Source organism: Carettochelys insculpta, chromosome 6 (assembly GCF_033958435.1).
Source record: "Carettochelys insculpta isolate YL-2023 chromosome 6, ASM3395843v1, whole genome shotgun sequence".
Lineage (NCBI taxonomy): Eukaryota > Metazoa > Chordata > Testudines > Carettochelyidae > Carettochelys > Carettochelys insculpta.
The window spans coordinates 86,917,397-87,061,575 of NC_134142.1; positions in this window are offsets into that span (position 1 = coordinate 86,917,397).

Below are 144,179 nucleotides of genomic sequence, written 5' to 3' on the forward strand. Positions count from 1 at the left end.
TATACTTATCCTGTCACTACAAGAGGGAGGCCTTAGAATGTAATGAAGTGATCAGAGACCCTATGTGTAAGCCAAACTGAAATTTATGCCTTCAAAATCAGCACTCAGCTACATCATTTAATAGATCTTTATAAAACTTTAGCTTAAAAGACATTTAATAATAAGCTCTTAATCGATGATGATAGAACAAGCTGTTCCAAAATCTTTCATTAGATGTGCATATTAAATTTAGGCACTCATTCAAAAGATAATTTTTCAGTTGATATGAAGTGTGCTGCAAAAGGGCCATGTAATAAATATTCAATCTGGAGATTGTTCTGTCAGTGAGGCCAATAAAGCTCTGGCACAGTCATAAAACAGAGCAAAGCTACAGTAAAATGTTTGGTCCCAATCCTATATGACATCCACAGCTCTTCCAGATGACAAGTGCATTGGGAGTATAGTTCACATTCCAGAAGGCAACTCGAAAGGAAGACCATACTGAATAACCTGACAGCCACAGCAGAGCACTTTCAGAGATGCTTGTGCATCTAAGCTATGTTATGGATTTCCACCAAAAGTTTTAACCTCAAGCCCCCATGACATAAGCAACTAAGGAAAATCTGGCACCTTCTTAGGCAAAATAATGTTTCCCAGCCTGACTCATCAGCATTTGAACCCAGGATTCTCAGCTGTGCAGCTCAAACCACTAGAGCTAAAGAAAGTGCTTCATTAGCTTTTAGTATCTATCCAGCTAAGATAAATATGTGGCCTTTATTTGTAGTGCCACACAATCATGCATACATGTATGAATCCTCACACTACCAAAGATAAGGAAGTGCTATTACCCCCATTGTACACGTGGAAACAGACACAGAATATGTCTACATTGTAATAAAATGCCTATAGCTGGCCAAGAGCAGCTGACTCAAGTTTCTGGAGCTCAGGCTATGGGGCTATAAAACTGCAGCAAAGACCTGAATTGGAAAAATCACAGGTGTTTTGTCGTCATGTCAAGGTTCCCTTGATCATTTGATCCTCTGTGCAATGAAATCTATGGATGCACCTAGCTGCATTGGCTTGAGGCACTAAGTGACAAAGTCTGTAGCAGAATGGAAAATTCAGCACAGGTATCTTCAGTCCCTAGGTCAGCACCCATAGCACCAGTCCAGCCTTCCCTTCCACAGAATACAGAGGTAGCATCCACTAGGGAATGAGAGCCTAAAGGATGACAGGGCTTACACTCTGCCAATATAGCAACATGTTCCCGCTCCACTGTGCATCATTGGATGTATCTACACTACAACTAACAGGTTTGATTCCCAAGGTGAGTAGGCAAACTTGCACAGTCTCAGCTTGTGCAACCAAGTCAAAAATAGTACTGTGGGTGCTATGTTGCTGGCTTGCCACCCATGCTTAGACACTGGGGATCAGTCAGGCTGGGATTAGGGCAGAGCTACAACATCCACCACACTTTATTTGGCATGTTAGCTCACGTTGAGCTAGACAAATGTGACCATTTGCACTAGGAACCATACTCCCAGCTGCTAGGTAGACATAGCCATTAAAGCCTGACCTGCCTATTCACTATGTGCAGAAACGCTATTGACCTCTGGGAAAGCCTCACAAAAGTGTGCTTAAGTCACTTTTGATCACACTACTGGTCATATGAAGTGTTTCTTGGCATGAATCACGTAGAACCAATGACACTGCTCTGCTTTAAAAAGAAAATATGACCAAAGCTGTGGCTGCAGAAACTTTATTAATGACAACAGTTTAAAATAATTGTGTAGCAGATTCAACCTTGAGACCTCAGGCAGTGTTAGAAAAAAGGGAAAGGAGCAATATTAATATCTTCATTTAATAAAATAAAAAAACCCACAACTTAACAGTTTAGAAGCCACAAATAAGTCAATGATCCTTTAATTCTCCTGGTAACAATCATCACTATCCTGATTCAGGGTCCCCTTCTCTAAGCACTAGACAATGCTGTCTCATCTTTCCACATAGTGACTCCATTTCATTACATTTAATATCTGTACACACAATGGAAATATAAAAAAAGTAAACAATGCTGAAAGCAGTCTGTAGTGCTGATCATTAAAATGAACATGCTGTTCTTTCAAAAATTAATACAGGTCATTTTCTAAGAGGCAGGGAATTTAGCCCATAAAGACAGAAATATAGGGTATGTTACTCTGTAAGAGGTAGAAAGAAATAGCTTGAGATTACTGATGGAATTTGAAGTCCTGGGCAGCTAGAAAGTTTCTATTGCCTTGTATAGAGTCATAGGGGTCACAAACAGCAAATAATTTTTAGGCGGCTACTTAGATTATAATTAAGGCTGTGACTTTTCATGGAGGTTTTGTAATTCAAAAAGATTCTGTAACTTTTTCTTACCTCCATGACTTCCACAGTGGCTGTGGCGGGGCTGCCCAAGCAGTGCTATCTGCACTGGCTACAACTGGAGAACCCAGGACCAGTAGCTGCTGCTCGGGCGACCCCAGGCACCTGACTCTGGGGACAGATGGAAGAGTGGCTGATGTGACAGGCTCTGGGAAGCTTTTGAACAGCTAACCTAAGGACCAGCCCCAGGGGTACTCAGAGGCCATCCATAGAGTTCTCCCTGGGAGGCTTAGTTAAGGGGCAGTCAACACCCAGCACTGGAGCATCGACCCCCTCCCCAGAGTACCAGGGACCCCAAAACAGAGATTCAGACAGGATATTTTTGGTAAAAGTTATTGAGAGTTCATAAGCTATGAATTTTCATTTATTGCCCATGACCTCTCCATGACTTCTACCAAAAATATCCATAACTAAATCTTAGCCTTAGGGTATAATTGCACATTAATATACAATGTTCTCACTAACTGAAATTAATTAATCTTCTGACTGGCTTTTCCTAGGCACGAAGTGTATTAAGGCACTATTAAGTAAGAAATGCCTGTTTGATATTTTTCCATTTGTCTCTACCCTAGGCTGCTTATTTGCCTTATACATATTTTAAATGACATAACAGAGCTCTCATACTAATGTTAATTATTTAAGAAGTTAATCAACTTTACTAACGCCCTCCCCCTGACATTTGTCATAGACTGAAAGAAACTGCATCAGATTTAACACCTGTATAGAGGACATTTGAATACAAGCAAAACTGATAACCTAGAATGCCATCAAATAAACCTAAACATGGAACATACTTTATCCTTAGCATAGCAACTTTCCAGTGAAGGGGACCACTCTTGCATAGACCCCATAAAAACAAAAATATGTCATATGTGCTGTACATACAGATTACACAACTGACTAAAACTTAGTGAAGCTAAGTGAAATCTGCATCATAATTACAGCTGTGCATGGGGGAGATGCATCCTTCAAAGGTTTAGAATTATGCAGTGACAACATATGCTCTCTTGATTGAATTCTTTTTCAAATCATGGTTGAGATGCACTAAAGTGGATCTGTATGGGGGACACGAACTGCTTATGCTCGTACAATGCCTGTTATATGGATAAAAGACAAATTTCTACATCTACACTAACGGTTTTGTTGACAAAACCCACAGGGAGTCCACACTAAAAATGTGTTCTGTCAATATAGTGTTAGGCTGACAGAACTCAGCACTTTTGTCAACAGCCTTCTGCCTCTCCCCCATGAGGCAGAATGCCTTTCTTGACAGAATCTGTTGACAAAGACATGTGGACTTTATGGGGGGGCCCACTGTCAGCAGACAGGGCTTCCAGGGCACTGGGCAGCCCTGTCTGCTGTGATTCTGATTGGCTCTTCTGTTGAAAATTGGCCAGGCAGTGTGACCACTCTCTCGACAGAGCAACCTGCTTGTGTGTGTAACCGCTATCTTTTGACAGAAGTTGTGTTGGAAGATATCTAGTTAAACATACTCCAGGGCTGTCAATCTGTTATCTTTCATAATGACCAAAGCCCATTAAAGTCAACAGGAGTCTTTCCTATGACTTCAGTGTACAAAAGAATTTTTTATTGAGTTACTCTCCTTTTGTAAGTGATTAATAAAGCCATTACAGAATAATCTCCTACCACGGCACATATATGAATTAAGTAGGTCACATTCCTTTTAAACTACTCTATCTTTCTCTTTTTGAAAAGGGGAGGAGGCAAGGGAGCATTCAATTATTGTTATTAAATTTAATTAGTGCTATTTTAAAATGCACTTCTAGGAGAACTAGTCCATTACCAATAGTTCCTCCAGTAACTGTGTACATAGTGTGGTTGTTTACTGGTAAAGCACTTAATGCAGTTATCTGTTGCTATAGGCAACGGGACTCATCTCTCAGGGAGTCTGCTTCATTGCTATCACTGATCCTAAGTTGTGTTTCACTTTCCTGCACTTGACATTAAGCTCCTTTCTACCTAAAGAATTTGTCACATGTTTCCCACAACGGGATCGTTATTCCACAAAACTGCATGGCAGTTCTGAGAAGCAGAGCAAAAAGTGCAGCCCAGGAAGAAAGTGAGAGTGAGACTTTCTACCATTCAAACCATGGATGCTGGAAAAAGTTGCATGGTGGAGTTCTGAGAGCCACTGAACAAAACTAAACCCTGCAAATGATGGAAAGCACTCCAGCTCAATGGGGTGGCAGCATCTTCTTCAGCCACAATTTCAGCGCCTACACTCCAAACGCGGGGTTGCTGAAGGTCCCAAACTGATGAAGCTCAGAGAAGCTTCTCCATAACTGTTCTTCTTGAGACTCTTTTGGCTAATGTCTGACCTCTTCCCCCAAACTGAGAACATTTGACTGCAGAAGAGTCTCAGATATGGGATGCTTATAGGGATATTTGTGCCCCAGACACAATTCTAAAGACTTAACTTCACATACACCTGCCAAAAGAGAGTTTTAAACTGACTTATTAAGAGGTTTGCTGAAAGCAGCCTATTGACTATTTATCCAGGGTGTAACTGACCTGGAGTGCTTATAACAGCTACTTGTTTTATTTCTCTCTCGTGACTCATCATGTAGAATTCAATGAAAAATGATATAATTTATAGGATTTATGAAACATTTAATAGAACTGAATAAAGAAATGGTGGTCATTCAATGTTGAATTGTTCATGAAACCCATAGAAAGGAGTAAATTCTATGTATTTCTTAAAAACCTCAAAATCATCATATTGGCTTTGTCTCTGTTAAATTATAAGTGGAGAGCTAATAACCACATTAATCCTGTAGACTAAATTCAGCCTCCAGTGTACATGTATGGAAATACTCCGAAGTAAGAGGATGCTACTCCATTGACAACAGCTCTGTGTTTATTCCCCCACAAAGCTGTTAAAATGTTTTGTTCTGTTTTTGTACAGTGCCTGCCACCAGCGCTGTCCTAACATACACACAACATATGCATAGGGCACCGCTACATTTAGGGCATCCCATCCACCACAGCCAACTCCACCTCCTGTCCCCCCCCCGATCCTGGTTCCCCACCCCCACCCCCTCCTCTGGTCCTGTTAGCTCCAATCCCCCAGTCTCCCCACCCCAATCCTTTGCAACCCTCAACTCCATCTGAAAGCGCATTGCTCCACCCAGCTATGCCGCTCCTCCTTCTGGCTACTCCAACTCCCAGTCTCAAGTTTCAGCCTCCCTGCTCTCCTCCCTCCCACTCCTGCACAGCTCATGCCCTACAGCCCAGAGCACAGAGCCACCCCATGGAGTGGCTGCTCCTCCCTCCACCGGGGATAGAAGTTGCGGGAGCTCAGGCTGTGTAGGGCACCAAAAATCTTAAGGATAGCCCTACCTACCACATTGGGATTCTAGCTAGGCTTCCTAGGATCAACAGCTATACGAAACATAAAAACCAAAGTAACAAAAACACTCAAAACTAAAAAAAGGTAAGGGAGAGGGTGTGAATATGTGCATGTGCAGACAAGCCAGTTCAACTCCCCACTGCCCAACTATTAAAAAAAAACAAGTAGGAAGATAGTCTTTATAAAACATTTTGCTATGCTGTTAGGAAAAAACGCTTATTTGAAAAGTGATGTTTTGTTTACTTGCTTGTTTTATTTGTGGATTACTGAGAATTCATACTTCAATTAAAACAATGAATTATTTGTAAATTATTCTGCCCTTAGCAAAACACAGTATGCAAATATTTGCATTTGATCTTTGAGTGTTTAAAGATTTTCAGGAAGAAATTTGTTCCTAAGTAACTAGAATCTTGGAGCTAAATTGACAAGATACAATTGACAAAGGGTTAGAGAAAGAAAAATAAGTCCTGGGCTGCATTTACACCACACGCTTACTTTGAAGTAAGGGGCTACTTCCAAGTTGTCTGCAGAGTGTCTACACGCACTTTTCCTCACTTGAAAGTTAACTTCAAATGGACTAGTGCCTTACTTCCAAGTTTAAATTCAAAGTAGAGTGCGTATAGATATTCTGCACTCACTACTTTGAAGTAAGGCATCTGCCAAGGAGGCAGCTCTCCTTAGGGCAGGGAGACAGTCTGGCCAGGCCAGGCAGGACTCCATGGTCCCTGCTGGCCACCTTAAGGATGAAGCTCCCCAGCAACCCTGGGCAGGAAGCTGACATTGTGCCACAAGTAGGGGCAGCATGAGCTGTCCTTCAGACTGCCCGTGCTTCAAGCACCAGCCAGCTTCCACACCCCCGGCCACCATGGCGGCATGCTAGGATCTCCCCCCCACCCCACCCCCAAGAGTCCGAGGGCTCACAGCACCCAGGCATGGGCCATACCCAGAGGGGAACCTCCTGGTTTGAGGAGAACCTGAAGGACCTCCTCACTCTATGGAGGTAGGAGGAGATCCTTTGCCAAACCAGCGCCTGCCAGTGCAACACCGAGGCCTTTGACCAGCTGGCCAGCAGCCTCGCTGCCTGAGACCACTGCTGAAGTGTCTGCTGGCCGAGGCAGCCATACCTGGACCAGCCACAATGGGTCCCCCTGCACACCCTGCAGAAGCCAAGCCCATGGCACCCATATGCCAGCCCTACTTCCCGATGGTCCTGGCTCCTTCGCAACCCCACAGGGGCCCCAGAACTGGGCTGGTAGGGGGAGCTGTAGACAACATGGCTCCCAGCCTCCCATGGTACTGGGCAACTGACTTCTCTGATCCCAGCCCCTTCCCAGTTCCGTCCAACCACCTACCCTCCCCGGAGAGCTCAGTCTTGCCACATAAACCCCGCACGTCCCCCCATTGTCTCTTCCCCCTGTGCACTGTAAATAGTTTCACACATTGCTCTGTTCTGATGCCCAATTACATTTATTGCCTGGAGGTAGTTTATTGTTCCCACCCTAAGCCAATGTCCCTAGTGTGTGGTGGAAGAGTGGTGGTGGGGAGGGGGAGCAGGAGAGGTGTATTTGGTGGGGGAGCATGAGGGGTGGGAGAGTGGGGGACCTGCGATGTGGAGTATGGCTGGGAGGGCCAGGGCACTCCCTGTGTGAACGCCTGGCACAAGGCCTCCTGGACCCTGAGCCCATCCCTCTGGGCCTCACAGCACGGGGCAGCATGTGGCTGTTCATTGCCAGAATCCAGGTCTGCAACCCAGCCCTGGATAAAGGGCTCCCACCAGTCCTCCAAGGTTGTGGTGGGCACAGCAAGCAGAGATGACCGACGACATGTTTGGAAGGCTGACATCCAGCCTGATGAGGCGGCTGCAAAACCTCCCCTTCAGTCTCCCAAACGCTCACTCTACTGTTCCCCTGGAGTGGTTGAGATGACTATTAAAGATGTCCTGGGCCAGCACGGTCATCTAGTATAGGGCTGCATGAGCCACAGGTGCAGCGGATATGCTGTGTGTTGGCCACGATGCAGGGGGGTACCATGATTCCCCTGATGGGGAGCTCACACAGGGGGACATACTCCTCCTGCATCTGGCACCCCGGCCACAAATTCTGGAACACATGGGCATCATGGGCCCTGCCTGGCCACCCCATGCACATGTCCAGGAAACAGCCCCTCACATCCACCATGGCCTGGACCACCACTAAATCATACCCCTTTCTGTTAATTTAGGCATTGCTGCTGTGGTCCAGAGCCTGGATCACCATGTGCACGCTGTCCAGGGCTCCAAAACAATTGCGGAAGTCCACATCCATGAACCTGATGAGGGTGGGATCCAGGTCCCCCCAGCTCATGACACATGGCAGGAGCACCATGTTGATTGCTCAGATGACCTGCTGGGGGTGGGCAAGGAAGACATGCGCATGAAATGCTGATTGGGGAGGGCTGCATGAATGCCAGGGGCCCCATTCCCTGTGCCAAGTAGCCCCCTCTCCAGGTGCCAGACTTACCTTTATCAGCACTACTCCAACAATGGCCTTGCCAACTCCAAATTGGTAGCTGATGGCAGATGTCCTCCAATGTCTGCCGCATCAGCCTGAAATTCCTAAGCCACCGCTTGTTGTCCCAGTCCTCCAGCACCAGCCGGTCCCACCACTCAGCGCTGGTGGTGGAAGCCCACTAGCGCCAGACTGGGGGAGTCAAGGGGAGGGCCAGTAGGGCTGTAGCCAGAGCCTGGAGGTTGGGTCCTGTGTGGGCAACCCAGCCACACCACTGAAAGAGCAGGGTGACCAACATGGCCAGCTGGCTTGCCAGGATGGACACAGCAGCCTTGAGGAGGGTGTGAGCAGGCTTGGTCTCCGGCTGTTCTCCCCAACACGTGCTCTGCTGCTCTCCACAGCCTGGCAGCCTTGAACACGTGCAGGGTGAGGTTGTTGGGAGGGGGTCTCTAAGGGGTCAGCTAGCTGTGAGCCCGGAAGGGCTTGTCAACCATGCAAGCTGCTCCCTGCATCATTTCCTGGCCCCATTTTTTTTGAAATAGGGGCTAATTTTCTGTAGCCATTTTACTTCAGAATAGGGGGGAACCTACTTTGAAGTAAGGGGAGGTGCTTTTTGTATGTAGCCGCTCTACTTTGAAGATGCTTACATGTAGTTGTGGTCCTGGTGCTTGAGATTCAGCCTGTTTGGCATTTAAAAACAGTATCAGCTAATACTGTAACACATACTACAGACATACAGCTTTGGGTTTCCTGCAGTCTTTCCCTAGCTGAAGTGTGCAAGCAGTGGTGAGAGACAGTAAGAAGGTGCAACTCTTAATATGTATACCCGATAACTGAGTACCAGTTAACCGGACATACCCCCAAATTCCCATTGCTTCAAACTGATCTCCAGGACCTGCATTACCATTTAAAAATAAATTTCACTGCTAAAATGCTCAGCAGCAAAATATTTAACAATATTGGAATTTAAGTGATCGTGTTTTCAAAGCAGTGAAGAACCCATTTAGGGCCCCCAGTGTGGGGGCAGATTTTCAGAAAAGTATCAGTAGCTCTGAGTAACTCCCATTCTTCTTAACTATTGCTGATTGCTAAGTGCTTCTGAAAATCCAAATACTTTATCTATGCCATCTTAAATGAGAGCTAAGGACCTTTGAAACTTTGGTCCCAAATATGGGTGCTGAGTACCTTTTAGCCTCTAGCCTTATGGCGCAGAAATTTAAACAAAATGAAAAAGACTCAGGTATAACCCAATATATACTCTTGACTTTGAGTCTCCCAAGAGCTTGGAACATTAATTCTGGAAAGTGTGAATAGCCCCATCCATCCCAATGGCATGTCAACTTTGAGATCTACAGATGTTGTCTAAAATGTCAGTATTATTTCACCACTGGTCATTTTAACAGCAGCATTCAACTAATATGCTCATACAACAATTACAAACAGCATCCAATACCACTCTGGCACTCACTGCCCTGCCTCACTGCCAAAGCCTCCAGTTTCCCCTGACAATTTCCATGATGCAGTCTGGTGGGGCCATACACTAATTCACATCACCCTGACAGCAGAAAATGTGGGAATGATGTACAACAGCTGAGATTCATCTAAAAAACCATGACACAAAAGATAGCATGATGATTGTGTTTGTAACATCAAGTGCACCCCTACTCCCAAGTAAAGAGAGAGAGTCCAGGGCTCACGCGATGGAAGCATGAATCTCAGACCCTGTCCTGCTGGAAGATATGAAGTGCAGACTGCTTTCAGTGGGGGAGGCTCTAGGCACAGCACCTCTGGGAATGATTGCTTTTTTAAAGAAACCTGGGGCGGGGGGAATGGCTAGTGAAGAGGCCTAAGCTGAGTAGATCTCCTTTGAAGGTGGCCTGGCAGACAGAGATCTGCAGAGAAGGAGATCTTTTTCAAGGAAAGTTTGAGTAGGGACATGACTTTAGAACCCTGGAGTAAGAGAGAAGTCAGGGTTGCTGATGGGGCAGTAGGAGACAACTGCCCTGGAGCTAGGCAATTTAGAAGGGTCAGTGGAAGGGTCTCAGACATGGCTGCAGTTACCTCCATTGTGGCAGAAAAACTCTGGGCGGCATGTACCTGGTGATGCGAAAGGACTGTCTGTGGAAGGCTATCCCTCAGCCTTGCCCCTTCTACCTTTGGTGATTTCTCTTCTGAAAAGCCAGAGCTGTCCCCAGCTCTGCACCCTAAGACCTGGTGCAATCTGTCCTGAGCTCTACTAAAGAACCAGCTAAGGATGAAAATGTGTTGGTCTGAGCTTTTACGTTAATAAAGTAGACTCCCAAAAAAGTGAAAAAACATTGTGATTATGCCCACCGGGATTATCTGGAGAAGAAAAAAAAAAAAAAAAAAGGCAGCAGACCAGCCCAAAGCCAGAGTGGAAAAATCTCTACCACCATGCTGCTCGATAAAAGTCACAGTCGACTTAATGCATCTGACTCTGCCTCAGAATTTCCACTCAAGTATCAGAAGCCAAGGTCCTTGGGCAAAAAACAAGAGAGAGAAAGAAAGAAAGAAACACACACACACACACACCCCTCATTGCTTTAGACAACAGACAGAGAACCTTTGGCGGGTCATCATACACTGTGGCTACGTCTACACTTAGGAAAAACTTCGAAATGGCCATACTAATGGCCAAATCAGAGAATACTAATGAGGCACTGAGATGAATGTTCAGCACCTCATTAGCATGCTGCCAGCTGAGGCACTTCCAAAGTGCCGTGTTTCACTTGATCGCTGCTCGTCTACATGGGGGTCCTTCCCAAAAAGACCCTGCAAATATCAAAATCCCCTTATTCCTATCAGCTGAGGCACTTTTCAAGTGCTGCAGCTGGCAGCATGCTAATGAGGCACTGAATATTCACTTCAGTGCCTCATTAGTATTCTCCAATTTGGCCATTTGCATGGCCACTTTGAATTTTTTCTTAAGTGTAGCCATGGCCTGTGTGTCAAATATTCATTGCATGCTTAAATACACATGGATGTTTTCTTATTCTTTGTATGGGCAGGAGAATGTTTGGGAAAACAAGCTCTGGGGGGAAAAAAAACAAAAAAAACAACAGTTGGTAATGTCTCTGTCAAGTGTAGCCTTCATTTTCCCTGTTCTTGCCTTTATGTGAGCGGGTAAATGCCTCTAGCTACAAATAATAATCAATTGTTCCTTTCTATTCAGGTCAAATCCTTGTGCAAATAGTGGTTGTTGACTTCCATCCATTTTTAACATTGGAAATAGAATTCTCTTTTTTTACTTTCCAATCAGCCACTCAGGCACAGGCAAATCTGTTGAACAGAGATGGAAGAGTAGAAATCAAGGCTCCTTTGAAATTTGTTTGGGGAAAAAAGTGTCAAAGGGAAAAATAACAGTGGTTAATCATATGAAATTGAGGCTGGATGACCCCTTTTCTGTAACATTAATAAACTGTATTTGCTTATTGTTGGTGCTTCTGAACTCTCTCCTCCTCTCACCTGTCTGTAACTAAATATTCCTCCTTTGCTGTTACACCTCTGTTACAACAAAAAACAAGATGGATCCCTTCAGTGGCACCCTATTATTCCTTTTGAAGAACGTGAAGCTCCTGTTTTGCATCACGAACACTGCAAGAACTCTTAGCAGGCTATGATAATGATGAAGAGGATGACTCAGTCTGGGGGTAGCATAAACTCCAAGATGACCTGGATCATGTTTTCATCCTGCTGACTGACCCTGATTGGGTGTGGAGGGTGTGTTTGTTTCCTTTGACATATCTGAGATTTAGAGCAGACGATTGAGTCCTCACATGAAAGTGCCTTGTGTGGAGGAGGAAAAGGTATTGAATTATTGTCAACCATATATCTAAAAGTCATGAGTCAGGCTCCAAAATACCATGATATTGGATTTAAATTAGGGGTTTTTTTTTAATAAAAATAACCTTTGATGTTTTTGTGTTAGTTCCTTTTGGTGTGATTCATATTTCCTAGCTTTTCTCTACAGCCATGATGACAAGAAACATTTTTCTTTTAAAATGTACAGGGAATTCTCACATCATAAACTGTTTCTTTCAGATTACATTTCACGTTATCTGAATTAAGTCTAAAATCTGTTCAGACACCAACCTATAGGCAACACCCACAAACATACAGCTAGCATGATCTCTACTATTTCAGTCATGCATAAAGATAGAATAGAATTCAGAACTAATTGGTATAACATAAGCATCTACTTCCTCACACAAAACTGTCATTATTTGGTAGTGGTATAGTGGAGGTATATAACCTCTTAGCCTGCCTCCCACAACTAAAGGGTGTTTAATGAACACCCAAGAGTGCCAGATGCCATTCAACAAACAGCAATGTTAACCAGACACAATTTTTGTAGGGACTCAAGCCAATGAGCTTTTTGAGGGGCACAGGAAGAGTTCACTCTAGGGCCACAGAAATTTGTACATGGCACAATGCTCTATCACCTCTAATTTAAGGATGATTATGTTTGAAAGCAGGTATCAGATCACTGAAATGCCAAAAATCCCATCTGTAGGGCAGTGAGGAGAAGGAAGCCAAGAGGAACTAGGAGGTTCTGATTACCCCAGGAGGGGCGGGGGGAAGCAGGCTAATTACAAAAGGTTCTTGTTTGACAAGATTGGCCTACCTCAAGTTCGTGTATATTCCATGACAACATTTCATTTAAAAAGAAAAAATAAATGAGTACCAGGTAAATTCTGAGCCAGGTTCTACCACTGCTAACCTTAGCAATACTTGCACTTCCTGTCAATATTGACTGATGGGCAACAAGCCTAGGAGCTTAAACCAGCTTCCAGGAATTGGAATAATGGGTTGATCAGGGATCAAGAACCTAGGGCCATAGTTAAGCATCAAGGTAAAGTCAAGAAAGTTATTGGTAGGTGGTAAGTCCAAGACTAGGACAAGTCAGAAATGGGGCAGTGGAACCACCAGGCAAAGCAAAGCCAAGAACCAGAGATCAGAAGCAGCATGAGAAGAAAGAACTGGAGCAGCAGCAGCTAATGGGATAAGCCTAGTTACACAAATAAGTGTCTCTCCTCTCCTCCCCCTGCCAACAAAAATATATCCTCAGTCAAATCACAAATACCCTACCAGTTGGGCCCTCTGTCTGGCACTACCTGCGATGGTTGGGTCCCCAAGGCTCATGGTTTGCGAAGCATCTTTAATGCCACAGATGGCAGGTGATGGCACAAGGTGGTTGCCTCCAGAGGAATCCACAGACTCAGGTCCTAAACCTGCTTCTTCTTACACTTATCTAGCATTTTACCAGTATTATGTAGTGAAGCCTCAGGAAGTCCTTTCTGATCTAGGTGGATAGCACTCCCATTTTACTAACAGGAAATCTAAGGTACAAGAGGTTTAGAGGCGTCCCTAAAGTACGGTAAAAATAAAAACCATAGAGTTCCCAGATTAGAGCACTGTGCTTAATCCACCAAGTCATTATGTTTCTATTACTTAATATTCTTTAAGGTGTCCTTGAGCACCCAGCAGCTCAGAAAAAAAGGTCCAGAGACAAGGAGCAACAAATCATTATTAGAACGCTCATAATGAGAAGAGGTGACAAAGTAATGTCATTAGGAAAACCTGGTTACTCAGAAAGGAGTTGGTTGTGAAAAAAGGACAAGTAAGGCATCGTGACTGACCTAATTGGTGAAGCAGAGGGTAAAGGGAGGAGAAGAACGTGCTAAACAACAGGGCAGTAAGTAGGGAGGGTACTTATATGAGGCCCTAATGTTGGAGAAATTCAAGGAAATGGCGGGGGGCTGAGAAGTCAAAATGTTTGCGGCTACATCTACACGATGAGAAATTTGAATTTATTAATATTGATTTTGTAAACAGTGGATTTTATAAATCTGAATTTGACTATCCTCACCTACCCATGTGCTCCTCACAAAAAAAGTTGACTTCTTACTGCCACACTCAATCGGCAAACCAATTGTCACAGCAGTGAATTGTGGGAACCTATTCTACAGCTCCCTCATCACCATAGCATTCTGGGTATTTTCACTGGTATTTGATATCTTCCCACTTTGCATTGCCCTCATTCCCCTCCTGTAGTAAGCAAACATCCATTTTTCCAGGTGGAAGGAAAGCAAAATAGTGCATCAACAAAAAAGATGGCCAAATTAACAGAAATCTTTCTTCCACAACTGAATTATCAAGGAGTTTGTAAAAATCAGCAGGTGACCTTCAACAGGCCATCCATGACTGTCTACCCTCCCTTGATTGCATCTGATCCCTGAAAATAACACAGGAACAATGAAAAGCATCAACAAGGTAAATAGCAAAGATTTGGAAAAAAAAAGTTGCTGAGGGGAGGGTTGGTGGCTTCCCAGTTCGTTATACAGCTTCTGTGTAGTTTGTATTCTCCACTGACCTCCACCCACTCTTCCCTGCCTGAGGGGGTCCAAAGTTAGAAGAAAGAACAGAAAAGGCTAGGAACCAAGATTTGTGTCTTTCCTCTTCATTACACAGAATTTGCCAAACACGGGGGATGTGGCTCACCAAATTTCATCTCCATTGTTGGGTGGTTTGGTATTTGGGAGGTTGAACAGCCCATAGACACTATCCCTGAAAAATCATTTTTGGCATTGGGAATTGGGGTCCATGGCTTGACGGCCACTTGAGTTGTGCCCCCGGGCAGCTGCAAGCCCATGAAAAGCTTAGCCACTGGGGAGACTTCCCTTCAGTGACCACTAGCACTCTGGGGTCCTTGTTGGGGCAGGGGGCTTGGTGGGGCTTCAGTGTAAGAGATGCAGACATTTCTTAGTCTCTCATTCAAACATGACCTCACAGCCACATGCTTCCTTGCCCTGATTTAAAATTCAGTCTTCCTGTTACCTAATTCCTGGGCACCTGGAGAGCAGCAGCCAGAGTAGAACACTGTGGGGCATTGTGGGTTACACACGGGAGACCTCTGGAGGCTAATACATTCGATTTTTAAGATGCAACACTTCCACACTGGCCTTTATTCCAGCTTTTAAATTCACATGACGCTACACCCAGCAGGTTCAGACAACATTATGATATTGATAGTAGGACTCCCTAAACTGAGGTACTGGTATTTACGATGAGGTCACTTAAATTCCAATCTCTTTCATAGGGTAGCTGTAGCCTATGAAAGCTTATGAGTTTGAACTAATGTACCTCGATGAAAATAAAATGTTTGCTGGAAAATTCCCAATCAGGTGCACCTTTAACAGAAAAGTCATTGATTCTAGAGTCTGTACGGATGTTTATGAGTCACCAGCAGTCACACCAACACAGCCAGGACAATTCCCTTGCCCCCACCGTGAACACCCATGCCATTCAAAGCTTGGACTCCTCAGCCACATAAGTCCACAACCGATGAGCCTGTGTAAGCTTAAGACGTCATTGTTGGACATGGACTACCTACTAGCTCTGAAAATAACTGACCTGGTCCTTCAGCTTAAGTCACTCATTCTTTTGAAGAGATTCTGGATTCATTCTTTGCACACAGTATGATCAGGGAATCCTTACACAAAAAACATGGATAGGGAAAGAAATAAGGTTTTAAATTAATTCCTTTACTCTCCCCTCCCTCTCATGTTAACTTATTTAAAAGTTATTAGGCTCTAACATAATTGTCAAGAGGATGGGGAGAAAAAAATATCAATCATTTCCTTAGGGTTAAAAACTGTGCACTTCAGATAACAAGATGTTGCTTGTGAAAAAAAGTATTTGATTTTTAAAGTAATTGTTTCAACGTTTATCTTAAAACTATACTTGATCTTAGGCACAAGGCTGAGCACTGAGCAAGTGAGGTGTCAGTCTCTTCAGAAAGAAAAACAAAGCCAGAAAAAAAATGAATAAAAAGAATTAAACATTTTGGGTTCAGGGTAGGGTGACCATACATCCATGTCCCAAATACGCAACAGGGAAATATGGGGGGAAGCCACAGTCACTGGTACTCTTCTGGAGTCCCGGGAAAGCTGAAGCTGCCAGCCTCCCTGGAAGCTGCAAGGAAGCCACAGCTGTCCACACTCCCCCCCACTTCTCTGAGGCTATAAGAGGGGAGGCAAATAGAGGACAATGAGTCCCTTTAAAAAAAAGCTGGCATCTCAAACATGGGATGGATAGTCACCCTAGCTCAGGGGAGGGCAGAAGAGAATGAGTTTAAGTACTAATTTTACAAGACTTATGTCACCCATGTGATGAGCAGGTATAGCACATGCATAAACAACTAACTGGGCACCCGGTATTGTTCCTCCTAACAAGATATACACGTGGCATGGAGGGACTAACTCTGAAAGTATGTCTGCACTTAAGAGATTGACCCATTCGGAATCAATCTCCCAGGCTGTGGCCACACTTGGCCAAAACTTTGAAATGGCCATGCTAATGGTGAAATCGGAGGATACTAATGAGGCGCTGAAATGAATATTCAGTGCCTCATCAGCACATTGCTGGCCACGGCACTTCAGAAGTGCCATGTTTTGCTTGCAAGTGGCTCCGCTACATGGGGGTTCTTTTGGAAAGGACCCCACAGACTTTGAAATCCCCTTACTCCTATCACCTGAAATTATATTTTTATATATATCTTTTTTTATAAGATTAGAGATTTGCAGGTGAGTTTGCAATGGTGTGACCAATGCTTACTGCTCCAAATCCAGACATAGTTGTAGTAAGACTCAAAACTCAACATTTTGTTTAACTAAATCGTACGTAAGCAAGGAGAATGAATTTTTGAATGGATTTTAAATACTTTCAAATGTAATTTAACAAGTGAGATCCTAATAACCACACACATTACTTACAAGCACATAAAAGGTCACTATATTTTTTATTCTCTTTCCTTCTTTTAAGAGTCTAACCTAGCATCAGAACACATCCCCCTCTCTTGGTTCAGGCTTCTGAAGAATAGAAGAGTTTTAAGTGTTCTCTTTACTTAAGATTACTGTATTTGTATTTTGCACATGCACAATCTAAAACTGACAAATATACAAGTCTTGTTTTCCTTTATTATTCCAAGTGAATACAACCAAAGACTCAAAGCCAGAGTTCTTTGTGCATAAACTAGTATCAGCTTAATTGAAAGGAGAGAGAGTGCATAGGTATTGAGAGGACCACCACTTGCGAGGCTGCATTTGTCAGGAATGCTAGGTACTAGAGAGGAAGGATGATCCAGTGGTTAGGGGAATTATACGAAACCCCAAAGAGGGCCAGGTTTTATTGCCTCCTGTGCATCACATTCTCCATATGACAATGTTAAAATAATAAAGACGGGTCATCCCTGCAAAGATAACTTACATTGTGACACAAATGTTGCCCTATTCCCAAAGGCTCACTAAAGTGTGATTGTGCTTTAAACTGAAGCTGCCCTGTCAGGGAGTAGAAACTGTTTAATGGGTGTAAAGTGCTCTGAAAATATAAAGTGCTAGTTAAATATTCTAGTTTCTGAACTTTTCAAAAAATCTGATGTTAACATAAGTAAAAATAACCCTGTATAATTAAATGGTTCTGACCCCCCGCTAACCATAGCACATCAGCTTGCATTTCACTCAGGATGTAGCACACTCAGGTCCAAGCCTGCTGAGCTGTCCCCATTACAACAGGGCAAACAAACATGTTTTCTTTGTGCTCTGTCAATAATTAAATTTCCTCTGCCTTGCTGAGGATCCCCATTGGCAATGAAAAGTGAGGTATTTTAGTGGGTCATACGCTGGCTGTTACTACTTCAAAACGTGGCAGACTGCATTTGTAGCTTTCAAAGCATTTAGAAAGTCATCTTTGTCTCTCAACCCTGTTCAGGGATGGCTGGCAAAATTTCATTTCATGGGAATAAAAAGTTCGGTGAGATATTAACCTCCCCCCTCCTTTAACAATAAGGGATCAGAAAAAAAAATCTAAGCAGTGTGCTTATCCTTAACCCTCTGATTCTGGAACATTATTACAGCAGATATGGCTGTTCAAGGTTCACCAGAGCTAGTGCAAAGAATTACCTTGCATTGATCAATTGCCCTGCTAGGAAATAGGTAACTAAAAAGACACCGTGGTCAACAATTTCAAATACCTTCACTGCTCTATGGAGTACATAACATGAAATACCTTGAACTCCATTTTTCTCACTAACTTCAACAGCAGCTCTTGGAGGTACAGTGTCTAAGAACTAGGTCCAAGACAGCTAAAAAAAAAAGTATTCAAAATATCCCCAATCCAGGGCCAGTTTTGGAAACATTTGGCCTAAAAAAGGTACACAGGTACAGGCTAACCCTCTCATTGGCACACTCGGGACCTGGCTGGTCCCGAACAAGAGAATTTGCAGGACAACAGGATGCCAATAGCATTTAGCACATTACCAACACTTCCACTGCTTAGTGGGCTCTTAGAGGACATTTAGGAGTAAATTAGAGCTCAAGAGCAGCACAGAACACAGAGCCAGGACTGGTAACTGTGGAACTTGGCCACACCATTAAGTGGTCATCTGACTAACTAAAATCAGATTATGGACGTTACTGGACAACAGTGTTCTGGATTAGAGAGGTTCAACCTCTAGTAAAAGCTCATAGAGCCTTCTTAGGTCAAATAATTAGTGGCCAGCATTTTTTTTTTTTTGGAGTACAAAGTTGTGACTTCACGCCGTAATGCTGCGTGAATGTCATTAGTATTATCTAACTTCTTATTTAGTGGTCATTTCCCCTGGGTGTTAATTAGAACAAGAATAAATATCTCCCTCCTTTCACATGTTGATTTCAGCTCACATTTGTGTGAGTATAAGTTACTCCCACTTCAATGGGAAAAAGAAATCCAGTTTCAGCATGAATTCCATAGGATTGTATACTTACTGGTAAGGTAGAAAGTAACATTCAGTTCTCTCGAGAGGCTGCTTAACCTCTCCCAAAGTGAATCGTTTTGCACATGAGGAGTTAATCACAAGATGAATTATTAAAAATTAGAGATGGAGAAGAACTATTAATACAAATTTAAAGGAGATTGAAATATTTCACTATTTAGGGATGGAATTTCACAAGAAACAGAGGGCACTGGAGACTTAGCATCGTTATAGTGCCCCAACCACTAGCCTATAAGGCTAGTGGTTGGGGCATTATAATGATGCTAAGTCTCCAGTGCCCTCTGTTTCTTTTATGAAATTTCCGCTTGAAGTCAAACTTTATGTGACCCAGACTACCTAGATATTTCCTATTTGGTGCCCTCTAGCCATTCCTCCTACACAGAACAGGATTGAACTGTAGTTTAATTTCTACCAATATACAACAACATTAAATGATAGCCCAGGAATTGACTCCCTTGGAGCTCATTCACTGGCCAAGAGCAGCCCACAAATTAAAGCAACTTTATCTCCCACATTTTCTATAAGTGAGCTTTGGCTATGACAGACATTGAGCTTTTCGATCAGGGTCATCTAGTTTATGTAAGTGGACTTGAAAGTTCAGAAAGCCTTTGACAAGGATCCTCAAAGCCTCCAAAGCAAATCAAGCAATTAGGGATATGACAAAAGGTACTCTCATGCATCAGTAGTTTAAAGGACAGAAAAACACAAAAATAGTTTTCATGGTGGAAAGAGATAAATACTATGTACTGGACCTGTGCTAGGAAATATATTCATAAGTTATCTAGAAAAAGGTGTCAACAGCAAGGTTGCAAAATCTCCAGGTGGTGCAATACTGCTGAAAACAGTTAAGTCCGAAGCCAATTGAAGACTTCCAAAGGGATCTCATACAACTGGATGATTAGACAACAAAATAGATGAAATTAATTGTTGATAAGTATAAAGTAATGCATACTGGAAAACAATCCCAACTATACAGAGAAATTGATGGGATTTAAATTAGCTGTTACCACTTCAAGAGACATCTTGGAGTCACTGTGGATAGTTCTCTGAAAACATCTGGGCAGTGTGCAGTGGTTGTTAAAAAAGCCAACAATATAAGGAACGATGATGAACATGATAAATAAAACTGAAAATATCTTGGTAATACTAAATAAATTCATAGTCCGCCTTAAGTACTATGTGCTGTCCTGGTCACCCCAAGAAGATGAATTACCATTGGGGAAAAAAAACCGTGAGATAGTGAAAATATTAAGGGTGTAAAACAGCTTTCTTATGAGAATTAAAAAAAAATGGGGACAGTCATCTTATAAAAAGACAACTAAGGTGGGAAATATGGTAGAGGTCTATAAATTCATGAATGGTCAGGGAAGTGTTATATAAATTTTCTTATAATACAAAAACTATTGGTCACCATATTACGTTAATAAGCACGAGGTTCAAACCCAACTATTTTATTTTTAGTTCTTCAGGTAAGGCACTGTCAACCTGCAGACCTCATTGCTCAAGGATGTTCCAAAGGTCAATGTTATAATGGGGCCAAAAATCAATTAGCTAAATTCAAGGAGGACACGTCCATCAATGGCTATCAGCCATGTTGGTCAGAGACACAATCCTGTATTCTGGGGGTCTCCACCTCTGATTGCCAGGGACTGTGACTGGACGATAGAGAATGGATCGCTTGAAAAACTTCCCTTTCTGTTCACTCCCTCTGAAGTTAACTCCCTGTATAACTGGCCTCTATGAGAAGACAAGACATAGGGTGACATGGACCACAGTACAAACAAATCCGGCCATTCTTATGTTCTTTATAGTCTTAAAACAAATCTTACCTAAGTGCCTTTTTTATCGTATGGAGTGCTTCCTCCTCTTTTATCCCAGCACAAGCAAAGACAGTATGCAGGACACAAAGTTAGTCATCAGGTTGGGCTGCTGTGAGCTAGTAAGCAAGCAGCAAAAATGCTCCCTCTGTTACAACTGCACAATGCTTGACCTTGGGAAAAGCTTAGTGTTGACTGCTACCAAAGGGATTAGCAAATGCTCCATTTTTTCAACACTGTCTTCAATTACTTTGATGAGCAATTAAAATGCTAATTAAAAACAATCCAAATTTCTGTACTCTGAAGGTTATGAAATAATAAGCTCTTGTACACTCACTGCAATTGGAAACTATAAGAAGGTCATAATACAGATGGAGCAGAAAGGTGTTAAGGAGAGCAGCTGTTCCTCCATAAATATTATAATGATAACTTCTTGAGTTTGTTGTGTTTGTTTGTATTTTTTTTAAGGAACACATCTGGCAGGATGTGTCTGGTACTGTCACCACCACCACCTTGTGGCTAGAACCAACCTCTTTGCTTGTATTTGCACAAGAACCCAAAGTACATGAGGGTTTCTCTTAAAGTTCTCCAATGTTTCAACTGAAAGGCTGCCAAAATGATGCTCTTTCATGAGGTAAAATTCAGCCCTGTGCAGCAAGATTGCACAAGCCAGAAAATAAAATGCCTCGCACAGGATTACAAATTCCAAGGATACAAAATGTGAATCAGGTTCCCAAAAGTTATGAGGTTTGAAAAAAAATGATGAGTTTTACACCATAGCAAATATTGGGTTCTTTTTATGTACTGGAATTTTTGTTTTCTAAACACTATCATACAGTATGTGCTCACTTCAGTCACATCTATGTGGGAAGCCACTGTTCACAGATGGTCACCGTGGAAAGAGATTTCCGAGCAGGACCTCTGTCGACAGATCACATCTACACACAAAAACAGATCAAAAGAGCAATCTGCTCTGTCTGAGAGCAGCCAGAGTGGCAGTCCCTCTCTCCATTAGCACCTGACCAGAAGCTCTGCAAACAGAGCTGCTTGGCCAACCGAAAGCCCTGTCTGTCAACAAAAGGGCCCTGGAACATCTACAGGGCTGTTCTGTGGACTGAACAGTGTCGACAAAGGCATTATACCTAAACAGGGAGAGGTATCATGCTACAAGTGGAGGTGCTTAGTTTTGTTGACAAAGAACATTTTGCATGTAGATGCTCCGTGAGTTTTTCCAGAAAAGTTGCTTGTGTAAATGTGTCTTTCATGTTTTCAAGCCAAATCTCTGCAGCCATCATAGCTACAGACTTACTTTTTCATATTTAAATGTAAGAGTGAGATACTCATGGGATGACAGAAATCCAAAAGCCGGGTTTTAAGAAAAACAAATATCATGAACCCTTAAGTCACCAGGGATAGGAACAAACACTGAAGTCCTATTTTGCTGAACTATGTGATTCATTGTTGCTAGTCATGTACACAGGTGAATTTAAGCTTAAAAGAACTGAACTGACTTCAGCTGAGTCGTGTAAACAACCAGTACTTTTTTATCACTCTTTCCTGTGATTATGCATGCTCCAGGGAATGCTAGCCATTGTTTTGGATTAAATTCTCTATAGCCCATTTTACAGCATGTTGTCAAAATTCAAAAAGCCACAAACCCATTTTGTTGCAGTTCCTGTGTGAAAACCCATAGGCAACTCTGAAATCCCCTTATGTTATTTCTTAAATAATGAATCAGGAGTGAATTGATGTTTATATGAATGTGATTCCCTCCCTCAGCACTGTTTTATCAAAATCTTGTTAGCTTAAGTTATCCACTTGCCTTCCCTCTCCCACACCAGTACTTAGGTCTAAGGCTGATAAAACAGCTGTCATGCTGCAGTTAATACAACACAGGAGACTGAAAGCTCCATCACAATTCAATGACTTTAAATGTACTGCAGATTTTGTTTAAGCAACCTGGATTATTCCCCACTCTGCAAAATGTTTAGGTACTAAAGAGAAACATACCCCGCAGTAAACTTATTAGAAGACTAGCTGTGTAAATCTCCCCTCCCGACACCCACTTGCACCCCCAAAAGGGCTGTGCTTCACTAATAAAATGTATTTGTTTTTAAATTCTCATTGCAGTTGTTGAACGTAGGAAATGAAATAATTACTTGACTAAAATGAGATAGTTTCTTCCTTATGCAGTCAGAGAAAAGATGAACACCACTAGGTCATTTGCAAATTTAAAGGGGCAACCACTTAGAAAGCCAGAAGATAAAAGGATTTCATAAAAGAGCAACCCAAAATTAGGACATCAAAAGAAAAGGAGGTGGGAGCAGAATTTCTGTCTTATGAAGGACCAGACAAATATTGGACTTTTGAAAGACTTTGTGGCATACATACACTGGATAAGGAAAACCCTTTCAGAAGACTTGAATTTTAATTTAGGAAAAGAATTCCACAAATGTCAACCTTTAGTTTGTTTGGCCTGTCGCACTGCATAAATGTGTTTAAAAAATTAAAAACAGACTCCCGCCTGCCCTACATGCACACACATACACAATATGCTTTAAAGTTCATTTCAGGCTTAAAGATCTTTAGTAGCTGGATGATAAACAAGTAATCTGCAGTTTCTATACTACAGGACAACATTTTCTAATTTTAAAATCTTAGAGATTTCTTCTCACTAAAGCATTAACCCAGAGGTCAGCATACCCCACGTGCCAAGAATGTCATATGAGCCAATTTTCCTCAGGACATGAGATGGGAGCTCAGCCATGCCCCTCCTCCCCCAGCACAGATGGGTGCTTGCTCAAAGTCCTGTGGATTAACAAAACCAGTAATGCTACCAACCACCACCTAAACAGTAAAACTCTGCATCTTAGTTTATTAACGAACCTATGGTAAGTAGGACTATTAGTGACTTTAAAAATTATCACTGGCATTTGCACAAGACAGAGGGCAAAAGGACAAATTTTGGCACTCCATCTCTGAAAGGTTGCTGACCCCTGTCTAATCCTGCAAAATATGTTTGCATGTGCTTAACTTTACTGCTGCAAGTAGCCCCATTGAAAATTAAAGGGGAATACTGATGGTGGTTAACTTACTACAACTGTACATATTTGAAGGCTCAATGCCCAACTGACTAATTATAGGCTTGAATGGCTTGTCAAATATGCATCAGGAATTCCCAGTCTCAGCAAGTGAAACTTAGGCCAGGTCTACACCACATCTTAAAGGTGATCATAAATATGCAGTTCTAGCTATGGCAATTGTGTAACAGGAATTGACATATCTACAATCTACTTATCTGGCCCATTTTCACTGAGGGAGGTCAACATTAGAAACTCCTGTCAACCTCCCTTACTCCCTGCGATGAGGAATACAGGGGTTTAGTATCGACCCTTGATAGTTCAATTTGTATGTCCACCCTAGGTGGGTGAAATCAAACCCCAGAAGATTGACCGTTATGGGATCGACCTCCCAGGTAGTGTAGATGTACCCTTAGTGCAAGTTTCCATGACTAATCTTTTCCTGTCAATTAGATTTCAGAACCTGAATCTGAAAGAGATGCCCAATCCCCTTAACCATTATGTTATACACTTGAGCCATGTGATTCAACACCATTACAATGCAGCCACTTGTGGGATATCACAGCATTAACAGTGGTCAGTCATGCTGCACAGCAGAAAGGGAAGAATACTCTGCATGAAACTGCCAGAAGAGTTTAGAGCACCAGAATGTAATTACTGGGACTAGAGTTTAGCCAGGATGTTATGAACATTAACACTGAATGACATAATAAAGATCAAATTAACACTTCATATAAAATTTGGTATAACAACTCTATTTAATTTATTTTGATACTACTTAGGACAAAAGGGGACTGAGTCATATTATATATAAATAAAATGTGCGTGAGCACTGAGATGTTTGAGTGGTGTCACCAAAATTACTGCCAATGTCTTAAAAAAAAAAAAAAAGATCTCTGAAGTGTCAGCTACCTTTCCGCTTTTTTCCTGAACTTAAACTGTTAGTCTTGTTTCACACTCCCAGATTGATTTAAATTCTGTACGTTAATTTCCCTGCAGAGTTTGGCTGTTTAGGTAAGGCATTTCTCTTAGAATTTCAGTTTATTGCCACTTCATTTTGCCTCCCTGAGTCCCTGTAATCCTAGCTAGACAATACTGTGGTGTCAGCTAGTGAGTTAGATTGCATTGTCTAGTTGACAAGGTGAAAGTGGTTTTGTCTTAATGCAACAGAATCAAGGAGAACTGATTATACTATTAAAGTATTTAAGGAAATGAATGGGGACATTGACTTTGATGAAGCATCTCTCATTGCTACTGCTGCCCTTATGCAATAAAAAACAAGAAAGGAAGCCTTTGAAGGAACTGACAGACATTTATAGTAAGAGTTTATATAACAAAAACAAAAGAGTTGTATGGTACTTATTGCTATATTGAAAGCAAATCTGATGATCACAGTTGGAACAGAACTTAGATCCTGCTGCTTCAAAAATCACAGCTCCTTTCATCTTAAATTAAAGAAGATATTAAGCTATGCATCAACAATGAGCAAAATTTTTTATGTTAGGTCCCGCTTTTCATTCCTGCAATTAGCATGGCCCCTTCCTAACTATCTAATGTAATCCAAACTGAAAGGAATGTCAGTTATGTTGGGGCCAAACCCAGCTCCCTGACTTCCAAGTTACTGAATTGTGAAAGGTCAGGAATATTAGCAGCTACCGGCTAATTAAGCTAGTGGCTATGTCTACACTAGGCCCAGAACTTTGAAAGGAGCATGATAATGAACCTAATAGAAAGACGCTAATGAGACACTAGCATGAATATGAAGTGTCTCATTAGCATAATGGCTGCCATGGAACTTTGAAAATGCCGCTTTCAATCACTCATGGCTCACCTACACTGGGTGCTTTCGAAAGGTCCCGGACACTTCAAAATCCCATAATTCCCATAACCAAATAGGAATAAGGGGATATCAAGGTGTGCAGGATCCTTTTGAAAAGAACCCCATGTCAACGATCCACATGCAATCAAAAGCAGCACTTTCAAAGTGCTGTGGCCACCATTATGCTGTGCCATATTCATGGCAGTGCCTCATTAGCATCTTTTCAATTAGGTTCATTATCATGCCCCTTCCAAAGTTCTCAGGCTAGTGTAGCGCTATATAGCACCATAAGTGCTTCAGGCTCCATTCTGCAGTGTTGAGTACAATGCCCCTGCTTCCAGTGGCACTTAATACTAACCATGTACTTAAGTGATGCGTTGTATTAGGGAGCACTCACCACATTGCTTTCCCCTGACCGTGGGGGAGGCTGTTGGGGCTGGAGGGGAGGCAGCAGAGGACAGCTGAGTAGTTCCCCCTTTTGACATTTCACACATACACCCCCACCCCCAGTGAAGCGCATCCCACACTTTGCACACCCCTGCTATATTGTATTATGCAGAGCAATTTACACCTTCATCCTATACACACAATTAATTACAACTTACTTGTATTTAAAAAAATCAATATGAAAACTTTGCATTACTTTTTCTAAAAAATCTGCTGCTGGGAATATTGTAATTTAATGAATTTAATTGATTCTGGCAATATTTTAAATTAAATTGCTTTTCTTCTCTAATTATCTGATTTTGTTTGAACTACTGCATGTCAGGAATTAGCTGTCAAAATACGAAGAATTCATAAATGTTAACATATAGGATCTAGAATGAGCAATCCCTTCAGGGCACATTACATAAAAGAGATTAGTATTCTAAGAAATAGGAAAAGTATGCCTTAAAAATACCACTTGATTGTGTATTTTGAGCTCATTGCTGCAAGTTGCTGAATGCTTTTAACTCTCCCAAAGCCCATTTGAAAGTACAGGAAGGGTCGCGAGTGAGTTAAGGCAGGATGATGAGAAGTGGTCAACTTTTCCTGCCACTGTCAAATATTCATCTGCCTTTCATTTCTAGTAAAGATGGTCTCAAAACAAGAGTCCTGATCTCTGAATATGGGGATGATTAAGCATTGACACACAAATCCAGATCTAGAATTCATGACTGACTTTTCCCTCAGCCTCTGTAATGGCCAAACAAAAATCCACATGTGAATAGTAACAAAGAGGAAGTCGTGCTAGTCTATACACTATCAAAACAAAAAGCAGTCAAGTAGCACGTTAAAGACTAGCAAAAAATTAGGTTTATTAGGTGAATAGGTCTGATTGTTAGGGTATGAAACCCAGATTGAGTTCTGCAGGTGCAAAATCACCACTTTTAAATCAGTATCCCAAAAGTTTCACCACAAAATAAAGTCATGTGATTTATTATGGCACAGAGCTGGGCAAAAAACACAGTGGGTGCTGCCTGGGCCAGCTGACTTGGGTCTAGGTGCTCAGGCTGTAGAGATTAAAACTGTGTGTAGAGTCAGACATTTGGGTTTGGGCTGAAACCCAAGTTCTCTGGCATTCACCCCACTGCCTCGGGATCCTACAGCTTGGGCTTAAACCCCATCTTGAATATCTACACAGCCATTTTACATTCCTACATCCCAACCTCTACAAGCATGTCAGCAGTTTCTGGCCAAATGTTTTGAATTGCTGTGGTGATGTACCCTCAAAAGTCAAGCCCATTCACCTCTGAAGAAAGAAAGATGCAGAGACAGGAAAAAGGCAGCTCACGATTACAAAGAGAAAAGAGGCATACCACAACAGCCTCACTAAATCATACCTCCCCGTTAGTTCGAGAAAAATAAGTCTAGAAAATAAAAACCTAGCAATCTATTTCACCAGGATCTAGTCAGCCCAATGTATTGTTTTCTGTAAGTATCATCTGTCCCATTCCTGTGACTTCTTTCTATCTCAAGTCTCCTTTCCTTCCTTCACTCCTGCTCTCAGTTTTCCCTTGGCTTCTTTCCTGTCTATGGTTACCATTTTTCCCCCCCATCTGCCTTTCACCCGCTCCACTCCTATGTGCTTGCACTAAGCACAGCTGTCCAGACTGTGGTGCCGGATGCATACTGCTGCACTGTAAGCACCAGGTTTCTGTCCAACCCCTGCACAAGGATGTGGTGAAGGGACACCTGCTTGTGCAGTCATACAAGTAAAGTACAGGGTGACACCCTGATAACAGCAAAAATCAATACCAAAACTGCCATTGACTTGAGAGAACAAACAGTTCACTCAGACTCTTTATCCCAGGGAGATGGCTGGTAAAAATGATTTTCCTCCTTTTCTTACTCTTAATTCCTTTGTGTGCATGCATGCGCTTGCTCCCATGCTGCAGTTTGTGTACACCTGGGAAGGTGCCAAAGCGGCAAGCCTACTTGTACTCCACATAGGTCTTTAAAATTCACGTGGCAAAGGTTGCAAGGTAGAAACAACAACTGGAAATTATCCTTATGTCCTCTGTATTTGCCAGAACCACAAATGCAGCTCAGTGGGCTGAGCCTGACAAGTTGTTTTTCCTTCAGATATTTATACCCCCCAGTTAGAGCCTTTCAAAAGTTTGAAGCTGTTCAACTGCAAAGACAGACAAGCAATAATCATAAAAAGAACCACATGTCAGGGCCATAAGGAGTGTAGGTGGAAAGATTAAAATGGAGACATGCATTAGACAATAAATGATATTTTTTCCCTGCAGCTCTGCCCAGACATACCCTTCCGTCACTTCACTCTGGTGCAATTTATCCAGACCATTTGTCTTTGGGCTTTTCTGTGTGTAAATGAAGCCTGCCGTTTTTTTAATGGATAATAGGACACCGATATCAGAAGGGTAGCCAAATTAGTCTATCTTCAAAAACAAGAAGTCCTGGGGCACCTTATAGACTAACAGATATTTTGGAACAAAAGCTTTCGTGGGCAAAGATCCACTTCATCAGATGCATGAGTGGGGGCATTCCAAAGGCAGGTTTAAAGAGGGAGTCTCAGTCAAGGGAAGGGCCAGAGTTGACAAGGTCTGTTCAGTCACAGAGGATGTGGCACAGTAATTGCACAGTGACCCATAATTCATATTTTAAAATGTGTGTTGCTCTGCACCTACATTATTTCTCTGTGTGTGTTTATTGTGGAAAATAGACAGAGGCATGGGAAAATGTGGCATACAATGGTCTTTGCACACACAAAACACCAGTACTAAACTTCTGTCTTTTAGATGTTATGAATCTTAAAAAAAAAAAATGTTACTTTGTCTCATGCCTCTCAGAGAAAAGAATGTCATTAATTTATTAAAATTACAAAAACATCAAGCAAAGTATGCATCTTTGCATTCCGATAATCTCTTGCCACTGGTTTCTGAATTCTGGCTGAACAACGGATGAGGTGGCATCGCACAAAGGCTGAGAAGAGAAAAGCACAGCAGGGGAATTCTTCTTTTTAACCTTCAATCTTCCATTTCATTCACTGTTTTTTCCTTTTCCCTTTTCATTTTCTGATGGTGGATAGTATGAAACATCCGGCTAAAGAAGTGATCAAAGTCTCCAGCTACTATCATGAGCTAATACCTGCCCTTAGATCTACCAGGAGGAGAAGGAACTCAGGGTCTTCTCTTAGTGTGAAAATGAACTATGGACTAGTCTTGGGCCCATGGTTTCTACAGAGAATGGTTTAATAATGTAATAAATCTCTTCTAAAGCCAAAGATCTGAGTCTGCCCCCACACAACCTCCAAAAACAAATTCAAACTCTAATTCCAGTTTCTCTTGCTGGGAGGAAGTTCGGTATTACATATTCTTATTTTGACGATGCATGTTTCTTAGGGCTTGCCTAATCTGCCACATAGTTAACCACCTCTGCAGTGTAGTGCAGTGCATGGCCCCTATTGCTGCCCATTAAAAGTTCGGTAATATGCTTTGATCTACTTCTGTTTGACCGGCAAATTATTGTGTTTCTCTGTGCCTGAATTCCCCATATGTAAAAATGGAGCTTGTCATTCTTTTCTCCCTCACTAGGATGTTGAGAGAATAAACAAAGATTGTGAAACACTCAAGATACTGTAGTAAAGAGCCGTATAAGTACCTCAGAGAGAAAGATTCAAATCAGCAGTTACAGATTAGTGTGTCCTCATAAGACTATGTACTTGTTCTGAGCTGATGAACTTGTGACTACAAGGCAGCTCCTGGGATTGAGTGCTGAAAGAGACTGTCATTACCCATGTGAGAGCTGGGATGAACTCTGGTAAACTTATTAGCCTGACAGGTCTTTCAGTGTTTTTAATGTGTTCTCTCCAGAGACTTTTACCATAAGAATAAAGTGGATTTACTTAGGATGGAAACGTATGTGGCAATGTACATCTGAAGCAATTACACTGTTATCAGTCTCTGAAGAGAACACAAGCACACCTCCTTCGGCAGACTTTCACTGCTGGGAATTACACAGTGAAGGAAGGGAAGTGTTCAGCCTAGAAATACCTGAGCCAAAAGGAAGAGAGATGCATGCCTCCACCCAAGAGTCCACAGCTGGGACACAGAAGCTTGAGAGTGGATGCCTGTGCTGGTCCACTGAGTGGAAATATAGGTGCAGTTGCCCTGCACTGGGACAATAGGTCACACACACATGCACAACGGTGAGAGTAAGCCGCTGAGTCCCAGGGCGGGGCTCTGGCAAGAAGCAGCCAGCTGACTGGAGCACTCACCTGCAGCTGCTCCCAGCCTAGCACCTTGGGGCTCAGCTGAAGGCTGCTTTGATAAGCAGCAAGCAGCCAGGCAGGTGAAAGGGACAAGATGGGAACACACACCTGCCCCACATCTGAAGCTGTCCCAGCCCCTAGCCCTCCACCCTGCCTCCTTTAGGGAGTGCAGGGGGAGAGAGGGGCTGCAGCATGTACCTGGAACTCTGTTGCTCTTCCCCTTCCCCTGATGGTCAGGGAATGAGGGGAAGTGGCATAGCTTGTGTGTCTTCCTTTCACTCCTGCTGCCAAGGGGAGGGGCAGAGGAGTAATGCAGGCATACTCCCCTCACTCCCTGATCATCAGGAGAAGGGAAGAGCAGCAGCATCCCGGTATATGCGACTGCCGCCCTGCCCTCCTTAAAAAGGTACCCTCCCCATGCACACACACCCCTATGCTCACCCCAACCTCCTGCCCTAACTTCTGAACCCCGCCACAACCCTTTGCCCTGAGCCTGCCATCCCCTCAGCCCCCAACCCTCCACACCCCCTTTTTCTGAGTCCCCTCACAGCCCTGCCCTGAGCTCCTCCTCACCCCTAACCAATTCCTCACCTCCTTCACTCAGCCCTTGTCCAGAGCCTCTTCCCACTGCAAGCTCCTGCCCTAACTCCTGTACCCCCACAAACTCTGACCCTGTCCTGAGGCCCCTCATTCCACCCCAAACCTCTGCTCTGAATCCCCCACCCCTCACACTTAATTTCTTACATGTACCATTGTATTGCAACTCCCATCCCCCTACCCTAACCCCCTTCACCTACCAGGGCATGGGTAGGACAGTACCTGTATGAAACTTCATTACTTTAATGCCTGCACACACAGAATGAGCCACAAAGAACAGATGTTTAAACTAAGAGATGGGGGAAAGCTGATTGGTGAGGAGAAGCCCGTGGATCGGATGGAGACTTCTCTTAGGTGAGACTTCATTGAGAGATTCTCCAGAATTCAGTCGCAAATAGAAGATGGGAGATGATAAAGTATGGGCCAGATCAGATGAGAAACAGTCACATATAAAAGATTCCATTACGTAAGGGAAGGGCAGGCATATGAATAGTGGTAGTTTTTTAAAGTGCTTTTACACAAATGCTAGAAGTCTGTCTAATAAGATGAGTGAATTGTAATTGTACCTCATATCAAAGGAGGAGATTGACATAATAGGCATCACAGAAACCTGGTGGAATAAGGACAATCAGTGGGACACGATCATACTGGGATATAAAATACAATCGGAAAGACAGAATGGGTCGAGTGGGTGGCGGAGTGGTACTGTATGTGAAAGATAATATAGAATCAAATGAAATAAAAATCCTAAATGAATCAAAATGTTCCATAGAATCACTATGGATAGCAATTCCTTCCTCTGATGGGAATATAGCACTAGGGATATATTATCGACCACCTGACCAGGACAGTGATAGTGATGCTGAAATCCTAAGGGAGATTAGAGAGGCTATCAAAATAAAAAACTCACTAATAATGGGGGATTTCAATTATCCCCATATTGATTGGGTACATGTCACCTCAGGACGGGATTCAGAGAGAAAATTTCTTGATGCCTTAAATGACTGCTTCTTGGAGCAGCTGGTACAGGAACCCACAAAGGGGAGAGGCAATTCTTGGTTTGGTACTGAGTGGAACACAGGACCTGGTCCAAGAGGTAACTATTGCAGGACCGCTTGGAAATAGGGACCATAACATAACAACATTTAATATTCCTGTGTTGGGAAGACCACCACAACAGTCCAACACTCTGATATTTAATTTCAAAAAGGGGAATTACACAAAAATGAGGAGGTTAGTTAAGCAGAAATTAAAAGGTAGAGTAACTAGAGTAAAATCCCTGCAAGCTGCATGGAAACTTTTCAAAGATAGCATATTAGAGGCCCAACTTAAATGTATACCCCAAATTAAAAAACACAGTAAGAGACCTAAAAAAGAGCCACCATGGCTTAACAACCATGTAAAAGAGGCAGTGAGAGATAAAAAGGAATCTTTTAAAAAGTGGAAGTCAAATCCTAGTGACGAAAATAGAAATGAACATAAACACTGCCAAATTAAATGTAAAAATGTAATAAGAAAAGCCAAAAAAGATTTTGAGGAACAGTTAACCCTAAATTCAAAAAACAACAGTAAAATGTTGAAGTACATTAGAAGCAGGAAGCCTGCTAAAAAAGCAGTGGGCGCCCTGGACGATAGAGACATAAGAGGAGCAATCAAGGAAGACAATGCCATTGCGGAGAAACTAAATGATTTCTTTGCCTCAGTCTTCACGTCGGAGGATGTTAAAGATTCCCAAATCTGAGCTGTCCTTTATAGGTGACAAATCTGAAGAACTGTCCCAGATTGAAGTGTCATTAGGAGGAGGTTTTGGAACTAATTCATAAGCTTAACAATCACAAGTCTCCGGGACCAGATGGTATTCACCCAAGGGTTCTGAAAGAACTCAAATGTGACATTGAGGAACTATTAATGGTGGTTTGTAACCTATCCTTTACATCAGCTTTGGTACTGAATGATTGGAAGACAGCTAATATAACACCAATATTTAAAAAGGGCTCTAAAGGAGACCCCAGCATTTAAAGACCGGTAAGGCTAATGTCAGTACCGAGCAAATTAATACAAACAATAGTAAAGAATAAAATTGTCAGACCTGCAGAACACCATGATTTGTTGAGCAAAAGTCAACATGGTTTCTGTAAAGGGAAGTCGTGTCTTACTAATCTATTAGAGTTCTTTGAAGGGGTTAATAAGCATGCGGACATGGGGGATCCAGTATACATAGTATACTTAGATTTCCAGAAAGCCTTTGACATGGTCCCTCACCAAAGGCTCTTATGTAAATTAGGTGGTCATGGGATAGGAAGAAAGCTCCTTTCATGGATTGGGAACTGGTTAAAAGACAGGAAACAAAGGGTAGGAATAAATGGCAAATTTTCACAGTGGAGCGGGGTAACTAGTGGCTTTCCCCAAGGGTCAGTCCTGGGACCAATCTTGTTCAACTTATTCGTCAGTGATCTAGAGAAAGGGGTAAGCAGTGAGGTGGCAAAGTTTGCAGATGACACCAGACTGTTCAGGATAGTCAAAACCAAAGTAGACTGTGAAGAACTTCAAAAAAGATCTCAGCAAACTGAGTGATTGGGCAGCAATATGGCAAATGAAATTTAATGTGGGTAAGTGTAAAGTAATGCACATCAGGAAAAATAACCCCAACTATACATACAATATGATGGGGGCAAATTTAGTTACAACAGATCAGGAAAAGGATCTTGGAATTATAGTGGATAGTTCTCTGAAAACATCCACACAGTATGCAGCAGCAGTCAGTAAAACAAATAGGATGTTAGGAATAATTAAAAAAGGGATAGAAAATAAGATGAAGAATATATTACTTCCCCTATATAAAACTATGGTGTGCCCACATCTTGAGTGCTGCATGCAGATGTGGTCTCCTCACCTCAAAAAAGACATATTGGCATTAGAAAAGGTTCAGAAAAGGGAAACTAAAATGATTGAGGGTTTGGAACGGGTCCCATATGAGGAGAGGCTAGAGAGACTGGGGGGTGATATGACAGAGGTATATAAAATCATGAATGGTGTGCAGAAAGTGAATGCAGAAAAATTATTTACTTGTTACCATAATATAAGAACTAGAGGACACCAATTGAGATTAATGGGTAGCAGGTTCAAAACTAATAAAAGAAAGTTTTTCTTCACACAGCGCACAGTCAACCCGTGGAACTCCTTGCCAGAGGATACTGTGAAGGACAGGACTCTAACAGAGTTTAAAAAAGAGCTCGATAAATGTTTGGAGGTTAGGTCCATAGATGGCTACTAGCAAAGGGTAAGGTATGGTGCCTAGCCTTTTGTCGAAGGTGGGAGATGGATGGCAGGAGACAAATCCCTTGATCATTGTCTTCAGTTCACCTCCTCTTGGGCACCTGGCATTGGCTACTGTCAGCAGACAGTATACTGGGCTAGATGGACCTTTGGTCTGATCCAGTATGGCCATTCTTATGTTTTGAGTAAATCTAATGTTTTGCCTCTTGGTGGGTATCTGCTATAAAAGGATCTGGGGAGGTAGGGGGAGCAGAAAGGGGAAAAAAAAAGGGAAATGGGAAAGTAAAGAGAAAATATGAAAGATGCACTCTGATGTAGCAGATAAAGACTTTTACTATTTTTGGATTATAAATCCATTTATCCATAATGTAAAACAGGCCATGACACAATGTCCCATTGACATACAAATAATGCATCTCAGATCTACATCACATATGCCACCTTCGTGGGATTTATCCATAAATGGTAACATATGACATCTCTACCCAAAGCTTGTTAGTTATCAATTTTTATAATAAATTATGGAGTGTACACATGGGTTCTCTAAGAAATAGTTTACCAATACCAAACTTATGCCCTGATTGTTCTGGAGTGAAAGCAAGCCACCGGGACATCATATTTCTTGGTGATGGCCCATTTGAGCAAGAGGGCCTTGTCACCCCTACCTACCTGATTTCGTAAAGGTATCAATTGTCCATTATTAGAACACAAAGGTCAATGGAAAACCATCAAAGAATCTAGAGTCAAACACTTTTCATGGTCAAAAGGATCATAACAGGCAGGGGGAAACTGTGTGCGAGTAAAAATAAATTGTTTCAGTATAACACGGGTGGAAGTGGTCCTTTGAATCTTAACACTGAGGAAATCCCTTGTGGAACAAACATTTTCATCCTGGTTTATATGAAGTCAGTCACCTCTGCAACAGACTGAAATTGGGAGGATGGGGGACATTAATTTGATAGATACAAAAGATAAGTACTCCTAAGCATTGGCCCTCATTTGTCTTAACTATTTTGTTTTGTATGGTAATTAGTTAATTCCATCACCCTCTCTAATTCCTAGCTGAACTGTTATTCTTTCTTAAATAAACCTACTTTTATCAGTACTCAAGTAGTATGTATCAAGATAGCAGCTGTGATTTAAGAGAAAACTGAGCTGCAGTGTTCCCATGAGAGCAGATGATCCGGGATTTGTGTATGCAACCAGTGCCACGGGCTAGATTTCAAGGGGACTCAAGGACAGGCATGCACCTGTAATTAGCCTGAAAGGCTAAGAAAGGCCTGGCATAACTTGGAGGAGAAAACCCAAGCGGCTGAAAGACTGGTGGTGATAGGGAGATGACATGGCAAGCCTCACTCTCACAAGAATTGGGAGGGGCGGGAGGACAACTAAGCAATTCCTAGTCCTATGCACTCAAAGACATCAGTCTATTTTTCACATCTTTTGGAGGATTTACTTTATATCTCAATAGTAAGATTCTCTCATATACACACTCTCTCAGGCCCTATCCTTTGCACTGCTCCATCATCTCTTGGTGACGACACAGATCACTTCCTGTCTCAACATTCCCAGCCTAACTATATAAATTCATTTTCAATCTCCATATAAGCGAAGTATAAAATGGCAGGTAGCGGTTAGAGAGAATTCTGATGCTTAGAAGTCTGCCATTTTGTCAGGGAGCATAAACAATACCACAAGCAAATTAATGGAGAGAAACTGAAACAAAACAGCTCGGTCACATTCAACACAGTTGTTTCAAGTCCACAGGGTGGGAATTATTTGTTAAATTACAAATGAGAGATTCACAGGAATTGGGATCTGTTAGCAAAAAAGATTTACATACAGGAAAAGGTGGGATATTTACAAAATAATTTATTTACAATGAATGATTTGACCCCAAGGGATGTGTAATAAACTTTATTTCAAGCCCGTGGACTCCCTGGGCCTGAAAACAACTGGATGAAAGCAATAAAATAATTATTAATGCAGTGCTTACCTTCCAATTTGGGGTGGAAAGGGTGAGGAAGCAAGAACAGTGGTTTGCCTAGGGTTTAGGAACATCTCAGAATCAGTGTGTTTTAGGGAGGAAAGGGGGCAGATACGATTAAAGAAGTGGGGATTCTGTCAATATAGGGGGATTGACAGAAAATAGACAGGCTCTGTTAAAACACAAATTGTTTTATTCAGATTGATTCATCTATTCTCGAGCTCAGCACATGCTTTAGCAATCAGAGAGCCCACTCTCCCCCCACTCCCACCCCGGTTTTTCTTCAGCACAGCAGGTCTTTGACTGCTCAATTTGATTTTTTACTTAGAGTTCAACACCCTCCCATTCCCTGCCCCCAGTGGGAAAAGCTCAACTGTTTTGTCATTGTTCCTGCTTCCTAGACAGGCAGACCTCAGTGGCTGGCTGCTAAAAATGGCATCCTGTTTAACCCTTACCCCTCTTCCCAAGGTTCTGAGCATGTCAAAGGAAGTTGTCCCACAGCATGATGGGAAGACCTTGGGGGTGACTTCTAGCACAAAGAAAAAAAAAGCATATAAGAGCTGCCTATCACATACAAATGGCACACTGGGTTGAAATATTATAATTGCTGGGAATCATAGAACAATAGAGCTATAAGAGACCCAAGAAGCCATCAAGTCCAGCCCCTGCCTGAGGAAGGACCAAACCCATCGGCTCAGGCCAGCATGGGCTGTGTCGAGTCAAGACAAAGTCCTGGAGACCCCACTACTTCCCTGGGTAGACCATCCCAATGCTTCACCACCCTCCTAGTGAAAAAGTTTTTACTAATGTCCAACCTGGACCTTCCCAACCACAACTTGAGACCATTGTTCTGTGTTCTGCCATCCGTGACCACTGTGAACAGCCTCTCTCCAGCCTCTTTGCAACTTCCCTTCAGTAAGTTGAAGGCTGTTATCAAGTCCCCCCTCAGTCTTCTCTTCGGCAGACTAAACAGACCCAATTCCCTCAACCTTTCTTCATAGGTCAGATGCTCCAGCCCCCTAATTATTTTAGTTACCCTCCACTGGACCCTCTCCAGTGTGTCCACATCCTTCCTATAATTGGGGGCCCAGAACTGGACACAAAACACTAGGTGCGGCCTCACAAAAGCCGAATAAAGAAGAATAATCACTTATCTGGATCTACTGTCAACACTCCTCTTGATGTAACTTAATATGCCATTAGCCCTCTTGGCTACAATGGCACACTGTTGACTCATGTCCAGCTTCTTGTCCACTCCAACTTTCAGGTCCTTTTCTGCAGAACTACTACTGAGCCAGTCGGACCCCAGACTGTAACAATGCTTGGGATTCTTCTGGCCCAAGTGCACTTGTCCTTATCGAACCTCATCAGATTTCTTGCAGCCCAGTTTTCCAATTTGTCTAAGTCACTTTGGACCCTATCCCTACCCTGCAGCATATCTACCTCTCCCCCTAGCTTAGTGTCATCCACAAACTTGCTGAGGGTGCAATCCAACCCCTCATCCAGGTCATTGATAAATATGTTGAACAGAACAGGACCCAGAACTGAACCTTGGGGCACTCCACTAGAAACCGACTGCCACCCTGACATTGAGCTGTTGATCACTACCCTCTGGGCCCAACCTTCTAGTCAGCTTTCTATCCATCTAACCGTGCATTTATCCAATCCACATTCCTTTAACTTGATGACAAGAATATTGTGGGAGACCGTATCAAAAGCTTTGCTGAAGTCAAGATAAATCACATCCATTGATTTTCCTCTATCCACAAAGCCAGTTATCACATCGTAGAAACTAATCAGATTGGTCAGGCATGACTTGCCCTTCATGAATCCATGCTGACTGTTCCTCATCACCTTCCCCTCCTCCAGGTGCCTCAAAATGACTTCCTTGAGGAGCCCTTCCATGATTTTTCCAGGGACTAATGTAAGACTGACCGGCCTATAGTTCCCTGGATCATCCTTCTTCCCTTTTTTTAAAAAGATGGGCACCACATTTACCCTTTTCCAGTCATCTGGGATCTCTCCCGATCTCCACGACTTTTCAAAGATAATGGCCAAGGGCTCATCAACGACATGTGCCAACTCCCTCAGAACCCTTGGATGAATTAGGTCTGGGCCCATGGATTTATGTATATTTAGCTTTTTTAGATAGCTCCTTACCTGTTCTTTCCCTACCAAAGGCTGTCCACCCTCATCCCACAGTGCATCACTTATCGCATTAGTCTGGGAGCTGTCCTTGTCTGTGAAGACAGAGGCAAAGAAAGCACTAAGTACTTCAGCTTTCCCTACATCATCTGTCACTGGGTTACCTCCCTCATCCAGAAGGGGCCCCATGCCCTCTCTGATCACCTTCTTCTTGCTAACATGCCTGTAGAAATTTTTCTTATTCTTCACATTCCTCGTGAGTTGCAATTCCCGTTGTGCTTTCACCTTCCTGATAGCTGCCCTGCATTCTCAAGCTATACATTTATATCCCTCCCTAGACATCTGTCCAAGTTTCAACTTTTTTGTAAGCTCCCTTTTTGTGCCTAAGTTTTCCAAGGATTTCCCCAGTAAGCCAGTCTGGTCTCCTACCATATTTACTTCTCTTGCTGTGCATCAGGAAGGTGCAGAAAGAACCATCAATAGGGCTTCCTTAAAATACTGCCAGTTTTTGTGGACTCCTTTTCGTGTCATGGTAGCATCCCAGGGGATTCTGCCCATCTGGTTCCTGAAGGAGTTAAAGTCTCCTTTTCTGAAGTCCAAGGTGTGTAATTTACTGCACTCTTCCCTTCCTTTGGTCAGGATCCTGACGTCTACAATCTCATGATCACTGCTTCCCAGGTTGTCACCCAACTCTTCCTTCCCTATTACTTCCTCCCTGTTTGTAAGCAGCAGGTCAAGCTGTGCATGACCTCTGGTCAGGTCCTTCAGCACTTGTACCAAGAAATGATCCCCAACATTCTCCAAGGCGGCTTTGTGAAGTCTGGTTAATGTAGAACAACTTATCGTGTGTCCAGCCTCATTAGCACAGAGACTGTCAAAGGTGAGAAAGGGCTCTGCATACTTGTTCATACTGAGTAGAATTTTACTCTAAACATCCTCATTAGTTTTAATTGTGTCACATGACAAGTACAGCATTACTCAACAAGAACAAGCTGAGCAGAAACTGGCCCAAACAAAGGCTGCATGTGCCTGAAAGAGGCAGAGACTTCAACTGAACAAGTTTAAGACAGGAAGACAGGTGCTTCTCAGGTTTAATATCAACTATGGAGTGACTTTGGGTGCTTTACTCTGATTCAGTTTCTCTTTCTGTGAAACAGGACATACAGCAATACAAAGTAAGTGCTGCATCCTGTGCATTGCAGCTTGCATGTACACAAAATCCTCTATCAGACTAGCACTTTTACAGGTAAAGAAATAAGCCTTCCAATACCACCATGAAGCATTAGAGTAGAGTAGAAGGTAGAAGTCAAGAGCCTATGGTCACACTTCATAACTAACATAATAAGGAAAAGAAGCTAATTCAAATTCTAATACTGTGCTGCAGAAGCAACTCCTGCCCCTGCCCCCAAGAAATCTTAAAATCCAGCATTCCCAAAGCTTCAGGAAAGTTTGGAGCTGAATTCAGATTCTAGTTCATCCCTTATATGTGAATGTGTAAGGGCAGAGCTCTTATCTAGATCTATAGCTTCATTTTATTCCCTCCATATATATAATTTCTTCCTGAACCCTTCAGCTCTCCATACATCTTGAAGCCGCCTACCACAACAGCTAGCTTTTAGCCAATACAAAAAAGAAATTTCTTCAGTGTGTATTGGAACAATAAAGTCAGCAATGGCGGTCATCTGAATGTCACACACTGTGGCTACATCTACACGAGAACCATCTGTCAACAGTAATTTCTGTCAGAGTTTTATTGACAGAGTGAATCTACAAAAAAAAGAGCAGATTGACAGAGAGCAGCCAGACTCCCCTGCCCCTTTGTCACCAGAATGGCTGACCAGAAGCTCTGCAAACAGGACTGCCCAGTGAACCAGAAGCCCTCTGTCGACACTGCACTTCAGATGACAGAAGTGTCTACAGAATGTTATTCCTCAAATTTTCAAGGGATAACACTGGGAAGACAAATGCACAGTTCTGTCGAGACTCTGTTGATAGAATGCTTTGTATGTGTAAATGTTCCCTGAGTTTTTGGTCGACAGAAGTCCCCTTTTGTCAACAAAACTCTTTAGTGTAGACACAGCCTTTGTCTCCAACAAGCCAAATCAACTCTCTCCAGCATATGCTTAGCCTTTCAGCCTCTAAGTTATGCTGAGCCTGTCCTTGATCCCCTCTTGATGCATTACCCTATGATATCCAGCCCTTAGTTCTGGTTAGTAACAGAAATCCCAGCGACTCTGCTCCCAAGGAAATAGTGCATCCTTAAATCACATCTTCTATACAAATAATGACCATGCCCTTGTTGGCTTAGATGCCCTTGTTGGCTCTCAGGATCTGTTTCACTCACAAGGTCAAAAGATCAAGCTGGACGGACAAAACTGGATTAAGGGAACCAGCCTTTTCCTCCACCTCTTCTACCTGAGTCTTTCCCTTCAGCAACTGTACAAAAGCTTTGATTTACTCTGCAGGCAGATCTTGTGTCCAGCCCCTTCCATGAAGTAGCAGATGAACTCACAACCTCAATACATATTTTTAAAGCAGTTCATCCTATCACTAACTGCAGTTTATCCCCAAATTGGAAACAATTCTTTGCACCCATCACTTTAAAATTAAAATGGTGATCTAAGGCAGTGCTTCAGTATTTCTTACTGTGTGGAAATCAGAAAAAAACAAAGGAACAGGAAAGAACTTTATTTAAAGATTAAATTAACTCCACTGCGGACAAAAGTGATTTGCATGAGGGATATGTTCAGGACAGAAATCTTCATTATTGGACTGTATCAGCAAACACTCTTACCACAAGAAAAATTACCTTGACCATAGCAAGGAATAGAAATTAGGTGGATGCCTTTCAAGGCCACTGCTTTCAGCTCTCTGCAATGAACCATTATGTCTGCAGTGTCCCTGCTGGAGTAACTCCCATCACCTGCCTGAATAAACAAAGGCAAAGAAAGGACAGAGTGTACTATAAAGTGATTAAGAGATGGAATTAAGGGAGAGAGAGTGGGAAAAAAAATCAGCAACTCTCATCAGACAATCCGAAAGCCAGCAGATCAGACAATAATTCAGGCAAAACTTCTCGTCCTTTGCTTTAGCTGTGTTAGCATGCAGTGACAAGCTTACTTGATGGATCAATCAAGAAAAAGGGTAACATTCAGATGCATTTCACATGCTACAAAAAAATAAATAAAAAAGAGAGAGAGGGGTGGCCTAGGAAGGGAAGGGAGAGTAGTTTTAAAAGCAGAGGTGTGAAAACCTGACTGCTCAATTTCTGCCTCAGAAATTACTCTTCTAAAATAAAGGAATATTGAGTTCCACATCTGAGCAGAGGAAAACCCACAGGCATAAGCATCAGCACTGGCAACAAATCAGGCTTACTACATTCAGAATACTTTATGTTGCAAGTTCATTTTCTGAGGAGGGGTTTTGAGAGGTGAGGGACATCACTGAGTATGGAATAAAAGGTCAAAAATCTGTGCTCTGAATTTAAAATGATAGTGATTGCTGTTCCTTGCCTGCCTTCCCCTCCTTGAATCACAAAGCAATAAGGTAGGTTCACTGTATTTCCCTGTATGGGATACAGAATACCTGGTAAAATTACTTGTATTCAAGCGAGTTCATCAGCAATCAATCACACAAGCATTCAAACTAACTTCAAGTTTACTGAGCCCCTGTTAAAAAGGAAGACATACTTCATAACTGGAGTCCTTTTATTTACCTTCTTTGAGGTTTTAGGGTTCACACAGAGGGGGTAACATCCTCAACACCCCCACCACGCCACACACACAAAATACACCTCTATCACACAGAGGGATGATTAACCAGCCTGAACATTAGAATTCTGTGCAAACAGACAGAAGTGGAATCTGCATCTGCAAAAGTGATCCACAGACATCTTGATCTACTCCATGGATGTGGATACCCACACTTTATTTTTATTATATATATAATATATAAATTTTTAATAAAAATTAAAAAATAAAGTATGGGTATCCACATCCATGGAGTAGATCAAGATGTCTGTGGATATATTACACACACACACACACACACACACAAGATATGCACAAATGTGGGTCTAAATACATACTTTTTAATCTGTCTCTGTATTCATATCTGCAAAACTGAGCTGTGGATATTTGTATGAACATCTATGAACATGGATATTCATGTAGATAAAGGCAGCAGCTATCTGTAGATTTGGGGAGCTCTGCAGACCATCCCTGTAACTTGGTGCCACCTGGAACCTGCCCATGCTCCTCAGCTACCACAACTCAGTGTGTGCACCAGCTGGAAACAGGACTATGGGCAAGGCCCTGCTGGCCAGGAGCTAGCACACAGAGGCTCCAATGACAGATGTCATCTTCATCCTGCCACCAGGCTTGCACATCCACCTCAATTGTCAGCCACTGAACCCCTCACTCACCATTAGGTGAGCATGGATCCAACCAGCGTCACCGCCTGAAGGGGAGGGGGAGGAAAAGGACAGAAGATATGGGACAATTTGCCCTTTAAAAAAGAGAAAGTCGGAACACTTGCAGAAGGGCTTAAATGCAAGATTGTCCCTGTGTAAAATGTGATGTCTGCTCACCCTGTATGAAACCCATGGTGCAGAGTAGACAGGATCAGAGGATAGAAGGCACTGTTCCATAAACCAAGATCTGAAGAGCTACATAACTGTGAGATTGTCTAGTCTAGGGGTAAGCCATTGTAATGGTCTGCAAGGTACTGAAAAGTTAATACCAAGAAAGGAGAAGCAGCAGCTGGAAAGGGAATGGATAAAATGCACACATTCTATTTTTTCCCCCTGAGAAAAAATAGTAATTCATTTAATAAGCTGGGCAGTGTCTGTGATTTTAGAGGAAACTAAGTCCCTAGCTCATCTGATGAATGGAGACTAAGTCAGCTTTCTTAATATAAAGAGCTTCCCACCAACTGAAGAAAAGGTAGCTCAGAAGATGAATCTATAAAGGAAAATCACCCCCATTCTCAAACTTTAGATATAGGACAAGAAACACTTAGTTTATGATTATTCATAAATGGACACTATTAATTTAACTGTATATTCATATCAACATAACTCAGGTAACTAGAACGCCAAAATTAGTTTTGTTGCATTTCATTTTTCATTGGAATATAACTATAACAACAAATTTCAGTGAGTTCAGAGGTTTTCTAGACCCTGTTATTTTAGGCCAGGATTCAGTTATCCTCTGATTTTATTCATCAGTTAATAACTCATTGGTAGCCTAAGACTCTGTAAATATGTTTTACCTTTGGATCTTGTGGGGAGATTGAATATAATTTCTGTACTATACAGAAGAAAAAGTCCAAAATTACCACTTTGGAATAACGAAGTATGACAAAGGGAATTAAGGTTTTCCTGCCATCAGGTTAACCTTAGTTATTTTTACTTTACTGAAATGATCCATCAAAATATTGTCACAAACAGCTTATCAGTTAGGAATCAAAAATAATCAGAACTATATAATTTTTATTTGAATCAAGTTATACACCTGAGAATTTCACTCACTCTCTCTCACATGAGAATCTAGTTTCCCTGAACATAGTCACAGGAAAATAGGGTGGGACAAGTTGAAGACCTTCCAATTCTACTTGAGAGTACATCATTTTTTGGTTAGTACTGAAAGCCATTTCTAAACTCAACTTTTTGGCTGTAAAATGAAAAAGCATATGAAATGGCTTCAAGTTTTTAGAATGGTAATAGCACTCATTTGGAGCTCTGTACTGCATTCTGTGGCTAGCCAATTTGCAAGATGAACCTGGAGTAAGCTAATAACAAAAAAGTATTCATAGTATTAACATAAAAACTTGCTACTTCATAATCTACTGGTAAAAATACTAACAAACCAAATTTTAGACATTTTACTGCGCAGCCATGATTATCCAACACATGCAGTACCTTTTTGCTGTCATTTTAATCCAGGCAATACATCATAAAGACAGAAAATGCAGCTTGATAATACTTTGCTTTCTAATTATACATTTCATCTGAATGTATCTATAAACACATTACAAACATTAATCAAGTAACCTCACAACACCATTACAAAGGCAACTCATTTAACAGAAGACGACAAATATCTAGGCACCTTAATAAGCAACCTAGCTCATCTATAGTATTTATTTTCTTTAACGGCTATCGTAAGGGTACCTCTGTGCTGCAAAGGAACATCTACAACCAACCCAGTCAGTTGGCTTAGTCTTCCAGGGCTCAGGTTGCAGGGCTGTAAAATTGTACCATTGTAATTTGGGCTACATTCAGCCAGAGTCAGAACATCTACATGATGAATTTACAGGCCTGTTCCTTGACAGCCTGGGTTACCTAATTAGGTCAGCCAAAGGTGTTTAACTGCAATATAGACTTCCCAAGAATTCAGCATGTTTGGGAAAAAAAAAAATCAGGACACCTTTATGTGCCTAACTTCATATTTGGATCCCTAACTTTAGGCAGGCTAGGTGGAAACTTTAGAGCTCATTGATTCGCCCGGGGATCCACCAAAGATGGAGCCAAAAAAAATTAATTCCAGCTGTCCTTAATGGAATATGAGATGCTTTGGAGGAAAAACGGGCTAATGCTATTCTTTGATTATAAAGAAGGGACAAGTGAGGAGGAGATACTTCTGTGTAGGACATTGTTGAGATCAATATTGGAATATAAAATCTAGTTCTGGTGTCCATGTTATTAGAAATAATTTAAAAAGCCATTAAAAGAAATAAAGGATTAGGTTTCACAATGTAAAGTGTTTTGTAAAGAGTTCAATCTGTTTAGTTTATCAAGAAGAAGACTGGGACTTGACTGCATTGTGTAAGTACCTTAATGGAGGTGAAAATACCAGGTACAAATAGTAGAGAAACAAACATCAATAGAAGTGATTAATCCTCAAAACAAACAACTGAGGAAAGTGATGTATTTTCCATCTCTTGAAATCTTCAAAATCAAGATTAGATGCCATTATGGAAGGTATGCTTTAGTCATACACAAATTATAGGGCTCAGTACAGCCATAACTAGATGACTTGACATGGCCTACATTCCACAGGAGGTCAGATTAAATTACCTATTGGTCTTTTTTTAAGACAGAAAAAAAATCTATTAAACTATTTCAAACCAAAACAGAGCGCTTCCCCTCTGCATTAGTTTCATTTTGGAGCTTCATTTGACAATTAGTCTTTTTTGGTCATCATAACAGCACATTTCTAATTTAGAACTGATGGTCTAACATAAATCAGAAAGCTATAGTTCATATTTGGCAAAGTAATTGACCTTTATATACAGCAAAAGAATCAAATGGAACTCACAATACAGACAAAACATTCAAAGAGAAATATACAAAATATAAATCCTACCGTATGACTTAAATATGAAGAAAATGGATCAAAGACTGAAAATCATCAACTCTAAATATGTAATTAGTGATGAATTTTAAATCCTATTTAAAAGATTGGACAAAACAAAATGTTTCAGTTTGGGTCAACCTGTCCCAAAGTAAAATATTTCCTTTAATTTTTTTCTTGGTGAAAAGTAAAAATCAAAAGCTAACAATTTTGCAGAGACCATACCTTTGTCAAACGTGCATTTTGATGGAAAAATCTGTGACAAGTGCTACTTCTAACCAAAATATTATGCCGTACAGCATAGCATATCCATCAGCCTGAACAGAACTCAGATCCTCTGCTTCCACAGCACAGGCCTCTGCCACTTCCAGAGATAAATGAATATATCAAACTTAAGACACATGAAACACAGTTGAGAATACTTCAGAGTCAGTCTGGTAGAGAGTAGTGCTATGAGCATGCACAATCATCTCCACAACTTTAAATGTGCCCATCTAAATACTGAAGTATAAATCTCAGTATGTTCCTAAGAATCCACAACCACCACTTTAGCCAGTCATGTCAGTTTTGGGAGTTCATGAATGTTCTACATTACTTATACTTCACAGCACACTGTCAGTTTCAGTCTCACCTCTGTGCATGTACTCTACAATGCACACGAGGGAATGGGAGGTGCTTTGTAGTCACTTATGAAAACTATATGTCAGTCTGGTTATTCCATGTTTACTATATGAATATATATCAGTTTAGTTTATAGCAGACTAAGAAAAAGTAAGCAGTGAAAGAAAGCAGACCTCAAGATAAGGCCACATTTCTGCAAAGGTTTGAGGGTTGCTAAGCAACAGTGCTACTACAGGAAAAGCCCTATACACACAGACATGAAAAAGCCAATAGCAGTTTCAAAAGGGGCTTTCCCATGGGAGAGATTTTTTTCAGGGGAACCGTTTGGGGGAACTAGGCTAAGAGAGGCAGTTGGTGGGGAGTAGGAAGAAATTAAGACTGCCTTACATACCATCTGTGTGGGTAAGCCTTTAAATGTGATAGACGTAAGCATCGATTGTTTAAAAATCCTTCTCAAAATACTTTGTTTCTGCTTTTAAAACCAAACAATATTTTGGGTTTAGGAAGGCTATCCAATCACTGTAAATCACTGGTTGCACTACAGAAAGTACGAAAACTGAGTCACGCCTGATAGGTAGGTGCATTTGAGAGTATTGTGGCCCAGGGCCTGATGCAAGTCTGAACGAACTGTGGAATTGCACCCCAGGACTGATGAAGACATAAGGCTGATGTGTCAAAGTGCACTGAGACTAGAAAGAAGAAATAATTGCAACTAGTCCTATTAACCATGACAATTTACTGACTGATGTAGTAAGTAGTTATATAGCACAGGATTAATTAAAGGGGACAGTTAACATCCATTCAGCATTAACTCTACATAACATTATGAAGTTGAACTATCTTAAATTGGTTGATTTTTTTCCCCTGAAGGAAACAAGATATTTCATTTTTTGGTGCTCAACTCCAACCTTTGGCTTCACAGGATAAATATTATACAGGCATATAGAGGCTACATCTACCCAGCTGCCTTATTATGAAATAAGCTATTGCAGAATAATTATTCCAAAATAGCACTGTTATGCAGAAAAAACGTATTTCAAAATAGCACTTAGCTATGTGTAGACACTATTTCAAAATAGCTATTTGAAAATAAACACTATCCCACATCTTAACAGCCCCTATTTCAAAACAGGAGTTATTCCTCCCACAATTAGGTTTACCAATTTCAGAACAAACCACCACTATTTTGAATTTATTTTGAAAAACCGGGAATTGGAGGGCCTTGACTTGCCTACTTTGTGACAGCAGTTTATGATTGACATTGAAGCCCGTCTTTAGTCCCTGAAAATTCTTATTTCACAACAAACCTCAGGCTTGTCTCTAAAACACATCCTTCATTGGACAAGTGCATGAGGCAGGCATCTGTCAAATTGAGTTTGTGTTAGATAAAAGAGAAAGTTTAAGTAAACAGAAAGATGGGACAAATACTTGTTTAAGGAGAATGCAAACAACAAAATCATTCATGGGGAAAAGTAGAAATGGGTTACTGCAAAAAGGAAAAACAAATCCTGGAAACCACCACTGGATTCAATGGTATTTATAGCCCTTTATTCATTGTCCATTACTATAGTGTAGTATTTTTTCCCCAAAAGTTCTTGAGGAAAAAGTCTCACAAAAATTCACATTAATCAATGTCTGTGGGACCAGTTGCATGCCACTGCTTTGTAAGATCTTTGTACGAGTTTTATTATCATAATGAGGAACATACTTAGGAAGCAGAAATATCACCATGGGATTTAGGTGGCTCAAAGTAGCAGCCAGATGATATCTTGAACCTCCCAGAGATTTAAATTAGTCTGTAGGAAGTATTTGTTGAAACATTTTGAAAATAAATGAAGTACAGGTTGAATCTCTAATCCAGAACACTCTGGTCTGGCAAACTCCGTAATCCAGCATGATTTTAGTCAGCCGGACAACCACTTATCATGGGTGCTGTCAAGTTTCCCATTGTCCCATTAGGTTAGTTTACAGCCACCAGCTCTGGCTCTCCATGTTCCGTGCTGTTCTTTAGTTTTAAATTTACCCCTAAATGTCTTTTAAGTGTCTAGTAAGCAGTGGAAGTGTTGGTAATGCTGCTAGAAAATATTGACCTCCCATCTTCTGGCACCAGGCAGATCTTGAGGGTACCAGATCAGAGAGGTTCAACCTGTAGTTAAAATGGTCCGAATATTTTCCCTATAACTGGGAGGGGGTAAAATTCTTGAGCAAAATTAGTTATGAATAGTTTACCCAGTTTCAGGCAAAGCCGGGGACTCTGAATATTTCAAAATCTAAGATCTATTACAATAGAAAGTCCAAAAAATTATATATATTGCTGAGGAAGGGGACAACAAGCATGTCAGGTTTTAACCTACTACAGCTAAAACTGTATTTGCTTCTGACTTTGTTCTGTTCTTTCTCTGAGCTCTTATGCAATCAAAATATAAATATTAAGCAAATAGTGACATCTGCAGGAGATGGTATCAGATATCTTTTCTACCCACAATCCGTCTCCTACATAGAAAAACTGAAAGGATCTTCATTTGCGTATCTTTATGAATTGTATCCCAAACAATAATCCAAGAACCCTTGGTCCACAGGACAATTAAAGTTATAGAAATTATTGTGAGGCCTGCCAGGGCAGACACTAGGTGGCCAAGAAGAGATTTCTCAAAATACTCCGCAAAACAGCAGATACTGAGAAAACTGTAAGATGTGAATATATTTGTACAATGCTGTATACCACCTGTGGTGCCATTTATTATAGTTTCCCAGCTTAAATTTCCCTTTGCCAAGTGTTGGGTGACATCTACCCTATGAGCATGAAGTTGTGTATAGCCCGTGTGTTAGCAGGCATTTTTGAATTCATGACTAATATATTAGGGACTGTTAAAGCCTCTATAAAAAGGAGTAATAACAGGGAATCTCTCCCCAACCCATTAAACACCACACATTCTAACATGTAAAACAGTTTCAACTGATCCAGAGGACTTCAACAATTTCTCTTTGCAGAAAAGATGATCTAAGTGTGAAAGCACAAGGCCGGGAAATGGGGATATAGGTTCTATTGCAGACTTTGGTCAGTCATATCTTGGTTTCTTTTTCTCTGTATTGCAGTGCGTCCTGAGGATTAATTCATTTACATTTATAAAGGACTTTTCAGATCATCAGATAGAATTAATATTTTCCATTTTGGCAACTGGCTGGTTTCCAATTTGAGCCCTTCTTCTGCAGTACAAAGTAATCAAATCCCACTGGAATATCAACATCTCTCTGCCTGAAGGCAACTTTCTATGTTATTTTTTGTAATGTCAAGACCACAATGCTCACAGCTCTACAATAATGGTTACTGATCTACTTACGCATGTATGCCAAATTACACATCTGAAAAGAAAAATGAGTAAGACTCTTGTCTCCCCTACAATGCAGTTGCTAAACATTCTTGTTCCTGGTGTTACAAAAATTATTTCAGTGGCACCAATAATAGTAGCAGCACAAGCAAGGTGTCAGTGGTCCACTAAGGCCATTTTGCACTACAGAAGGACTGTAAAATGGCTGGAGAGATCAGTGGAACATTTCCCCAGAATAACAGCTTTCTATTGACATAAATCTGGAGTGCAGGAGGCAGCTGTGCCTCTTCTTATGTCACCTGTTCTAGGAACCCTAGCAAAAAAGCAAGGAGGGGAACAGTTTAGGCCGTCAGAACAGGGCGGGAATGGGATGAGAAGAGACATGTGGGAATGGAATAGCAATAAAAGTCCTACTGGCAAAAAAGTCCACGAGGGACAACCATATGCTAGGGGTCTAAATTCCAAACATCGTCACAGTAGTTACACAGCCCTGCAACTCAAATCAGTTGACAAAAAACCCACCGTGCAATTGTTTTGTTTTGGTTTTTAATTTCAGCACAGATGTAATTTACACAGCAAATTCTGAAAAGTCCTTCTGTAAAGTTAACTGGAGGTCTAAGCAATTTCTCCTGAAGAGAATGGAGAATATGCCATGTATAATAGTCAGTATGGCCCTATTAAAAAAGTTGTTCAGTGCATGCACTTCATAGTAACTGCCAACTGTTTTCTTTAAAAAGGTGACCGGTGAAGCAATTTTATTGTAACTTAAAGAACTGTAGCTGTACTAACTCCCTAGGTAACCTGAGTAATAGGAAAGCAGCAGAAGTGTAGCACTTTAAAAGACTAACAAAATGATTTATTTGTTGATGTGCTTTCATGGGACAGACCCACTTCATCTGGGCAACAGAAAATTCAGTACATTAAACAGTATAAAATAGCAGTGTAGGCTCGCTCTTTGTTGCTGTCCCAGTATGTTCTCTGCCACTGATGTCATAACCACCTCAGAGTTTGTATGTAAGAATAAGATATGATTCCGTACAGAATGGTAACACAAGTTCCTTGGTTCACATTAGAAACCAGGAAGGACAACTCAATGTTCAGAAACAACAAATCTCGTTGAACTTTTCCTCTTTGTAACATAGGCATCGAGATCTCCCAAGAGAGGGGTTTTGTTGCTGTTTTATAAAGGATCAGATGCCTGACCATGCCATACAACTGTTGGAAATCTGTCATGTACCGCAAATACCTGCCTGATCTACCTGGATGATTGCGCTGAGAGTTCCCAAAGGCAGGTTAAAAAAAATAAACCAACCAAGTATGCATCATTCCACAGGACCACTGAGGAAAACATTTAACTTGCCATTTCTGCCTGCATTAGATAGATGAAACACACCAGAAACCATCATGGGAAAGCTCATCTTCCAGGCCTCGGTTACAGTGGTCTGCCACAAGCTTCACATCATAATTCAAGACCTCATCAGTTTCTGAGCAGGACTGAGCTTGGTAGCTGCAAAAGAGGACATCAGCATAGATAAACTTCTGCAAAAGCACAGCTCTCAGGCTGTCGATGTACACATTGAACAGGATCAGTGAAGGATATTGATGAAAGAAACAAGCTTTGAGGAAAGTTATTGATATGACAACACCAAGAGCTACAGCAGTTGCCCATGTATACTCTGAATTGCCTTTTTTGGGTAGTGGGGAAAAAAGAGATAGTTCCACTATTTAGGCTACCCAATGTGGTGACTGATTTTCAGGGGGAGGCTAGGAGTGAGTGCTGCTTTGATGTACACAATGAGATGATAGGTATCTAGGATTCATCTCTATGGATGTGTCTACACTTACATTCCTCTTTAGAAAGAGGTACGGAAATGAGATAATTAAAAAATGCAAATGAGGCATAAAATTGAACATTCAGTACCTCATTTGCATATTCTAATTTCAAAAAAGCTTCTTTTGAAAGAAGAAAGTCAGTGTAGATGCTGCTCTTTTGAACGTAAATGCATCTTGGGAAGAAAGAATCTTTCAAAGATGAGGTTGACTTTGAAAGAGCAACATCTACACTTGCTTTTTCTCCGAAAGAAGCACTTGAAATTAGAATATGCAAATGAGGTGTTGAATATGCAAATTTATGCCTCACTTGCATGCCTCTTTCTAAAGAGGAATGCAAGTGTAGACACATCCTGTTTGATATATGACATTCTCCTAAACTGACAGGAATAAGCACTTCTTTTGTCCTTGCAGAGTATGGTGCCAACAAGCGTGGCTGTTATGAAGCTTTCTGTGGCAGTAATAAGCATGTTGAAGAAAAGAATTATTGACCACCAATTTTTTCCTTGCTTTGTAGGAGTTCATTTCTTGCAAATGGATCACGTTACTAACATTTTTAGCGTTGTTATAGTGGAGAATTATCTGGGGTTCCTTTTTGTACCAATTCATTGTGACATTTCATTGACTGGCAAGTCAGTAATTATACTTTTTTTCAAACAATGGAAACCAGGGTGAGTGACCCAGTAACAAGTGACAACTCACTTTCAGATTTTCAGGACTTTTGTATTGGGTCAGAAGTAAAAAATTGGGCTGGCGAGTTCACCATCTACAATTCCAGAAAATCCCCACAAAAGCCTCCTGAGTTACCAGTGTTTGGAGCATACCACCTACAAAAACATCACCCTCAGAGTCAGGCAGAGAGAGCCAGCATCAGTCTACTCTGTGAGATACCTTAAAAAAAGCACTTGAAGGAACAAGCCTCCCTGGAATACAGTCTCCATTTGGAGAATTGTAGGCAGCAACCACTTTGTCACTGCAATTCATCATCAGTTAGAAGAAAAGACACTCTTAGTAGAAGCCAACCTATATGTAGAACTGTCACAAATACATGACAGAACAGACTTGGGATATATTTGTCCTCCACATGTTTTTTGATAAAGAAAAATGCTGTTTAGCTATTTTTCCCTGGTGAATTATGTACATGTGACTACATAATGTCCTAGAGCAGCATGGTAGGAGGGCCACTGGTTCATGAGCTACTACAGCATATAAGCTCATGAGGTACAACATGATCCCATGAACGAGTATGAGTGGTTAAATAAAGCACTTAGGCAGAAGCCAATGATTGAATCAAAGAGCCGAACAGGAAGTTGCCAGACTCTGTTCTATTACATAAATGCAGTACATGGAAGCCACAGCTGGGATGATTCAGTTGGGTTTGGTCCTCCTTTCAGCAAGGGTTGGACTCTATGACCTCCTGGGGGTTCTTCGAACCCTAATCTTCTATGATTCTATGGAGATTATTTTATAAATTTAGTTTACTTAGGATAATTATATGTGGGCCTATATTTCATGTCTTATGAAATGGAATTACTAAAACAAAGTTAAACATAATACATATGCCTCGATATCATTTAATCAAGAAAACAGAGGGTAATCAGTATGAAACCATTCTCACTGTCCCTAACTGCCTAAAAATCCTAAGCCAAATTCTACCATGCAGCTTTATTATTGGCATTCAGGTCACTTTCATAAGCTCCACTCGAGCTCAGGACGCTATTATGTTGGCCATGATACAAACATAGTAAAAGCCTCAAGAGTTGCCAGAGAGCAGTTCCTTGAATGAAAACACTCCAGCCTGTGTGCACAAACCAGACAAGTGGTGCTGGTGGGAACAGAAATAAAAATGAATGGTAGCAAAAGGGAACTTTGGGTGCATACGTAGCGAAGGGTGCGGTCTGAAATTCCAAGCTACTGAACTATTCAGTCTAGTAGACAAACTGGAGGGATTTAGGGGAGGGACAGAAACAGCAACCACAGTGGTTAAGAGAGGTCGAACAGCTCTCATTTGGCACCTTTAAGACATGACTGGTGCCAAATAAGAGAATGCGCCAGATCAGAGAGATCAGTATTGTCGAGCAGCAGCCCAACACTTCCACTGCTTACTGGGCGCTTAGAAGACATTTAAGGGTAAATTACAGCTAAACAGCAGCTCAAACATTGACAGCCGGGACTGGTGGCTGTAAACAAACTTCATGGGACCACAGGAAACTTAGCCACACCCACGATAAGTGGTCAGCATCTAACTAAAAGCATACTGGGTTACAAATGCCACTCAGTAAAAGTGCTGGACGAGAGAGGTTGAACCTGCATTGTGAATGCATTAAGAAGAGTTTACTTTGCAAGCTTATTTACTGTCTAATACTGCTTATTTACTGTCTAATGCAGAGGAGTAAGCAAACACTACTGGTTGTTACTAATTAGATTTTTAAAGAGCTCACTGGAAATCTGTAACTCAAAATTACTGTGCCAGACTCAGAAGGTTTGGATATATTTTTAGCTTATTGACTGTGTGGTTGAAGTAGGTAAAAATAGCCTTAAAATGGGGCATTATTATTTGACTGTTAGTAGCGACTATTCAGTCTTAATTATGCATTAAAAGCATAGAGTTATTTCTGACTGTTTGGGGCAATCTTTTATTTATACTGTATATTCAGGCTTGACAGGAGGCTGCTTTTGATATGCTCTATAATTCAGAGAAAATAGAGAACAAAATAAAATTATGAAACAAAAAGAAGGAAAACAATACCTAGAGCTCATTTGGGAGCTAACACAAGAAAGTTGCTTCCAGTGTGAAACATAAAAGATCACCTGACTTTAGAAGCCATTTAGGTTAAGGTCTATTATGAATGCAGTTGCTGTTCAGTGCCAAGTTAAAAGATCAATACACGATGTAGAAACAGTGGAAAAGTAGAGTACCCAAGGCTCATCCAGGATACCTCCCAAAAAATAAATCTATGTGAAATGTTTGCACCAAAACCTTCTCACCTGATCACCATATCTTCTAGGCAGTTTCATCTGGTCTGATGTTCCTTCAAGGTTGGAGGATCCTAGAGCCCTGGATCCAGACCAAGCACAAAAGTTTACATGACAGTGAAACAGCCGTGTAGCCTGAGCACAAGTCTGCTGGCACGTGCCAGCCAGGCTCGGCTTTAGCATCTACCATCCACTGGTCAGGCCCCTGCTCTGGTGCCAGTCTTTTCTTTTTTTTTCCCTTTGATGTGCAGACATACCTATAATGTCTCATCAAATAAAAGTTAGGTCTTCCACCATTTAAAGAAAATATGGTGACCAAACGTTTAAAAAAAGTTGTTTTCAAGCGGACACCTTTTATTTTTAAATGGACAGCAAATTAAAATTGAAGAAAACACTTACTGTACTTAGAAGCAATGTTTCCTCCAACCTTTTCCACTCATGCACAGATTTTTCCATTGTGTGGGAAATAATTTTATGTACACTGAGGCAGCTGTGAATGTGCACCACCCGCAGCAACCAAAACCTCAGCATGGGGTGCTCTGCTAATCAGTCGGGCAGCATTTGAATCTCTGACACACAAGTGGACAGCTTATAGGGAATACTGCTTAGGAGTGTACACATACATGCACTATATTTTATCATTTGCCTGTGTGGGCACATCTGTGTGTTTAAAACCTCCTTGGTAAGAGCAAGGACCATAAAATTCGGTATGCAGATTCCTCTTATTAGAGCATAAAGCAAAGTAAGGGTTTGGTTGTGCAAGGACAATGGGAGGTGCCTGGAAAGTGATTTTTTCCTCATAAAATGGAAAGGGAAAGCTCTAACATCTGGGACAGTCATACTCTACAATGACTGCAAGGGGAACCCCCAAGGAGTTTCCACCCATACAGTGCAGATCCTGCAACCCTGGCCAGCTCTAGGGAGCCACAACTCAGATAATGCAGCCACAGCCCTGAGAGCTGCCACCTGGGCAGCACCTGCATGCTGCACTTCCAGACCCCTGCCTAGACACCTGAACCCTCCATCCCTTGTCCTGAACCCCCAGAAGGGCCCAAGCAATGTCTGGTATACCTGCTAGTATTACACACACACCTCAAAATACCACAATCATGGGAACCAAATAACCTGCTGATTAGGATGTTAAAATTGACCACGAGTACAGTAAAATGTATAAATCTTCAAATCCTTAATCCAGGAATTGAAATCTATGGCTCAGCACTACCTACAAGACTACAAGAGGGAGAGGATCAGCAGGACAGTCAAGTTCCTTATCAGCACTCAGGCCCTGTAAGATGCACAGACCACCTCTGGATTGCAAAACAATGGGAAATTTACCCATTTAAAAGGTTCCTTTCAGGAACAGGCTCAAAACAAAACTGGGGAGGGCTGAGCCAACCTACTGCTCTTGGCAATGCTAATGAGAAGTCTATCTAAAAGCTAACAGAGACAGCACTGTGCAAGCACTGTCTGTTTTTTCCTTACAACATCCAGCCAATTTAGCATCAGAGAGCAGCTGCCTAGTTTTCATGCAGTTATCATCCTCTCTTGTCCTGTTTATTTTTTTCCCCCAGATCTGCATCTAAAAAAAAGAGAGAGATAAAGCAGATTGGGGAGGTTGCATATTGGCTATTTGGAAAGTTCTTCCCCTACAATTATTGGAAAGTATGGCTGTTGGGTACTTCTACACTAACATTTATTTGCATTGTAGCTACCAACCATGGTCATGTCTTCCTAGCTCAGTCTGGCTTTCACTGTGAGGCTGGGTTTGGGAACTGCTGAATGGTACATGTTCCATCCTGCTAGTGCTTTTGTCTAGGTGACGGCTGAAGGAGGCGGCAAATGAGGCCGGGGCAGACTTAATCTGTGGTTACTTGAGACATCTTTCAGCAGACTTTTCATTCTCAGCCAATAAAGATGAAGAGGCTGTGATGTGATGTGTATTTTGAAATATTTTCATACCAATAGAAGACAATATTTTAATAAGTTAGGAATCAAGTGACTTGTGGTACTAAGGGGAGAGGCAGGGAGGTGTCCAGCTGGTATAACATTCCAGGGCAAAATAAGCAGCTTTGAAATGTAAGTGGAAGAGGTAGTGTGAAATCCTTGCTGAGGAAGGATCTCATTGTGCCAGTTAACCTACTGTTGCCAAATCTGCAACCACAAAGTACCACACCGACACTCACGTGCTGTTTACTGTTCATGCTGAATGGCAGTCCTCTGGTAACTTCAAACTTTGCTTTGTAATTAGAGTGTGTGTCTTGGTTACACTTACTGCACATATTTCCTCCCTTTTGTTTAACAGGAGAGCTCCTTCCACTTTTCCCTTAACTCTTCATACAAGTACACTCAACTGGAGCCAAATTAGAGTTCATTTACATGGTGTAAAACTAGAGGCATATTGACTACAACTCAGTTATTCTACATTTACATTATTGCGAATGTGTACACAATGTAGAACAAGCGTGAGTGCTTGTGGGAAAAGGCAAAAATGGATGAAGGTTGTCAGGGACAAGAGATGTTTGTCTGTATAGTTACTTGGGGCCTATTTTCAAAAGTCGCTGAGCATCTGCAGTTCTCATTAAATACAAATGCAACAATGGAGTTATTTGAACGAAAAGTGCTACACAAAACTTTGGTCATTAAACTTTTGCTAGCCAGTTAACTAATCCATATATTCACCGGTGTCATATCCGTTTGTATCAAACAGAGCCACACTACACAATGTGTTAATAGAAATGTCAGATTCATGTAACCTCCTAGATTTATTCTTGTGACTTAAAGCCAGATATCAGGTCTTTCTTCTATTGGGGGGAACCTGGCACTTATTTACATTTTAAAATAGCAATGCTTAAATATTTCATGTCTGCACTGATAAAAAGGGAACATATTCTCTTTGCAGATGATAGATGCTTTCAATGGAGAGAGAATGCCAGTAATATACTACTCCTACCAAACTATGCACGAAAAAAAAAGACTGTTCAAACCACCACATTAAAAGGGTAACAGTAAGTTTACAATTCAGTTTTGCAGACCATTCAAATTCTGATTTTACTACCTCCAATTCACAAGAATAGGAAACTGCAGAACTGAAATCCATCTCCATGATCATAATCATAAACACAAGTATCAAATATTATAACACCTAATCTGTACTAATGCCATTTCAAAAATATGAGATTTTATAGTGCAGACCACCTCAGATCTCCTCCTGCATTAGTGAGGCAGTGCAGCAACTCTCTTAGTAATGTGGTCATTAAGTTTAACATGCAGGCCAATAAGCAAACATCTGTAAGGGAAACGCCATCTGTGCATCAATGTATTTAAATAGTATGGATAAAGCAATTGTATCTGAAACAGTGATGAGGGACACATACGTGCTTAGTTATAGGCAGACCAACAGACTCTCACATTGGCTGCAGAGAGCCTAGAATTGGAATAGAACACAGGAGATCGAGTCCAACCCCTGGCTGAGGACCAATCCCAACTAAATCATCCCTGCCAGGGCTTTCTCAAGCCTAGATGTAAAGTCTCTAGGGAAGATGATTCTACGGTGTCCGAGGTAAGCCATTCCAGAGCTTCACTATTACATTGTCACAGTGGTGTTTTATAATATCCAACTTCGACCTCCTCCACCACAACTTGAGACCATTTCTCTTTGTTCTGTCATCTGTCACCACTGAACAACTCTTCTTCATCTTCTTTTGAATTCCTGTTCAGGTACTTGAAGGCTGCTATCAAATCCCGCCCCCCATTCCCCCGCACCCACACTCTGCTGATCTGTAGACTTAAGTCCAAATCAGTAACCTCTCTGAAGCTATATGCTCCAGCCTCTCATTTTTGTTGCCCTTCACTGGACTCTCTCTAGTAGGTTCACATTCTTTCTGTAATTGGGGTATTCCACTCCATATTTGTCACCAGCCAGCCAGAACTGTTGATCACTACCCATTGAATCTGATGATCTAGCCAGCTTTCCATCTGCCTTACCGTCCATTTATCCAATCTCTATTTCTTTGACTTGCTGGCAGAGATACTGTAGGAGACTATCAAAAGTTTTGCTGAAGTCAAGGTATCTACTCTCTTCCCTGTGTCTATGGAGCCAGGTATTCAAGGCAATCAGGCTGATCAGGCATGACTTGCCCTTGGCAAATCCATGTTGTCTATCCCTGAGCATATCACTTTAAAGAAAACTGAATCCCTGACCCATTAACCCTTTCTACTAGTTCTACTTAAACTTAATCCAGTTTTCCCATATCCTCCCGTTTTGTCACGTTTTTGCCCCAGTGGCTGCTTGGAACTCCCTGGAAGGAGAAGGACCTTCAGATTCTCCTGTTCCAAAAGCACATGATTTCACTACTTGAGGGGGAAAATTAGGGGGGAAGACAACTCTTCTTTACTAGTGCAGAACCTGAGACATTTCTGCTGTTCTGACTGCAGCCAGTTCAGCCCAGTGTCAGGAGCACCAAACAACCTGTTCAAGAGCATCAGTGATCTTCATAAAATGTCTCAGCTTCAGAAAGTTGACAGACCAAAGATCAGTCGAGAAGAATATTAGCAAATGGCAGAAGATCACAGAAGAGATAGAAAAGCTAAATGGATAGCCTGGCTAAGCAACAGTTAAGAAATGCGGGGGGAGGTGGGAGAAATACCCACCAAAAATCTAGAAATACATTAGGGATATCACAGAGGAAGTCTGGATGACATAACACCATCTACAAAAGATGTTGGGTCAAAATTCCAAAAGAGAGAAACTGAGCAGAAAGTGGTGGGTATGCTGGAGAGAAGGAGCTTCCTAAGGGTTAATTGCAAGGCATAGAGTTTGTAAGGAACTCCAAAACCTCAGCCACAGTAGTACCTTTCCTTAAAATGTAGATCCTTATATGTGGAAGATGTTCTCCAGAAGAATTTTCAAGGATTCAACGACATCGGCAAAATACTTGGTGCTCACTGACTTGAAATGCACGCCTTCCCCACTGACACTTGTGGTTATTGATTATAGTCCTCTCATGAAGGCAGGCCAGGGAGAAAGATGGCACAGGCAATATCACTGTTTGATAGGCTGCCTTCATAAGACAGGACTTTACATCACAAACATTTACAGGTCTCATCGGTCACTTGTTCTGTATGACTATGTTAAAGCTTTAAAATATTTTGACAGGTAATGGAGGCAGATTATATGATGCTCCATGGAGCAGGTTTGTGTTAGTTTCTCTACTAATATTTCATTTTTAAGTCTGTACTGTGGGTCTGTTACTAAAATTGACTAGGTTTATTTAATAGTAGTAAACATTTCTGTAATGCTTTTCTATTTTTACAAAATGAAAATAAAATTTACAGAATGCATGAAGATGCTAGATAATCTGTCATCATCCTTGTTACCTGAGTTCTGGACTACCCTTAGTATTCCAATCCCAGACTTCTATACACCTTTTCAATGGATCTCAATTCAGACATGTAAGTCTTCTGCTATTCTACTCAAGGACTCTCTAACCCCTTTCTGCCAATGTCGTCGTCGTCGTCATCAGTTCCTTGATTGAGGTCGTTGGGGCGCCTTCATGACAATATTCCTTATAGTGTCTCTCCATCTTTGGCAGTCATGCGACAGTTTTTGAGTTGCGGCAAAGCTCATCCCTGTCATTCTTTAATATTAATCTATCCATTGCTTTTTCTGTCTGCCAATGTACCTCAGTTTAAAACCACAGAACCTTGTATACTCTAACTCTGGACCACTCTAGATCGGAGGCTGTGAATTATGCTGTAATTACATATTCCTAAGAACATATGTACTGAGATACATCCAACAAAAGTCATTTGAAATTAAGTTTCTAGAGGGATGTGGAGGAAGGTATACAAGCCAGAGACAGACAGACCCCATCTCAAAATTCTTCCTCTCAAACTGCAATGTATATCAAGGCAATGGCTGCAAATAATTTGTGCTTTGTGAAACTTTTTCTTTTCCTGAAATTGGAAACTCTTTTGCCAGAAAAGACTAATTTTCCAAAACAGACACACTGGTTAGCAACAGTCCAGAATAACAAACACAAACCAACATAAAGGAGAGTGGATTGCTACTGTGTGATGTTGGCTATCATTTTAACAATAATAATCCTCTCCCAAAAAAGACCATTTCCATGGTTAATGACTAGATAATTAAAACACAAATGACTCTGCTTTGCCCTGGAACATTAAGTTACAATGCAGCCATTAACTGCAGGTAATGCAAAAGCCATATTTTAGAGGCTCACTGCTGTAGCAATCTTCTGTCACAAGAAGAATGTAATGCTGTTAGCTGTACCTGTAATAACAACTTCATTATGTTTGCACTAAGAAAAGATCTTTCTATAGTGCCACCTAATTCACTTCCCTTTTGTCCCATCTTGCACTTGGTGACAATGCTCTTGCTGGAGTCAATTAATTCCCTTTCACATGTGTGTGTCTTGTCATTACTACAACAGCATCTCAGCCAGTTTTAGCAGGGATACTTAAAGAGGTGTGTGGGAGAGACAAAGGAAAATCTCCATGCAATAATTTTTTAAAAGGGAGTCGAGGTGGCAGGGGGAAGAGAGAAGGAGGATCTGCTACTGCAGTCAGGAATGTCCCAGTGCATGACATGTGTCAGACAATAGCCAAAAAGCACTCTCCAAGGACACAGAATATACACACAGGATTGAAATTCACAGCCTGCATTCACTGCAGCTCTCATGTCCTTGAACCTTGCCATTTCATGGTTAAAATGTTAACCATGTACCTCATATCCAGAGAAAAGCACAGAAGGATAGTCAGTTGAACTCTCAGACCTCCATGCCAGGGCAAGGTGCTGATCTGGAGCATTCATCATGCAGTTTGGCTCACAGCTGCTAATAGGTTTACATGGGCAGGAGAGGCAGAGGTGTTCTCTTATATTTCAAGTTCCTCTAATGAATTTTGTTGCCCGTTTAAATGCTTGACAAAAGTAAACAATGAGGAGCCTCATCAGGATTTTGCTGGCTTCAGCCTGCATCAAAGGCCATTTGGCTGACTGGTCAGAATCCCCACATAAACCGCAAGCCTTAGAGGTATCTGCTAGAAAGAGCCTTTCACCAAGCAGTCCTAGCTCAGATGAACAGCATCACATAAGGTACCAAAACTGTTCACCTGACAAGTTACTGTAGCCTAAGGAAAATTAACTAGGTACCTCAGAACACATGGCAGTGAAAGACAATCCTGCTCACAGAAAGTGATGCCACTATAACTGACCAGAACTACTTGTTAAAAATATTCCAATCACAAATGAGAATAAAGTTGAAATATCAAAGTTTCATAAATAAAAATCCCTCTAAAATTATGGACTGGTTAAAAATGGTTTCTTTTATTTTTGGATAGTGTGACAAAGTCCCTTTGGGTCCCTGCACTTCCTGGTTGTGCCTCAGACACTCACAGAGACCCCTTATCTGCCCAGGCCTTTCCAGAGGCAGTAGTCTCCGCTTAGCAAGCCATCCTCATCATAGGCAAGTCCCAAGTGGGGCAGAATAAAGCCAGTCCCCTTGCAGGCCCACACCTGTTCTAGTTGAATAGCCCTCGCAGAAGGGTGGGGGGAGTCCGGACCCGCCCTCTACCCTGGACTCCGGCCCAGGGTCCCTACAAGGTCAGGAGGCTGCTGGCAGGGCCTTCTGCCCTGCCCCAAGGTAGCAACCTACCCCTGGGCCACTTCCCTGTGTTACCTCTTGCTCTTGCGTACGCCTTCCAAAACCCTCTCCCCTGTGCAACCAGCTGGGGGAACCTTTTATAGGGAGTGCAGGGCCTCAGCTAGCCAATGACTGCTGATTAGACTCAGCTGTGGCAAATGGTTAATGAGGCTCCCAGCTGTCTGCCTTAATTGGGAAACAGGAAAGCATTCCCCCACCAGCCAGTATACCTGCCTTCCCACAGGATTCTGTAGCCTCCAGGGAGCAGTCTGTCACAATAGTTGGATGCTTTTCCTAAAAATGATGAAGTGATGTCTGTGCTCACGAAAGCTCATGCTCAAAACTTTTCTGTTAGTCTATAAGGTGCCACAGGACCCTTTGTTGCTGTTTCCTAAAATTGTGTGTTCTAGGGATTGTTAGGGAAAATCCCTTTGGCCAGTGTTATACAGGATGAGGTCAGACTAGAGGATCACAATGTCTCGTTCATGGCATAGAACCAATGAATTTCGACTTAGAAGCTCCCAAACTCTTAAGTTACCTTAAATTTTGAAAAACAAAAAAACATTTTGACCTTCACAAAACAGAATCTTTAGAAGCAAAGTGTAAAATATTTCCATTTCCTCCCCTCCCTCCCCGATGGAAGTTTATGAAAACCAACCATACTTCAGGTGTTGGTTTGACAAAACAGCATTTTCTGATATCACATGTTTCATTAAAAAAAACTTGACCAATTCTAGCCACCACACCTGACTCAAGAGGTACCCTCCCTGTTTGTTTTCAGTTAGGCTAAAGTGGGAATGGATGAACCTAAAAATTTACAACTACACTTTGGCCTACACAGATTCACATTTATCTCATTGTGTACATGTAGCTTAAGTATGACTCCTCCTACCCCATCCTCTAAAATTTGTTTGTCTCAGGCCTGTCTCTTCCTAATCCTTGACTCTTTGTCCCACTCAGGCAGTCCCAGTCTCCAGGTTCTAATTCCACTTGCAGACAGAGGCAGCAAGTTTGTATAATTTTGGTGGTACGTAAGGTGGGTCCAAGTCCTGTCTCCCACACTAGCTTTGTTAGGAGGAATGGGTGGGGGAGTGAAACTCTGGGTCTGGGGATAAAGGTCAGGCATGTGGAAGGTCTCAGGGCTAGGACAAAGAGCTGGCATGTAGGCTCTAAGGTGCAGAATAGGGGGTTAGGGTGTGGGAGAGGCTGGATCTAGGGCCCCTGTCCTCTTTTCCCTCCTCCTGTTCTTCACCGTTCCTCTCCTTCCCAGAATCCCAGCCCCACACACAATCACCCAAGCTCCAGGCAGGAAGGGCTCCACTCGGAATTGGTGGGATAGTGTCATGATTCCAGACTCCTTGTCCAGAAAATTCTAGTCTCAGCCCAGTATCCCCATTCCATGTCAGTCTCCTTTCCCAGACATTTCCAGTTCCCCATAAGCCTACAAGTTTCTCTCCCCCAGTTTCCTTGTCCAGCTAGTACCAGGATGTTCATTCCTGGGTCATCATCTAATCAGTCATTCTGCTGCACCAGGGCCTCCATACTCCTCCTTCCCCTTCTCATTTTCACTATCCAAATACCCTCCCCAGTTACCTCATACAATAGCAGTGCCAGTCCTCCCTCTGCCCCACTCTTCTTGCCCATGTAGTCCCTATCTCCTCACTGGCTCCTCAGCACATCTCAACCTCCACCCTGTCTACTGGCTCCCACTTTCTTCCTCCTCACATCTGTACTCATCTCCCAGCCTTGGTCCCCTTGACTAGTGTCACAACCCTAGCTGAAGTCCTGACTTTTGGAACTCACCCATTGTTTCCTTATGTTCTCGAGCTTTCTTTGATCTGAGCAGACACTGCACCAAGGGAAAGCTCTTACTCCCCTCTGAAATGGAACATCTGCCATTACTTGTTTATTGACTGAAGAAGGATTCATTCATACCACCAAAATTAAATTAGACCAATATACACATTCATGAAAGCAATGTATTTCCCATCCACATCATACAAGTCTTCTCGCTCATTACTGTCAGAGAAGGAGTAAATAGGGGCAGAATTCATGCACCCCACGTATCACGACACCAGTACATGTAACTGTGGTGAGAAGTGGCAGTAAGGTTGGCCCTTTTCAAAATGGATCTTAGCACTAGTCTTGGGCAGCTGAGAGGGTCCCTGACTCTTGGAGAGGTGCAATCTACTCTATCTGCTGAGGAGAGGTGGGCTGTGCCTCTTCCAATCACCCCTCTCAAGTGCAGTTACATCTGTCCTGACTAACCTGAAGCTGTGGACTTCCAGCCCGGTTTCCCCTACATTTTCCCCAAAGCAATTGCAACACTTACCTTGGGTCTCTACCAGGTATAACATTGGCTGTATTTTCACCAACATTAATTTTCTCTTCTCCCAATGAGGCTGGAATCACCTCCTTGTCTACTTTTTTTTTTTTTGGTCCACAGACATAAAGAACTGGCTTAGTGTCCCTAACAATGTTAAACAAGGAGCTCCTGACACATCTGAGTCCTCTGATCTTAACTGAGTTAAATCAGTGGGAATCAATTTATCCAAAAAAAAAAAAAAGTATCCCTACTATAAATATCCTAGAAATTTCTTAAATCCTTAAGTAACTGAAGCTGTTTAAGTTATTTAATATGTCTAATGTAGAATGCTCAATTTCACTTTTCTTTGTTCATTCTAAGAAAAAAGAAAACTTTGTCACGTTCATGAGTATAAATGCCATTGTAAATTTGCTGATACTTTCTATTCACTTCACTAATAAGGTAAAACACACAAATAAACAGACTTTCACAAATAATCATCATTAAACTTCCCTAGGAATAATCCGAAACATAGCAAGCCTCTCCCCCCGCCCAGGTCTTTGTATTTAACTCAGAGGACATTTACACCAGTAAAGCTTCTATAGTTCAAATGCTAATAAAGCTCCACCCTAGCCTGCCCCTTTTGGTTGGAGGAAGTGGAAGGGTGGGTAAGGTGGAGTGTAATAGTTTAGCAGCAAATAAGGCAGCCACTTCAAAGCCACAAATCCTGCCAAAGCAACCCAGAGGATAATCATCAGTCAAGACTTTAATCATCAGCAAAAGCTAGTTCAGAGAGTAAGGAGGGTCCTAAGGGTAATAGCTGTAAAATGAAAGTGTCCACTGAGAGCATTTGTTTCATTACAGACAATTGAGCCATTTCTCAACCTTGTTTATCTTTAGCTTTCCCCATTAGACCAGAGAGAGAGAGAAATTACTATCTGCCTCCAAAGAAAGAAAAACAGAAGTCCCAGAAATTCTAAGACACTATTTCCTAGTGGTTAGTGCCCATATTTTCTTTGAGTTAAACGGGATAAAAATAGCAAACTGACACACAGCAACGTCATGAGTTTCAAAGATTTAACATTTTAAAGCACTTTCGGATCCTCTATGGAATGCCACAAAATTAAGAGACATTTGTTCATTGGTAGCAATGGTATTGAATGAGCTCTCAAATGACTTGGCACTATCTGCTGTGTGTTTTATTTCTCAGTCTTCCACTCTGTGACATTATCTTTATTCTCTTTGTGCAGCAAGTTTGTACCTTTAGACATTCTCCTAACCATGACTGGGATTTCTACTTCACCACCAAATGTAGAAACTTCTACTTTGCCCTAACAGAGTAATACCACTAGAAGGCAACTGAGGAAGCAATTTTCTTATGCAGACTAGCCACAAGAGACATGCATACACTACTTGTTTAGCAGAAAAAAAATTGTCATTTCAGTGGGAGATGTACTATCTTTCATCATGAACACTCAGGTAGGCCTATGCAACATTCCATATCTTAAACAAACATATGGATTCTTGGGAAAATGCTGTAGTTTATTTAAACCTGGAAGTGTGCTTAGCTCAAGACACAAAAAAGAGCTTGCACACACATAGTTTACAAGGTAGAAAAACTGGAAGATCCAGTGGATGGTGATGATGAACTGTGGTGAAGTGTTGGGCTACACTAGATAAGAAATGATAACTGGGATGCCTCACCTTAACCTGCAGAACTACTAATGTTACTGGTCAAAGTCACATTTCAAGCAAGTGAAAGAATAAGAGGACGCCCTTACCCACTGAGTTTCTGTGAAAGTTGGTCAAAACAAAGTAAAATCTACAGGAGACAGCAGACAGCACACAACTATGCAACTGAACTGGACCAAAAGATAGAATGGCTGCCTTTTTTTCCAGGCAGACAGCAGGTAGATGTTCAGGAGTCATGACAGCCATATATTTAATGACGAACAGTTCATCGCTCTGATATGACAATAGAATTATTGTGTTTTAATCATGAAAGCAGAAACAGGTTTCAATTTCCTCCTATTTCTTTTACTGAAAAACCACAATCTGCTTTGGCCAGGGATTGGAGTGGTTGATCAGCTAGGTGTGCTACGATCCTGTGATTCCAAGCAGTGCTTCTGACATACACAAGCAGATCAGAAGTAGCTACTGTGTCACATCACAGGAATACAATATTAAGCGTGTATGTTCACCCAGATTGATTTTTTTTTCCAGATTAGTCTCTCTCTCTCCCTCACTCCCGCCCCCCAAAACAAGCTCTGTGACAGAAAGCTGAGTGTGTCTTCCTCTCAAACACAGTAATCTCAACATGTCTCACAAAACTGCTTCTCTACCAACTGCCCCCTTCCTCACCCCCACACCCCCCAAATGCATAGCAGGTAGTGACTGTACATTTAAAACTGAATCCCAGCTACATACACCACAAAGATGGGGAAAGACGACATTTTGACATACAACAGCTATATTAGCTTTAGAAAAGGATTTGGACTAAAGGTGACAGTTGGATTATGGATCTCATGGCAGGTAACCTCAACACCACCATAGTTTCCATCAGATTGACACATTTTAGGAAAGACGAGCAGAAATTCATGAGGGTGCAGTGAACAGCAACTAAAATGATTAAAGGTCTAGAAAAGATGACCTATGAGAGAAGATTAAAAGAACTGGGTTTGTCTAGGTTGGAAAAGAGAAGACAAAGGGGTCGTAATAGCAACACTTAAGTACCTAAAAAGGTGTTACAAGAAGGAGGGGAAAAAATCTTTGATCTTGGAGGATAGGACAAGAAGCAAAGAGCTTAAATTGCAGCAAGTGACATTTAGGTTGGACAGTAGGAAAAAATTCCTGCCCGTGTGGTTAAGTACTGGAATAAGTTGCCTAGAGTAGTTGTAGAGAGTCCACCATTGGAGATGCTTAAGAACAGTTTGGAAAAATATCTAACAGGGATGATAATAGATGATGCTTGATCCTGCCAGGAAGGCAGGGAACTAGACTTAATGACTTCTTGAGGTCTTTCAGCCCTAGTGCTCAGTGATTCCAAAAGAGTTGTTGTAATTGAAGAGGACCAACCATTCTGAAATAGCAAAAACCTTGTGAGATCTGGCAAAATTTCAGAAGAGCTCTGATTAGAATCATAATGTCAACCATTTTGTCACAAAAATATAAATGATGGCTTCTGATCACACACACACACACACACACACACACACACACCCCAGAATGAAAGCCCTGATTAAAAGTTCTTACCCTGGCCCATTTCTTCTGAATATGTTCAACATCAGACAGTTGGCAGTGAACATTGTATAAGAAAACATTTCCCTTTTCTCCAGCACAATTTCAGGGTAAAATCTTGGATCTTTTTCCTGCCTCTCAGACTGGAGATTTCCTTTCTCCCTTCTACTGGGCAAACTGTTTACGGTTGGAGAGAAATCCTGAATGATACACAATCCTTTCCTGCACTGTTAATTTGTTTCCTCCTGCATCCAATGTGAGTATTTGGAAGACATGATGCATATTATGAGATAACGAAACAAAACCAGCCCATGAGATCACTCAATTGGCAAAGATTATAAACAGCTCTTGCCTCAGAGGAGTGTAACCTCAAACAGTGGAGCAGTTATAATTATAATTTTACCTGTTAGTTGAGGCAGCTTTATTCAATGGGCTGTTCTTCCCTTGTAAGCTGATTCCATTCATAGGTAAGAGAACACTACAGTAAATTAGAGAAAGGTCTGACTTCATTTGAGTTTTGGAGCTAGCTCTTATGCATATGGTGAACCATGTCAGATCAGCCTCACAGACCTACATACTCCCGGAAGAAAGGAAACTTGGATCAGATTTTTAGAATATAATCCTTACTGCACTGGGACAACATCTTCATAAGGCTTTAGGAAGCCACTGGCAATTGACAGGCAGTTTAAAAAAAGAAGCATAATAATTAAAATAAAGGCCAAATAGCATCATGTGAAACAATGATTTTCTTCAGGTTGCCTAAGAAACTTGACCCTACTTGAAGAAGACTACCTTCCTATGACAAATAGCAGTTGTTTTATGAATGGATTTCCAAAGACTAGGGCTGTAGGCTAAAAGTTCCTTAAAAAATTTGGACTTGTACATACCAATGGCTATGTAAGCAACAGTGGGGGACTGTGCACTGAGACCAAGAAGCACCCCCACACTACCCTGTAATAATTTGATTGGGATAACTCCCATGGGCCCTATTCTCCATGTATCTTGGGACTTTAGGCACAAATATTTTATGGATACCATAATCCAGAGCCAGAACTAGATTATTTGTTCACACAGTATCATATGTGGTCCTTTACAGACCTCTAAATAAGACAAGTCCCCATACCCAGGAATTTTCCTATACAGAAATTCCAGGAGAAACATGTGGTAACATAGGGATGAAGAAAAGACTACAGCAGCCAAAAGGAAGGCAGCAGCCCTTGGGACAGCTTTATTTTAACATGCAAATGAGTCATACAGGAGCCTCCGTTTCACATCTTTATTTCTTGTTTACATGATGAAGTCCAAGAGAAATAACAGATTAACCTGAAGTACACATCACTACTAGGAAACCAGGCAAACCAAGGAAGTTTCAAGGAAGGATTTGAAAGAAAAACAAAAATAAAAGTCTCAGCATACAGATTTAGTACTGTACAATTGGAGACATAACTCCCTTCCTTTTGCTTAAAAAGGAGTCTCCCCTCTTGACCTCCCCCACAACCATGTTAAAGTATCATTCAGGGAATGTTTTGTCCTTTTGCCCCTGCCTCCATGAGCAGAGAGCTTCTGTTTACACAGCTGTCCACTTAGATCATACACAAACCCCCAATGAACACAAAAACAGAACAGTATTGGGATTGTATAATTACATTTTCAAGAAAAGGGAATATGAAGCTCTGCAGGAGAATTCACACCAGATCGAAAGACCTGACCATCATTTCAATTTTCAGTACCATAACATGGTCTCCAGGAAATGAATGGAATAGTGAACTTGTAGAATAAGTGTTCAGTTACTATGATAATGAAAAACACGTAAGTACTTAAAATAGATGGCCATCAACCGTATCTGGATTTGAAGCCACATGAAGGGCTTGTGTAGTATTTATGAGCAGACCCAATCTTTAGTGGGGCAAACTTCATTCTGTAAGAAATTCATTTCTCCATGTCCTTCCCCCTGGCCCTGAAAAAGGCTGTTTCAATATCAAAACCCTCTCATGCATACTCAGGAGAAAAAAATTCTGCTGAAGGTCACATTTTCAAGATTGTGTAAATTGGGTTTATCTGAAATCCCAGGAAGTGCGAAAAGAAAAATGAAACCAAACAAAATGTCCATTCAAGCCCTCCATCTTTTCAACGAATGCAAAGTCACCTAGTAAATATGAATAAGGTTTTTTTTTCCTCCACTTATTCACTGCTGCTGCTGGAAAGGATGACAGACTAATCGTGTCTGCCTAGAACTGGGTTGTAAGTTTACATTACACTGCATGTGTTCTGTCATTATTGCACTCCATGATAGGATAATGACTTTGACAACACTGTGCCACAGGCAGAGCTGCTTCTGAGAGTCACTTAGGAATCAACACAACAGAAGATTAATCTGCATTTTTGTATTATTTAGGATGCAAGTAACAACATGATTATTATTCAGTAGAAGAGATTGTAACTTTCATATTTCTCTGCCGTTGCTTGTTAGCACCACTCTGATCCAGGAGCATTTGATAACAGATCAGGGCAGCAAGCTGCTTGCTTCAAGAATATGGCAGACCAGTGCTCCCTGAAGGCATCAGAAGTTAAAGAAAATTCACAAATACAGTTACAGCCTATGCTTCCCAGTAACAGATTCCTCCTCAGGCCTGGTGTGTAATTTCCCAGAGTTCTTACTGGATGGCCCTCCCAAATTACTACATGCTGACTGGATCCATCTGCATATGGTTAGACTCCATTTGGAAGGTAGAGCACCAGTTGTAAGGAGTACAATGTTCACTTGTCTTTAGAAAGCAGAGATGGCCTTTAAGGAGCTAGCATGCTCTCAGGTAAGCAGCACTTCAGAGGAGTAATAGGTTGGGTCACTCTTGTCCTGTAACACAAAACTTCCTGGTGCTGAAGCTTACCATCTAGACACTCCCAGCCAGCATACAAGAGGGTAAGTGGGGCATGATGTGTATGCATAGCAGCCCTGGTTCAGCAACTCTGTCTCAGACAGGCTGCTTGTTTACACCACACAGTCATACTCTGGTCCCCCATCAGTGTTGATTACTGCTATCCAAGTGAACTCAGCATACCCCCAGTCCTGAATTTCTCCAAAACCTTTGGCCGGGAAGTGTCAGCTGTTTCTTGGAACATTCAGGAGGAGTGATAAGGTCTGTTGGTCTCGGAGAGCAAAGATTGATGTGGTTAACTCCAGCTAAAGCAACAAGTCAAACACTGGATTGATTTAGAAAAAAAAGTAAAACAATTTAAATCAAAGAGGTTCAAGTATAGGAATTAAATTCAGAAATGATTACAAGCAAAAAAGAAAAAAAATTCCTAGTGACTAAGGACTTAACACAATTACAATTTTGATTCAAGGTTAGAATTACCATATTTAACATAAAAAGAGGACACCCCTGAAAGGGAGTGTATCTGTATCCATATCTACCAACTCACATTCTCTTACTATACTATGTATAGTCCATTAATACAACGTGAGCTGGTAGATACCAATAGAGATACCCTTGAATAGGGTTACCATATCTGACCTTTCAAAAAAGAACATCCGAGAGAGGGAATGTAAGATTCTTGCCACTTCTCCTTCCAGCAAGATGGCTGACCAATTAAGATCTTCTATGAAGTACTAACTAGAGCAGGGTTTCCCAAACTTTATATAGGTGAGCCCCGGTTATTTTCAGCACCTCTTTTTGTGGCCCAAAAATATAAACTCATATAAAAATGAATAAATTTTCTACTGTTTATTATTTATTCACAATAATAATATTACATAGTGATAATTTGTATACAATAAACCCTTGTTTTGTGTGGCTTCACATTGTGCAAAACTTGCATTAATGTGAGTTTCACATAATGTGAAGCTGCTAGGCTGTTCGCCTGCCTAGCTTTCTGCAGATGCAGGCAGCCAGACAGGCTAAGAGCCCATCCTCTACCTTCCCAGAGCAGCAATAGGCACTGCTCTGGGAAGGTAGGGGAAGGCTTTTAGCATGCTTAGCTGCCTGCTGCGGGCAGCCAGGTAAACTAAAATCCCTTACCCAGGGGGGTGGGGGTAAACGTCCTGCTAGCTCAACTCCCCAACTCCTCCTTCCCCGTGGCCCCAGCTCATCCCACTCCAAGAGCTCCAGCGCACCACCCCCCAGTGGGGAGCTCCAGCTGTACAACTGGGGCTCTCCTCTAGCCCCTATGCCCCAACCCTCCCACCTGGCCCCAGCTCACCCCATCTCCCCACACACCAGTTCTACCCCTCCCCAGCCTGGCTCAACCCTCCATGGCCCCATTTCATGCCCACTCAATACACAGGGCTCTGGCTCCCAGCTGCAGGTGCCTCCCCACAGAGCCCCAGGGAAAAAGTGGCTGCAGGAGCCCCCTGTCCCCCTTCCAGGGCCCCAACCCACCCCCCAAGCCCTCCCTCATTTATGAAAAAATTCAAGGTAAGCAAGAGTATCCACAACCCTTGTGTACCTTGAGGGATTACTGTAATTTTCTAAGGACCGGTATTTGTTTTCCAAGGACAGGTACTGGGCAGCGGACCACACTTGGGGAAATTCTGTCCTAAATGTCTGTCCCATAAAACAGGAGATGACAAAATAGGGCTCACAAGCCAGATCTGGTCCACCCAATGGTGGGATTCTTCCTGCTACTGCCCTGTGGGACAGTCAGGCAAGCTCTCTGCCTGCTCCACCCCTGCAAGCTGCTCAATGGCTGGCTGCACAGCCCATTAGGTCTCAGTATGTACTGCAAGACTGGGAGAAGGCTTTACTTACAGCCCACACTTCTAGCATGATCTCACAGCTCCCACTCACTGGAAGCCAGCCAATATAAACAGCCTGGGTCATGCTTGCAATGGAGGCAGTGTGCAGGGGGTCCCTTGGGGCAAAGCAATGCACATGGCCTGCTCAGCTGGCCACTTATGTGGCATGCAGTGGCATCACAAGAAGGAAGTCTGCCTGCTGGGCTGCTGTTTGGAAGCCCCCTAAGTGGAGAGCCTCCTGGCCAGAGCCTACCCTATCCCAGTGCTCCCCCTCCAACACTCCTGCACCAGGTCACACCCAAAATCCCTACATCCTGGCATCTGCACCGTACCCGGCTCCCAGACTCTGCTCCAGGTCACAACCCCCTACTACATCCAACTTCCTCTCAGACCCCACATCTGCATCCCAGACACCTACCCCAAGCTGCCTTGTGCACTCAGCCTCCTTCCCACACCCCTCCTGTATTAACATGGAAGAGCATGACCCTTGACCACTTCCCAGATTCTTGGAGTTGCCCCAATCAAAAGTTACTGCCTACACCTGCCATAGAATAACACCTGCTTTGCTTATTTGCCTGAGGGGAAAGGAACAATGGCTTCAGTACTTCCAAATTTGGAAATAAAATTAGCACTGGTTAAAGTCAAATGGTCGTGGGATGAAAGTTTCAACTGAACATTGGAGCTACTCTAAACTGTCAGAAGCCCCAAGACCTTTACAAATTGTGAGTGTTAAATGACTATTTATCTCCCACTGTAAAGGCAAATATTTTGAAAAGGGGCAGTAAAACAAAAATCTACAAAATTAGCAAGTGTTTAAATCCTCCTCCTCCTCCTCTTCCTGCACACACTATTAGCTTTTAAGTCAGGCCAAAAGACTCAGATCAAGAGACTGCTTCCATCTTATTACCACTAGGGCATCATGTCCAGAGAAATTCATCACCCAAAGATTCTGAAAAATATAACAGTATTATAAAACAGGCACGCAAGATGCATCTCACACTTATAAAATAAAGACGTCCTTCCATGTTGCTCTCAAATCCTCTTTTCCTGCTCTTTTTCCTTTAACGTGGTCTGAAATCAAAGGTTGTAAGTGAAGGTCACAGGGAGTGGGGACTACAACCTTTTGGATCATGTGGTAGAGCACAGGGTTTTAGGCCCTAAGGTCACAGGTTCATTCCCTCCTGCTGACAACCCAGGTGCATCAGCCTTACATAAGGGAAAAAAACCGAGAAAATGTAGCTTTACTCACTTTTCAATGCAACTTGTCTCACTTCTTTATGCTCTTGAGGTTGTAACCTCCTGAGTAGAGCTATGTGCTGTACAGTATCAAGCACCTGACTACTTTGATGAGGAAAGAACACTTATTCAGCCTTACTCCAGGATACCTGTGGCAAGGTGCCCGCCCCCTTGTCTGGCTCAGGTCCTACACCTCCATTCTTGGCTTTAGGCTGTGCCAACCTCTGTTGCTCTGGCCAGTTGGTAAGTCCCTTCCCCTCCCCTAGATACAGACAGAGCTGTCAGCCTTGCTGCGGGAGGGGAGCCCAGGCACCCTTCTCTTCCCCAGTGTCTTTACAACCACTCCCTTGATTCCTGATTTGTTTTGCCTTCTTATCTCCTTAACTGCTCTCCAACTCCTCTACCTCCTCTCACTCTCCCCTCCCCGCATGCCTGCTTGGATAAGCTGCTTTTAAGCCTCCAACAGTCAGTTCAGCTGGCTCTTGTTACTTTGATTGCAGTTGCACTCACCTCTGTTGCTGCACGAACTATTTCCCTACTTCAGCCTGCTGACCTGAGGTGCCTTCTCTCCCATCCTAGCAAGAGCTGCTGACCTCCCTGTTACATAAACCTGGCATGAGAGGGTAACACATTTTACCTGTCTAGACACCCAACGCCCCTAGAACACAATTGTCATCCACCCTGGACACTGCTCAGTGCCATAAGAGTAAGAAGAAATTCATGTCGCAGCAGAGGGCCAGCCAAAAGTTCTATATAGCATTAAATTTCATTTAAACTCTCAAAACAGAAAAGAAATAGAACTGAAGTGTAACAGAGAGGAAGCCGTGCTAGTCTATACACTATCAAAACAAAAAGCAGTCAAGTAGCACTTTAATGACTAGCAAAATAGTTTATTAGGTGAGCTTTCGTGGGACAGACCCACTTCTTCAGACCATAGCCAGACCAGAACAGACTCAATATTTAAGACACAGAGAACCAAAAACAGTAAGCAAGGAGGACAAATCAGAAGAAGATAATCAAGGTGAACAAATCAGAGAGTGCTCTGTCGCTCACCTTGACCTTCCCCCCCACCCCTCCACTCTCTGATTTGCTCACCTTGATTATCTTTTTCTGATTTGTTCTCCTTGCTTATTGTTTTTGGTTCTCTGTGTCTTAAATATTGAGTCTGTTCTGGTCTGGCTATGGTCTGAAGAAGTGGGTCTGTCCCACGAAAGCTCACCTAATAAACTATTTTGCTAGTCTTTAAAGTGCTACTCGACTACTTTTTGTTTTGATAGAACTGAAGTGGTTTGTTTTCCCTGTGTATTGCACAAGGACAAAATGTTGCCCTAAAAGCCAAAGGGTTTTGAACAGCTATTATGTTTGATACTGCACATCATCAAACCTGATTCTAGCATCATAAAATGTTTGATTTAACACTTCATTTATATGGTTTCCTTAAAATTGCAAAGGTAATGGTGACAAAGTTGTATTCATCCCCCCCTACACACCCCAAATGATACATTGTTAGAGCATTAGAAACACACACGTATTTTCACTTTAAGGATTTCAGATGGCATCTTTCATAAACAATGCCTTTCATTTCTCTGATAACATCCAGTTTAACTAGATTTTATGCCCGTTAAAAGCCATTTCCTGGAAATTATGCTTAATTGAATGAATTTAGTGCTTTCTTCAAACCAAAAATAGATAAATAAGAGTCATTTTTCTTTGTACCTGACTGGGCTTTCGCATTTTCATTCCCTTTATTTCAGAACAGGCACCACTGATCATGCAATTTAAGAAGAAATTATATATGGCTTCTGAAACCACAGCAATAGATACAGACATTCTGATAGAGAACAACAAATATTCAAGCCCAGTTGGGTTTGGAATTTAGGTTCCCTTCAAACATTCTTATCAAGAAGAATCATAAGTATCTAAATATTAGCTGGAAATGTGTGATTTCCTGTGAGAAATAGGATGAATTGCTGTGTATGAATAATAAGATATATAATGTGCATGCTGCATACTGGTAGGAGAGAGAGAGAGAACGTTCATAAAAGAAAATTAAACATTTATGTAATCCTCCTTCAAAGTTTCATCTTCCCCTTAATTCAACTTGATTGCTTTTTAGCTTCATAGGTATTAAGACCAGAGAGACCACTGCCATTATTTCATCTACATAATAAAGATCAAAGAATTTTCCCCCAGTGATTCTTGCACCAAGCCTCACAATTTCTGGTTGCAATACAGGCTATATTATTAACCTCAGTGACTTCAAGTGATGGAGATGGTTCCATTATACTATGGAAAATTTTTCCTGTGGTTTATGATTTTCACATACAAACTAGGAAATAGCTACCTAGGCAGGAGTCCTATGGAAAGGGTTCTAGGGGTCCTGATGGACCACAAGATAAGCATGAATCATCAGTGTAATATTTGCAAACAAAGCAAATGTTCTGGGATGTATTAATGGGCGTGTTGTAAGTAAGACACAAGAAGTAATTATTCCACTCTATTCTATATGGATTAGGCCTCAACTGGAATATTGTATACAGGCCTGGGTGCCACACTGGAGAAAAGATTAGTAACAGAGAGAAAGCCGTGCTAGTCTATATACTATCAAAACAAAAAAGCAGTCAAGTAGCACTTTGAAGACTAACAAAATAATTTATTAGGTGAGCTGTCATGGGACAGACCCACTTCTTCAGACCATAGCCATACCAGAACAGAATCAATATTTAAGGCATAGAGAACCAAAAATAGTAATCAAGGTTGACAAATCAGAAAAAAAATGATCAAGATGAGCAAATCAGAGAGCGAGGGTGGAGTCAAAAATTAGATGAAGCCAAGTATGCAAAAGAGCCCCTAAAGCGTTCCAGAAAATGTGCTTCCCAGTTCAAACCATGTTTTAGTGTATTGAATTTGAATATGAAAGAGTTCAATCTCTCTTTCCAAAGCAGAGTGAAAATTCTTCTTCAATAAGATGCAAACCCTTAAGTCGTTAACAGAACGGCCCTCTCCATTAAAATGTAGACTAAATGGTTTGTGGATCAGGGGTATTTTGATGTCTGTTTTGTGCCCATTAACTCTTTGTCTGAGAGAGCTTGAAGTCTGTCCAACACACAAAGCATCAGGGCATTGTTGGCACATGATGACATATATGATGTTAGTTGAGGAACATGAGAATGTGCCTGTGATTCTGTGTGTAGAGTGTGAGAAGACTTTGTAATGGTCGAGAATGCAGTCCGACCCCTCTGTGACTCCTCAGGAGAATTCCAAACAGACCAGTCTGTGCAAGATGAAAAGCTGCAAAACAACTAACCTGCCACGGTAACAACTGCAAGCAAAGTACGCTTGCCAAAACTTGCAGGTTACGCTGGCAGTAAGCCACAAGAGATAGTGATAAGGAATGCATAGGCAATCTTATGTTAATGAGTTGAGTTTATAAGCTAGTGTTAGGAGGCCTGTTACAGAGCCTCTCCCCGAGCGAAGCTCTGGCGCGTCGGGTCTTCCCCCACGGGTGACTGCGGTGTCTCCGGGGCTCCCGTCGCAGGTGTCACGCACTTTCAATAAACCAAATATAGCACTTGCCTTCTGGGTGCAGCCTTGTTTCTGGGGAACCTGAGCCTGGTTGGCTACACTGTGACAAACCTGTTTTGGTCCAGTGATGGTATCACCAGAATACATGTGGACAAAGCTGGCAGCAGGCTTTGTTGCAAGGAAAAGTCCCAGTACTGGTGTTCCTGCGGTATAGACTGTGGTCGTTGGTGAGAATCCTCATAAGGTTGGGAGGTTGTCTGTAGGTTGTCTGTCCCCCTAGGGCCTTCTGGAGTGTGGCATCCTGATTAAGGATAGGTTGTAGGTCTTTAATAATGCATTGAAGTGGTTTGAGTTGGGGGATGTAGGTAATGACCAGTGGTGTTTGGTTCCTGGCTTTTGGGGCCTCTCTTGGAGTGGTTAGTCTCTGGGAATTCATCTGGCCCTGTCGATTTGGTTTTTTTATTTCTCCTGGTGGGTAATTCAGATTTATGAATATTTGGTAAAGATCTTGTAGTTCTCTGTCTCTGTCAGTAGGATCAGAGCAAATGTGATTGTACCTAACGGCTTGACTGTAAACAATGGATCTTTTGCATACTTGACTTCATCTAATTCTTGATCCTGACCCCCACCCCTCTGCTCTGATTTGCTCACCTTGATATTTTTTTTTCCCTGATTTGTCAACCTTGATTACTGTTTTTGGTAAATATTGAGTCTGTTCTGGTATGGCTATGGTCTGAAGAAGTGGGTCTATCCCATGAAAGCTCACCTAATAAATTATTTTGTTGAAGTGCTACTTGACTGCTTTTTTGTTTTGATAGCGTATAGACCAGCACGGCTTTCTCTCTGTTACTAATCTTTTCTCCAATGTGGCACCCAGGCCTGTATACAATATTCCAGTTGAGGTCTAATCCATACAGAATAGAGTGGAATAATTACTTCTTGTTAGTCTTTAAAGTGCTACTTTACTGCTTTTTTGTTTTGAGAAAAGATGTGGATGAAGTGGAGAAAGTCCAGAGAAGAGCAATCGAAATGATTAAAGGTCTAGAAAGCACAACCTTTGGAGGGAAGATTGAAGGAATTAGGTTTGTTTAGTCTGGAAATGAGAAGATCAAGGAAAGAACATAACTTTCAAGTACCTAGAAGGTTGTTGCAAGGAGGGAAAATAAACATCTGATAAAACAATAAGCAACGGGCTTAAACTACAGCAAGCGAGGTTTAGGTTGGACAATAGGAAAAAGACTTCTAACCATTCAGGTGGTTAACCACTGAAATTGCTTAGGGATATTGTGGAATATCCATCATGGAAAATTTTAAAGAGCAGGTTAGACAAACACTTTACATGGGTGGCCTATGCTGTGCTTGTTTCTGCCATAAATGCAGGTGACTATTTGATAATCGCTTAAAGTTGCTTCCAGTCCTGTAATTGTGTACATATATTGCTTTTAGTCTCAGTTTATTTTAAGCTTTAAGCTTCTGTCTGAACTCCAGACTTTTCCTCCAACTATTTCAATTAAATAATTAGTTGCAGGTGGGTAAGTAACAGAGATGCAGAACAAAGTCAATTCACTCTATTGCAGTTATCCAGGAATGTAAGAAACTAACACAACTAAGAATTAAGTGAGTGTGAGAGCTGATAACTGGATAGCTTATACACAGAGATCCTCTGGTTGGATGGCATTACAAAATGAGTTCCATTAAAATGAGAACAGACTTTGTTGTTCAACTTGACCTTCCCGCCGGGGGAAGGGAAACACATTTGTTCCCTTGGAAAGGACAATACAGGGATTTATGCACTGAATAACTTACTCATTAGAAAAACTTCTTGAGCTAATAGTCAGAAGAAAGTAGAACACCATCAGTGATATTTGTTCTTGGACTATATTAGTCTCAGGATGCAACTTCCTTTCCACAAGAGTCATGCTGGGAAGACCAAATCTTTTCAGAGTCTGAACACAAGTAACCTCTGTCTACTTAGTTTGCAGCAGTCATTACCCACATTCATAGAGTACTCTAGATTTCTGATTTTGGATCTAGACTTTTTAGAAAGTACAGCTGTAAAACATCCCACAAGGGCCATTTCTACACATGCCACATTCTTTGAAAGTGGCATGCTAATAAGTGGCCCAAATATGTTAATGAGGCACAGAGGTAAATTCCTGGCACCTCATTAGGATAAGGTCACATGATTTGGAGTCCAGACAAAGCTCTTCCGGACTCCAAAACAGCGTGTAGAAGTGCAGCCCCTGGGGGATCTTGAAGTGCTCCTTCCGGAGCCCCTTCTTCCTAAAATTTTCAGGAAGGAGCCTCCGGAAGGAGGACTTCCTTCTGGAAGACCCCCCAGAGACTGCATTTCTACATGGTGTTTTGGAGTCCAGAAGAGCTTCTTCTGGACTCCAAATCATGTGACCTTATGCACCTGCACCTCATTAGCATATTTTGGGCCATTTATTAGCATGCCACTTTCAGAGAAAGTGATGTGTAGAAACAGCCAAAATGTTATGACCCTAATAGGTAAAATCCTCTCCTCGTCTGTTATTTCATCAGCATGTGTGGGAAGGACATCACGAGACAAGCAAAAATAAATTAAAATCTAGAATATATTATGATCCTAGTAGTTTTAGAGGAACTAGAAACATTACATTGTGCTATTATACTGAAGCTATTGCCTACCATATTGACAGGTATCATCAATATAATCTTATTAACCTCCAACTGTTTATCCAAACACACCATTGTCTTAAACTTAGATGAGGAAGTCTTTGAGGCAGAGACCTTTTTAACATTTTTCTACCATGCATACCACAGAAGTTCATTTCGTTAGGTTCCTAATTGCTCAGGCAATTTAAATAATATCACAGCAATACTGAAAGCTGCATCACTAAAGCTAGTCATAAGTAGACCTGGGCAAGTAAAGCAAGATTACTTAATTCTAGTTAAAAATACAAACACTTTTTATTATTACTCGCTTTGGTTCCGCTTCCATTCTATAGTGTGTTATGAGGTCACTATCAAGAACATTTACCAAAAAACTGTATTTTGCACATTTTATTTTGTTGGTGAAGTACTCTCAGATCCCAAACCTGAAGACAAAGTAAGGTTTTACACCTGAACAAAATTCAGCACTGATCCAAAGCCAGCACGATTTTTTCCCATTGACGACAGAGGCCTAATAAATGAATAAGGCTAAATTTCCCTCAAGTGCTACATTTTGCTTTTGAGTCACAAGTGAAAGCAAATCTTACTCCACTGTACATATGCTGACACATCAGTAACAGCATCAGTTGAACCATGTCTCCCTTTGTACAGGAATTTGGAGAACGCTATTATTTTAATGTTTGATTCTTAATGTTCCTCTTTAAGGCATTAGGGTTTCATTCAGGCTTAAGGTTCTTCTCTTATGACACCCATCCGTGGTAATTGATTTTCTGTCTTTTTTATGCAAAGAATTCAGTATGATAATGAATTCCTGAAACAGGACTCCCCCCAGCATTAGAGTTACTGGAAAGACAGCTTCCTTTTCTGAAATACACTGCTCTAATTTTGCATCCAGGGAAACTTCCTTAGTGAACATGGACAGTATGACATGGACTATATTGGTGTATAAGGGAGCAACTGAAGGGAGATGATGTAGAGGTCTGGAATCAAAAAGGAGCATGCATCTTCATTTTAAGGCTGGCTAGCAGGACTCCGGCCCCGATTTTCTATAGTCAAATCTCTACTGCTGCCAAAAATCAGACATGTCCAATGCTGTAGACTCAAAAGGTCATGTGCTGGGTTTCCATTAACAGTTGGCTTCCCCCTAATTCTCGCATATGGTTTTAACTTAATGGCAGATGAAAACTCTGGTTTGGTTTTGGCTGTGTGCTAAGAATATTTCAGGTAGCAGAGCCTTCACATTTTTGTCCCCATTTCCCTGTTCTTCACAAATCAGCACTCCACTTCAACTTTCGCTTTACTTCAAAATTCCCTACCTATTTTTCCTACCTTAAACCTCTCTGCAACACTTTTGGCAGCCTCACTCCTCCGTCTGTTCTCACACAACTAGTTGCTTCTCTCATTATGCCCCTCCCCCTCATTCCTTTTATCTAAAGTTTTTCTAGCCTCTGCTAGTCTATACTGTGGATACCTACCCTTCCTTCACCCCATTCTGTTCATTTATCATTTCATAATGTGGTGAGGCTGGCCTGGCTCCTGGGCTCCAGGCCCCTGTTTAGTTCACTCTCCTATAGCCAGGTCACTGTTGACCTTGAGACAGGGGAAGGGGAAGGAGATGGTGGTCTGGGGGGGAACCCAGGGCCCACCCACTCGTTCTGGGTTCTGACCCAGGGACCCCATGTGGCTGCTGGTGGTGGGGGGAGGGCTCCCCTCATTATGAGCAATGCAGCTCTTCCCTGGGTCACTTCCCCAGACAACTCCTCCCCCACATACCTCCTCCAGGTAGTGGCCGTGGCAGTAGCAGCAGCCTGTTCCCCCTTCTGGCTTGGCTTCTCTTGTGTGTTCAGCCCGCTTGGCCTTACACCCAATCTCAGGGCCTCCTGGGCAGAAATTTAGCCCCTTGCGGCTGAGCACTCCTCTCCTCCTTTTGGTGCCTCTGGAAAACTCTTACTCTTACTCTTACTCTTACTCTTACTCTTACTCTTACTCTTACTCTTACTCTTACTCTTACTCTTACTCTTACTCTTACTCTCTCCACCCCTGCCTCCTGGGCAAGGGTTCTTTTAAAAGCAGGCTTAAGTCAGCCCACCTGGCCCCAACTGATCCAGGGCAGCTTCCTCCCCAGCTGCTCACACTCTGCCTGTTTGCCTGCCCTGCTTTTCCCTCTTGTTCTTACCCCCTAGCAGCCTTCCCTTGTCACAATAAACAATGGATCTATTCCCCAGGTGATAGGGTTCACCATTTCTGTTCCAGTTTCACATGTTATGCACCATCTAATACAGTATTCAGTGTCTTGTTGACTCGTGAAAACTTTCTGCCAAAACAGCTACTCTGGAAATCAAATCTAAGACATCTACATTAAGCTTATCTAATTATATACCATATACTGGGTAAGTGCTATAGGAAGAAAGTAAATTCCACAAAATATGATTAAAAAACTAAATAATTCCTTATAAACGTTGTTAAGTCATGCAGCCTGAAAATCTGGTTTAACACTACACTTTGCAAGCCTCACTGTTCCTTGTTCACTGTATGTTTTTTGAAGTAGAGTCCTTCCTGATCACCAGCTTTCAATACCAGCAAAGGATAAAGTCATCTATGCATTATGCTTTCTTTCACAGCTTTAAACAAAAAATCAAAGCCCCTCTCTGATTACATCTATTTCCTTTGTTCATCACTCATCATTCACCATTTGAGTGTGAACTTTGGTGCCTCACCCAGATCACTAATGGGTTATGTTGCCTCCTGCACAACCTTAGTACTTGCTGTAGTGTGTAGATTTCCCTTAGAGCCCTGACACCAGCAGAATGCTCACGGCACAGTAGGCTCACTCAGGCTTCCAGTAACAATTATTCCTTCCATGGTGACACCACAACCCTTCCAGTCATGAGCCTCCCCTGCTATGTCCAAACACTCTCATTGGATACTCAGATATTATCAAATTTGCTGACTCTAAAGAAACCGATTTGTTTGTTAGCAGAGCTAAGAATTTTCCTGTGCATTTACATTATAGAACCGGTATAGTATATTCACAATCTCTTGGTTATTACAAGACAAAAATATTTAAATGATGAATAGAAGACATATGGTTTCATTTAAAATAAAAAAGTGATACCACACTTACAAGGGACTGACAATTTCAGCAAGTTACCATCTTGTCTTCGTAGGTTTCTCACTTACATTAAGTCTGACAACTTTTGCCTTCCAGGTTAACAGGACCCAGATTTTAAAGGCTCAAAGCAGACTGTACCCTATCCTCCCCTCCAGGATAGACGCCAAAAGGGCTTTCTGTCTTCATTGGTATACCCCAAAGTCCATTATCCATGTCAGACCCTATCATGATCAGTCTATTCCCTGTTCCATGCTCATTAAGCACAATTACTTTGTATACCTTTGTATGTAAAAATGCTTTGCATAGTCCTTGGAGGTCTTACCTGGATTAATGTACAATGGAGACGCGGGAAAACAAGCTAACCGACATCCCTTTGTCTAGTACAGGTCCAGCTATTGCAACCAGTGCATAACACCTTTTAAGAACATACTTCCATCACATGTTGAATTCTTTAGGCACCACCTCCATACATACTGGCTACATCTATACTAGAAGACATGTTCCGACAAAACATCTGTCCACAGACTGTATCTACACATAAGTGGATCGATCTTTTGATCCGCTCTGTCTATAAAAGGGGCCCCTGGCGCATCTACACAGCTTTTCTGTCGACAAAATGCATTTTGGTTATAGATGCTCCACAAGTTTTTGTTTATGAAACTCTATTGTAAATGTAGCCACTTCGTATGAATGACTAGCAGGTTACTCATTTGCACAGCCTCTCTTATATGGCACCTTATATACCAGATACGACAACAGCATATTGGGGCAATGATGGTAGACCCAATGTAAGGCCCTTTTCCAGTGGGCTCCGAGGGTTTCCTGAGGCTCAACAGACTTGCATTATACAGCATAAATTCACTAATAAATGGGCACATTTTTTATTATTCACAGATCAAAGATAAACCGGTGGTTAAGACACCCCTCTTGAAGAACTTGCTGCTCTAGTTATGGATGAAAACAAATATCATACAAGATGACAATTTACCACCATTGCATAATTAAACACCTCCTAATTCTAAATCTCAGAGTCTGTTTTAAACTCATTGATGGCTATTTAGATGATATCCCCAAATCCTAGTTCTGAGTAGATGGGTGAAGAACCAGATTTATAATCAACTCTAAATATTGGACTCAGCAATAAGTCCAGAGACAAGACTGCTGTCGCATAAGCCTTTAGGCATTCTGCCGAGAGCTAACTGGTAGATGACATTCTGTTTTCCGACAATTTTTGATGGTTACTTTATTTTCATTATGAACTGGAATTTAAAACACTGACATTTTAGACAATTTTTTTTTCCACAGCAAAACCTTAGATTTTCTTGGCTAGAGGGTGGTGGGAGGGAAAAGGTGAGAGACTGGCCAAGATGTGGAAGAACCAAGTTTGAGTCTCTACTCTCCCTGATCCTAAGCATTGTTTATTCCAGATTACTCCAAACCAGGCAAGGCAGGGACTTAAATCTGGATCCCTCATTTTCCAGGCATGTACCCTCACCGTCAGGCTACTGATGGTCAGATAATTCTCTTTCCTTGCTTCTCCCTTTCCCCCTGTCCAATGAAACAGATTTCCATGACACAATTTTGGGTTTGACAAATCAGCATATTTTGGCTAAATGAAATTTCACCAAAAAATGATAAAACAAGATTTCGTCAGGTTTTGAAGAACCAGGCAGTGCTGCTGCCCTCAGATCATTAACTCTGATCAAGAAGGTGGTTCAGGAAACTTTAAGCATTTCCCTTGAAGGATTAATATGTGCAAAACCATTGAACACAATAGAATAATTGTATGCACAAGACTTGTCTCAAATCAATAATATATTGCTGGCACAAAAGTCTTGGAAGTGCAGTTTTGGAGGCACAATTGAAGATAAATTCTACTCAGGAATCAAGTCTATGAGAGAAAAATGTCAGAATTCTGAGAATGCTTGGCATGAAAGGGAAGGTATCCAGTCACAGAAGTGAATCAAGTCACAATTTTATGAATATGCACAGAACAACAAGTTTGGCAGTCTGGAGCTGCATCCCTGTAGCAACCTCAACAAGTTTTAATTACATTTTCCTTTTTAATTTGTTGTCAAGGTAGCTGCATAGCTTCAGTTTTAAGGATTAAAATGGATTTGAGTGGGAGTCCAAGAAAATACAGCCTAGTCATTAAAGGTGTCTTCCTAAAACCTCAGGATGGGTTGTGGATCGTACCTTTTTGCCATATTATTTTCGAGACCATCTTAGGAAATGGAAATGGAAATGTATTTTCTTCAAGGTACAGTGGATATGTTTTCATTCGGGCTTATCTACACTGAGGCTACATCTATACTACATCATAAAGGAGATTTTAATGTCACTGTTCACTGTGAATACGATTGTGTTAATTTTAGGGAGCACTAAGGTAGATATTATCACACCCACAAAGTGAGTCAGCTTAATGCCATGTTTGATTTTAGAAGGTAAGATTCATGCTAGTGTGGAAACAGCAATTACTTACATTGACTTTATTGGCCTCCAGAGGTATACTGGATGTATTCCACAATGCCCAACTGTTGTCCTCACTTTGTCTGCTTCCATCTATGCTGGTCTCCAGGTGCACAGGAAGTAGGTATCGGGAAGACCACAAACGTGAATTTGGCACCAGAAAGCCCAGGAAATTGAAGTGGGCACCTGGGACCAATCTGAGCTCATTTCTATATTATCAGAGTGGCTTTTGCCTCTATATATTTAAAAAAAATAGCCCCAGTATGAGATGGTGGTTTCTTCCCTGCACAGGATACAGGCCAAGATTTTTTTCCAGCATTGGTGCCAGCCACCACCCCACCACACCACATGGTGGCTAGACTGTGGGGATCATGCTTGTATGAGAGGCCAAGACATTTTTTTTGCTTCAGTCCATATTTGTAAAGTGGCAGCTGTCCACCTCCACAGGCACCATGTAGTCAGGGTCTATGCCCTGTGTCATGTGGGTAGCCCTCAAGCCAATAAAAGCATGTACCTGCAATGCAGGGCAGACCATGTCCTGGCCTATGTGTGGTGAAGGCTCCAAAGGCAAGAAAAATTTTCAGGGGCTGGCTCTCTTCAGGGGAAAGGCTACCATCGGGGCAAGGGAAGATTTTTGGGGGCTGGCTGTTTTCGCTATGTTTTCAGTGGAGCAGTGCATGCCGGGGGCTGACAGATAGCCAGTGAGGGACACCGTCAACAAGTTCCTCCACTACACCCCACCACGGGAGAAAGTCCCCAAAGGGACCATGTCAACTGGTCCCTCAGCTTCCAGCTCCACCCTATAGTATGAAACATCACAGCAAGCAAGCTTTGAAAAAATTGGATCCATGTCAAGAAAAAACACTTTGTTTTCAGTGAACTGAATTGTTTCTATTATTTGCAAGATGTGCCATAACATACATATTGTGCTTTCAAGGGTGAAAAAAGTAGCTGAGGGTTGAGATGGCATGGTTACCTGTGCAATCACAGGGCACAATCATTCTGGCATATGGGTCTGACAGTCCCCTGCGTAGCATGCTAGTTGGCTGATCAGGCAAAAGTCATCCTAAAAGGGAACAATAAGAAGAAGAAGGTGCTCTTTCAATGGGGCAAAAGCAGCTGAGCAACCCAGTTTACATGGTTCAGTCACCTTCTGAAGCCAGCCTATTTGGTTTTATTTCACCTGGGATTCCCTAACTTTACTTCTTTCCTTCTGAAAAATATAGCCATTTGCTTTCCACAGGAGGGGAAAGAGCAATGCAATGTGGGACGATGACATTACATACCCACAGCCCCTTGTGAGGTTCCCCCCACCGCAGCATGCACCAGCAAAAAAACTGTAGAATGCATGGGGCCGAGGGAACTGTGGGATAGGTGCCCACAATGCACTACTGAAAGAGTAGATGTTTGGCAATTCACTGTGACAGCATTAACTTGGATCTAGGGGAGGTGAGGATACTCAAAATTTATAAAACCCAGCAAATTAAAGCAAAAACAAATAAACAAACAAAACAAACAAAAAAAATCCACACACCTATGTCATAAGGCCTCTTGGGGTTCCATGCCAGTGCCAAGCCTGAATAAAAGGATGAGCGTTGGTCAGATGAGTGACAATGCGCAAACAGCGAAACAATATGAATGCAATCTGATGCCAGAATTACTAAAATGATAAAAGATGCTGGCTCGGATGTCACCCAGCTAAACTATGTCTAACACCAATCCAGTGATCAGGGTGGGATTGCTAAATTGGCTACTGAAAGAAAATCACAAAACACCACATAAACTATCAGTTGGAACATGGAATGTCCGAACACTAGGAGCAACTGGAAAAATCACAGCTGCTTTGGAAGACAATGAAGAGAAACCAATGCCACATATTTGGACTGGCAGAGATGTGTTGGACAGCATCAGGAGACATGCGCAGTTGCAAAGTAATTTGTTCAGGGAATAAAAATGACACATGACGCAGGAGTCAGATTCTCTCTTGGCAAAAAAAGCTACAGGAGCATTGTTAGGATACAAATGGGTGAGTGCAATGATGGTAGTGAGATTCGAAGCAGAAGCATTCAATACCTTTGTCATTCAGGTGTATGCACCCAAGTTGGACAATACAGACGAAGAGATTGAGCTATTCTAAAAAGACTTGACAAAATGCTGGAGGAATGCGAAGGTCGGAACAGATAATGAAGGTTGGGAGAGAATGTCATGGGAAAGTTTGGATATGGAGAAAGAAATGAGGTGAGAAAATACTAGAGTTTTCTATGGAGCATGAGATGGTGATCTGCAACACAAGATTCCAAAATAAAGGACTGTAGGAAGTGGACATGGCAATCGAATGACAGGAAGTCAAGAACAGGATTCATATAAAATCATTTTGATAAGAAGAGGGGTAACATCAGTACAGCAGTGCTGAATTTTTCAAGGAGTGGATATAGATGCGGACCATAGTCTAGTGATCACAAACATCAAGATGAAACTCAAGAGAAAGAATAAGATAGTTTAAGAAGAGACATGGTAAGGGTAGGCGGGGAAGAAATAGGGAATGTGTACAAAGCAGTGCTGGAAGAGAAGATTAGGAATGTGGCCACAGAGGAAGACCTAGATAAGAGTCAAAGGGATAGTATGGCAATAGAAGAGGCAATTGAGCAGACTGATCCAGAAGAAAAGATCAAAAAGTGGATTATGCAAGCAACCCTGAAGTTGGTCTAAGAGCAGAGAGTGTTGAAAATCAGAAGGGATGTTTCCAAGTGGGCAGAACAGCAATATAGGGTGAAATGCAATGAGGTAAGGAAAAAGCAGCCGGACAGGATAAGTTGAAATGGTTGGAGGAACAGTGTGAAGATAGAGAAAGATATTAGGGTGAATGTAAGACCAGGGAGACATATAAGGAAGTGGTAGCCGAGGCAGATGGCAATCAAAGAGAAGAATGAAGAGGTATTCATGAACAAGGAGAAGATTGGTGCAGTATTTCATCCATCACTGCACAATCTATAAAAAGCACAGTTGGACCCAAGTGTTTCAGAGAGACTAACTGAAGAACTAAAAGATATCTCTGCTGAGCATCAAAAGCGAGAATGATATTTTGAAGGAGGAGTAGAAAGAAAAGTGAAACAACTGAAAACAAGAGTCCTGGAAATCAGATCACAGGAGAGATGATTAACTATGGCAGAAAAAGTATTCAGGAAATACACTGACTTTTTAACATAGCATAGAAAGAAGGGAAGGCACCTAAGGAATGGACAAGATCCATGCTAGTGACAATACACAAGAAAATAAGTGCATTGGAGTGCAAGAACTACAGAACAATTGCCCTAACAAGTCATCTAGGCTAGGTGCCGATGATGATACTGACAAGACTAGAATCGCAGATAGAATACCACCTAGTAGTGGACAAGCAAGCAGGGTTCAGGACAGATATAAGTACCACACAGCAGATATTGGCACTGAGACTGACAGTGGAGAAAGCTTGATGAAAGAACAAGAACATCTACACTTTCTTCATCCATTTTCAGAAGGCATTTAACACTATAGATCAGAAAGTGACTTGGGTGGTGTTGGAGTTGTATGGAGTGGATAGCAGACTGATATGGTTGTTGAAGGATATCAGTGACAATGCGGAGGCAGCAGTGAAAACATGGAGAGATGGGAAGTTGATTTATAATGAGATCCGATATCACTGAGTATCTTCATTACACATCTAGAGAAAGTGATGGACAACATCAAGGAAGATGTAGAAGGGATATCTGTGCAAGGGAAAAGAATTAACTTGAAGTTTGCGAATGATATATTATCATTGAGGTAGAAGAGGAGAAGCTAATGAAAAAAGTGCAGTTGCTAAATGAGGGAGGGAAGAAATATAGATATTATGAACATCAATAAAACCAGAACAATGGTATTTAGAGATAAGGAACTAGGAAGGAAGATCAGTGTAGATGGGATCAAATTAGAGAATGTAGAGAAGTTAGTGTATTGGGGGAGCAATAGAAGGTATGAGCTAGACTGCAAGAAGGAAACAGCAACTAGAATAGCAAAAGCAAGAGCGAGTTTGAAGGAAATGGATAAGATCTTGAAAAGCAAAGCAATTAGCTTAGCAATGAAGCTGAGCATCTTGAAAACGTGTATTCAGCAGCATATTGTATGGAGGTGATTGGTGCGGAGGTAGTCTACAGAAACTAAGCCACTCCATGTACAATGTAGATGTCACTCCACGTACAAGGTAGCAATACTGACACAGCAGTTCAAAGGGGGCTTGGAGCTCAGGCTGCTGCTGCTGTCACTGCCATAGCTAAAATATGTGCAATTGACCCTGAGTTGTCAGTGGGCCTGAGATTCTCTTAGTCAAAAACTCAATTTAACACTTAATTTAGACAATGTCATAATGTGCCTGATCTTGTGATGTTTAGCTTCCTTAACTCCCAGTGCCCAATTCCCTACCACCTTGTACTTTGGTAGTCTTGTCCTTTTAATCTAGGCAAGGTTTGATCTTTGAATTTTGGAATGGCATTATTTTACATTGGAGTTTGCATTCACCTTACGCAGGCCTACATGACTGCAGAAAGGATTGCACACAAGTCCCCCTTCACTACCTTAAAGGAGAGATGAGGGTCAAAGTCAGCCTAGGTACTTGCAACCCAGCTGAAACCAAGTAATCTCACAAAAATGACAGGTTTGGGGAAAATTGAACTCTATTTTCTAGAGCACAGATCTTCATAGAAGCATTTGATTTCAGAGCATGGGACAAGCATCCAGAATTCAATGACGTTAAATTTTACCAATATGCGAGAAATTATATGCTAGATATCTTAAAGGATAGCAAATTAGCCAAAAGGTAGACGCTAAATACTATTGCAAGTGAATGATTTAGCTAGTGACTACACATTGTTCCTCAAGTTATTTCACATGAGATTTGGCCTTGCATAACCATCGACAGACCAACTCAAAACTGGTTCTTCTGGAGCTTAGTGCATGTACCTCTACAGTTTGAGCTAAAAAGCCAGTCGTCTCTCAGCTAATGCTGTACAACAGACTTATATTCTGTGTAATTGACCTAGGTGCCACGACATGGGACAGTGACCCACACCATTTGGTGTGTGGGTCACACTTGCAAGGGGGATTAGCATTTCCAGTTATTTTTGAAAATGGTAACACCATTATTTCGGTCACAGTAGAGTTAGAAATTCCTGCACCATAATCCGAGAAGCCAAGTATTTCTAGAAACATTGGATACAGTTCACTGAATGATAATCAGTAAGTACTACACTGAGGGTGGGAAAAATGAAGCATAGTATTCAGGATGAACTATTTTAATTTTTAAAACCATCATTTCACTTTTGGGTTTCTTACAGATGTAACAATTGCCTACAAAAAAAAAATCTCCATCCATCAACTGGTATAAAGACTATGACAGCATTCTCCAGTCTCTTGAGGCCAAATATGAAAAGCTAAAATTGTAAATATCCCATTCTAACAGATGTAAGGCCTCATGAATATATCAATCTTCATTTATGAATAGCCCAGTGGGAGTGTGTATATTTCAATAGCTGTCCATGTGCTCCAAAACCAGGAAGATTGTTATAAGAGGATTGCAACATTAAAAAGATTATGATGGCTATAAAAATATTAACCTCTCAAGGGAGAATTCAAGCTTTCCTTTGTAACAGAAACAAAGCACTTTTAAAAGAGACTTCTAAAGGTCTGAGAACACTTGTCTCTCCTAATAGCTGTGGAAGGTTTTGCTCAACATTGCTGACTTCTGACTTTCCTTTCAACAAAAGACTAAGTTGACTCTCCCCTCCCCCACAGACGAGCTTGCTTTAAGCCAAAGACTTTTTCTTGTACTAATACATTTCAAAGCTTACAGAAGTTCCCCTCTCACACAATCTTTTAATGTAATTTCTAAATAAGCCATGAAAATATCAGATATTGGAAGCTGTAACTAGGCTTCGCTCCATCCTTTTCACAGCAACATAACGATCCAGGATACTTTTCTCTTTTGGACTGCACATACAGCTTCCTAACAACGGAACAAATTCTCCCTTTGGATGTTTCAGAGCACATCTTGTAGCAGGAGAGAGAGAAGGCATTTAAAATACAAAACTATTTTATCCTGTACACTGCCTTTTATACTCATGTTCCCAAAGCTCAATAAAATTAAAAGTAATAGGAAACAAACTAAAGACCACACAGCCAGTTGAAACAGCCTCCCCCCACAATCAGAAAAACATTGTCTGTCAAAGTCAAAAGTCGCATTGTTGTAACATCTATTTAAATCAAATCTTCACTGGAAATTTGTAAGTAGTTCAAAATTGGTTTATTTTGTTTCATTATCATTTCATTTATTTTTACATTTTATGTGCCACCATTATCTAAATGAAATATTTCATTTCAATTTCTGGATAGAAATTTAAAAAAATATTCAATTACATATGCCAAGTTTTTGTCACAATTTCAGATGAAAATGTTTTGAAATGTCAAAGATTCCCATCGGGTGCAAAGTGCATTAACTGACCAGCTCTAATCAAGAGGCAGAAAAACTGGCAGTATGGGAACGTATGGTAAGAGTCTATAGAAATGAAAGGTCTTTCAACAAGAAAGAAGACACAATACAAAGTGATTGAAAGGAGACAAAATATTAAACACAAACATGAACTTGATCCAAACATGAGGGGTAAGGTTTAGATAACAAAAGCAGCAGCAACTACCACAACCAGGTTCCCCTGCCCCCAGGAAATTGTGCTTGACCTCATTCAACTCTTTGGGAGACAAGGAAGAGCTTAACCTTTCATTTAGCTATTTTTAAACAAGGTCTTGTGGGTACAAGGAAGTGAAAGACTCAATCTTTAAGATCAGAAGGGCCATCATGATTACGTAGTTTGATCTCCTATGCACGGGAAGCTTCACCCACGCACTCCTGTAGTAGTCCCCTAACATCTAGATGAATTACAGAAGTCATGATTTCCAGACTAAGTCACAGAGAATCCACTATTTAAACTAGCTGACAGCTGCAAGTGATTTATGCCCCAAGATGAAAACCACTGAGGATATCTACCAACTTCTCACCCCAGTCAGACCCTGCAGTTGTCAACAAGACCCACTAGACAGCTGGGAATGAGTGATCTAGTAACATGGGTTACATACCTGGAGTCAAGCAAATCCAGGAGGTTGTTACCACCTTCCTTTTCCTTATGGTGTGTGACAGATTACTGGCCAGAGTCTGAGCCAGAGCTGTCATAGCAGCCCCTCCCAAAAAGGGTACTGGGAGGTGGCTGACTAAGTCCAGGCCTGCCAGCTGTGAGCTCCCTGAGCAGAGAGCTATACAAGGCAGCTGGTACAGAGCGGAAGGGGAGTGCATGAATGACAGGTAGGACTAGAAGGAACCAGTGTATAGAAGTTGAGAGAAGACTAAATAGTTTCCCAGTTGAAGAAGCACCAAATAAAACACGATTATTAAAACCAAAGACCAATCATGCATATCAGACTCTTGAAAAGAAAGAAGCCTATGAGAAAATGGTTCTTTCTAAAGGCCCGTGAAAAACGTATTTTGGCACAGTCACCTAGCTGCTCATAATGCAATACCAAACAATCTGTAAAGCTACCCTGGTGCAAGCCTCCCCCACAACTTCTGGGAGAAACAAACCCACTACCCCCCCCACCTCCCCACAAATAAAAACAAAAAACCCAAAAAACAAAAGCCAACACACCTGACATGGAAGCGTAAAAGGGCATAATTTACCTTGTCTTCCATCCCAGTAGAAACTAGACAGAGTGAAGTGGTTGGGCATTCAAGCACCTTTTCTTCTGAACTTTTTTTCTCCTGAAGATCAGAGCGAAACAGAGGTCCTACTCCCCTGAGGTTTCTGCATAAATGGGCTCAAGTAGCCCCTCTCCCCCTTTCCTTCCTGTGCCTCTGTCACATTTGGGTTGACGAGCCAGTTGGCTCCCTATCTTAGCCAAATCAATTATCCCAGTTGGTTTTTCTGGGCAGCTAATGAGCATCACAGTGATCAGAGAGTAGGGTAACTTGTTTATTCCTTGTCACTAGAAGATGCAGATAAATACCACTCCCACTTAGAGCTAGAACACAGAACATCTAATCTGAATGATGTAAGAAGATTGTGGCTCTCATTTAAAACATTACACTGATGGTGTCTGTCAGGTTTTTGGATCCATTGACTTTATGCTCACCAGTTTTCTAACTCTCCCCACCCCTATTTATATGAGGCTGGGATTACTTCCGCAGAGCAATGTGCTGTCGCTCATGGCAGACAGGAAGACCACTTTATGTGGTGTACACATGTGAAGCAGAATTACGATATTTCCCCTGGTTGTCAGAAATTGCAGGATTTGCCCCTAACACGTTTCTCTGAGAGTGCTGTTCAAAATACTGCTTGAGCTTCCAAGGCTGCCCATATACAGCTGAGACGTACATGATATTTTGAAATATCTCCCCATCACCTATTCATTTGCATGAAGCTTTCTATATACCGCCCATCCCAAACCCAGAACCTAGAGCTCAGCCTATTAGAATGGCCTTTAAAATAACAAAATATAAGAACTTGTGTGCTAAGACTATTTAAATTACCAAATAAAAATATATGCATACTGTTCCTGAACAGGGTAAACCTAAAGCTCAAAGGTGTAAAAGCACTGGAAAACTTCATTCGCTGTAGATGGAGGATAGCACATTGGCTATTTCCACACAGTTTTCAGTTGGGAATAAAATTACTGTTAGCTAGGGCATTTTATTACCAGGTTCCAATACCACCCTAACTGCAGCATAAGATTTTCTGGAGATGAAAAAAGCTTCTCTCTCATGGAGAAAATGCTTAGGGAGACAAAGTTCAATCTGTAGGGGCCAGAGTGCAAATAGAACAAGGAGCAGAGGAGTGATTTGAAGCCCTGCTTGCAATTGCTTGTAGATTAAATAAACGGGCACACTTGTAAGAAACAAAATTCTCCTGAATCAGAAGAAATGGATGAGACTAGAAAACCAAATAAGAAGAATGATAGGTTTAAAAGAGCAGAGGAAACACATGCAGCCATGAAGTGTTTTGCTCATGCAAGGCTCTTTCATCCTCAGAGAGAATTACAAATAAAATAAAATAAAAAAAAAACTTCCTACGCAGAAATGTAGCACTTCAAAGACTAATAAAATGATTTATTTGGTGATGAGCTTTCATTGGACAGACCCACTTCATCAGATCAATTTCATTTCCAATACAGACTGACATTTATAAGTACAGAGGACCAAAAAAATGCAATAAAAACTGAAATCAAATAGGACTGAAGGAAGGGGTGAGAGGTGGGGAGGATGTTAATTGTCCTGTCTGAGATAATTACAAGCATCAAGGAAGGGAAGCAGTCCTTGTAGTGCACGAGGTAATTGATGTCTGTTCATACCACGTGTTAACGTGTCGAATTTGAATATGTACTCCAACTCACGAATCTCTCACACTCTAAGAAACTTAGGAACCACTTGATCAGTATCCTATACAGGAAGCAGGAAAGGATCAAGAATGACCTCTCTGAACTTCAAACTCTCATCAATAATCAAGATTCCACACAAGACCCCACAGAGCAGGACTTTTCCTGCACTTGACAAGAAATCTATAATACACCCTTCCACTCCCTACAAACAAAAGAAAGAACAATTAACTAATCTAAATTACTTCATACCTCAGGATACTATCATTATGACAACTACATCTCACTAGATAATTTTGTTAACCTCTCAAGCTATCAACTTAAACTCAGCTGAAGAGCCTCTCTTATCCCAGGGTCTCTTTTGCCCGCCACCCCCGCCCCCCCTTCCACAAACCTAATACAATTTTGTGGTGACCTCTAGGCTTTTTTGTCCTTTCTATTTAAGAGAATACCTCCAACACACCAAGGAGCATCAGTCTAACTCCCTAGGTCCCCCCCACCCCTTCCTACATCAAAAGAAGAATTCTATGGGGATTCCCCCAATGGGCATAGTGACAGTCTAGAGTTCTATATACACAGTGCTTCCGCAACCGTGCACAGACTGAAATTATATGCAACCACCACCGGATGAAATACAATCTCAGCTGTGCTGAACGCTATGCTGTCCAGAGTCTCAAAAATAACTCTGACATTATAATCGAGCCAGCTGACAAAGGGGGTGCTATAGTCATCATGAGTAAGTCAAACTATGAACAGGAGGCATCTAGACAACTATCCAACACCACATTTTACAGACCTCTGTCCTCAGATCCCACTTTGGAATTCCAAAAGAAACCACACCATCTACTTAAAGCACTCCCTGCCTCTACTCGACACCAAATTCAACCAGAAACACCATCTGAGCCCCATCCTGGATTATTCTATTTACTGCCTAAAATCCACCAACCTGGCACCCTAGGATGCCCTACCTTTTCAGGGTATTGGCACCCTTACTACCAGACTAGCCAGCTATGTAGACTCCCTCCTGAAACCCTACATCACCAGCACTCCTAGCTATCTCCGAGACACCTCTGACTTCTTAAGGAAATTACAAAACATTGGAAACCTTCCTGATAATTCCATCCTTGCTGTCATGGATACAGAGGCTGTCTACACCAATATTCCACATGAAGATGGACTACAAGCAATCAGGAATACCATCCCTGATGTTGCCACAATACATCTGGTGACTGACATATGTAACTTTGTTCTCAGCCACAATTATTTATAATTTGGGGACAATTTATACCTCCAAATTAGCGGCACTGCCATAGGCACCCTCATGGCCCCACAGTATGCTGACATTTTTATTGCCAACTTAGAACAATTCCTTAGCTCTCATCCCATTACCCCTCTGTTACTTATGCTACATTGATGACATCTTTATCATTTGGACCCATGGTAGAGAGACTCCGGAAGAATCCCACAGAGATTTTAGCAACCTGCATCCTACCATCAACCTCAGCCTTGACTATTCCACACAAGAAATACATTTACTGGATACTGCAGTACAAATCACTGATGGTCACATCACCACCACCAGAAACCGACTGACTGCTGTGCTTACCTACATGCCTCCAGCTTCCATCCACCTCAAACCACACGATCCAACATTTACAGTCATGCCCTTAGATAAAAATCGCATCTGCTCTGACCCTACCGACGGAGACCAAAAACTACAAGACCCCTACAAAGCATTTATAAAACTGAATTACCCACCAGGAGAAGTTAAAAAAAAAAACCACAACACACACACACACAATTGACAGGGACAGATGAATACCGAGAAACCATCTACTTCAAGATTAGCCCAAGAAGATCAAAAACAGAACACCATTTGTCATCACCTACAGCCCCCAACTCAAACCCCTACAATGCATCATTAAAAATCTACAACCTATTCTGGATAAGGATGTTACACTCCAGAAGGCTTTAAGTGATAGGCCTGTCCTTTCCTATAGGCAACCTCCTAACCTGAGAAAGATTCTCACCAGCAATCATAGGCTACACCACAGTAATACTAATCCTGGAACTTTTCCTTGCAACAAACCCCACTGACAACTTTGTCAACATATTTATTCTGGGGATGATATCACTGGACCTAACCATGGTAGTTACAAGAACAAAGGCACATTCTCGTGCACTTTCAGCAACATTATATATGCTATGTGCCAGCAATGTCTTGACGTTATGCACATGGGGCAGACTGGGCAAAACGTTTGCCAAAGAATAAATGGACACAGAGCAGACATCAAGAAACTCACACATAAGCTGTCAGTGAACACTTTAATGGAGTGGACCATCCTGTTAAAGACCTGAAGATGTGTGTCCCGGAACAAAGAATTTAACAGATTAGCAAGAGAGATTTATGAGTTGAGTACATATTCAAATTTGACACATGTGGTGTGAACAAGGACATCAATTACCTCATGCATTACAAGGACTGGTTCCCTCCTTTGACGCTCGTAATTATCTCAGACAGGACAATTAGCATCCCCCCACCCATTACCCCTTCCTACTTGATTTGTCAGTTTTTATTCCTTTTTTTTTTTTGGTCCTCTGTACTTATAAATGTCAAGCTGTATTTGAAATGGAATTGATCTGATGAAGTGGGTCTGTCCCATGAAAGCTCATCACCAAATAAATCATTTTGTTAGTCTTTAAAATGCTACATTTCTGCTGCTTTGTTTTGTTGGAATACAGACTAATACGGCTGCCTTTCTGTTACTTTCCTGCACAGAGGCACTCAGAGAAACCAGAAATTCCTATCTGCCCCACTCACTATTCTTCTGGTTAAAGACAGGAAGGAGAAAAAAATAAAGAAGCAAAACCAGGGAGATGGAAAATCATGCAAGTCTCAAGAGCCTGGCTTAGCCACTGGCATCTGTTCACAGACTGGTGCACTATGGACCAACAAAAACCTACCACAAAATCCAGAGTTCAAATTTAAAGTGACTACACATGCATCCATTATTAGCAGTGCCAAATCCGTGAAGTTGGGCATAGAGTCAAATGCAAACTTCTGTGAAATCGGAGGAGTCAGAAAGCCAAGATTAAGGCATAGGCACTAGGGATAGATCTACACTGCAAATAGACATCTGTATACAGCCCATGTCAAGTGACTTGGACTCTTGGGCCCAGGGCTATCTTGAGGACTTACAAGGTCCTACACAGTACTGTTGAATCAGTGTCTCTGTGCCCAAAGACAGCCTGAGGAGATGGGGGTGAATGATTTTTAATGAAACATTAATTAAATATTTTAAAGGAAACTTAAAGCTAAGGTCCTGTAGATGAACCGCAAATTCAGAAACTGAGAATATTAACCTGTTAAATGATTTCTTTACCCCTTGAATGTCTTTCACAGGTTTAGTGTCCTACTAATAGGTCTGGCAGGTGTGGTGTTTTTTTGTTTGTTTTGTTTTTTACTTTTAAGTTAGCAAACGCCTCGCTGGAGGAAGACGCACCAGGCTGCAGGAAGTACAGAACATAGAGAACAGGTGGATGGGTGGATATTCGGAGCTAGTAGTGACCCACATTTTTGGATGCCCTACACAACTTCATATTTTCATATTCTGCACATGGATAAGGACAATCTGGCTAACTGTGAGAGTCTCAATCTCTATGGCTGTTTTACTCCTGTGTAGACTTTCGGCTGGGGTCTTGGGATGTAGACGGGCAAGGCCTGGAACCTGGACCCTAGCCCAAACTTAGAAATATATATTGGAGCTGAACAGACACATAAGCCAAGCATCACAAGCCCCAATATGCTCCATGGGCCTCTAATTACACGTAAAAGGTCCTTACCTAGGAACTAGCTCCTGAAATTATGTGAATAAGTCCGCATCTAACCTTTCATGTTGGGGCCAGGGCGGGGGGGGGGAATCTCGTCTTCATGAGTACAAAACACATTCATGCTGTGAACTGATCCCGACAGATCCTGTAATGTCTACCAAAAGCCTAAATCAGCTTCTTTGGTGTGTGCGTTTCACCACATTAATCTCAATGGGATATGAATGTCAAGAAGCATTCTTCCGGGACTCTTGCCGCCACCACCATGTAGTACTGCCACCCAGTCAGGTTTTAGGCTTCTGCATCTGGGTGCCATGAAGACACCCAGTTTTAAAACCATAAAATCTGGTTAGAAAGGAGATCTGGTAACATCTGGTGAGATTTATTGACCAGACACCCAAAGCCTAGTTTCTATAGGGAGGCAGGGAAGGGAGGGTGTCAGGTCATTAACCTGTACGAGCCCTGGCTGACCCAGGGATATCTCTTACTTCCAGGCAGGCCCCTTGTCAGGCTGCAGCAGCTCATACCCCAGAGTAGAGGGAGCCCAGCTGAGGAGGGGAGGGTTGCAAAAGAGGTAGACATGATCAAGAAACCAATGTTGGGAGGGAAAGAGGATCAAGCAGTGAGGACTGGGACCCTGAGGGAAGAGGTGAGATGAGACCTTGGGGGTCCAGTTATTTGCAATTAAAAAGATGGCAGGGCTGCTATGTGTTTATCGCACAAAGAGGAGAGTATAGCAGTACCAGCCCATCCACTCAGATATAATCTATTTCCCAGCTGCTGGGGTGGAAGGGAACTGCCCTTCCTTGCATTTCTGTGACTGGAGATGGGATTCCCGAGAGGAATAAAATTAAATTCGTACTACTATCCTTACCATTCTGGGAAGACACCCCCATCCCCATGAAGCTACAATCAAGCCAAGCTGTGTGGGTTCATAGTGTGAGGATAGGATAAGGCAAACCCAAATTGCATTTATCTGGCCTTATGTATCAGGATCACTAGCTCCAATTTACCCACTGTAGACCACATTTAAGGCTGCCCTATGAAAAACTCTGTTCAGGATCAGAATCTTAATGAACCTGAATTACAGTTGTCACATTGCCCTTAAATCCTAGGTCCCTGTACACTTAAGAAGCTTAGCAAATGGGGAAGGAAGCTTCCACACTAACTTTTAATGTATTAGTTGGCATGTGTTTGATACCAGCGTATGTGGTCTCACTTTAAACTCTTAAGCTAGGTAAGACTACTGAAGTTCAGGTCAAAAGGCTTGTGTTTTATCTATGCTAAATATTGTCTTTGATTAAGATGTGTTAAGACTCCTCCAGATATGCTGGAAGATGTTTTCAGTTTGCGAATGTTCACAGTCACATGCAATTTGTCTTCAACAAATTCAAGGAGCTTTGTGTGAAAACACACAAACAAAAGTTACAGCCTAATTGAACACTTCTCATGCTAGCTATTGCTAGGCAAACAAGCAGTTCAGAGATTTGCTTACATTCCAAATAGCTTCCCAAAGAGGAGTATAAATTGTCTTCAGCCTCTCTCTATGCACTTCTGAGTCATAGTACGAAAAAGGAGAGCCTGGAAGTTTGTGCTGGGGTCAAAGCAAAGTTGCAATTAAGTTTTTGAAGGGACAGTTTCTAAATAAAAGAGGGTCGGGCCTACTCAAAGGTCACGCATGCATCCTGATTAACTATAGTAGTTATCTAGAGCTTTAAAAAGAATATCTATTAAGCAACAACTCTTTTGCACCCACAAGATACACAAACACACACAGTGGGCAAATTAGCATCCTCTTATTTATAGATGTGAAAACTAATGTCATGAAACTAAGAGCTGAGTGTCAGTGTCAGAGCTGAGATCAGAAAGCAGATTACACCTGGCATTCTGTCCCACAGCAAACTCACTTAACATTGCCTCACACTACTGAGCTGCTTCACTGTCTTGCCAGGGTTCCCTCACTAGTTACTCAGCACAACACACAGCAAAGCTTCAGGCCACTAGCTAAGCAAAGACTTTTGCCAGCAGCTACAGCCTTCCCCAGCCAGCAATAAAGACAGCAGGGCGCTCCCTCAAAAATGAAGCTGCCCGTGTCTATCATTTTCATTGGATCCAAACTTCAGCCTTTGGAGGGTGACAGGGGAGGAACAGGGAGCTGACATTACAGAAAAATTGTGACCTTCATGGAAAAAAAAAATCAGGGCCAAACTCTTAGCCTTAGTGAGCAGTTCCATTGGCTGCTTTTCCAAGGATAAGAGGAAATTACACTTAAACAAATGACAGCCCAAATCAACCTAGACATTTCCAGGTTACAGAAGTGATAGTGAAAAGGGATTTGGGTGGTAAAACATGGGGTCAAAGGCTGATGCTAATTCTTCTCACTTTTGTCATCTTTTAATCTTGCCTTATATGAATTAATGCTTTTGGGTGTCAGCCAATGTATTCAGTTCACGTGTTTTCAACTGACTTTGAACAGAAACTGGACAACTAAATGACACCTCTCATTCTAGAACCAATACCTACACAAATGGGCAATAAAGCCCTTGTCTGGGCCTTAGAAATTACGTAATCTTAAAAACTGCAGGAGTTAATGCAATAATCAATCTGACCCAGTTACAATGTTGTGTATCACGCCGTAGCAATGTGTTTAACAACCCTCAAAAACTGTTTGCCACCTTTTGTGCCATTGTACTTGAATATTCGAAAAGATAAGACATAACACAATACCTTCAAATAGCCTGTTCCAGGGAATTAAATACATCTTTGGGGGTGTTCAGAAAATAATCACTAGGCTGTAATTAATCCTACATTTGGGCATCACCTGGTCTCCAGCCAAGGTCAGGGATGATTTTTGTTTTTTTGTCTTAGCATGCAATGTGTCAAAATGGGAAGCCATGAATGAGGCATTTTTGACTTGAAGCACTTGTGTACTATATTGGCTTTTGGAGATAGGATACTAGATTAAATGGTTTGCCATCTCAAAGTGCTCCAAATGGCTAAAAGTATGGCCCTTAAAAATTAGTAAACAGACCTAAATGAAGGCCAAGGCAGAAGAAATGAGAATCAGTGTAGATTCACTTTTTAACTAGTTTCCATTTTTGTAGAATTTGGATTTCATGCTACAATAATTTTGACAGCAAAGATTCACTGTCATAAAACAGTGAGATAACCCCAAGAGTGTGTGGGACAGAAGCACATTTATGTATAAGAATTCCCTGAAATCAAACAAGTTTCATTTGAGAAACATGTCTAGGGTAGGATTAAGGGAATGTGGAACAAACACAGGTCTTTACTCCTGTAAGTATTTTTCTCCTATGACTAGTCCCCCTGGAGTCAGAATGGTTATATGAGTAAATTCATACATGATCAACCCTTATATTTGCTAATTTGTCTAATTTATCTTTATGTCCAGATTAGCCTTGCAGTCCTCATGAACAGACCTTTTATAGGCATGTCCCATCCATCCAGCCACACAATCTGTACTTCTCAGTGTGCACATTTAAGGCAATCCAAATTAATCAGTTATTTAAAAAAAAAATCTGCAGGATGACTCACCAAAAGGGGGTAAAAAAATGGAGAACTCTGAGTCAAAGGGAGAATTTCAGCACTGTACAGGAAGATTTTCTCCTTTATTAACTAGAATTGCATGGGACTGAGTGAATGAGCCCTTGATTCATATTAGTTACTCTAACGTCTTGGGGCAAAAAAAGCAAGAGAAGGGTAGGAATACACCAGGTACATTTTCAGCAACAGGTTTCCTACATTCTAACTGGCAATCACCTTGAAAGTCTATGCACAGGTATATTTAGGGAGAAAATTCAGTAGTGCACTCTAATTCCATTGGGATACAAAGGACTAGAAGAGAGGTGAGTGGGAAAGCCACGTAATTTTTTGCTTTAACGATGAACTGAACATTACCATTTCTCTGGTGTATAACATGTACTTTGTAATCCCTTTGTTAAGAACTGGACCATTCTGTGGGGGTGGGAAGGTCAGTACTGACCACAACGTATAAAAAAGGCAGGAGCAAATTAACTCCATTGACATCAATGGAGCTACTTGGGCCTGTGCCTGGACCCATGAATTTTCCTCGTGTGCCAACTTTACCCATTTAGAAGTGAAAGTCTGTGCCAAATTATTTTTGGCTAGGTCTACATGGGCACCCTTTGCTGACAGATGGCACTGTCAGCTGTATTACCTCGGTAAAACATCTGTTGACAGAGAACGGCCACACATTAAAGAGACTCCCACTCTGTCAACAGAGCACATGTACACATCACCGAGATCTGTTGACAGAGGCCCATGAATCCTGGAAGAGGCCCATGAATCCTGGAAATGTGGGGTACATGGAGGGCAAGCTCTTCTAGGTGCTCTGTCGCCACATGCCCTTAAGGGCCCCCGGCCAGGCAGTTGTCCCTGTGCGAGCTCAGACTAGCAGAGCCCTGCTAGATACAGCTAAGCACCTACAGGGACCACAGCCAGAGCACACAGAGCCCACTGGTGACACCTGGCAACATAGCAGGGCAGCCTCTGACCACAGCCTGGGATAGAATCATAGAATGCTAGGACTAGAAGGGACCTTGAGACATCGAGTCCCAGCCCCCTGCCCTCATGGCAGGACCAAGTACTGTCTAGACCATCCCTAATAGATGTTTATCTAACCTGTTCTTAAATATCTCCAGAGATGGAGATTCCACAACCTCCCTAGGCAATTTATTCCAGTGTTTGACGACTCTGACAGGTAGAAACTTTTTTGTAATCCCTTGATGATGGGTAGCTGCTGCTCCAACTGCCCCTGGTCCTCATGGGGATCTTCTACCACATCAGGGAGGACAACCCCCAAGAAGGATCCCACAAACAGTCCTATGGCTCCAGTACCCTGGAAGCCTCCCCCTCCCACATCGGGGGCCACAACAAGTTTGGTGGTATCCCACTGTGACTGGTGGGACCATCTAGTCATGGGGCAATGGGATGACCACCACTGGCTTCACAATTTCTGAATGCAGAAAGCCACCTTCCTCAAGCTGTGCCAGAGCCTCATGCCTGCCTCCCTCCCTCCCCCCATTCTCTAAAGAGAGGACATGAACATGCGGCCTGCCCTCATTTTCCAGAAGAGGGTGGTTATAGCAGCATGGAAACTGGTGACACTCAACAGCTACTGCTCCATGGGACATCAGTTTGGGGTGGGGAAGTCCACCTTTGGAGCTGTCCTGATGCAAATACAGCAGCCTTGGGTGGCAGGCAGGTGGACAAGGGAGGGGAGGGTGACTGATAGCCTTGTTCTGCCTCCTATGCCTGTAGGTGGTGCATGCCATCAATGAGGCCTTGCCATGGTGGGTCATCCAGATCAATGACTTGGACACCCTTATGGCCAGCTTCCAGCACCTAGGCTTCCCCAGTTGTGTCAGGTTGCTGGATTTCATGCATATCCCCATCCGGGCCTCAGAACACAGTGGCTACGTCTACACGTGAAGCCTACATCGAAGTAGCCTATTTCGATGTGGCGACATCGAAATAGGCTATTTCGATGAATAACGTCTACACGTCCTCCAGGGCTGGCAACATCGATGTTCAACATCAACGTTGCGCAGCACCACATCGAAATAGGCGCAGCGAGGGAACGTTTACACGCCACAGTAGCACATATCGAAATAAGGGTGCCAGGCACAGCTGCAGATAGGGTCACAGGGCGGACTCAACAGCCAGCCGCTCCCTTAAAGGGCCCCTCCCAGACACACTTGCACTAAACAGCACAAGATACACAGAGCCGACAACGAGTTGCAGACCCTGTGCATGCAGCATGAATTCCCCCGCTGCAGCAGCAGCAGCCAGAAGCCCTGGGCTAAGGGCTGCTGCACACGGTGACCATAGAGCCCCGCACGGGCTGGAGAGACAGCGTCTCTCAACCCCCCAGCTGATGGCTGCCATGGAGGACCCCACAATTTCGACGTTGCAGGACGCGGATCGTCTACACGGTCCCTACTTCGACGTTGAACGTCGAAGTAGGGCGTTATTCCGATCCCCTCATGAGGTTAGTGACTTCGACGTCTCGCCGCCTAACGTCGAAGTTAACCTCAAAATAGCGCCTGACGCGTGTAGCCGCGACGGGCGCTATTTCGAAGTTAGTGCCGCTACTTCGAAGTAGCGTGCACGTGTAGACACAGCTAGTGTGTGCAGCTTCTTAAACCTCAAGGGGCCTGCATGACCACTGAGTGGTAGCCTAGTGGACCACGGAGGCCAGTTCCTGAACATAGGTCAGGTGGCAGCCCAGACACATGACATGTAAGTGCTGTGAAATTCCAGCCTGTTCCTCAGGATGGAGGAGGGCACCTATGTTCCCCACTTGGAGCTGGTTGCGGGAGATACAGATGCCCCTCTGCATCATGAGGGATGCAGCATATCCACTCCTGCCATGGCTCATGAGGGCCTACACAGGCCACCTAGACACCATGCAGGAGGCCTTCAATGCCCGCCTCTTGCGGGCAAGCAACACCACATAGCTTGCCTTTGGCCAGCTGAAGGGGAGGTTCCAGTACTTCCTCATGCACCTGGACATGGGGGGAGAAGGCTGTCCCCGTGGTCATGGCCACATGTTGCACACTTCACAACCTGGTGGAAGAGAAGGAGGAGGAGTTCCTCCTGGGGTGGGGACCTAAGGAAGGGGGCCCATTATAAGCATCCCAAGGTGGTCCACAACTGGCAGGTGCATGCTGATGGTGCGTGCACTCAGTAGGCATCTGTGCACAAACTCCTGTGACCATCCCCAGGCCACCCTGGGGTGGAGGGTCACTGTCCTGCCATGCCCCTCTCACACTGCACATGCCCCCCATGATCATCCCCCAAGGAAGGACACAGAGGTGTGAGAAACAAGCCTTTATCCAAAAATATAGATATAGTTGTGCAATAAAGATATAAAACACTTAACATACAGCCCTTCTGGATTTCAAATGGGGATGGAGGCATCCAAACCAGGGGAGGGTGATCACTCGGGGCAGGGATTGTGGGCTGTGACCTATGGCAGCTGCATGAGCTCCTTGTAGCCCATGGACAAATCGCCACCATAGGGATGGAATGATAGGAAGGTGGGGGCAGGTGCAGCGTTGGGCTTGGTGAGTGGGGCAGCAGGTCCAGGAGGGCTTTGAGAAGAGGCTGGATCCCCACCATGTCCATTGTCCACCACATGACATGTGCCATGACATGCAGCATGGGGTCCAGGGGAGGAGGGACAGGAGAGGGAGCCCTGCCAGGCAAGGGGACGAGGGCAGCAGGCCCTGTGGATGCAGAAGGCCAGACCACCCAGGCCCTGGCAATAGAGGAGCCAGTCCACCCAGGCCAGCCATTCTGACCCCCACATGTGGTCCCAGTGCCACTGGTCCTCCTGGTGCATCTGCTCTTCTGTGAGGTCCTTACGGTGATGGAAAGCAGCGGTGTATGGCCAGAAGGTGTCCTCATTGGGGCAGCAATGAGTCTGGTGGATGGGCTAGTCTGCCATCCTTTAGGGGTGCTGGACATCCTGTCACTGCCTCCTCCCTAGGGCTGTCTGGGTGCATGGCAGGGCTGCACTATTCCTTGGACGCTGCAACTGTAGAGAGAGATGGGAAGGGTAAGTCTCTCTCACAGCACAACTCTGAGGCCCCATCCCACTCTGTGCCCCACCTCCCCAGCAGTTGCAGCTCCTGTATGTAGGCTGAGGGATAGTGCTGGTGGGCATGCATGCGCCGTTGCCAGGGAAAGGCTGAACTGTGTGTCCCCAAGCTCTGGAGGCACATGGGGATCCAGACCTCGGTGGCCTGGTGCTGCCGGGGCCTCCCTGGGGCCTTGCTGCACATATATGGTGCACACCACCATGCAAAGACCTTGACAAGGATTGGCTGCCCCCTCCGCACACACACACGACTTGGGATGTCACAGGGCCCCCGTGGGGGGCTGGCAGCAGCCTGCCTGCTGTCCACTGTGCAGATGGTATGCATGGCCATGGCTGTGTGCATGGGTGGCAAGCCTTTGAGGCGCCTGTCCCACTCTGACCCCAAGGCTTGTGGTGGGGGATGTGACAGCTGGGGTACTCACTGGGTGGTCTGGAGAACAGGTCCAGGGATGCCCATGCAGGGCTGGCGATACTGGTGGTGGTGGTGGTTTCATCAAGGGCCATCACCAGCGTGCCCTGGCTGGACTTGGGGTCTGATGCTGTCTCCTGCTGGGGTGGCTCCAGGGAGGTATCCTCTGGTGGGGGAGGCCACTTTCCGGTGTCCAGGGGAGCAGTGATGGTGTCCCCATCCTTGGAGGTGGTCCAACTCCCTGTAACGGGGCAGGTGGTAGGGCCCGCCCCTGACTGCCAGTGGATGTCCCAGGCCCGCATGTAGCTCTGGGAAAGATTTCACCTCCACCTGCTTGAGGATGTGGGCAGGGTGGCTGTGCTCCACTAGGGCTTCGTCAACCTGTGCATACCCTGGAGGGGTGGGAGGGTCCAGGACCACTTCCTCTTTGCCAGAGGGCCCGCAAGTCCTTTATTTTGAGGCCAGACCAAGATGGGGCCCATCTCCTGCTGCCCCTTTTGGAGCCCTTCCCTGAGCTGCAGGAGGGTCCAGCATAATCCGCAGCTGCCTCTGCCATGTCTTCTGTTTGCAGGGAGCCGCTGCTAGGGTGTGCCTGCAGCCACACCCCATCTTACTTCCTGGGGCTGCTGGCCCCTTTAAGCACAACCAGAAGCAGGAGCCATAGAGCTGTGGCAGCAGGGAAAGGTGCCTGTCAACTGAAGGAGCCCTGAGCAACTACACAGCAGGTCTGTTGACTTAACAGTTATTATGCCTCCTCGGGGAGAGGCATAACACTGCCTGATGAAGGGCAAGGTTTTGTCGACAAAAATCTCAAGAGCACTTTAACCATGTGGATGTGCTGTGATTTTTGTTGACAAAATGCTTACCGTGGACAGAGTGCCCATGTAGACCCAGCCTTCCGGTGTAATTCCACTGAGTTCTTATACCAGCTAATGACCCAGTCTAAGGATCACAGAAGCAGTGTTCAGGTATTTCCAGGTGAGACTTGGGATGTTTTCTCCTAGAAAGTGGCTGGTAGTCTAAGCAGAATGTAAGTTGAGGAAAAATCAGAGAATGCCCAAATTCTAAGCCTGCCTTTGATAAAATGTTTACGCCAAAGGACTGGGTAGCAGGTCTGCTCCTTCTTCCCTATCTTTAAAGTAGGGAATAATATCCCTGTGGACACAGAGAAATTGTGAGGAAAAATTAGCCATTTGTGAAGACCTCTGGATGTGAAAAATGAACGCTAACTAGAATTATTTGTGTGGTTAAGGATACTTCTTATACCAGGGAAAGTTTCAAATCATTCTATTTTGAAACAAATTCTAATCCATTTTCCTAAGTTTTCCTCTGGTGTTTGTTATTCAATATGTTTATGCTACAAGGAAGCTTTGTTCTGCACCACTGTTCTCTCCTGCTTTCTGAGCTTAACACATTATGCTGAAGTCATGTAATTAAAGCCATATCTACCAAGACAGGTAAGTAAAAACCATAGCCCAGCTCAGAATCCATTAAAATAAATAAAGGCACCTCAAGACAACACAACTCACCAGGAAACTAGTCCTCTGATACTGGCCTTGGTTTCTCCAGCCTCGATCCAGTTACTTTCCACATGGAGTTGGCATGTGGATTAGGGTTACCATATTTGAACTCATGAGTTGGGGTGTATTATATTGTTCATTGTAGATACTAATAAAGACACCTAGAGAGGTTTTTTTAAATTCAAAATTATTCCTAATCTGGATAAATCAATCTTTCAGATGTGATTCCCCATGTGTCTTGAAGTCTCTCACTTTCTCCTTATTTCCTTTTTAAAAACCTTACCTGTAAAGTGTTCTTCCCCTGAAGAAATACATTGCCAGTTTGATTTAGTTTCATCATTTGGAAATGGAAAACTCAAAGATTTATAAAATGAACACTGACAAACATTTGTACATTTACCACATCATGCAGTGAAATGGTTGGTGTTTGACCCCTGAAAAAACTTCCCAGCAAGATGAGATGGTTGCATGGGATGGGGGGGATGGGGTGGGGGGAAAAGGTTTTGTGCTAAATTTTGAAATATCTTATTTTACAGGGCTTGAAATGGAGCCATTCTACATTGTTTGTAAATAACAACGTTTTTAAGACAAGCATTTTGATTAAAATTGTGTTTTCAGTAAATGAAAAGCTTCTATGATGATTTCATGCATGAGTTCAACAAATGTTGGTTAAATATTGATTTAAAATATTGATTATTTTGTAAGAAAACACATTCTGAACAAGTTGGAAGTTTTCTACACCATCATTTTTCAGAGAAATACCCTTTTAGTGTGAAATATGTAAAGCAGGTCTACCGGAAACACTTGCATCAGTAAATAAGTTATAGCACTTATATCGGATGGGTTTTGCCTCATTGTCTATTTACATTAGGCTTTTCAAATCTCCTCATATTCAAATTCTCTCCAGCTCCCTGCTTTCTGCATGGGACACAAGGACTTTATACGAACAACAAAACAATCTCATGTCCACTGGTCTTCATGGCATCCCACTCTTTGCAACTATTGTTTAGATTTTATGTTTCAGGCCTCTTTATCCGTACATAACATTTCTGAATAAATTCTTGGCCTATTAAACAGTCAGGAACAGTTCACTGTGAGCACTTCATATACAACATTTAAGCTGTCATAATTTGCTTTGATTGCACACAAAGGCTATATGGAATTGTTCCTGGGACACTTAGCAGTTATTTATACACACACACAAACATGTTCTGCGATTCTTCATTATCTACTTAAAATGTGCTGTCTTTAAAATGACACTTTTCAGTAAAATTGTTTGCTTGAACATTTACACTAAGATACAACAGTGGAGAACAAGATCTGCGATAAACAGAAGTGAGCACAAAAGGCATTACGCTAATTTCAAAATTGACTAGCTTAATTTCTTTACATACAGTAATTTAAATGAAAATCACCACTGAAAGCTTGAAAAAAAGTCAGTGTTTTTAATCTGTTCAGTTTCCAGAGTAACAGTGTTGTTAAATAAAAAAGAAAAGCCTTTTATAACAACATTTGACCAGGTAGTGTTTTATGATGCTGCTTGGAAAACCTATTTACAATTCACAAACTGTGGCTGTATCTACAGTCATAAGCAAGCATGTGTAGGGACAAGTGCTCCTATTGTGTGCACAAACAGCTAAGGCTGACCATTCCCTGCATTTCCTTTTATAGGTGGTTATATTTAAAGTTCAGGCAAGGATTTTTACAAAGCCATTCAATATGGGATCACTACAGCTCTCCACAGCGCCAGGTATGAACCACTGATTGTGGTGCACTGGATTTTATCAACTCACTCAGGTTTCTAGTCCAAAAGAGAGGTGCCTTTGGACAGCTTTGTGATGTTCTAAAAGATCCTTTTCTCCAGTATTTCAAACGTCATCGTCATCATCATAAATCAGTAGTAGGTGGGTGTGGCAGGAGACAGTTTGTTTTGGCAACGACACCTCAAATAGCTCTCAATTTAGGATGAGTTCTGGTTTAAATCCCAGTCTTTACTTAACAATACTAAAAGCATATTCAATTAATATGGCCATGGGCTACCCTGCAGCATGTTTCCCTAATGCAGTTATAACAAATATCAATTAGAAAAAGAATAGAATTCAGAGAAAGTCACAGCATTTGAATAGACAGTTATGTAACATAATACTGCTTGTATGAAGCCTAAGTAGTGCAGCTCTCAAACAAGAATTTTAGTTATTTAAATTCAATTTGTAGTAGCAGTAACCCCATGGAACACATTTCCTGGGAATTAGTGGAACTCAAATGCTGAGCTTCTAACCAGCAATGCCCCCTGTAACCCTTACAAAAGCCCAGAGCTTTAGTCCTTACCACGAGTGGCCGCTATAATTCAAGAAGCTAATGAAGTCAGGCACCTAACTCACTGAAGCTCAACAGTTTGGTACCTTTGAAAGTACTAGAACAAGCACACAATAAAAGATGTGCTAAATAGGTAACGAAGTTGCACAACAGAATGATAGAGTCCTGTAGTTACCACTGTGTAATCAAACACTAGCTCATTGAGAAACAATCTGATGCTCTTGCACCTTTGTACATCCCCTCTCATTCATGGTGTTTCTAGGGGGACTCTACTAAGTGTGAAATATGTGATTTCTGTCAAAAGAAGTCCACATCACAATGACCAGTGTCACAGCTGATGCCTGTATCCCAATAATGGAGAAGAAGAGAAAAGCATGGTTAGACATGAAGTCCAGAGGATCCATTCTAGAGGTAGCCCCTCTAGAACACTAATCAAACCTTTTATTCTGGGCAAAGTGAGGAAAACTTGTTGCTATCTCTAGCGAATCAGTTCTCTCATTAAAAACACTTTCCACAACTACCGTAAGTTTCTAGGCACAGAAAGAGCAGATATTTCGAGCTGTAGCAGTCTTCTTTGAACACGAAGGAAAGAGTGCAGGTTGCAAACACAAAGAGGTTGAAGACCTCAGGAATCTAACCTGTGTACATATGACTGGAATGCTAGTTAGTAATGAAGTACCTCTCTAAATTTTCTTTACAACGAGTTTTTAATGTTGGAAATATGAAGCCTTTTCATGGTATTTGAGCACATGGAACATGAAACACCAGTAGGATATTTGTTTTAGATAAAAAATAAACCAAGAAAGAAAAGAAGTGTAGGTGGCATAATAGAAAAAGTCTTTCTTCCATTACCTGGCTGCAACAGTTCTGCCTCTCAAAATGACTGCCTGTCGCTACAGACAAAAAGTTTCGCAACGATTAAGGGCTGTAGCAGTGGCTTAAAAGGTATTTTCAGAGCAGAATACAAGATATTATTAATGCAGCATATCTCAAGTGGTCAAGAAAAACTAGAGGCTTCAGAAAGTTGTGGTACTGCCCTGTCCATTATAAAGCATGACTGTAAAGAAAGCAAAACCTGGCTAAATCAGAAGCACAGACTCTTACAAAATGGTATTTGTTATATTGTTGGCGTTGGGGAGAAAAAAATCTTGTTTATTTGCATGCCGATGTTAACATGGGATAGGACTGTGGCAATCACCTCCGTTTACATCACAGCAGCTGATACACAAGAAAAAAATCCTCTGAACTAAAAGGATTTAGAGAAAGTGTCTACCATTTTGGATTAGAGCTGTACTTCAAGCATACTGTAATTTTAAACAACTTTATAATTAAATCTTAGTTTTATAGTTTTGATTGTCTTTCAGAATTGCAAAGCAGTTCTGGATTTTAGATATACAATAATCACCAAAAGGAAATCACCAATGGGATGGAACATAACTATCTAATAATAGACAAGATGGGAAAACTTCGTAAATGTTTTAGGACAAAGGGGGAAGTATCATAGCTAAAAGGAATAAGAATAATCTTGTGAAAATACAGCTAGTTAGAAAGTAGATTTTCTGTCTCTTGGCGGGGTGGGGGGGGGTCCCCTCCACCCGCTTGACTCATGACAAGGCCATTTTTTTTTTAAAAAAAAGGATCTTTGGGCTAATTAAAATGTTACATTTTAATGAACTTGAAAAACATCATTTCAAAAGTTCAGAATATATGCTGAATTGAATCAAACAAAAAACAGACTTCTAGTTCTAAAAGTTATGTCCTGTTTTATCCTCAATTTTAAATGAAATTGTCAAAATTGTGATGTCATTGAAAAAAAAATCAGTTCCAAAACAGACATTTCTAATCTGCTCTAGTTAAGATACTAGACTGTGCCTCAGGGTTAACATGTCAGATGTCACAGTATGGTCTACGTGACAATTTCAATATACAATCTCTGTGCCTTAGTCCCCTCTCTGCAACAAAAGGAAGAAGGACATTTCTATCACTAAAATAAAAAGATACCTCGTGAGGTTCTTACACACTATTATTTTGACAGGACAATATAAAATAACTCCACAAAAATTAATTGATGGAAGAAGAATATAGTCATCTAATTTGGATTTTAGTCAGGACCCCGTTTTAAAAAAGGCACTTGAAAAAAGTGCCACGAGACCTTAAATGGCCAGAATTCCTAGGTTCTTGGTTAACAGCAAGAAGTCCTGTGGTACCTTATAGACTAACAGATACTTTGGAGCATAAGCTTTTGTGGGCAAAGACACGCTTCATCAGATTCTTGGTTGTACTTCTGATCAGAAAACTAGTATTTCCAACAACATGGTGCTGCCTTGTACCACTTTGGGAAGTCAGTTCAGTTCTGGAGACAGAAAAGAAATCACCCAATAATATTGAATTACAAATGCCACTTCTCATATCCTGCTCATTAACATCTTAACTGCAGACACCATACTTGACATACAGTGGCTGAGGTTAGCCAAAACAAGTGATAATTTCATACTCATTAATTTCAGCTCTATTGAGTACAATCATACTGCAATCCACAAAAGCCCATGCATACCTTTCATTATTTAACATTTGCTGGCAAAACTGCAGCCATCTTAGAAAATTTCTATGTTTACCCTACAATATCACAGAGTATCAAGCATATATTCTCACAAGGCCAGCATTTCATGGATTGTTGTCACTTAAAGGATTGCCACCTTAACTCATTACAATGCCAAAGATGCAACAGAAAGCAAATGATTTAAGTACTAAGCAATTAAAGAATAGCTACATGATGCTTATGAGCTGTAATTTTAAGTGTCAGAGCAAAATAGGAGTCAAGAGATGGGACACAAATACTTCTATGTGAACAAAACATTAAAGGACAAATAAGTTTTATTACTATTATAATTTTTCCCATTATATGTTTGCACCATGTTATTGGTGGTAACAGTCATGTAGGCTGATTATTGGCAGCTTGTTTACACTATAGATCCCATTGATGCTGTAACTGATGGAGCTGCATCAATGGCAGCAAATGTGGGAAATTTTACGAAAGAAAAGATAACATAAGCCTGGCCTAATAAGGGACATAAGAAATGCAGAAGTGAATTATTTAGAACAGGTGAACCATGTTCTCTATACCCCTCAGTATGAGAACGGGGACCTCACCAAAACCCACTGACATCAATAGGAATTCCACAATTAACCCAGGGAACTCATTGCCACTAGATATAATTGAGACAAAAATAAATAGGTTTTAAAATGTTTGTGTATGTGTAAAATGAACAAATATACCATTACCCTGGGCAGAGTTAGAAAAAACAGAGTAAAAACCTTGGTTGAAGGCAAAAGCCAGCAACTGACTAGGGGAAGGAAGAAACATCCCCTATGGGTGCGTTATCATACATTTATACGGAATTTTTGCACTTTCCCCTAAAGCAGGTGATACCAGCTACTGCCAGAGACAAGACACTGAACGAGATGGCCTACAGGCCTGATCTGCAATGGCAACAATTACTCTGTTCTTTTGTAGTTCATGACTCAAAGAAATAAACTACTATCAACAAAAAATTAGGTGAGTCATTCTCTATCCCCAGCAGAGCAAAGCAACCAGTTCTGTAGCACTGGGAACAGCCAGTACTTTGATCATAGCATGTATGCTGGAATAGACAAGTAATTCATTCCAGCTCCAGCATAGTTTGGCATGGAACAGCCTGTCAATCTAGGATGACATTATTTGCTAAACCAGAGCATTGCCTCTGAGTTGCTCTAAGGCAAGTTTTAAACATCAAGAAAGATGGCCAGTTTCTGTGTGAAATCAATTTAGTAAATTAAAAAGAAAAAGATGAGAGCAACCACCAAAACAATAAACCACAGCACAAAGGATGAACGAAAGCAATTATTACTTTGTAAGGGAGGATGACTCAGATTACTTTGTTGATGAATGACAAAGGCTTGATAGCTGAACTCATTTGAGTCCTCACTTCGTTTATTGTATTCCTCATCATTCAGCGGCTGTTCAGCTCAAATCAATTTGTTATGAAATGAACTTTAATTATTTGTTTCAAATCAATGCAACTTTCAAGCTGATCTAACAACTTTCCAGTAGCCTTGTGAAAAAAAAAAAAAAAGGCAAAACTTCTTTCACTACTAATAAATCTACTAGATTTAGGAAACAAAAATAGAGAGACAAGGACATATATTTAAAATGTCACTGAATAATTTCACTCCACATGAGGCTTTGGGGTATGTGACAGGATTATTCAAGCAAGTGTACATTCTATTCACAACTAATTGGAACAAAAACCACCACTTAACCAGAAGGGAGCTGCGGTTCTGAGGGCCCCGTCCTACATACAGGACTTAAAACAGATTAAGTCCCACAGTTACATGGAGGGAGATCAAGTGGTACTCAGTTTGATAGCTGCTCCTTTAGGGGACCCCCCACTGTTCCAAAAACAGACCAATGATCCATTTAAACTTCAGCATCCTATGTCAGAATGTGGCCAAAATTAGATGCTCAAAGGACATTTAAATACTAATACGCCAACAAAATACTAATATGCCATGAAATGGTGATATTTTTCCCTGAGATTTCAGATACTGATCTTTATGTGCTGAGCATAGACAGTGAAAACCCTCATCATGCTATCCCATCTAATACACTAGGGCGATTTATAACAACCAAAGATTTGCTCAGTCCTTCTCAGTGTGTTCTCATCCAAATGTTCTTAGCAGTGGCTGCTCCCCAGCTTCACCTCTGAATGCTATAAACAGATTGCAGAATCCCTTCTGTGGCTAAAGGAAAGCCCTCCAACTGTACACTACCTGGAGTGCAATTTCAGCAAAAATGGGTAAAAGACAAAGGGTTCTCACTCTCACTGTTTCTGGCTATCAATGCATAATGGATTTGGAATTCTCTCCCAAGAGGAAGAAGAGTCAAAACTTGTTGGTAGCAAATGACTGTCAGTTACTGTCCAGCATTTTTATAATTCATTTAAAAATACTAGACATTATTTCAGTCCCAATTCTTAGTGAATAGCTGTTGACACAAGAGCTACTACCTCAAAACTGGTTCTCCCTTTCATAATTTTACTGAAGGCAATAAGGATTGAATAGGCCTTGTAGAACAAGCAGTTCTCTCATTCCTACATTCTGTCCCTTGATATCACAGTGACCGTAGTGCCACTGCACTGATGTGTTTTTACAGTTGATCCCTGTCATTCGTAGCCCCTTACCCGTATTTCTCTGCAACTCATTTCTCATTTCTTTTCAGATTTCACCTGATGAAATCCTCTCTCTCATCCCCACCATTATAGTTATCCTACTTAATGCTTCATTTACCCTATTATCTAGCACCTTGAAGTCTTTCAGGCTAGAGCTGGTATGAGAAATGTTCAGCACAGTGAGGATCCCTTTGTCCCAATTCTTACTCACTTTCATATTTATGTTGTCTTTGAAGGGACAGGTAGTGCTCCTATGGACAGTACCTACATCTGGGGAGTAAGGACTTGAACATATGGGCAATCTAGTTGTATTTGTCTATGAAGGAAACCTGTCACTTTTGCTTGATTATCTTTTCCCCAGTACAAAACTGAAAGAGATTTGTTTCCAGGCATATTTGCATTATCTTGATCCCTTGCAACTGAGAAGACTGTAATGCTACCATCAAACTCCTGTTTTCTAACTTTCCTAATTTTTACCTTTCACAATGTTTACTTTCACTTGCAATAATAAAGAACATTTAAGTGGTGATTTGTAGTGTAAAAGAGCTAAAAATGTTTCAGAAATACATCCTTAAGCAGCATTTCAGAGGTGGTGGTGGGGGGAAGCCCACACAACAACCACACAGGCCACTTGCAAGGCAGACTCAAGAATCAACAATGAGACTGGACTTCAACTATCCTGCTGAAATTACTAAACCATATACACCAGTATACGGCTAGCACCAATACAGAGTTAAAAAAAAGAAAGTCTTTTGTACCTTCTCATTCATTTCTTCCCCCCCACCCCCCGATCAATACTATTGCTGATATGCCCTGTTATGGAAAGAACTGTCCTAATGAACTACAGCCTTGACCTCAAATGACTGCACTGCACTAACAGAATGTTTTGGATTCTCTGTTCTTTCTACATTCACCCCCAACTTCAAAGCAAGCATCAACTAAATTAACACCTCTTCTGTATTGTGTAAGCAGTTTACCCCTAATGGGGTAAGACGATTTGGCTACACCCCTTGATCGTTTTGTTTCCATCTGAATACTAGGAGCCTTTGAAGTTTCAGACTCATGCTCTGAAACACAGGCCCTGATTTAATGGATGTTGCATATCTGCTGCTCCCACTGACAAGCTGGAGCTGAGAAGCCAATAGATGTCTGCTGCAGCCAAGCAATACTGGACCTCAACTGAAAGCTTGAAAACATTTGAGGGAGGCTAAGCACAGGTTCAGATTTATTGGCGATTTAGAGTTCTGGTATTTCTTTCACTCCACATTCTACAGAAGAGTAATCCTTGAAGTATGTTTGTCAGAGCTTCACTCATCCACTGAACATGTTCTTTTTTCCACACCTGTCTGGCAGCCATTTTGTTTCTATTGTAGTTGCCTGCATGATAAGGCTTATCTATTTCTCTTGAACTAGAGGGATTTACACATGAAGGGGGAAAAAAGAAGATATCTTATTTGAATGATTGTTCAGCTATTTGTTATTTCCGTTTCTTTTGTCCCTGCTCCATTAACTACAGAAACATTTTTTTCTGGCTGGCTCGACATTGTGAAGATAAAAGCAAAAGGATGTCTGACATGATGTTCTGAATCATGGCACTGGAAAATGCTGATTCAGACAGACACTATAAATACATCGAGTGTCTGTCACATACCATAGAGATCTCTGATCCCATAGGAATAGGTTGAATGTAATAAGCTATCAGCTTTTACTTGAAAACACACCCACTAGTCCTAATGGTAAAAGGCTTTATTGATTTATTGGAGCACTTGGATACTTACCCCACACAGATCAGAGATATAGAACTAGTACTCAGAACTGGGGTTTGGAAGAGAAGCCCCCAGAAAGGAAACCCTAAAGTTAGGTCTACACAAGAGGGTTTTTCCAGCAAAACTTGGCTTTTGTCGGGAAAAACCCACGAGCGCCTACATGCAAAGTGAGCTTTGTCAGCAAAATATCAACAAAACTCACACATCTGCCAGCAGCATTATACCTCTCTGCTTTTAGGTATAATGCTTTTTGCGACAGTTTTCTGTTGACAAAACATCCACAGGAACACTTCCGGCTCCCCAGGCAGCCCTATTTGGAGAGTGTATAGTCAGTCGTTCTGTCAAGAAAGGGCTGGGCAGTGTGGGTTCTCTGTTGACAGAGTGGATTGCTCTTTTAATCTACTTTTACATGTAGAGGCCATCTGTCAACAGAAGTTTTTTCCAGGAAATCCCTTCTGACAGATGCTCCTCATGTAGCTGTAGCCAGGTAATAGTCAGACCTGTGGAAAAGGTTTAAGTTGGCTTCATGCACTAGTACTTTGGAATCACAGTTTTGATCAGAGGACAGACAGAATCACTTAAAAAAACAGAAACCCCCAAACGGAACTCTAGGGCTATTGTTACAGTAGCAAGTTTTGCCAGCAAAACCATGGTTTTTAAATCAACAAAACTCCTGAAATGCGCACACACAAAATGCATTTTGTCAACAGTATCTCTACAAAAGCACAGCACTTTTGGTGGCAGAATTCTGCCTCAAAGTTTTAAAGCATAATACTACTGTTGACAGATTTCTCAACAACAACAAAAAAGCTGTGGGGCTGCTCTGGCGGGGGCCTTCTCTGGACAGACAGGACATCCACAACAATAGGCAGCCCTATCTGCTGTGCCTGTAAGTGCCCGTTTTGTCAAGAGAGCAGCCAGGAAGTCTGGCTGCTTTGTCAACAGAGCTGAGCTTTCTCCTAATTAGCTTCTGTGTGAGACTGCGCTCCGTCAAGAAAAGTTTTGTTGGGAAAGTTTTCCCCAACAGTGACTTCTGTTGACATAGCGCTGTAGTATAACCATTGCCTCGGGATGAGATGAGCCCAGGAGAACCTAGATTTAAATACTAAATATATATTTACTGTGTGCTGACAGGGTTCACTATGCTCTTCTTAGAATGAAGCGAAGCCTTTGTCCCAAGAAGCTTACATTCCAGTACAGACTGAACAGCAGAAGATTGGATTTTAAATGAAGCTCGAGGCTGAACCTTGGCTAGGTCATTTTTCAATGGCTCTGCAGAAGGAACATAGTTTAAGGATTGGTTTAAGGGATGAGATGGACAATGGCACAAAGAAACCCGACAGTTCCAAACATGAGGGGCAAATGTTGGAAAAGATCCAAATGTGGGTAGAAAGGAGATTCAGAGTGGAGCTTCTGAAAGAGGGAATAAAAGGAAAGGAATGATGACACAAAGCAAGATATAGTTTTGGAAGGACTTTGTCAGATTCAAAATTCTAGGTCTCACCCTCAATGAAAACAAAGGAGGAAAAAAAAACCAAAGGAACTCAAAATAGGAAGAGAAAAAACAAAGAGGAATCCAGTAGCACCTTACTGTGTGGACTCAGGGAGCTAGAGGGAAACTGCAGAGGATTCACAGACCAGATGGTCACTTGCTATAAATCTGATAAATTCCACTGAAGCTACTGCAGTCTCCAAAATTGCCTCAAAAAGTGAAATGGGTCAAGTCACTAATAAAGGCTTGAGAAGCACATGAGACCACAAAAATTGCAAGACTGGGTCAGACTAAGGGTCCACCTAGCCAGTTTTCTGTCTTCCAACAGCAACCAATGGATATGCTTAGACAGCACACAAGCCATCTCTGTGATGCACCAGGAGACAAAGATTCAGACCTGGACCATCTGTTTGCAAACTTTTGTGGACAGAAACTTTTGTGGAGCTATCAAGTTTCATTTCAGGAATTTTTGTTTCTAAATGGGTACGGAAGTTATTTAGAAATAGAATGGAGACCCCCCCAGTCAACTGTGAATTAGATGCAGATCTTTTCTTGGATAATACCCTAGTTCATAGTAAGCAGAAAGATGGGATTAACTTCCTCAATTAGTGATTATATGAATCAAGTTCTTAGCTTTAAGACTAATTTCTGATAACCTTGCACAGTATCTTGTAATCCTTTCATGAATCTGATGGTGCTATTTCAGCAATCCCACAACGGGTCCTCATGCTGAGAGTTTAAGCACATGGAATTAATGACAATGAGTTATGGAGAGTAAATTGCTCACTTGTACAAGTTCTGAAACAGGACAGGAACCAGATACTGGATTTGGATCCCGATTGAATGCCAACATTTAGTTGGCTTCAGCTTTAATAGCTTCAGGCAAACCAAAACTCTGCTCGTAATAAAAGGTAAATGAAGGTTCACTTTTTTGTTTAAAAATAAAGTAACTGTTTAGCACCTTCAACTTGCAATCAAGGAAATGTCTGAAGGTGTGTCCAAACTGTTTTATTATAGGTCTAAGAGGGAGGAGAGAGACCTTACTTGGCAGGGCATTGAGATCTATTTATTTTCATTATACCTTATAAGCCTTGCAGAGCAGGCTGGGATTCATTATATTGTTGCTTTATTATTATGGCCTGACATCTACAGCTGCCATTAGAAAACATTTACTGCTATAAATTGCAAAGTGATGCAAAATGCAGCAATAATCTGTTTCCAGCGTGATAAACAGAATGGCTGGAAGAAATAATGATAGTCAGACCTCAGTTCCAATACCCGTTGAGTCTGTAATGATCAAAGGAGTGTGTTATGCCTGTTGACTAACTACCCAGCCTCCTCCTTTGGGGAGTTAGAGATGAACACTTCACATTTTAGATTCAGTTGTGAAATGCAAAAACAGCCAGACAGTGAAGCTATTTCTTTACTCAGACATTTGTATCACACTCCTTTGCCTCAAGTATTAGGAGGGGCCAGATACAGCACTGAAAACCATCCACTTGTGTTTTGTTACTCTTATGTCAACCTTTTCATTTATTTTAATGAAGTCAAGAACATTCCCTCATGGATTTTCATTTGGAGCAGTTAAAATTTAGAACTGGGAACAACAACAATGGTATTTTACATTCAGGTAGCACATTTTATCTCAAAGGATCCCAATATGCTTCAAAAACTACATACACAAAGCCACAGTGAATGCCTCCATAGCTGGTGTGAATGATATGGTCCAACTGGTAAAACTTCCTTTTCCTCCACTACTCTATTCAGGAGAGCCCCGCCTCATAAAAAATAACTTAAAACTATCTTTCAACAATTCTTTAGAGCTACATTGTCAATGGGAGTAAATCAACATAGCACCATCAAAATTAAATTGGCTTTCAATAGCCGAAGACCTGGACATTAATGCTCCCCGCCCCATCTCTCAATAATTACCCCATGGCTAGAATGTTACAGATTTCTTTAAATGGAAAGTTGGCAAGAGAAAGCAAAAACTCAATTCTTAACCCTCTCCTCCTGCTCACTCCCCTCCCCTTGTGCACACATATGCTGAGAAATTGTATTCTCCTACGGCTGATGTCGATGTTCCCCCTCTTTTCTCACTATGATGCTCTTCCTCATGTATGTGTCTCAGTTCCCTCTTTTTATCTTTTCTCCTTACTCTCAATCAATAAGACCCATTCTCAAATTACACACTCTTCAGAGTCCCGGAGAATTTTGCAGGATCCACTTCATGAAAGACTTGCTGGTCCAGCACATAAGAAAAATGAAATAAAGAAACCCTCACAGCTAACAAGTTACATGGAAAATGTAACTATCCTTTCTCTGCTTTATGATGCACCCCTTTCATTCCCATCCATTCACTGGATCAGGTATATTTAGAGCTCTTTACAGGAAATCTTAACAATTGAGCTTCTATCATGTTTCTGAAGAGCAGATAATGAATCATTCGTAATTTATTTAATTGCACTAAATGTGAGCCTTTTACCAACATGTAAGAAACATCTCCCTTCTCCAAAGGTCCTGCAGCCTAAGAAATTGTCTCTATGGAGACCTAGTGTGCAGCAAGCCAGAGTGTGCAGTGCTCAAAGTTACTGTGAAGACCATGCTATGGCACACTAAACAATTTGTCATGCACTTTACGGTACTGCTATTTGATATTTCAATGCACACGACAAAGCTTTTCCTGAGCAACAGCTCAGTCTCCATAGCAAAAGCTTATTGCATATCAAGGTTGTCTGTAACTGTTGCGTCACGTAGATATGCAGGTTGAATCTCTATACTCCGACAGTCACATCCAGCAACATCTATAATCCAACATGATTTTCATTTGCTAGAAAACCACTTACTTCGTGCAGCCAAGTTTAACCTGGTCTCAAAGTTTATTTACAGCCACCAGTCCCATGCTGTGCTGAGATTTAGCTGTAATTTACTCCCAAATGTCTTCTAAGAGTCCAGTAAGCTGCTGAAGTGTTGGTAATACTGCTAGACAATGTTGACCTGCAGTGGTCCATCAATTTCTCTTGCTCAGAACCAGTCAAGCCCTGAGGATGTCAGACTAGAGAGGTTTAGCCAGTACTAAATTAACACTGATGGATAAAAGTCTGTATGAACAGAGTAAAGACGATGGTTTTCCAGAGCTCACCAGCTTGGATGGTTTCATTCATCAGAAAGTGACTTTCAAAGCTTGCAGCAGCTCAGCTTTAATTCACTCAGTGGTCTATTATACATTTGTTACATCTTCCAGTTAACCAAACAGGAGTTTCTTACAGGGTTTGCAAACTGGCCTGGGACCTTCATGTATGTAAGGGAGAATAATATGAATGCCATCTGACATTGCCTCCTCCAAAACAAAACCAACAGATTGGCTACGTCTACACGTGAAGCCTACATTGAAGTAGCCTATTTCGATGTGGCGACATCGAAATAGGCTATTTCGATGAATAACATCTACACGTCCTCCAGGGCTGGCAACGTCGATGAACATCGACGTTGCGCAGCACCACATCGAAATAGGCGCAGCGAAGGAACATCTACACGCCACAGTAGCACACATCGAAATAAGGGTGCCAGGCACAGCTGCAGACAGGGTCACAGGGTGGACTCAACAGCCAGCCGCTCCCTTAAAGGGCCCCTCCCAGACACACTTGCACTAAACAGCACAAGATACACAGAGCCGACAACGAGTTGCAGACCCTGTGCATGCAGCATGAATCCCCCGCTGCAGCAGCAGCAGCCAGAAGCCCTGGGCTAAGGGCTGCTGCACACGGTGATCATAGAGCCCCGCACGGGCTGGAGAGACAGCGTCTCTCAACCCCCCAGCTGATGGCTGCCATGGAGGACCCCACAATTTCGACGTTGCGGGACGCGGATCGTCTACACGGTCCCTACTTCGACGTTGAACGTCGAAGTAGGGCGCTATTCCGATCCCCTCATGAGGTTAGCGACTTCGACGTCTCGCCGCCTAACGTCGAAGTTAACTTCGAAATAGCGCCCGACGCGTGTAGCCGCGACGGGTGCTATTTCGAAGTTAGTGCCGCTACTTCGAAGTAGCGTGCACGTGTAGACACAACTATTCAGGTTCATGGATCTGATAAACAGTACGTCTGCTCATAGGAATGTTATTGCTGTTAGTGGGAAGATTCTGAGTTATGGGATAATCTGAATAAACAGGGAGAGACTATTTTCTAATGTTCAACTTAATTTTCACAAAATCTACAGGAATAGAAATCCAGTTTCACATGCCAAGTTTTGGGGGAATTTTTTTTTTATTTTAATGTTTTAACTCGCTCTTGCTGCTGATGAAGAGATACCAGACTGAAAGCCCAGAATTTCCCATTTATCCTCTGAATGGGCAAGCTTCCCCATGTACTGTTCCAACCATGTGCCCTCTTCTGGGCTAACAGTTGAGATGGTGAGGATAGAACAAGGGGCAGTGGGCTTAAACTGCAGCAAGGGAGGTTTAGGTTGGACATTAGGAAAAAGTTCCTAACTGTCAGGGTGGTCAAACAGTGGAATAAATTGCCAAGGGAGGTTGTGGAATCTCCATTGCTGGAGATATTTAAGAACAGGTTAGATAGCTGTCTATCAGGGATGGTTTAGACAGTACTTGGTCTTGCCATTGGGGCAGGGAGCTGGACTCGATGACCTCTCAAGGTCCCTTCCAGTCCTAGTACTCTGACTCTATGGTAGACCATTATAGGATCAGTGGGACCTGACCCTACTTGTCCTGAGCAAAGCATGTCCAGAGTGTCAACCTTGCTCCTTAACCCACACGATCTGCAAAGGTTGCACGTGATAGAAAATTGTGTCTTGAGTGATCTGGCTGACAGTTGACTTAGCAATGCCTGATTGTCTCTTTGATTCCATAAGCCCATAGAGTGAACCACGAAACATCCATGCAACAAGGATCCTTAGCTAGCTGTTACAATGGTGGTAATTCTGTTTCCGACTTATGGTATTGACAGGAACTTTGACTTGGATTCTGACTCATTAATCCCCCAAACAGATTGCCTGCACTTTACCCTAATACTCTGAACCCTGACTTCAGTTCCTGGATCCCAAACTACCAAAACTACTCTTGCCTACCTTGCCCAGTAGCTCAACACAATTCACAGACCATTCTGTGAGCATTCTTTCAAGACTGTGAAGAAGAATGGGAATATGACCTGAATTGTATGGGATCACTTCACAGATGCCACTTAAGTCATCAGAAGGCAATGACTTTTGATCACTACTTCATCTCAGTACTGAATTCAAGCTCTTAACCTTGTTAAATATTCTTTATTCCTTCGCACAGTCTGTGCAATGCTCACAGAATCTGTCCTGATTGTTGACATAAATCAATGTTCTTTGTGTTACAGCTTACCTCGTTCCTGGGTTCTGGGCCTCTGTTCAGTTTACTAGCCCCACAGCCACGATGCTGTTGCTGTTCTTTAGAGGGGAGGTGGTGGTGGAAGTCTGGGGAGAAGTCGTTCTGGGTTCTGACCCAAGGAGCCTGTGTGGCTGCTACTGGTGGGGAAGGGTTCCCCTCATCATGGACAGCCCTTCTCCCTGAGCCTCTTCCCCAGAGGATTTCTACCCCCCACCCCAGACCTCCTCCAGCTAGTGGCAGCAGCAGCAGCACCTTCTCTCTCCTGGATCGGCTACCACTGTGCAAACAGTCCGTTCCAGCCTCCCCCAAAATCTCAGGGCCACCAGGATAGTGGCCTTAGCCCTTTGCTGCTGAGTACTCTCCCCCCACCCCCACCCCGCTGTTTCCAAAAGCTCTCCTTGCCTCTCTCCTCTTACCTCCTATATGCTCCTCTATCACCCTCCTTCTCCCACTGGGCAAAGGGGGTTTTAAAGGCAGTCTTAAGTGGGGCTAGCTGGCCCCAACTGATGCAGGGCAGCTTCCTCCCCAGCTGCTCCCACTCTGCTTTTTTTGCCAGGCCTGCTTCTCCTTCTTGTACCTACCTCCCCAGCAGCCTTATCCTGTCACACCTCTCATAGCAGGTTATGAGACCATAAATGTGCCACATCGCTCACCATACAAATCACATCCAGGCTATAGCTATGGCTTGCAATTTCTTTCTGTACAACACCTGTAAGATACAGCATTTGTTAACCATCTGCACTGCTAAAAACTTCTCTCATCCCAATTGCTACATAGTCATCTTTTTCTCCAGCCTTGAGAAGTATCATTTTGTCCTGCATATGTCCATTTTGCAAGATGTTGCCAAAAGAATCCCCCTCCTCCTTTCTCTGATCACATCGCCCTTCCCTTTTCATCTGCAGTAGGGATGCCCAATATGTTTGTCACTCACCACATGTGGCAAATAGGACACTGTTGTGGCAAATACCGGGGTGCCCAGCCTGTGGCTCTTGAGCCACATGCAGCTCTTGAAGCCTTTCAATGCAGCTCCTCCTGAGAGCTGCACTTGAGGAGCGCTGTCTACCCCAGTGATTGGTGGGAAACACACATTGCATCAATGGTGGCTCTGGTGAGAGACTGGTATTGAATTAGAATGGGGGCTAGGGGTGGGAGTTTATTTAGAGTGGGTGAGGGGGCTGCAAGTGCCTGGCTCTGCAAAGTTTTGTGTAATATGATGTGGCGAATATGGACAGACAGACAGACAGACAACCATAGAAGTGTGGTGCTCCTTGAATTCCTATTGGACACCTCTGATATATAGCTTGTCTGTTCCTTCCACAACATAAGAGGCTTGTCTCTACTTTGAAGGCCATCCATGGCCTAATCCTACCTACTTATTTTTCATTATTAAGCTGTCATTCCTCACCTGCAATGTCAGCCTGTGTCAGCCACTTGGAAAATAAATTCTTAGAAAATTTAACATTCTCCCACGATACCCTTCACACTTGAGAGAAGCACTCCACCAATATGTTACCCATTATTCTTAAGACTTGTTTACCATAGCATCTACAAAAAAATATTTGAAAAAAATACTTTGGCACTGGTACACTGATGCTAATTTTCTTGCTGCCCTCTTCTCCCATATCTGTTTGCCTGTACCCATCTGTTGTCTTGTTTGACGCTTGGGCTACGGCTACACTATAGATGCTATTTTGGGATACAAGCGTATCCCGAAATAGCAAGTCTGCAGCAAAAAAACCGCACGCAGAATAGGAGCGCTATTTCGAGCACAGTATTCCAGTTCTTGTACCCCTTTTCATTCAAGGAGTGGCAGAAACTTTGAAATAGAGGATTGTTTTGAATTTCAGTGCCATGTGGACAGCACCAAGTTCAAAAATAAGTTAGCTTGAAATAAATTACAAAATTTGCACAAGTTATTTTGAGTTATGGCTACAATGTAGCCATGGCCTGAATCTGTGTTCCACAACTCACCACTAGCTTCTGCTGTTTGTACAGCACCTAGCACAATGATACTCAGAGATAAATTAAATCCCTCCATATTAGAACAACAAAATTGCTAACTGCTCAGACCTGCAAAGGGATTTATACCATTCAGGGTAAATTTAAACTCTTGCGATGCAAGCCAATATCAATTCACTGAGTTTTAAAATTCTTTGGCAGTCAGAGATTAACATTTAGCCATACAGGTGGTTTCTCCTACAGCAGTTGTGAACAGAGATTCCTCAACTGATCATACACAAAGCATATGTTTCATTTAAAAATAAAAAACTTCAAAAATCCTAAGACATGCCATAACTGAAGGACAAGTTACAGGCATGATGGAGAAGTTGCTAGGTGAAATTCCTTGAATTTTAATCTTCCAGGAGGTGAGATGATGGCACTCAAGTCTCAATCTATGGTTCCAAAAAAAATAACGGGTGTCAAAGTCAATTTTAGACTTTGGTTTTCATTTCCCAAAATAATCTGGTGTAACAGCTGAGTCTAGTTCTGTAAGTATCTGAATGAATTCTTTAAAGGAAAGATTTAGGTTATTCTATTGGTAAGACTACTTGAGAAATGCACCTCCATCAATGACCCAAAAGGACTGTCTGCTGAACTATTTTAAAGTGTATGCATGTATGGCAGGGGGAGGGGAGGCGCAAAATTATCATATCACAAATATCCATTTGGAGGCATTCCTCATCTATATACTCCTGAACGGCACAACCTCCTTGAAAAGCCAGCCACTTATGAAACAAGAGTTAATGAATTATTTATAATCAAAGGTTCCTAGGAAAAAGACAGCAGCTAAAAATACAGATTGTAAGTGGAATTTTTATTAAAATACTGAGAAATAACATTTCACTTGTTATTAAATCTGTCTTTTCCATTCCATCCCTACAGCTTCCCCACCCCCTGAGTTGCATTGTAAAGATGCAGACAGTAATTTTAGTCACTTTGCTACACATGTATATGAACTTTCTTTTTCCACCCTGCCAAAACAAGGACTGGATACTCATAGGTGTTGAATGGCATCTCACTCAAGTAGCACCACTCAGTGTAAACAAGATCACTGACTTCTCCCCCCTTGGTGATTTGGGAAGTTCCTGAAGAGGAAGGAGCAATGACAATGGTCTGAAGACTGTGAATAAAGCCCAACAGCATGCAAAAACAGATTCAGAAGAACCTTCTCAGAACAGTCCAAGCCTCCACAGGCCCTCAGAACTTCCTGGAGCATGGCGCTGTTCCCCTTCCCCAGGCCTCAGAGCTCTACGCTGATACGGCACTCTGGCAGCAATTTAAAAGGTCCCAGCGCTCCAGCCACAGCTCCTGTTGTAGTAGCAGCAGCGACAGCAATAGCCAGGAGCCCCAGATTGCTATGCATCACCATGCCCAAGGGCATCTGTTCCCTTTGCCTCTCCCTTCACCTGTCAGCTGTCCCTATTTAAAAAAAGGCAGTGCAGGTGTTTGGATCCTTTGACAGCATGCCCCTTCCTGGCAGTGTGGTACTTAGCAGGTTTTTCCAGGGCAGTACCTCTTCCAGATGACCTCTTTGGTGCTGAATTAGCCTGTTTCTTATGACTTGGCCTGCCAACCCGGTCACTGACTGATCCCTCAACCCACTCCCTTCTGGGCTAAAAGTTGAATGAATAACCTTCCAATGGGTCTTCTGCCAGGCTCCAAGCCTGTGGTTCTGGCACAGTTTAACCTCAGAGCTTTATGACTTCTATTTCCTGGGCTCGTCTGTCTTTCAAGTGCAGGGGCTCACAGGACTCCTTCCTGGAGTTCTTTAACAAATGCCAAATGAAAAATATGAATTTAAACCACTGCTGCTCTATACTTTCTTCCCACATAAGTTTACCCTATACACCATTGTGCAGCTGAACACCTCTTGGGGTTGCATTGTTGGACTAAACCCTACTCATTTATTCAAAGATCACTTCCAGAGCTTCCCTGGGTGACTTCTCAGTGAATCTCAGCTTCATTCTTCAATGCCAAGAGAGGTGCTGAAAACTTCTTTCCCTTCTCTTCCTGCAACTCCCCCCGCCACTCCCATTATGGAGATGCAGCCCAGAGTAGCCACTCAGATCCTCTCCCAGTTACCATTAATTGGGCCTAGTCATAATTTCCACTGGGATGAATAGATACTTGGAGTGCTCACCACAACTGGAAGAAAAACAAAAGGACCATTCAGGTTACATCTACCTAGCCTGTGGGAGCCAGCCTCTCAAACCAGACTTGCTAGCACTCTCAAAATTACTGTGGAAACAGGGCTTTGAAGGCAAAGCTTGGGCTCTGAAGCCCATGGAAGCAGATAAGCTCCAGCACCCACACTTGAACCTGAGCCACAACTTCAATGGTTTTTTGTTTGTTTGTTTTAAAAAAACAACAATTTTAGGAAGTCTGTTGAGCTGAATTGGAAGACTGACTGCTCCATGCTGTATCTAGATGTAGCCTTAAAAAAAAAAAGTTATGAATTGCTGAGTAGGAGCCTCTTGTTTGTAGGCATATAACCATGAATCTGAAATTATGAATATATTGTTCTGTGCTTCCTTAAAACATGTGCTATATTCCTGAATGACAACCTGCAGATCTGAGTCTAGCTCTGGTGTGAACCTATGGGCTGATGACCCATTAAGGACACACTACTAGAAAGAATTTCACCCTACCCAGTAAGTATTTACAGTAGGGTCTTCACATTCATAAGTGCCACATTCCCGAATTCAATTATTCATGAGTGGCCGCTGCCGCCTCACGGCGGCCGGAGCACCAGCAGCCGCCACTTCCCCAGGACCGGGAAGACCCACTCTGCTGCTTCCCAGGGCTCTGATCCCCTACTGCAGGTATTAATAACCCTTCTCAGTTCATTCCATCTGGTCACCTGGCACAGGCCCTCCCCCACACACACTTGTGGAAAAAAATAAAACCAACATTTGCGAGTATTCTGAACAAAGAACCAACACCAGTGTTGAGGCCCTACTGTATTGTGGAAACCTGAGCAGGAATATGAGTAATGGCTGTCTCTGTGAGTCAGCAAAGACCATAAGGATATGTGATAAGGACATCTGAGCCAGATTCCATCTTGAGACAGTAACTTTCCATGAACCTGGGCTCCACTAATTTTTTTTGGACAGAAACCTGCCCTGCACATAACAAAGGATACTGCCAATACCTTCACTATGCCTCTTTCCTGTGCCAATTCTCTGGATTTTGGTTTGCTAAAAGCAAGCATCTTGCACTCTGTACTAAGGCCCTCCAAATATCTGAAAGTGACCAGAAAGACTTTTGCAAGCCATCAGTCTAGTCTCATCACTGCTGCAAACCTTACAAAAATTGTTACAAATACAAGTATGTATATGATCCATTAGTCGCTTATGAACACTTATTAGTAAGTCTTTTAGTTTACTAAGGATTGATTGACAACGTATTCAGGTAAGATCGAAATACATATTGACGTGGAATAAGTGTCTCATCCTTTGGAATTGCATATGAAATTTTGTTTTCAGTTACCTCTCATTTTTATTGGGCTTGAGACTTGTTTTTCTGGAATTGAGCCAAGAGCTGAAAAATAGAAAGGGGACCCAACACTTTACCTGTGACTTCCACAAGCTGCGACTGGATGACAGGGATTAATTCTAACCCTTCTCAGTTCATTCCATCTGATCACCTGACACAGGCCACTATCAATAGTTAGAATACCAGGCTGATCAGTCTGACTCACTTTGGCCAGTCTTATGTTCTTACTGCACAATCCAAGTTATCCAATGGTAAGGCACCATTTTTTATTTTGATAAAGTTGAGCAAAGTTTCTGCTCATTCCTGACTAGAAAAATTACATTTTTTTTTCTCCTGAGGATTGTCCAGATTTTCTCTTTAAGGATCTCCATTAACGGACCAGAGCAGGTGTCTGAAAGTCAAGCATTCCTGTAATACTTACCAGAACAATAGTGACAGTAATGCTGCTTTTCAGAATGAGTGCCCCCGTCAACCACTAAATGATCAGACCCATTTAGCCTTTTACAGAGCTGGCCCCTTTTCTTGGGGACCTGGCACATATACATATTTTGTATTTTAAAAAGTTTACATCCTTTCACAGTCACCAGAAAGTTTGAATGTTAGAAATAAAGCTGCATTAATGCTGCTAGATTGGATCTGCATACCCGGCACCATAAATTTCAACAATGTCCACATCTGGAACATTAATAACTTCCATTTAAGTTCCATAGATGATTCTTATGATTAATGTAAACACAGTCAGCATGAACAATACCAGCAGTGAGGTGATAACTATGGAAAAGCTATGCAAGCCTCACTTACCCTCTCTCCCCACCCATGCTCATGTACTTTTTTTCACACATGAAACACAGACACCTCAGCTCATGTTTCCAGATGCATAAGGTTGGATTTCCTGCTTATGAAGTCTCAATACAAAATGCCAGAGGAGCTCTGACAGGATAAGAATAGGTTGGGAAACAGTTTTCTTGTAATAAAAGGCAAAGGCTTACCATTCAACAGTCCCTCCATTCCTCAATGTGACATGCAATTACAAAAGAGGATCTCTCCTTCTCCGATAGTCCCATTTCTCTTTTGGAAAAGGGATAGTTCAACTCTCAATATCAATTGCACAGATAAGTCTTCCAATAGGCCACTGTCTTCAGCAAATGACAGCAGAACTTTCCCAAAAATCACATAAGGGTCTCCTCTTTCTAGTTAATTGCCAAACTTGCAGAGCCAGACTTTCAATGGGTGAATCATTTCAGACAAAGTAATCAACATCTCTCTCTCTCTCCACTCCTGAATCTTCACTTCCATTTTTTTAAATTGATTTCTGGTCAAAAGTGGTTTTTTGGTAATGGTTTTGAACACAAGTTTTCAACCAAGTCCCATAATCACATACTTTTGGTGTGGAGATCTTTGTTACTGATTCTTTATCATAACATAATGCAAATTAATGTAGCTGGTATACTTTAACACTGGAACGCTTCATAACGTAGCAATGAAAAGCTAAGTCGTATTTGCTATGTACTATCACAGCTAGTGTGTTCTTCAAATATTAACATTTAAGACCCATTTGGCAGTAAGCGCCATCACATTACATTACTAGCAGAATCACCAGACACAAGCTAGCACAACTTACTGAGCCCAGCTGAAAGTATCTGCATATAGCTGACATTCTTTAAATCATATTGGGCCTGCAAAATTGGACGCAATAAACTTGAAGATTTGACTATTTCTTATTTTTTGAGTAACCCAAAAATGGTGGTTGCCATCAAAAAACGCAATATGAACCTACATTTATCACCAAGCAGTTCCTACTCTATATCCCTGTCTTCCATTGCCCCAACACAGGAAATTGTGGTGGTAGTAAGCTGTGAGGTAGATACAGCCTAGTGTTGATATGTTAATGGTGACTGCCATGCTTTGAAATGATCAGGATAGCGAGTATAAGAGCACCTGAACCTAAGAAAGTACTATTGCTATTTATTATAATTGCATTTATCTTCATCCCAAGATGCTCACAGGACCTGCAAATGCCACTTATTCCACTGAGAGTTGTGGCAGCTCTTTACCTTCCAGCACAAGGCTCATTTTTAAGAAGAGTTGGGGTCAGAGCAGAGACGTGATGTAAAGAGAAGACCCAAGCAGGAATTCTTTTATGCAGATAAATCATTTTCCCTTATGAGGGGGAAAACAGAAGGAGGGTAGCGCTCTGGAGAGGAAACTAGCTTTTGTGCAATAGCTCCACCTAACTTGGACCATTTTTTGTGCTGCTGCAGTGGACAGTTCACAATGCATTTGCAGTTCATCAGGCCACTGATTATATAGCCATGTATTATGTGCAACCAACTATGGTTGTAGGTTTAACACTTAATTCTGGATAGCATACAACAAAAAATAGCACTAAAACAGAGGCAAAAAAAAAGACATCCAATTTCAATCAAATGTATTCAAATGGATTTTAAAATGACCCAGCCAAATGGTACTTTGGTAACTCTGCTTTTTTAACCCTTCATTCTTCTTGAATTCAAGATGTTGGACACCAGTACAAACAGAATATTTGTTCTTTTATTTTCACGTTTTTAAATGAAGTAGTCTTTGTGCATGACTGCTGCTAGCAAATCTGAAAGTTACATTATTGCATTTTTAATACACAATGACAACAAAGGTCCTGTTTCCTTCCCATCTTCTGAACTGAAGATAAACACACACACACACACACACACACACACACACACACACTACTATTTGAAGCACGTTTTGAAAATAATTATTCTATCATAGTGAAATCATCATGGACAATAGATTTGGAAGTCTTGATACTGCCCAATGCAACTGGGAAACATCCTGCTTTGAAGCAATATTTAGAAGCAAGCAGGGCAACTCAATCCTGGATGACATAAGAGCACGTCTGAACACTGCCAACTTCCTCTTGCCTAGTGGAGAGGAGGTGGTCTAGTAGACTAAGTTTCCAATTAGTAAGACAAGGGTAGTCCTTCAGTCCATGTATCCTTAGATACTTACACGTGCAAAGGAGCACAGCACAGTATAGTACCATTCAGGGAGCTCAGAGTACTACTTCTCGGAGGACTACACCCACTTTATAACTTTTCACATGCACACATATAAAGATTTCACCTAGTCTGCCCAGGCTGCTCCCTGAATAGTCAAGGCTACAGAAAAATACTTCCAATAAATACCACCAACCCCATTACAGCAAATCCCTTCATAGCACTCAGGAACTGCTAAGATAATGGATGAGCCAAATACAGGGGGCACAAGTGATGCTGACTCAAAATGAGAATCTGACTGGTTTGACTTAAACCTGGATCTCAAGCATGAAAACTGAAGTGTAACAAGAAACATGCAATTGCCACCACATCTTGTCGGTTAAATTGTTGGGTCTTTTTTCCTTTCTCCTTCATCAGTATTTTACCAATTCAGAATTTATGCTTTTTCAGAGTACAAAAAGCATCTTGTTTGTCTGTAAGGAGTCCAGAATATTCTTCCACACTCTGAAATGTACAGCATTTATTCCACTTGTGTGTAGTGTTCTCCATGTAAGTAGCTTGAAAAGAGGAATTCTGCTATGGGGCATATAGTCTTCCAATAAAGGGTTGTAGTTAGCAGCAGCATACCCTCTCTCGGCACCTTGCTGTCTACGCCTTCAATGGGCTGTAGAAATACAATTTACAACAGGTTGTGTTTCCCTGGTCCAGCACCCTTGGGACCTGGTGGGTCCCGAATGAGGTAGTTTGCCAGACCAGGGAAGTCAATTCAGGCTCCCTTGCCCAGTTGCACTCCCAGCCTCACCTGCTCCTCTTCTCCAAATTGACTACACTTCCAGCCCCAGCCAGGTTGCCAGCCCCACTGCCACTGGCCTCAGCTGGACTGCCAGTCCTGGCAAGGCTCCCAGCTTCAGGCTCTCCTACCATTCAACTTCCAGCCCCACACTCTGATCCAGGAACATCTGTCATCCTGCCATAACATAGATGCTCTGGTCCGGTAACATTTAAGTTTTTAGTGGTTCAACCTGTATATGCCTGTATTTCCTTCCAATAAACCTATATTCCCTTACATAGGTGTATGAGAAGCCCCTCTTGGTTGCAATCTTCATATCCTCTTTTTGATGTTAGGTGCAGTAGAGGCAGATGTGTTTAATACTTGTGAGTAATACGTACCCTGCAGCCAAAGGTGTGTTACTACAGCATGCACAGCCCAACAGGTTTTAGCTACCTCAGAGTGTAAGAGAAAACTGAGTTGAAACAAACTTCTCATTTTGATGTAATTATGTCAGGTCTGTAGAAAACAAAAGTGATAAAGTCCCCAAAAGAATGACTCAACGTAGTAAGTGTTGTTTAGACAGCTTGCTCTTTACAGTGCTCAACCTACTACTAAGGTTTAATAAGGGACTGGACATGCAGTAGAATCGCAGTTATGAGCTGACCAATCAGCCACACCCCTCCTTTGAAAGTGGAAGTAACCATTCAAATGGAGAAAAAAAATACAAAATGTTAAATTACTAAAAAATATAGGGCAAGTCTACAGAGAGATGAGATAGGTAAGGAAACACTTTGTGCCTGTAATTGAAATCAAACAATGGTTTAGCATAGCATTTTTCTTCTGCTTGGTAAAGTTCCAAAGCCATGTTATATAAATGTTCAGTTGTAAACTTTTGAGAGAATAACTATAACATTTTGCTCAGTGTTACAAACAACCTGTGTTCCAGAGGAATTCATAACACTGAAGTTCTATTGTCCTGCACCCCTGAGTCAGGTAGGCATGGAAATGAAGACCAGATACACTAAGGGAGAGTATTTAAATCCAAAATGTATCTAGAGGGATCAAAGGGCTTAACTGGGATGTAGCCTCTGAGGAATAGCTAAAAATTGCACTTAAGTAGAGATGATCCTTCATGACTGTCTACAGTTTGTGGGCAAACTGATAAAACAAAGCAAGAAATGTTATTCGTATTTAAAAACAGAACTGGTTTCAAGTTTAGCCAAATACTTCCACAGCTAAAAAAATTGCTAACAGGGTTTGCACAGCATTTCCTGAAACCCCAGCATTTCATAGAGGGAGCAGTGTGACAAGAGCACAGGGGTTTTCAAAGCACCACCACTGGCAGCATCATGAGAGGCAAAATGTCTAAAAGCATGTTACTTACTGTTTGTTAGTACAGACAGGTCAGCTCAGAAAAAGACACCACCTATTCAGTTTATACCCCAAAAGTAAAATTCAAAATTATATGGCATATGCACCCTTATGTTTTGACCGTTCGGACTCTGCTCACTTTGCGCCAACCTCCACACTGAAGATTGGGGGCTGTGGGAGAGAATATATAAGTTGCAGTAAGATGCTTTGGTTTTGTTTTCCTATTCTTAAGTCCTCTTGCAGGTTTGCTAACTGGCATTCTGGGTATCACAATCAATGGGCCCTCTGTCCCCATCTCTCAGACAGAAGCACAGAGAACCACGTGCCATAGAGGGAAACCAAGCGTCACCCCTCAGAGGACAGCATGGTCAGTCACAACCCCAGCCCTCACCTACCTGGAGATGCCCCTCCCACCCTCCTTCCCCTCTGCACACTTCCCCCCACCACCACCATCAGTCCTGCCCAGGTCTGCCTCCAGAAGTCCTTGGCCCAGCTTGACTCCTTCCCCTCTGTTCTCCCAGGAACTCCCTACACACCTCTGCCACCCAATGTTCCTGTACCCAGCAAGGCCTCTTTCCTTCTCTGGCCCCAGACACCCCTGTACAACTCTGCCCCTCAGTGGTCCTGTGACCAGCTTGGATGCTTCCTCTCTACCTCCCATACCACTTTTGTCCCCCAGCAGTCCTGCAGACCTCCACATTCAGCTCCTTTTTCCCCAGCTATCCCCCTGCCTACCTCGGACCTCACCCTCTGCTCTTTCCTCTTCCCTATGTGACTCCTACCCCCTCCCCCGACCAGACCTCACTCCCCATAGACCCATGTGCAGCTCTACCCCAGAGTCTAGTTCACCTCCCCTCCCAGCCCAGCTCTCCCCTCACTGCTCATTCACACCATTACAATCGCCAGACCCCCTCCCCCTATTCAGCTCCCCACAGTCCTACAACACTGCTACAGATGCATTATTTTGAAGGATCTGGGACCAGGGTAGGACTACAGCAGCAACAGCAGCTCAAGGTCCCCTTAATTCCACCAGGCCTCCATACGATTGACTCCTTGAGTCCTCATTGGCAGGCCTGCCTTCCTGTTCATTTCCATTTTTCCTTCACTGTTGCAGGCAGGTCAGATTCCATCAACCACTCTCCTGGACCCAGACCAAGACCTCAGGATATACAACCTTCTTTTTGCTGCTTACTGAACTGTGTATTCCAGTAGATCAAATAGTAGAGATCTACACTTCTATTCAAATCTTATTGACCTCGGATGGAAGGATTATTATTATAAATCAACACAATACAATTTGGGGGTTGATCCTGCTTGAAGCAGGGGGCTGGACTAGATGACCTCCTGAGGTCCCTTCCAGCCCTATGATTTTATTTTTTTCCTGTAAAATTAGAGAATTAAATTGAAAATAAAAGAAAAGTGAGCAGGTTGCAAATTCAAGAACCTAAAAGGTTAGGAAGTTCCAGCTCTACTGTTGCTCACACAACCTCAATTCAATCCTTTGCATTTATGCATTGTGGTCCAATCTTTAATTACACGAGCTAGCACTATTCCCCTGCCCCCACAGGAATCCAGCTTCTTTTGGTGCCCAGGAGCGGGACAGATTTTATAGAAAGTTGTAAATCTGAAGTGTTATAGCTTTTGAATGTTAGAATTATGTTAACTACGAGTTGCAAAGTCAAAGATTTTTTTTTCCATATGTGTGATGATTGTAGAGCTGGAAGGTTAGAAATACACTGTCTAACTTTTAACTTACTGGGGCTCAGTTTCCCTCAGAAGTTGGTCTAAAATATCCTGCAGTATTTCATTTTTAGCTTCCCTAACACTGATCATATTCTCTATTCCCTTGTTGTATAAAGCTTATATTCCTTATTAGAATTCATATCACCGTTTTGTTGGAAGCTGCGCACCTTTGACTCATCGTATCTAGAACTGAAATTTCTTATTTTATTTTTCTCCTGGGGTATTTTCCACGTGGACATTACAAACTAGAGTGTGCTAACGTCTCAAACTCTGTGACTTCAGTCTTATTTTTCTCTACTCTTTCTTGAACAGAGCCAAAAAATAAGATCTCTAATGGTATTACATTTTGAGCAAAATGGAGATTAGCCTATGTTGGCACTACTTCTAGAATTAGATTTCAAAGTCCACAAGATGAAAACTCAAGACTACTTAGAAATTAAGAAATGCTTTTACAAATTAAAGCAATTGACTTCCACTAATTGTAATGAGCACTGAGGAATCACCAAGCTACCTTAGTGTTGGCACTTTATCCATAATTGTTTCTACAGTGCTTCATCAAAATATTTGTATCATCATCTCCTGCAGATTCAACAGTGCCTCACTCCTGGTTCATTTTGATGAAAAAGAATGCACGAAAAAATGTTTTAAACCAAAATTATTTCACATTCTAGCATGTTGTGTAGTTGAAAACCTGTAATTCCAAATCAATAGCCTTCACTTGATATATTATTACAGGCATGACTGGTAGCATTGACTATTAAGACTGCCCAATATTTCCTGTTGTAAAACCCTAGATACCAGCAACTTACAACGTTGCCAGACTTCAATCATTTGCATTGAATTTCTCCAGGCTGGATGTCTGATTCATGTTGCATTATTATGGACAAATTTCAGCAAAGGTACTTCAGCCATTTCCAAGGTTTGGGGAAAATAGTGTTTTCCCAGGTTAAATTGTTTTGACCATCTGTAGAACTCCCCTGCTTTGGAGCTGGGACTTTGGTCAAGGTGATAATTATTTAGGAGAGGTGCTTTTGCTACAGAGTTCTTGAACTAACATAATTTGTTTCTATGAATTATGCTATAGGTCAAAACCACTTTTCCTATTGGAATCCATAGTAAAAAGGGGAGACTGGTTCCTGAACCTTGACTTGATACATCACCACCCCAGATTTTTGTACTGAACAAATTATAGATAAGGTAGCGAACAAATTATATATATTTGGAAAACTTCATTAAAGCCAAAAAGCATATAAAATGATAGGTGCTGTCACTTTCCAGAACAGAGCTCCAATGGGGGCCCTTGCAGGCACTTGTCTGATTGGCTTCCACAATAGCTTATTGCCAGATAGCCTTGCCGCTTGTTTCAATTGGTTCCTAACCTGCATTCAGAAAGATTAAAACCATGAAATAAGTTATTGGCCAAGGCTCAGCATGTGATGTGTGCTGTTCTCCTTAGCAGCTTCCATTGTAAAGGCAAAACAGATATTGTAGGAGCAGAACAGGCAGTTGACAAGTCTCGTAACTGCTGCCCAACTTAAGTCTGGGAACTCTGAGTACCTCACTTTGTCCAAGTACTAAGTCTTGTGAGATATCACAGTTCACATCTACTCAGTGGAGACAGACTTATGAGCTAAAATCTCCAGAGACTCCTTCTCTCTGGGCATATCCCTATCCCTTCAATTCCTGGTGCTTACCTGATTGTGTGTGTACCACTTCCACAACACTACTGAGCATGCCCATCCCTTCGCAGTGCCCACCTATGGCCAGACTCTTCACATTCCAGCCCTTCTCAATTCCTGCTTGGTAGTGTTACCCAAGCACTCTCTCTTCAATGCCAGCAAACCTGCTCCTACCAGCCCAGGGCTACATGGGTGAAACCATGCTTTCCCTACAATGGCTGCTCCAGGGCAGTGTGGTATTTGATTATTACTCAGATCTAAGGCATCTTACTGACTTTTGCATCAATCAGTGTACCAGTTCTAACTGAGAAGCATCATCTCCTATTCTAACCAGCCCTTGCCAAAGCCACTTGAAGATGCAGTTCCCACATCTTCCTTCCCTAGCCAAACCACTATCAACCGTTAACAGGCCACAGAATTTCAAATGCTATAGCCAATATACTATCTAAATGACTATGTTGAATCAGGGTCTGAGTTGTTCTGTACTTTTGTGGGGACCTGTGGTTCTTTTCAGAGACATCAGCACCATTGTTGTCAAGTAGCAGCGAGTCCATTCATTTCTGGTTCTGCCGTGTCTGAGAGCTTAGCTGCCTCAAAAACTGTTGTGGCCTTTGAGACTCTCAGATAAGACAGCCAGCAGAGTGTCCTTTACCTCCTCCCTTGTAAGATTTGCAAGTGTCACCTATTGCTTCATAGTATGTGTTCACTTAAGTGACAACCTCAGTTGTCTCTTCTGATACCACTAGAGCTATGCAGACACTTTTTTTCAGGTCACTGGCAGTTTCAAAAATAAAGATTGGTTCAGATCACCCAACACATTTCAAGAAGAGATTGAAAGAAGGCTGAAATTCATGAGAGGTCTGAGAAGGGAGAAGGTCATTGGTAGTCAGTGGCATGAGGAGGGAGAAGACTACATAAACAGTGAGCTTGGCTGGAGGAACTGACATTTGCTAGGCAAGGAGACAGAGATGGAAATGAGAAACCCAAGGTACTGAAAAAGTCTGGAGTAAGGAGAGTCTGAGACAAGGAACTAGGAGTAGGAAGACCCAGGATGGGTTAGGACCAGTTTAAAGACAGGGAGTTAAGCTTGAGATGATCAGATTAGATGAGCCTTTAACCGCTAAAACATACTTTCCTTCAGCACTGAAATAGAACCAAAAAGATTTGTATCTCACTGTTCCTCTTCTGCCAGCAAACATCTACGAAATATCTGCCAACATACATGTCTCTTGCCCAGGATTAGATTAGTTCAAATGTCAGAAATCTCTGTGGGGCAAACCTGTATGTTCTAACGTTTGATTGCTCATCTGTCAATAGAATATCAGTGACCAAATTTCTCATTTGTCAGTTTCCATTTAAGAAATAATTTAAAAGAACCCCTAGGTAATCACACACAAAGGCCTATGTTAAGAGAACATGCAAGTTAAGGCAAATACTCCACACAGTCAAGAAATGCCAGTTAGACAAAGTTAAGGTTACACAGGAAACTATGTGCATCTTGATTACATCCAGCCAGTCCCGTTGTTAGGAAGCGTTAGGAATAAAAGATACCTTGAACTGGATAATTTCAATTTTACAGAGGTATATTTTTGGAAAATTATTCCAACAGAAAATTCCTGACTAGCTTTAATTATGATCGATTTTAGTTATATGATTATATTAAAAAAAACACATGAAGAAATAAATAAGTCTGTATTCAGTGCAGGATTTGAATTGTATGCAGTGAATAAGACCTGTGGCTACACATTTTAAAATAAATAAATAAACAAATATATTCACTAGCTACTGATTGATGAACACCATCCATTCTGTGTACTGAATGAAGCAGTGCTCTCATGGAAAATACAGTATATGGTCATCCAGTATTTATATCATAATGCATACTCAAAGGAACAGAACTGAAGTTTCACATGCACGCACACACACAAACATTAGCAATATACAGTCTATGACAACTCGTAAGTTAGGATTCCAATCAGCTGAAGAAGCGGAGATTCTAACATTCCTGAAGACATAAATAGAATATTTGCATAAGGAAACATTTGTCTTTCAATACATTTTGCTCACTAAATAACTGGCAACAGGTAAATTTCTAACGGTGCAGAGATTCAAAAAACAGGGTCTGAAGAAAATAAAAGTTTAATGATTCCCCAAAGCTTATTCAAGCTATATTCTGGACCTCTTGGGAGGAAGCTCTCTGCTGCTTAAACGGTTCAATCCGTTCTACAATTTGTGGTCTGTATTGCAGGAATTCTTATGCATTAGCAAGGCTTAACGGAAGCACAATGTCTTTCATTTTCTTGAATTACTATTAATTAGACTTTAATAGCTCTCAAGATAGGCTGGCTTCTTTCAAAACTGAGAGTTAAACAGGCTCTGGCCTGAAGGCATACAGTCTAAAAAGACAAAGCATAAGGGAAAGAAGGAATATATCAGACAAGCCATTGTCTTATCCAAGAACCTGTCTCACAGAACACCCTCCACATAAAGTCTCACAGGATTCCCCAGAGCAACCCTCCCCACATGGGGGATGGGGAAGATAAGATGGTGAAAATTAAATATGGAGGGGGAGGAAATCCTTGTCCCATTCAAGTGAATAGCAAAATTCTCCATCATCAACAGAAACATGTATGGACCCACAACCATGTGTGTATTTTAATCATTCAGAGAGAAGGAAATTGACTAATACCTCCCAAGGGCCAATTTACTTAGACGTGTTTTTGTACTGGTATTACGAGTTCCTTTAGAGACATGGTACTGTTTACAGAACTAATTATACCACTATGACCCCAAGTGTGCATACAGTTACACAGCAAACCCATGATTTAACAGACGTCAAATAATGGACACTGCCAGCCCCCACCCACCCCAGACTAAATGCTGGCAACTCAGAGCCATTGGCTCTGGAGGAGCCAACAGAGTGACTGGGGCTTCAGGAGCAGGTGGGACTGGAGGAGCCACATGGGAGTGGAGGGATTGCAGCAGGGCATGGGAGCTCTCCTATCCCAGACCCATGTGCTCAGAGCACTTCATGCCTGGCTGCCGCTGCCTGCAATGGAGCTGAGCAGCAGCTGTAGCATCAGAAGCTGCTGCCCATTGGCAGGCTGGGGGCTGCAGCCACACGCTGCCTTTGTGTAGGCAGCTTTGTGCTGGTGGCTGGAGGAGCCACAGTGCTGAGCGCACCAAGAGTCGCCAAAGATGGAAGGGAGCCAGGCTGGCTGCAGCTCCTCTCCCAATAATTGGAAGAGGAAAATGGAAGCGTGAGCAGAAGAATGGAACAGGAAGAGGACCAGAGTCGAGTGATAGGCTAGGACCACCAGTGCATCATCATACATCATTTGGATTTTAATGGACTTTTGGCATTAATGGACATTCCTTCCCCCCCAATCAGTCTTTTAAATTGCAGGTTTACTCCAATAAGCATCTTTACACCATATCACCCTAGGTTATTCCTTTTCCCTTACTGGAATTAGCTATGCAAGTACAAGCACATCTCTATAAATACCTCAAGAAAGTAAACACCAGCAAGAGCAATGACCTATTTAAGTGAAATAGAAAAGTAGTTATAATATGGCCATGAAAAAAAAACTTCAGACTTAAGCTTCAAGAGGTTTCCGGCCATCAGAAGAATGCTGTTCTGAAATAGAACTCCCAGTAGGAGATGTGGGGGGAAAAAAATTAGTTCTATAAGAGAGCTGAACAATTTGTAAGTGTGAGTGTATTACAGGAACACTCATGATGGGCCGAGCTCAGAAACTGTAGGGCTTATTTCATGTCTTACACTCCAAAAGATTTCTGCTTCCAGGTTTCAGCCCTCCACTTGCCTCTACACACATTTAATTTGGAGGGAGAGGAGGAGAGAGGGTGGTTAGTCTTTTCCTTCTGAACTTTCAGAACTGACCACAGATGGAGGTGGGCCAAGGCTCTCAGATGGCACCAAGCAGTCTCTCTCAGGTGCCTTGCCAGCATATTGTTGTTGAAATGCTCAGGGTCCAAGTGATTTTCATAGGTGGTGCCTGGAAGGAATATTCTCCCAAGTCATATTGGTCATGAAATTGATGATTTTTTTTACTGGACGTGTACTAGGAATATCTAGGTACATCTCTTTCTGTTGCCTGCCATTGTGGAGGTCTTAAGCACTGCTCCATCTTGGTTCTTCTCATTATCTGGCTGCAGTCTAATATAAGGTTCCCAAGGTCTAACACTTTAAATCCAAAAAGTGAAATGTGACCAGTGTCACTTCTGGGTCATGTTGATAGCCTGTGTTATACACTAGATGATTCCTTCTAGCCTTTAATGTATGACTCAGTGTACCTCACCAGTGGTCAATAAACAGCCTGCGGTCTGGCTGTGGTTTAACAGGGTTAGTGCCTGGCAGCCTATTGGCACTTTCTGCTTGTCCACAGACATGGCTGCTTACAATGCCTATTGGCTACAGATCACTGTTCCCAGGCAATGGGAGCTACAGGAAGTAGTGTCCTTCTCCACCTCATATCCTGAAATTCCTCTGGCCTGGAATAGTGACCACAGCCAACAGGAGCAGTATATGTCCTTATGTATGGATGCACAGGTTAAAAAAACCCACCAGTGGCCCACTAGGAGCTAATCCTATTGAACCACTTCCAGCCTGAGGGCTGCTTATTGCTCATGACTGGTGTAACTGCACCCCACCTAGTGGGATTATGCCATTTTAGCTTAACTAGCATAGTTAATCAATGCAACTTCTTCCATGAAGATAAGCTCTTCCATAACCATAGATATCTGGACATTTATGGGAGTAATAGTCAGTTGCAGGATTTTTTTCCTGACCTGTACAAACAATTTACTCCCTGTAATATAAAGACTGAAAGCACCTAATCTTGCTAAAACACATATCTTTCAGTTTCAAATCTAGTCAAATACTTCCTTGTTCTTGTGTTATACTAGGACATTCAACAGGTTTTTACCTCTCCTTCCCTCCCATTTCTAGTAAGCACCTCACCCAATGAAGGTACTGACAAATAAGTCTTCAATGTGGGAATCAACAGGGCTATTAATGGTAAATGGACCTTGTGTATAATTTATTACTAGACAAAGACATACTTTTGCAATGAAGTCCAAGTCCTTCAAGGTATGACTGCATGCTGTCACAGACGTTCTCAGTTGAAACTGAAATGCCCTGCTATGCTGCTATTAGAAAAGGAACATCAATGAGGCCATAAAATGAAGTTAGAATATTCTTACCATGCCGTCAGGAGCTGAAATAGTGAAATTGTCTTACCGTCAAAGTCTGGTAATGGCAATTTTAGTCAAAGAGTAAATCAAGAACAGAAATGAAACCCTCTATCAAGTAATGGAGGCTATCCCTCATATCATATCAAGACACTACTCATCTTTTCCTATAACATCCCAAACAGCTCTTTGCAGGCAGGAGCAGCAATATTGTCTAATAGCGAGAGTACAGAATTAAAACGAACAGTGATTTGACGTGCGGCCTTATGCTGTTTAACTTTGGCATCTCAGTTTCTCCAAAAAGGGGATAACTATTGCCACTCAACAGGAAGATACTTCTGAGGCCATGTTTGTGGAGGCACACAGCATGCTGAGCTGCTT